General features: G+C 42.2%; 2 protein-coding genes and 1 long non-coding RNA gene across 10 annotated transcripts; 1 reads left to right on the plus strand and 2 right to left on the minus strand.

Moving 5' to 3' along the window:
* Window positions 1-255: 255 nt before the first annotated feature.
* LOC122540350 (uncharacterized) lies at window positions 256-19,013 on the minus strand. Of its 3 annotated transcripts, none has more exons than XR_015753454.1 (4): window positions 18,865-19,013; window positions 17,174-17,212; window positions 6,111-6,213; window positions 256-5,946 (listed from the first exon to the last, which is right to left on the minus strand). It is a non-coding gene; the product is annotated as an uncharacterized LOC122540350 (long non-coding RNA). The 3 variants fall into 3 exon arrangements; XR_015753453.1 differs by lacking the exons at window positions 17,174-17,212; window positions 18,865-19,013 and adding an exon at window positions 16,155-16,320 and having other exon boundaries at window positions 256-892; window positions 2,143-5,946; XR_015753452.1 differs by lacking the exons at window positions 17,174-17,212; window positions 18,865-19,013 and adding an exon at window positions 16,155-16,320.
* LOC122540349 (uncharacterized) lies at window positions 17,421-22,203 on the plus strand. 2 transcript variants are annotated; one of them, XM_087980441.1, is made up of 5 exons: window positions 17,421-17,601; window positions 19,701-19,775; window positions 20,491-20,566; window positions 20,860-20,960; window positions 21,346-22,203. In XM_087980441.1, the coding sequence occupies exons 1-5, from the start codon at window positions 17,569-17,571 to the stop codon at window positions 21,412-21,414; spliced, it is 354 nt and encodes a 117-aa protein (XP_087836567.1). In that variant the 5' UTR covers window positions 17,421-17,568; the 3' UTR covers window positions 21,415-22,203. The 2 variants fall into 2 exon arrangements, with proteins under 2 accessions (XP_087836567.1, XP_043531883.1); XM_043675948.2 differs by having other exon boundaries at window positions 17,424-17,613.
* A 15,297-nt stretch (window positions 22,204-37,500) lies between these two features.
* Window positions 37,501-99,607, minus strand: slc45a1 (solute carrier family 45 member 1). 5 transcript variants are annotated; one of them, XM_043675933.2, is made up of 10 exons: window positions 99,198-99,607; window positions 65,118-65,410; window positions 64,111-64,542; window positions 61,758-61,850; window positions 60,866-61,090; window positions 58,693-59,396; window positions 46,525-46,678; window positions 44,356-44,532; window positions 41,410-41,615; window positions 37,501-40,028 (listed from the first exon to the last, which is right to left on the minus strand). In XM_043675933.2, the coding sequence occupies exons 3-10, from the start codon at window positions 64,505-64,507 to the stop codon at window positions 39,765-39,767; spliced, it is 2,220 nt and encodes a 739-aa protein (XP_043531868.2). In that variant the 5' UTR covers window positions 64,508-64,542; window positions 65,118-65,410; window positions 99,198-99,607; the 3' UTR covers window positions 37,501-39,764. The 5 variants fall into 5 exon arrangements, 4 of the variants coding, with proteins under 4 accessions (XP_043531868.2, XP_043531867.2, XP_043531866.2 ...); XM_043675932.2 differs by lacking the exon at window positions 99,198-99,607 and adding an exon at window positions 88,649-89,118; XM_043675931.2 differs by lacking the exon at window positions 99,198-99,607 and adding an exon at window positions 67,349-67,502.
* Window positions 99,608-144,179: the final 44,572 nt, after the last annotated feature.

Genomic DNA, 144,179 nt, shown 5'->3' on the forward strand with positions numbered 1-144,179 from the left:
ACTGTCAAGTCCCATCTTTTTCAGAGGTGTGCCAAAACACCTCTGAATAGGTTCATTGAAAATATCTTCACTGGGTAGATATTTGGGCTTTTGTGCTGCCCCTACCTCTGAGCTAGTAGATCCTGGTTCACATCCCACCTCCTCTAGAGGTGTGTCATAACATGTCTGAACAGGTGGATTAAAAATATCTGCTGGATGGACATAAGGGGCGAATAGATGGTACTAGGTTGTGAAATAAAATGCAAGACTGAGTAGTTAATATCTCACTGGTTGTATTGTATCCGAAATGACAACAAGCAATATAAGGATCCACAGAAAAGTACAATTGAAGTTGCTGTGATCGTATTGAATGTTGGAAAGAGGGTGTATCAGCCATGGATTCATCTGTAACAGTCTGATTTCAGTCACAAAGTTCCAGATTCAAGTTCCACTCTCGCATTTGAGTGCAGAATAAAGGCTGAATTGTCAGAAAAGCAGCCATTCGGGTGAGAAATTAAACTGAGTCCCATCTACTCAAGTTACTGTAAAAGGTCCCATGGCACATATCTTGAACAATGGCAGGGATGTGCTCCTTGATGTCCTGGATAATATTTACCCCTCAATCAACATTTCAAATGAACAGATTATCTGGCCATCATTGTATGACTTAAAACAAAAGCAAAGTACAATGGATGCTGGAAATCTGAAACAAAAACAGAAATTTCTGGAAATACTCAGCAGGTTTGGCAGCATCTGTTGATTGAGAAACCGAGTTAATGCTTCAGGCCTGCTGAATACTTCTAGCATCTTCTATTTTATTAACACATTGCTGTTCATGGAAGTTTGCTATGTAACAAATTGGCTGCCAGATTTCCTGTATAATAGTGATTGCACTCCAAACATTCTTCATTGTCTGTGAAGCAATTTGAAACATCCAGTGGTCATGAAAAGTGCAACATAAATGCAAGTCTTTCTTTCTTTCAGATACTTTCATTGCTTACATTATTTGAAGAGGATTAAGTTTCATTTATAATTAATGGTTACAGCACAGATCCTGTTATGTCCATGTTAGCTCTCTGGAAGAGCCAACTACCTTGTCCCACAAATCCATGTTTTCCCCTTACACCTGCAGATAATTATCTATTTCTATTTTAAAGGCTTTAATTGATGCTGCCACAACTCAACCCCATCCAACCAGTGCATTACAGATCCTAATTATGTATATAACTTCATTGGCAAAAGATACAATTACTTTAACTTGTTATCTTCGAATTCTCACCCCATCCACCAATCAAAATGGTTTCTCTCTATCTATTCTATCCAGATCACTTTGAAAGCCTAACAACTATTTTCCTAATCCATTCTTCGAGGAGAACAGTACCAGTTTCTCTAATCTGTCCAAGGAACTGACGTAGGAACCATTTTCACGAATCTTTTCTGCACCCTCTCTAAAAAGATCAAAGGAGTAGTAGGCCATTGAGCCCATCAAGCCTTCTCTGCCATTCAATAAGATGACAGCTGATCTGAACAATACGGTACAGAAGAGTCCATCATTAAAAAATTACTCGAGATCCACACGAATTCTCCTTTCCAGCACTTGGGCAATAGCCTTAAATGTCATAACATTTCAAGTGCTCATCTAATTATATCTTTTAAAGTTTGTGAGGTTTCCCACCTCAACTACCCCGCCAGGCAGCACATTCCAGAATCCCGCCACCTTTTTAGTGAAAATATTTTTCTTCCAATCCCCTCTAAGCCTCCTGGATTTTACCTTAAAATAATGCTCTCTTGTTACTGACCCTTCAACTAAAGGGAACAACTGCTTCCTATCCCCCTGTCCATGTCCCTTTATAAACTTATACACCTCAATCTCCTCTCAGCCTTCTGTGCTCTAAAGCAACTCTGATTCTGGCCTTAACTCCACTTCACTACCTGTTTGCTTAAACCTTTTGAAGTCCTTATCAATCAAAATCTGTGTAACTCAGCCTTCAAAATAATAAAATACCAGCCTATACTGCCCTCTGTAGAAATGAATTTGAAAACTAACAAGCCTGTGATAAATGAAATTCCTCTTCACCTCTATCTTAAGTGGGAGACCACTTTTATTCTATTGTGTTCTCTGTTCTAGATTTCAATCATGAGAGGAAATACCCATTGTCTTACCTTGTCAAATTCCCATAGCAGGATTTTCCAGTCCTTGTCATGGTAAACAAAATGGTAGGCAGGTGAATATAATGTATGAGAGGCCAAAATTTACTTCAGTGGTTTAAGTTCTTCCCCTTCAGTGGTGGGTCAAGAATATTGTCTACAGGTAGTGAGAAATCCATTTGCATGCATTTGTTATAATTTCCTTTAATTAATTTTGTTGTCCCCATTAACTTCTATTTAATTGAGAGACTTCAAAGACCCACCAGCAAAAACGCAGGCATGTATTTAGCAAGTAGCACTTCCTCACCCACATCAGGGTAATATTTGTTGCTTTATCCTTAAAGTAATATGGCTTTATATGATACTGAAATTCATTTGTACTGTCACTTCTCCAAGTAAAGTTGAAACCTTCTTGTGGACCCAAGCCCAAATGATATATAGCAAGTGGGGCTCAAGGGCAAGCTTTTGCATACATGGCAAATGGTAAGGGCGGGACGGTGGCTCAGTGGTTAGCACTGTTGCCTCACAGCGCCAGGGATCCAGGTTCAATTCCGGCCTCGGGTGACTGTCTGTGTGGAGTTTGCACATTCTCCCCGTGTCTGCATGGGTTTCCTCCGGGTGTTCTGGTTTCCTCCCACAGTCCAAAGATATGCAGGTTCGGTGAATTGGCCATGCTAAATTGCCCGTACTGTTAGGTGCATTAGTCAAGGGTAAATGTAGGGGAAAAGATCTGGGTGGGTTGCTCTTCGGAGGGTCGGTGTGGACAAGTTGGGCCAAAGGGCCTGTTTCCACACTGTAGCGAATCTAATCTAATCTAATCTAACATCTCATGTCTGAAGATTGGGTTTTCATGTACATCACAAAGGGCTGCTCATAACTAAACAGCATGGAGTGACAATAGCAGTAAATACGGAGTGGCATTGTCTAAATGGCATGGAGCTATAAACGCAGTGAAGGGGGGAAGGGGATGATGCAGTCACTCTGGATTACAATGAGGAAGTTGTGCTTATGTTAGTGTGGGGCTAGACTTGTGTGGCCGTGTGTTCTTGATTTCTAGATAGGTTGGGATAGTGAAGGTCTATCTGTGGTGTTGTTCACAATGAAGCCAGCTATTGTCTGGAGCCAGGTCTGCTAGGATGCTGCAGTGAGGGAAAGCAGTCATAAGGATGGAGGGCAGATATATGATGTTGCCAGGGATTTGGAAGGTCAGGGGTGAATTAAGGAATGCCAAGGTATAAATGGCTTCTATCAAGAGAGAGCCAGTGAGACCTCTATGTCCAGGGGCTATGGAGAAAGGTCGGAAACTTCAGTGCTGACAATGATTGCCAGCACACTAAAGAGAGGATGGAGAGTTATATTGGCAACAGGGATGGTGAACCAGGTGGGATGGTACAGAATGGGAAGGAGGTGATATGTCAAGTGGATGGGTGGGTGGGTGCTGGGGGGCAGGGGAGGGTTTAGTGTTTGATACTTGAACTGCCCAATGAGCAAGCTGAATTTCACCTTCCTGAAAAGGTATCAAACTTACTGCACGTCACTAACAAAGTAGAATTGACTGCAGCCAAAATGGGAGAAATTTTTATTTGGTGGAATTGCATGTTTAGACCAACTCCTTTCAATCAGGAGTCCAGTGGATAGTCAGATACAGCTGCCCTCAATTGCTATAGTACCAGCATATCAACCATACTCATATAAACGCATGACCACATGATCTTTTGAAGTCAAGGATGCAGAGTACATTTAAAACAGATTGCCCCCTTATGATCTCTCAAGTACACTGTGTACAATATAGTCAGGGAGACAAATGCAATATAAAGCTACCCTGTTGGCACAAGGCAACCACCACCAGCAACATGTATTCTAGAATCCAGGCTGATACCACAGCTAGACAAGCAGAAAATTGGCAAAACTTGGGGTTGGAGGGATGGGGTTGATGCTGGCAATGTCATCATACCAAGGACACATTTGACAGGTCTTGCTTCAACCTCATTAAAGGTGTACTGTCATGCGTTCAGTTTCCTGTATAATGCACACTATCTAAAAGTGAATGTCATGATGTTCACAAAAATCTGTCCTTAAAGACAAACATAATGCAGCATCCCGTGGATTACATGATGGTTAGAGAACAGGCATGTGAGAAACACTGCAAAGTGACGGACTCTCATAGGCATAGGGTCGGAGAGAAGCATGACTAACGAAATGATATTTATAGTTTCCTCAAATCTCCTGAAAATAACACCAAGATGGCACAAGTCAACCCTGAACAGGTCTACTCAGAACAAATTGCATGTGTTGACTGCTAAACCAGCAACAAGAGCAAGAGAAACAGCAGCAGAAACTGGCACCAGATGTGGACCAGCCTGCAGAGGCCACAACAGCCTGCTGAAGAAGGCTGATGGAGACAGAGAGCATTGTTCTGAAATAGAGTCTACAAGATTCAATATAGCCATTTGCAAATGACAGATTGTGAGCACTGAAGCCTTTTGATGCATTTTAAGAAATCCTGGGAAGTTGTCTCCTACATCTGTCAGCTACTGGACAAATACATGGAACATGCCAGACAAAAAGGGTATCCCATCCCAGTTGACTTGAAAGTGAGAGCAGTTGTGAATTCCTATATCAGTTGATCATTTTAGGGAGCTACTGGGTAATCTCAATGAAATCTCATAATTATTCACTAAAATTTATCCAAGAGGTCACTGATGCCCTGTTTGCTAATGCTTAACTAATTATTAATTTAATTGGTTAGGCCCATGTTGCCATCAGAGGGCATTGTGAGCAATCTGCAATCTTATGAGTAACCCCATTGCAATGCTTTCATTTCAGAAAACCTGTCAACTCATAGTGGAGAAGTGAAATTACATGAAATAATGGAACAATGAAGGTGCATATGCATTTGCATGCATTATTTTTACATTAAATTAGTACATGTGGCCTGAGGTGTGCTCAAAAAGATTTATTCTTCCTTAGACTACCACTTTGTCTATATCTGGGCCTGATATTCGCAGCTCGAGTACCCACTGACTGATACAGCCTGGTAATTGTGAAGACTTTGGCAGGTGAGCCCCAGGCAGATGACAGTCTCCTGTACAGATGTAGGTATACCTTCCTTGACCTGATCTGTTGCAGGCATTAGGACAATAGGAGAGATGGGGGGCAGAGTATCTTTGGAATGCCCTGAGATAAAATTCCCAGGATGCTTGTCTGTCACTCCTGTTCCCTGTGTGTGCTTGTTGGCATCACCCATTGCCTTGAGAAGAAGAGGGCACCTACAGTGAGGTTGAGGTGTCTTGTTCCCAGGCAACCTTGCCATTGATGCTAAGCACCCATGGCTAGAGCAATATAGTGTAAGTCTGACAGCAAATTCACCTGTCTCTGAGCATTTTGCTGGATACCAGTCTCCAATGTGATCCCACCTTTCTGTGGAAGATGAGCGATCATATCCCAGAGCTACCACAGCAGGCAGAAGATGAATGGACTGCTTCACCTTTAGTTCTTGTTTAGCGAAGACCTCTGTATTCCTGCCTAAGTTTCTATGTCTGTCTCTGCAGATTGAACATGTTAGGTTTGAGGCTTCTGCATTGGGCTCAGCCTGTTCTTTGATAGTCCTCTGATTGTCAGAGATGATGGGAATGGTTCATCAGAGTATGTCCCCAAATTTATTCTAACTAGGGAACCCATTAAGGTGATAGTCTCTGTGATGATGGAATGTGCAAGTGAAAGCCTTGCAGCGGGCGTTGTTTAAGGTGTCACAGGCTTTACTCTTGTTCTATAGAGCTCTTGGACCTTTACTATTTGACAATCTGTTGACCTCTGTCTCTGTGGAAGAGAAGAAAAAGAATTAGTTGGTAAAGAAGCACATACCCTTCTCTCAAGGAAAGACTGAGAGTGGCAGCATGTTTGAAAAGAGTACACGGCAATGTTGCCCACTGGATTCTCCCATGCTGATGTTTCTGTTGGTTAGGACCAGTCTTGGTCCTTACCTGCCAGTTGGAATGCATCTTTCTTGTATGTAGTGAAGGCATGGACATCATGAGTGTCTTCTCCAGTTTTGGTCCTCTCCTCATATTTGTATGCTGCCTTGTCCTGCAATGAGGGAAAGAAATAGGCTGTGTGATTACAATGAACAATTGATAAGCATGCAAAGTCCAGCCAGGTGATGAGCCATCTCCAGTAATTGAGTCATTGAGGAAAGCTCATTGCCAGAGAAGTGGTAGAAGATTGTCAACATAAGGTGCATGTGATTGTATATCATTCATGTTATGGTGAAGTAGGCTTGACTATGTGCCATGGCTGTATAGTGGCAGTTTTACAGTGATAGCCCTATGTGTATGAGGTTGCAGAGAGAAGAGGGTGACACAATTTTGCAGAGTGCACAAGATCTTTCATTGCCTTTCTGAACTCGGTCCTGCTTCACTGATGCCTATTAGAGGCCCCCGAAGCAAAGGCTGTCTGGGTCTGATGAGAGGGCATTTCCTCCTGTCAGATGGGGAAGAGGACCTTCCTTTTTATCTGGTTGGCCTGAAGCAAATGCTCCAATATGGTAAATCAAAGTTGGCAATCACTTTTTGATGCTTGGCAGACATCTTTGAGGATGGGTGGCAACAATGATTACAGACTCCTGTGATGATCCTAGATTGCATTGAGTGAGAGCTGCCCAGGTGACCTTTAAATTTGGTGCCAGAACATTTGATGGTGGAAAGTGTTGATGGCAGCAATTCCCCATTTAAATTCGCTATAGAACCGACTTGCACATGAAATGAGCTGAAGAGGGGATGATTTTCACAAGAAAATTTCCCATGGTAAATATGATGCCATCTGAGATACTTTCCATATATTTTAATTCCAAATGGAAAATTCAGGTGCATGTTTCAATAAGGTCACCTTTCATTCTTCAAACTCCAATGAGTAATGCCTAATTTGCTTAATCATTCCTTATAAGACAATGCCTTCCACCCAGGAATCAAGCTAGTGAACCATGGCTGAGCTACTTCCAATGCAAGTGTAAGTTTCTTTAAGTAAGGAAACAAAACTGCCTGCAGTAGTTCAAGTGTAGTCTCAGCAATAGCCTGAAAGGTTGTCGTAAACTTTCCTACGATTACACTCTGTGGCCCTTACAATAAACACCTTCACATCCTTCTGTGGTCCCAGAATTGGAAACAATACTTCATAGAGTCATACAGCACACAAACAGGCCCTTCAGTTCGACTTGTCAATGCTGACCAAATTTCCCAAATTATTCCCATTTGCCTATATTTGGCCCATACCCTTCTAAACCCTTCCAATTCATGTACCTGTCCAAATGTCTTTTAATGTTGTAACTGTACTGTATATACAACTTCCTCTGGCCATTCCACATATGAACCACTATCTGCATGAAAAAGTTGCCCCTCAGGTCCCTTTTAAATCTTTCTTCTCTCACCAACTAAGGCAGAACCAGCATTTTATACAGGTTCCGCATAACTTTGTTTGGTACTCAATGCTCATATCTATAAAGTCCAAGATGTCTTATGATTTATTAACTGGGTTTTTAAACCTGCACAGCTATCTTTAATGAGCAATGATACACCAAGGTTCCTCTGCTCTTGCACCCTTTTTAGAATTACACCTTTCATTTTATATTGTCTCTCCTCGTTCTTCCCGTCAAAACGAATCACTTCACATTTCTCTGCACCAAAATCAGTCTCCCACTGATCCACCAGCGACTCATCTAAGTCCTCCTGAAATTTATCAATATCCTCCTCACAGTTCACAATATTGTCAATTTTTTGACTCATTCACAAATTTTGGTATTGTGCCCTCATTAATACAGATCAAGAAAAACAGCAAAACATACAAATCCCTTATGAACCACACTACATATCTTGTTCCAGTCCAGGAAATATTCATTCACCATTTCTCTGCTTCCTGACAGTCGACCAACTTTGTACCCGTGCTACCACCGCTCTTTTTACTCCATGGGCTTTGGTGCTGTATGACTATGACTTTATGACAAGCTTGTTATGTGGCACATTATCAAATGCCTTCTGAAGTTCATGTCAAACCTCTCTGTAATTTCATCAAAAAGACCTCAAGTGAGTGAGTTAGATATGATTTGCCCCTAATAAATCCACATTTGTTCAACTGACTATTAATTTTGTCCCAAATTGTCATTGACAAATCCCTTCCTACCAGCAATGTTCAATTGTCTGGTCTGTAGTTGAATTTATTCTTGCATCCATTTTGAAGAAAAGTGTAACATTTGCCATTCGTTAATTTGTCAGTCCTCTGGCACCACAAAGGAGGATTTAGACGATTATAGCCAGTGTCTCCATAATTTCCACCATTCTCTCCCTTATACATTTCATCCAGTCCTAGTTTCTTGTCAACCTTAAGTCCAGACAACCTATACAAGCCCTTCTATTTATTAGATTTTTGTCCATCCAATGTCTCAATAGCCTCATCTTTCAATGTGAGTGGGGCTGCATCTGTCTTTATCAAGGGCAGGGATATTAAGTGCTTATTTAGTGTCTCAACCATGCCCCCCTAACTTCATGCATGAATACCCTTTTTTGAAACCTAATCCACCCCACTCTTTTTTGTCACTATGTTGCTATTTATATGCTTAAAGAAGACTTTCTAAATCCCTTTTATATTGGCTGCTTAGCCTCCCCTCATACTGTCTCTGCTACTCTTTTTCATTTTTTCACTTACCTACCCTTTGAACTTGTTACATTGATCCAGATTCTCAATTGAATTATGCACCTGTCTTCTGCAAATGCATGCCTTTTATGCTTTATCTTACATTTGTTACAATCTCCATAAAATAACTGAAATTTACTGAATGGTACCCAAATGAAGAAATTTCAAGCAGGATCTAACTTTTTATAATTTTTCCAGGAATCAGAAACTACAACTAACAATGAATTAACCAACAAGTGCTATTTCAATCAAAAATATAAAATTCACTTTAACTAGTCAATTTAAAGATATACCTTATACAACCATAAGCATCTGCATCACATCTTGCAGACATTTGGCACTAAATAGCTATAGAATTCCACAATTTGTTATTCAATATTCACACAGGGTAGGTCAGGATCCTATTTAAAAATAACTTTCACCTCTCAGTTTCACAGGCACAATTATCATTTTAAGACACACTGCTATGAACTCTCACTGTCTCAGGTCACAATAGTCCTGATGACGTAGCTATCCAGAGTTCCATTCAACTGACCGACCTCTGACACAAACTCTCAAGTTTTTTTTCCACATACTTAAGTTTTTTTCACCACTTTTTAGGATTCAACCTCTTTTAGCTTGCTGTTACATCACATCCTCAAGAGTCATAAAAATGTACAGCATGAAGGTACAGTATGGAAACAGACCCTTCAGTCTAACTTGTCCATGCCAACTAGATATCCTAACCTAATATATTCCCATTTGGCAGCACTTGGCCCATATCCCTCTAAACCCTTCCTATTCATATACCTATCCAGATGCCTTTTAAATGCTGTAATTGTATCAGCCTCCACCATTCCTCTGGTAGTTCACTCCATACACGCATCACCCTTTGTGTGAAAATGTTGCCTCTAAGATCCCTTTTTTATCATTCTCCTCTCATCCTAAACCTATGCCCTCTAGTTCTGGACTCCCCCACTCTAGGAAAAATACTTGTCTATTTATCCTATCCATACCCCTCATGATTTTATAAACCTCTATAAGCTCACCCCTCAGCCTCCAATACTCCAGGGAAAACAGCCCCAGCCTATTCAGCCTCTTCCTGTTGCTTAAATCCTTCAACCCTGGCAACACCCTTGTAAATCTTTTCTGAACCCTTTCAAGAATTCTTCCAGAATTCTATTTTTCTTTATACAGCTAGATAGAAAATCAATCTTTTTGTCAAGCTTTGACCTCATGAATTCGGTGTTCTTCTTTCTGAGCATGATTACATTCTTTTTGTTTACAGCTGTGTTAATCATCTTCACCCTCCCACTGATTTGATTGTAGCATTTGTTTGTCTCTCTAACTCTTCCTTGTGCCTGCCAGCCATATGATCTCATTCTTAAATTTCTTCTTATGGGATATTCAGGTCAAATGCACCAGTACTTCCTAGCACCTAAAAAAAATTGATCTTACAACTGATACAAATCCTCAAAGGTCCTTCTGAAACTTTCTGAAAAGCAATCATAGATTCTAAAGAGCTTTCACAGAAATTACAAATGCCCCCTACCGTATTGCTTCCAGGTCAAAGGCCAAGCCTTAAGCAGGGAGCAACATTAGCAAGAGAAAATTACATAATGTTTCTGCATATTTCGAGGATCTAAACACTGCTAATTACAGGGAATAATGATTAAGTCAGGATGCAAAATTAGGCAATAAAATCATTTTGAACCCTTTGAAAAAGAACAATCAATACAAGAAATAGAGAACTGAAGTGTATGGCCTGAACTTGAACTGTTTTTAATCCTCCTGTTCAGGGTCTCTGTGTGTGGTTTCCATGTTCTCATTGGTTTGCCTTCTGGAGAAGCTTGGCTGGACTATATTTGTACAATCCTCAGACTGCAAACACTAAGCATGTAATACAAAACAGGGAACTAAGTTCCATATCTACGATTGTCTGTTTATCATCTAGTAAAGACAACTAGGACTTAAAAGTTTACAGATTTAAAGAAGCAATGTAATAGTGGGCATGGGAAAGAGAAACAATGGACAGTCTTCCAAATATTAACTGAGACACAACTAAGTCTGCAATCAGCCAAAGTCCACATATCCTGCAAGTTGAACAACACCATGCAGGTTTTGAACAGTGTCAGAATAAACATTTTCTCCAGATCAGCTTTAGTTCAATTTCCATACAGTACAATCAAATACGTACTTATTCCCATTTAGTGCATTGACTTTTTGCATTTGACCACTATGTAACTTGGCTCAATCAGTCTCCACCTGAAAATGAATCATTTTACCACATGCTGCAAACAACTCCTTACTAACTTGGGGTTTGACAGTAACAGCATTTATACTTTGAAATTTTTGGTTTTATTTACTTTCAAACATTTTACTCGCTTTCATTTCTCCAGAAAGTACTAAAATACAACCTCACTGTGTTGTTAATTGCCATTTTGTTGACAGGCTATTTAACTTCAGAAGACATCACATTTAAACCCAATTATAAAATAATCTCTCCAAACCTATCCTCAAATACAGATATGCATAGTGAAATAACTCCACAGGGGTTGGTGTCCTATCACCAAGTCACCCTTTATTTACACATGGTAAGTCCTTGATACTGATCCAGCGCCCCAAGACCCAACTAACAGAGTGAACAGGATGTCTTACATGCCTGTTTTTTTTTAACAGAAGTCAGTCCCCCCCCCCCCCCCCCCGCCCTCCTTAATACAAAATGGAGAGTCCTTAACCATTGATCCAGCTCCTTCAGAGCCAGCTCTGAGACATGCCTGTTCTTTTTTTTTCTTTTTTTCAGTGAAAGACACAAAGTGCATGAATCTTTATTCAATTTCCACCACCAGGAAGATAGGAAAACACCCGGGTGGCCAGTGACAAACACTGCCCTTCACAGCAAAGGGCAGTGCTGTGTGATCAAAACAGTGAAGGGGAGGGTAGGGACTAAATCAAAATAGAATTGGAGGGAGAAATGATGCACTCCACTCCCTGCGGTGCCCACCTCTCCCTGAACAACTCCAGGGTGTTGGTCGACACCGCGTTCTCCTTCTCCAAGGACACCCAGGCTCTAACGTAATCGCGGAAGAGGGGCAGGCCCTAACAACCCCCTCCACGGCCCGCTGCCTGGACCTGTTGATGGCCAGTTTGGCCAGGCCCAGGAGCAGACCCACGAGGAGGTCTTCAGAGACATGCCTGTTCTTTTTATTTAATCCTGCCCTTCACATCAAAGGGCAGTGCGGTGTGATCAAAACAGTGAAGGGGAGGGTAGGGACTAAATCAAAATAGAATTGGAGGGAGAAATGATGCACTCCACTCCCTGCGGTGCCCACCTCTCCCTGAACAACTCCAGGGTGTTGGTCGACACCGCGTGCTCCTTCTCCAAGGACACCTGGGCCCTAACGTAGCCGCGGAAGAGGGGCAGGCCCTAACAACCCCCTCCACGGCCCGCTGCCTGGACCTGTTGATGGCCAGTTTGGCCAGGCCCAGGAGCAGACCCACGAGGAGGTCTTCAGAGACATGCCTGTTCTTTTTTTTTTCTTTCTTTTTTTTAATTCCCTTTAACCCCCACACTACCACCTAAGTGCGGTAGTGCTTATTTTATCCCCAGCACCCATGGTGCATGTGTGCAGGTGTGAGACACAGTGGAAGACACAAAGTGCACGAATCTTTATTCAATTTCCACCACCAGGAAGATAGGAAAACACCCGGGTGGCCAGTGACAAACACTGCCCTTCACATCAAAGGGCAGTGCTGTGTGATCAAAACAGTGAAGGGGAGGGTAGGGACTAAATCAAAATAGAGTTGGAGGGAGAAATAATGCACTCCACTCCCTGCGGCGCCCACCTCTCCCTGAACAACTCCAGGGTGTTGGTGGACACCGCGTGCTCCTTCTCCAAGGACACCCGGGCTCTAACGTAACCGTGGAAGAGGGGCAGGCAGTCGGCCCTAACGGCCCCCTCCACGGCCCGCTGCCTCGACCTGTTGATGGCCAGTTTGGCCAGGCCCAGGAGCAGACCCACGAGGAGGTCTTCAGAGACATGCCTGTTCTTTTTTTTTTGTTTATTTATTTATTTATTTTCCCCTTTCTTTTTTAACCCCCACACTACCACCTAAGTGCGGTAGACAGTCTTTTCATTTTTTTTTCTTTTTTTCTATTTTTTTTCGTTTTTTTTTCACCCTTTTTTTTTTAATTTAACCCCCACACTACCACCTAACTTCTGTAGTGCTTTTTTTTTTCCCCAGCACCCATGGTGTGTGTGTGCAGGTGTGAGACACAGTGGAAGACACAAAGTGCACCAATCTTTATTCAATTTCCACCACCAGGAAGATAGGAAAACACCCGGGTGGCCAGTGACAAGCACTGCCCTTCACATCAAAGGGCAGTGCTGTGTGATCAAAACAGTGAAGGGGAGGGTAGGGACTAAATCAAAATAGAGTTGGAGGGAGAAATAATGCACTCCACTCCCTGCGGCGCCCACCTCTCCCTGAACAACTCCAGGGTGTTGGTGGACACCGCGTGCTCCTTCTCCAAGGACACCCGGGCTCTAACGTAACCGCGGAAGAGGGCAGGCAGTCGGCCCTAACGACCCCCTCCACGGCCCGCTGCCTCGACCTGTTGATGGCCAGTTTGGCCAGGCCCAGGAGCAGACCCACGAGGAGGTCTTCAGAGACATGCCTGTTCTTATCTGTCAGTAGGGCTCTCTGATTGGGCCAGATTAACACCCCCAAACATATTCTGAGGTTCACCTGGCTTACCTCATTACAAACACTACACATAGTTCAGTAAGGAGCATTACAAAGCATTCAAGAAAGGGTAACATTTCTGCTCCCTAACCAGGATACTGAAGTTAACTATAGAGTTCCAACCTGTTTCCTAGCTGAGATCAGACACCAGACCAGTGATCAAACTGTAACCTTCTGGTCTGTGGAGGAAACTCACACTCATAAAGATAAGGCACATTAGTGTGGACTGAATGGAGAAGTGAAATACTTCCGATTTCAAGTGCTTAATTTTAAAATCAAGCACTCTCAAGTTATAGAAATTACAGTACAGAAGGAGACTATTCAGGCCATCACACCTGTGTCTGGTCTTTGAAAGAGTTATTTAGTCCTAGATCCTATTCCTTTCCCCATACCCTTTCAATTTACTCTTTTGCAAAAATATTTATTCACTTACTTTTTCAAAGTGGATTCTACTTCCACTGTTGTTTCCAGTCAGGTTTCTTATTTCACAACAATCACTGGCATAAAAGAATGCCTTCAAACTTATTCTTTTGCTCTTTTCTTCAGTAAATATGACATAATTAAACACAGAATTAAAAAACATACTTACCCCAATAATATGGCCTTCATGCTAACAAAGAATAAGCATCCTTATGACATTTTCCTATTTCTCACAACATTCAGAGTAAGATTTTTAATTAGAGCCAAGTAAAGGACAGTTTGTGTGCTGTTCATGACTTATTGGAACTGGACTGATACTGTCCAGACTCTGTTCAATAAGGGCCAGTTAACAGTATTGCACATGTAATGAATAAGGATGACGGTTTCACCCTTGGTTTGAATGTTGCAGAATTCTCCATGAGTTGGATTAAGGCAAGGGCTGTTTCAAAAATGGAGAGATATACCACAATAACATGCAGCAAATGATAATTGAAGCTGTTCAAATGAGATAGACATTTATGAAAATTTACCAAATGTAGAATCCTATTCTACTATCAGTAGGAAAAGAACTCCTAATCATTCCTGTTAAGTTATGTGGACTATTCACCGGAGAAGTATTCATCGTGTAAGATGGAACATAATAAGAGTACAGTATTATTTTTCTAGGCAAGATTTATAGGATTTTTCAGTACAATAATTCCTCGCTGATTTATCTTCTCTCCAAAAGGAACTCCAATGTCTTACCAAAATAATTATTCTTGTGCCAACACAAAAAAAATGAAAGTAACTGACTAATTGGGGGCAGCCGGGAGATTTAGATCACTAGTCAGCCCGATGCTGCCTGACCTGCTGTGCTTTTCCAGCACCACACTCTGGATTCTAATTTCCAGCATTTGCAGTACTCACTTTCGCCTAAAATCCTTACAATGCCCATTCTGTTTCATTTTTAAATAATCTAAGACGAATCTACATTTTGTCTATTATTGCCTTAATTGTCAGTTGATGTACAGTCCAGTGGCCGCAACTCAGATCTTCCCAATCTGTATGGCTTTATAACAGCTAGGCAGCCCGTCAATAGATTAATTCCATCAAACAAAATTGGATAGAAAGGATTTTTGATTTGTACTTTTTAAAAAAAACTCAAATGGCTTTGTTCAGATATGCTTTTAATGTTTTCTAATCAAAGGCTAAGTTGAAAGGTCAAGGTTTTAGTGCTGAGCATCATCATGGCTAAGCAAGAACACCACATTAATCGGAGGTGGTGGTTGATGACGTTAAGTTTGTTTTGTTTAAACCAGTAAATTATAGAAAGGAAGAATTCAACAATTTCGAAATCTCAAAGAAGAATGAATTAGAGTAGAATGGGAGAGGGGTATTGATTTTCATCAAAGGACTGTAATCAAATTCTGTGTTAAATTGTATCAATTTAAGCGGCGTGACCAAATGAAAAAATGTGTGCATTGAATGTCACGATCTAACAGACTCACCCAGCAAATTATTTTTTTGGCTCGTGAAGGTAAATAAATTAATAATCATTTTGTTATAAAGAGCTTTTTATTAAACCATAAACTGCATTTTGGAATTTAACAGATTCCTACTTACTCCTAAAGTAGTAAGAAACGGGTACTACTAATCTACTTAAGACAGTGTTGCAACAGTTTCGATATGCGTGACTGTTAGAAACTATGTTCACAATCAAACAAAAGGAACTTCTCCACAGGAGTAAATAGGTGGCACGCTGCCAAAGGCGGGAAAAAAAGTATTCCAAGTCGATGGTGCTCAGACAGCCATTGCCAGGTAAAACATGTTGATACAACAGGTAACAAGGATTTCCTGTCAATTAACTAGTTATCGACAGAAACCCATAAACTTTAAAATGTATCGTGAATCTACCGGAAATATGAGAGAAGAGAATAAACTTAATGTGAGTACTTCCTTTGAAAGCATTTCGAAGATGAAAAAATGTGCAATAAATTGAAATTGACGCTGTTAAAATGCCAAATTATTCCCTGGAGTGTATCTCATAAAAAGTTAGCATAGTCCCGACCAATATGGTCGTATCACTCAAAGGTTCACGCGATTACAAACTACATGGTGTGTCAACTTTATTTTGAGGGAAAAAATCGCCATGGATCTGTTAAAATCCACTATACTGTAACTCAAATTAAGACTGGGTAAGAACAAATTCGCTGCACGCTTACGTTTTATTTCCATTGTGTTATAGCTTCGTGCTCTTGCCTAGTGAGACGAAGACGCTTGTTCCTAAATGGAAATGGTCCGCCAGTGAGAAAGGTGAGAGAATTGCACCTGACTACATGTGGCAAAAAACGACCATGTCCGTTGCGCTGAAACGTGTTCCAAGCCGGAAACAAGTTAGCAGACCGCAACAATTTCTGACAATAAATTGTGACTAATTGTAAGACCCGGAAAAACACTAACAGTAATAACCAGTGTAAATTTATTTCCAAAGCGACGCTTCTGGTGACTTAGGAAGCCTGGTTCGGAATGGATTTAAATTCCGGAACTAGATGTATTTTTAAGCACTTTGCGTCGCCATTTCGAATGAAAATTATTTGTAAATGTCAATGATTTACTTTGTAAAAGTGGTTTGGTGTTCTTGACAAAAGTTAATTGTAAAAGATTATTTTGAGATACAAATGCCAGATAATGGACATGATATTTACAGACTGTTTTGGTTAGTTAGGTCATTATTTGGCTATTCAATTGCAAACATCCAAAAACCATTGACTCAGTTTGCCATAACGGTATAAATACATCACGACATAAATCATCTTAGTGGAAAGAAAAAAATCATTCTAATGTCAATTCAAATTACAAAACACGAAGCTCCTAAATAGTCTTCTCGACAGTGACAATTGTGACCTTTTAGAAGGCACCAATCAGGTTAATTAGCAAACTGGGACATTCTGAGGGATTGGCAATGCGAATGAAAGGTGAGACTGTACGTTAGAGCCAATTATAATGAAGGGCGTTAATAACTGATGGATGAAGCGCCAGTGAAAAGCAGTTTCTTGTCAAGATGGGCGACAGGTCGAAGCGTTATTAGAGTTGTAGGCGGGGCTGCTATATCCAACGCCAATCGATGGACAGGCTGAGCGACATTTTCCAACTGCAAGTGCGCCTGATACTGAGCGACATCTTGGGGGTTGTCATTGAGAAGGAGCCAGAGATTATTGAATTACAGTCCAATAGGAATTACCTGATTCGATTGATTGACAGTCAGTGGAGGCAGGGCCAACTGGAATAGAACACAGGGAAATAAAGATTAGCATAAAGCCAATCGGTGCGCTTTGTATAATCAGCAGGGCCACCAATCAGCATGCGATATATTTGCATCGCTCCAATCGGAACATGATGGACGGCAAAACTGACCAATTCAAGCTAGGGAAGGCGGGCCCACATATCCGGGGAGCGGAGGTATTAAGAGGCTGAGCGCGGTGAACGGCGTCTCATTCCTTCTCACAGCGTGTGAGATTTAAAGGGAGCTATACAGAGAGAATCATCTATAGCCCTAAGTGATAAATTAGCCTTTACCTACCTTTGCTCTATTTTTAAAACCTATAACTCTTTGTATATACTCTAAATTTACTCAGAATGGCTGATACCGTAGTGGACGCCCCCAAAGAGGTAAATCCCAAGGTGAGAAATTTATTTTAACCAAAAAGTGTAACTTAAAAATAAATTTCGTTTTTTATGTTTAACCTTCCTCGTGTTTCCTTTGTTATCTCTAATTTCTCTTTGTGTGAAGCGTGCGCACAACTCATGGTATCTACTTGTGAAATAATCTGGTACCCAGAATGGGGTATAATTTTAACAAGGTTTTTTTGGGGGGGGGTGGAGGTCGGTAAAGGGGAGATGTGGAATTTATATCGCTTCCCCCCCTTCACCCATCTGTTCAGGTTTTTAAGTTTTTTTTATTTATTCCTTTTAGAGTTGTAAACTTTATTAATGGAAGATTATGACTGTGAAGCGTGGCTCCGGGATCGGAGCTGTTGAGATTTGGATGTTGTCGGAGTCACTTTAATGTTCGATAGGATTTTATATGGTTATTACCGAGCTTTTACTCGTTCTCCGGAGTTTTGGGTGCAAAGCTCCAGGATTTGTTTTGGACTCGGGCTCTAATGGTTTGGTCGCTCAGTAGGCGATGCGCGGTTGTAAAACCCGCTGTGTGGCTTTTACGGTGTTGCTGGTTTCATGATGTTCCCGCGCCCGCTCACAGCATCACTCGGCTCGACCGCCCGGGACTCACTCCCGACGGGACCCCATTTCAGCGTGTGTGTGTGTCCCCCCCCTCCGCTCCGATCCCCGGGGCGATGCCCTTGGACCACTCTAGGAGCCCATTCACCCTCAGGTGGCCCGTGGTTTATTTCGGGATCCTATTTCCCCCCCCCCTTAATCCCCAGTCCGGTACCCCATATCCTCTGATCCCGTGAGAGTTGGGGCAAAAACCCGATTTCCCCACATCTGGTCCCGGGGACGGTCTCCGATTACTTGGTGACCTTTATTCATCCGTTCCCGATCCTGAGGGGACTATTCTGCTCCCTTCGGAGTTTCGGATCACTCTTGAGCCCTGGGGGGGTCAGAATATTCCGGGAGCCGACCTTCCCGTCATCGGGACTGTGTCCCTCGGAGACCCGAATTGCCCCCCGCCCCCGGACTACGAGATCTTGCACCTGGGGACTTTCTTCCATTCCACTCAGTCGCTGAACTGCTCTCCACAAAATGGGGGGGGGGGGGGGAAGAGAGAAAGGGAAGCGGAAGGACCCCGGCGCGATCTGATCCGATCCGTCTCCGAGCTCCCAGGTGCTTGCCTCAAGAATCAGTGGATTAAGCGCTCGGTGATCGGGCTGACCGTCGGTTGGTGTTGTGGGAGACTAGCGAGACACACACCGGGCGTTGCTGCTTTCCTCAGCCTTGTTTTGTAGTCAGTTTTTTAAATGAAACCAAACAACCGCCGCCGGCTCCGGGGTCGCGCTCGCGCGCTCCCGCTTCCCGCTCTTTACATCGGTCGGACTTTTCCGCCAGCGAGAAAACGGCGGGAGAGGTGCGCGTGCATGGGGGGGAGGGGGTGAGGTGGACGGGTTGGTGGGCGCGCGGCAGGCAGGAGGCGGAGCTTAGCTGTATCCCCGCCTCCCCGCGGGGTGGGTGGGGGAGGGGCGTGCGCACGCGCATGTCCCTCTGGGGCTCGAGGCGGGGTGGGGGGTAACGTTAAGTGCGCGCGGGAGGGGCAAGTGCGGCCCGTGCAGCTGCACCAGTGCAACCGCTGTCGGGTGCTCAGTGCAGCAGCAACTCTAAGATGGCACCGAGCCGGCTCTGAATGCGGGCTGAGCCCCGAGTGCAGCCGCTGATTCCGGTTTAATAAAAGGGGTCAACTTTTTAAAACGTCGACTGTACTGTTTTGAGCCAACAGCGTCTTTATTTTTCTGCAAAAATATTATGGTGCCAAAAATATTTTCAAAAATCATCCAGCTTGAAGTCACGAGTTTAAAGAAAAACATTCGGCGTATGTTCATGGGTTTTGTGTACTGAGGTGAGGGGTTAGCGGCGGTTACTTCGCGCCTCCTGTGGCCCCCGGGGCTGGGCTCTTCCTCCCGCTGCAGCTCGGGTTTGGGGTCCGGCGGACATCCTCCCGCTGCCGGAGCGCGGTCACTTGAAATCCTCGCAATCGGGGCGATATACCAGAAGCACCGTTTGTGACCTGCGGTTTTTATTGGGGCTTTTTGCAGGACCTGAAAGAGAAGGCTCTGGAGGAGACTGAGAAAAAAGAAAACGGCAGCGGAGACGCGCCTGCAAATGGAACAGTACGTATTAGCGTCTGTGGCGCTGGGCGCAGAGTTTCATTTAGCATAGCTGGTAATTTTGTTTGTCGGATGGCTAATCAAAATCTTTCAAACGTGCACCAGTTTAGTCAAGCAATCCAACTAAAGTGTTCATCAGTTTGAATTTTCTTGTTCCTAAACCCCGCACCCTCCTCGGGCATTTTTACTGTTGAATGTTATGCCTCCTACATCTCCGGTTTTCGAAACTTTCGACGTCCACACAATCGGGGGTTTTTGTGACTTTTCGGAAAGTTTTTGTGCTAATTTAGTTGCTGCTCGTACTAAGTACAGTCAACTGAGAAGATTCAGTGTAATGAATGTGTTACTGACGCTTACGACCACGTGTTGTAAATGGTCTTTGTCCTGATGCAGTCATGCAAACATGAAATATGTTGTACAGTATCCTTAACCATAAACACTGAAGTGTGACTAAACCTGAATTCAGCTGTATGAAGCCTGAATGAGTACACTATTTGGGGGTTGTGGGAGAGGGAGGGTGCAGTGGAGGGGAGTTGGATTGGTGTAAGCAGGGGATTCAATTGTTATCTTTTCATGACACTGACAGTTTTGGTTCTCCTGAAAGGATAGAAATTTACAGTTGATACCTGTGAACTGGCTGACCAAGAGCATTCAGCTGAAATACCCAAGCTTTGTTTGTTTTTTTTTTCTTCCCATAATGATTTGCTTGCATTTTCAGGAGGAAGAGAATGGAAATGAGCACACAGATGAGAATGCAGAGGAAGTAGATGAGGAAGAGGAGGAAGAGGAAGATGGTAAGTAGGAGGAACATATAAAAGACTTGTAATACTGCAGTGAGACATGAGAATATTTGTGTAAATGTTTTGCAATTACAGTTGCAAAGAGGTAAATGTTTTTAAATGAGACTTCAAGTGAGCTATTTTGACTCCCAAGTCAGGTGAATTTACTCTAACTGCAGTTAACGTATGGGAAATATTTTGGATAGTGATTAATTCTTGAAATCCCATCCTATCATGCACTGGAAGATCACATTGTGATTTGAGTTTTTGTATAGAAGATTTTGGTAAATAGCCAGTTTTATCTTCAGCTGAGGGTGAAGGTGAAGAAGAGGATGGTGAAGAGGAAGAGGGTGCTGAGGAGGAGGAAGATACAGATGGACATGCAGTGAAGCGTCCAGCTGAGGAGCAGGTATGTGTTGATCATCTTTTACTTTAAAAGTAACGCATTGTAGTCATTTGCATGCTCCAGCATTGTACACTGAATTGTGGGAAGTTTGGTCTCTGTAGGCAGTGCTATCAGATGGAAAACCTCTTCCTCCTGCAGACTTAATGCCTTGTCTACTGGCATTTGAGACATGTCATTGGTTCTGCAAAGTATGTTAACAGGTTCAAGGTCCAAGTTTTTGAATCTTAAAAATCAAGTTGAAGAGAATGAAGTGAATTTGCAGGTTTTTAAAGTCTTGAAAGTTGAGGCACATTCACCAGAGAAATACATGCTGCAGTATCAATGTTCCAGTGGAGAGTCTTTTGTCACCACCCTCCATAGTTTGACTGAACTACTTTTTCTTTTACAGGGTGAAGTTGAAAAGAAGAGGCAAAAGTCAGAAAATGGAGAGTCGACAGAACCCAAGGCAGAAGCTTAAACATTCCTTTGGTTGAATTTTTATATCTTGATGGTGTGGTCAGGTTCACTTTGTAAAGGTTGTGCTTTTTTAAAAATGTACATTTGCAGTGTGTGGATTTTATACTGTACTGTACAACTGGTTCCTGTAACACCTGTCCAAGACATTTGCTCTAGGGAATATTTGTTTTTTATGAAGTTATTTATTAATGGTCTTTGTACAACCACATTTGTAATGGGTTTGAATGCTGTAACAAATGTTTTTCAGGTCTGTTTTGAAATGGGTTTACAACTTGGATTTGTACATTTTAGAAGCACATGCTTTACATTTGACTGACCATGTTCTTATTTCAAGAAAATAAATAACTGCCCTTTTTTCTTTTTGTAAATTGTGTTTAGGGTAGAGCTTCTTATGCAATGAAGGCCAAAGATATAGGTCTTGTTAACAGGGCAGGGGGGTGGGGGCAAATAAACCTGGTCTTCTATTCTGTACAAAAATACAAAAATGTAACAAAAAAATTTAGCTTTCTTTAAGCTCCACAATTTGTCGCTGTTTGATATTGTTTGTGGTGCAAAAACAAAACTTCCAGCAAAAAATTGACAGGTTCAATTTGTAAATTTCTTTTTGAACTCATTGTAACCTATGCTTAAAACCCTGTATGTGGTTTTAAAAAGTAATTTGATTAAGTAGCATCATTCTTTCCATATTGAACAAGGTTAAATTTGTATACCTCATTAGTTCATGCTTGACCACTACTTTGTATATTCTGGTTAAGTACTATAAATAAATCTTTTGGGTTTTTTAAAAACATGTCTGATTATTTTGTATTTTTAAAATTCTCCTTGCCACTGCTTTGTGCTTTTTGCTCCCCACTCTAATTAATTGTGCAAGTGCTTACTTACTTTGCTAAGTTTTGTCTATTGACTTGAGTCTAAGCTGTAAACTTAATGACTGCTTTTATGACTTGCCTGGTCTTCAATTTTGTTTAATTTGTCTTGTGCAATAGTCACTGCATTCAATAGATCTTTGCCTGGGGACCATAAGTACAAGTCAAAACAATCCAGTAGAGTTTGAGAAGTACACTGAAAAATCAATGAATTGATGGTTTGGTTTTGGGTGGAGATCTGTTAGGCTGGCCTCTGCTATAAATGCACAAGTCACAGCCTGGTTTTCTTTAAGTGTTAATGATGGATGCTAATTCTATTTGGAGAGCTTCTGGCATGCTCTGAACATCTTGCCTAAACTCTGGATCAATGTGGTGAAACTTGCTTTACCAAAAGTCTGTGTTTATCTGCCACTTGCATTAGAATCATGTTTCATTCTGTTCTCTTTGGGCTGTTGCTGCTGAGGCCAGTGCTTGCAGCTAAGGTAAACTATACATGTCATTGGACAAGATTGAAAGCAACACATACAAATTTAGTAACTTGAATTGCTAAGTTGATCAGCTGTCAGACTGGAGGATTCTCAGCATTTTGTAACATCACATCATTGACTTGTCATATCAGCAGTAAAACCTAAATCACTGTCTTGAGTCTGCAGTTTTTAAGTTTGTGGACTCCAGTGTTGTGTAATTGATTGTATCAAATTTTAAGCTTTATTCTATTAGGTATACAACTTGAGCTATAGTCACTTTCTGTTGGTAGGTAATGAAAGTGAGATCAGGGTCTAGAAATTGAGGTTTAAGGAAATGTAAGGGCTCTAAAGTGCACAACTGTTTCAGGTAACCCCTTCAAAACTGACTGAGATGTAGAAGTGGAGTACAAGAGTGGTGGGTGTGAGGGGCTTGGTATTTGGAAAGTTAGTGAGGGCTGGCATAGCCTCTCTAACAATTTCAATAACAAGATGACATACAACAGAACCATTGTGCTGCATCAAAATTGTTATTTGGCTGGTTATGATTTATTTGGTATGTAGGATCTATAGAGAAATCTTGGGGAAATTAACCCAGAATTAAAATGAAGGAAAATGTGACTGGGAGATAAAATTCTGTAATGTGGTCATTTGAGCAAATATTCTCATCAACCCTGCAAGAACATGTATCACACCTAAAGCAGAATCTGGTCATTTTTCAAGGAAAATGAATAAAATTTAGTTAACTGGGGGCTGGTAATACGCACAAAGGTCAAATGGTTTACTACATTGCATGATTCTAGTTAAGTGCAAATGGAACAATTTAATATTGCTTCATGTAGAACATATGCAGGATTAGTAAACAGGCTTTTAAAAATGATCAGATTAATTAACCCTTTAATTATTGTACCTGGCCTTTTGTTATTTCCCTAGTCTGGCTGATCAAATTGTCTTTTTGATGATGACCCCAAAGACTAAGGCCAAAAACAAATTGCTGGGAAAGTGCAGCCAATCTGGTCGCCTCTGGAGAGGAATCAATTAATGTTTTGTCTTGTGACTCTTCTCCGAACTGATGGTACCTTGGAAAATGTTGGGTTTTTATGCAGAAGAAAGAAATTGTTTACCCAATCGTTCATTTCATTTTTGGCTCTATCCCCATCTTCATTTACTCCTTATTCCATCTCTCCCCCCCCCCCCCCCCCCCCCCCACCTATTCTTCACGTAAACCAACATTTTTGTAGCTATCATCAGTCACCAGACCTGCAGCATTAACCCTGATTTCCCTCCACAGATGCTGCCAGACCTGAGTTTTTCCAGCAATTTGCTTTTAATTGCTTTACAGTATCTGCCGTTCTTTAGGCTTTCCCAAGATTGGGGACTGGTCCTCTGCTCACTTAATTCAACATTGTTTACATAATTCCTTGCTGAATTGTGGCAGCTCTACTGTTCCTATTTTCTGCATTAACTGATTTATACTTGGATTTAATTTCTCACTATTTTATAAAAGTCTACTTTCTCAGACTTCATTGCAGCCCCAGTTCCTAGGTTATTGTTAACTAAGCTGAAGCTCTATCGGTGCTGATGCATCTGTTCTGGTGTCAGAAGGTTATGAACTGAAATCTCCAGTCCATAGCGAGTAATCTGCATATTAAGAAGTGATGTTTGTTGATGTCAAACTGAGGTCCCTGTCTGGTAGACACATTATCCTGTAGAAAGAAGAGCAAGGGTTTCACCTAGTGTCTTTACCAAAGTTAATCCTTCACGACTAGGTCAAAAATACTCAATTGGCTGCAAAGTATTTTGAGATATGAAATGTGCTAGAGTAAGTAGAAAGCACATATATGGTTTACACTGCTTGACCAGCCCTGATACACCATAAGGTGTACAGAATATCATGTATTTCAAACATATACATGTGTTCTGTACAAGTTGGAGGAACATGGGTGTGTGGTTATTGATGGGTGGAGCTGTGTATGGAGTATGAATGTCTTGAACAGTTTTATGGAGTTTTTTTTTGCTATTTTGCTGTTATCCTCATTTGGTCTGAGTGCAGTTTGGTGACTGCAGTTCCATACCAAAGTGATTTTCTCTTGACAACAGTTTGAATTGGCCTAACAAGCCAATTATATTTGTATCAAACAATGGAAGGATAGTAAATACCAGCAACGCCTACATCCTGGGAATGAATTTTAAAGTATTTGGTGGGGCAATAAATAGACCGGTGCTTTGTTTTCTTTAATTAGACTTTATTATCCTGAAAAAATATTTTAAGATATCCAAATTTGGTTAAAAATTCTGTTCACTTATAAAGTCTGACCTTGAATATATTGAACAGATCCCATTCAGCAGGTTTCCTGCTGAATAACGTTAATGTTTATATTGAATAACTTTAGAAATCAGCAACAGATTGAACATTTTTGTGCATGTTCATGTTGGGAAAGGAGTAAGAACCCCTTATGTAGGGTTAGCACAACTCACTGCAACCCTTCAGCATGGAGGAGACCAGTGAGAGTCAGGACATTGAGGAGAGGATGGGGAGCTGAACCCCAGGGAAAGTAAGGAGGGGAGAGAATTACAGTGATTGAGTCACCTGACCCTGACATCAGAAGCAGCCTGAGCACTGTTATCCTGCTCTCCAGGTGGCTCTCTTGTGTTTGGCAAAATGAAAATGTGTTTTTCTATTATGTGCTAAATTTACAACTGTGTCAAATTATCTGAGGCTGTGGTGATCACACAGGAGATTGCCAATTAGCGACACTGATTCTTCATTAAGAAAGGTGCTTCCATCTTAACAACTTGTGTTAGTAAATCAACTTTATATTTTATGATTTGGAGGTGCCAGTGTTGGACTGGGGTGTACAAAGTTAATCACATAATACCAGGTTATAGTCCAGCAGGTTTATTTGTAAGTATTAGCTTTTGGAGCGCTGCTTCTTCATCAGGCACCTGATGAAGGAGCAGCGCTCCGTAAGCTAGTGCTTCCAAATAAATCTGTTGGACTGTAACTTGGCATTGTGTGATTGCTTCTCGAAGTTTTATAAATTGATATATGATAATAAGCCACATAACGAAAATTAGGTTAGACCACTAAAAGCTTGGTAAACAAAGTAGATTTTGGCAACAGTGTATGGTTTGTCCTCTCTCTACTTTTCTTTTTTCTCCTTTTCTCTTATAGTCTTAGTTTTGTTTTTACTTTTTTTTTCTATTAACTAACCATCTGGAGAGAGGTGGTGATGGCAGTAGTATTGGGCTTGTTGAATTTGGCAGTCGGCTAGATGTCCAGTGCAAGGTAGCAGCTGGGGGCCTGACCCAGGACTCTTGGTGACTTCCCAATGCCCGGCCTGTGGACCGAAGGTGAGGCCAAGGCCTGGCACGGATGACGCTTGAATTGGGACTTTGGTGGTCTGAGAGTCCAGGAGTGAGCCCAACACTGCGAATGAGGTTCTCTCAAAATTGACAGCAGGGTAGATCGAGCCAGTGTGAGGAAAGCATGCTAATGTGGAGGAGTTTGAGCCCTTGTAGGAAGTACGGTCCCAGTATTGCTAAACACTAAAGAACCACTGCAGTATTTGAACTTTCAGCTTTATTTCTTTATTTTTGGACTTAATACTAAGAAAGACTATACTGTTTAACTTAACCTTATTTCTTTTTTTTATGCTATACTAAGGGGACTGTAATGTTGAGCCAATTTATTTCTACCTTATTCTTAAGTTTTTGTACCTAGGTCATACAGTCATAGAGATGAAAAGCACGGAAACCGATCCTTTGGTCCATGCCGACCAAATATCCTAACCTAATCTAGTCCCATTTGCCAGCAATTGGCCCATATCCCTTGAAATCCTTCCTGTTCATATAGCCATCCAGACGATTTTTAAATTTTGTAATTGTATCAGCGTCCACCACTTCTGACAACTCATTCCCTATACACACCACCCTCTGCGTGAAATAAGTTGCCCCTTAGGTCCCTTTTAAATTTTTCTCCTCTCACCCTAAACCTCTAGTACTGAACTCCTCCAACTTAGGGAAAAGACCTTGATTTTGTAAACCTCTACAAGATCACCCCTCAGCCTCCCAGTCCCAGCCTATTCAGCCTCTCCCTGGAGCTCAAATCCTCCAACCCTGGTAACATCCTTGTAAGTCTTTTCTGCACCCTTTCAACTTTACAGCATCCTGCCGATAGGAAGGAGACCAGAATTGCACGCAATATTCCAAAAGTGGCCTAACCAATGTCCTGTACAGCCACAGCATGACCTCCAAACTCCTATACTCAATACTCCGTCCAATAAAGGAAAGCATATCAAATGCCTTCTTCGCTATCCTATCTACCTGTGACTCCACTTTCAAGAGACTATGAACCTGGACTCCAAGGTCTCCTTGTTCAGCAACACTCCCTGGACCTTACCATTAAATGTATAAGTCCTGCTCTGATTTGCCTTTCTAAAATGCAGCACCTCACATTTATCTAAATTAAACTCCATCTGCCACTCCTCAGCCCATTGGCCCGTCTGATCAACTCTGAGGTTGTATTCTGAGGTAACCTTCATTGTCCACTAGCCTTCCAATTTTGGTGTCATCTGCAAACTTACTAACCACATCTAAATCATTTACATAAATGACAAAAGGTAGTGGACCAAGCACCAAGCCTTGTGGCACTGCACTGGTCACATGCCTCCAGTTTGAAAAACAATCTTTCACCACCACCCCCTGTCTTCTATCTTCAAGTCAGTTTTGTATCCAAATGACTAGTTCTCCCTTTATTCCGTGAGATCTAACCTGGCTAACCAGTCTCCCATGGGGAACCTTGTCGAATGCCTTACTGAAGTGCACATATATCACATCCAGCGCTCTGCCTTCATCAATCCTCTTTGTTACTTGTTCAAAAAACTCAATCGTTAGTGAGACATGTTTCTCACATACAAAGCCATGTTGACTGTCCCTAATCAATCTTTGCCTTTCAAATGCATGTAAATTCTGTCCCTCAGGATTCCCTTCAATAACCTGCCACCACTGATGTCAGGCTCACTGGTCTATAGTTCCCTGGATTTTCCTTACCACCTTTCTTAAATAGTGGCATCACATTAGCCAACCTCCACTCTTCTGGCACCTCACCTATGACTACTGATGATGCAAATACCTCAGCAAGGGGCCCAGCAATCACTTCCCTAACTTCCCACAAAGTTCTAGGTTACACTAGATCACGTCCTGGGGAGTTATCCACTTTTATGCGTTTTAAGACATCCAGCACCTCCTCTTCTGTAATATGGACTTTTTTTCAAGATGTCACCATCTATTTCCCCACATTCTGTATCTTCCATGTCCTTCCCCACAGTAAACCCTGATGCAAAATACTCGTTTGGTATCTCCTTCATCTCCTATGGTTCCACACGTAGGTTGCCTTGCTGGTCTTTGAGGGACCTTATTCTCTTCCTAGTTACTCTTTTGTCCTTAATATATTTATAAAATCCCTTTGGATTCTCCTTAACCCCATTTGCCAAAGCTCTTTCATGTCTTCTTTTTGCTTTGCTGATTTCCCTCTTAAGTACACTCCTACTGCCTTTATAATCTTCTAAGGATTGACTCAATTTCTGCTGTCTAAACCTGACAAATGCTTCCTTTTTCTTAATCAAAACCTCATTTTCTCTCGTCATCCAGCATTTCTTACACCTAACAGCCTTTCCTTTCACGCTAACAGGTATACACTGTCTCTGGACTCTCATGATCTTATTTTTGAAGGTTTCCCATTTTCCAAATATCCCATTACCTGCAAATGTCTGCCCCCATTCAACTTCTGAAAGTTCTCGCCTAATACCGTCAAAATTAGCCTTTCTTCAGTTTAGAACTTTAACTTTTAGATTTGATGTATCCTTTTCCATCACTATTTTAAAACTAATAGAATTATGGTAGCTGGCCTCAACGTGCTCCCCCAGTGATACTTCAGTCACCTACACTGCCTTATTTCCCAAGAGTAGGTCAAATTTTGCACCTTCTCTAGTAGGTACATCCACATACTGAATCAGAAAATTTTCTTGTACTTACTTAACAAATTCCTCTCCATCTAAACCCTTAACACTATGGCAGTCCCAGTCTATGTTTCCTACCATAACCACCCTATTATTCTAACAGATAACTGAGATTTCCTTACAAATCTGTTTCTCAATTTCCCGCTGATATTGGGGGGGGTCTGCAATACAATCCCAATAAGGTGATCATCTCTTTCTTATTTCTCAGTTCCATTCAAATAACTTCCCTGGATGTATTCCCAGGAATATCCTCCCTATGTACAGCCATAATGCCATCCCCCTCCTCTCTTGCCCCCCTTTCTATCCTTCCTATAGCATTTGTATCTGGGAACATTAAGCTACCAGTCCTGTTTATCCCTGAGCCACATCTCTGTAATCGCTATGATATCCCAGTCCCATGTTCCTAACCATGCCCTGAGTTTAATTTCCTTCCCTGTTAGGCCTCTTGAATTGAAACAAATTCAGTTTAATTTATCAGTCCTACCTTGTTCTCTGCTTTGTTCCTGCCTACCTTGACTGTTTGACTCATTCCTTTTCCCAATTACACCAGTCTCAGATTGATCTCTTCTATCACTATTTCCCTGGGTCCCAACCCACCCACCTTACTAGTTTAAATCTTCCCAAGCAGCTCTAGCAAACCTCCCTGCCATTATATTAATCCTCTTCCAGTTCGAGTGCAATCCGTCCCTCTTGTACAGGTCCCTTCTACCCCAGAAGAGATTCCAGTGATCCAAAATTGTGAACCCTTCTCACTGCATCAGCTCCTCAACCATGCATTCATCTGCTCTATCCTCCTATTCCTATCCTCACTTGCTTGTAGCACCGTGAGTAATCAAGATATTACTACCCTCGAGGATTTTTGAAGAAGTAACAAAGAGGATTGATGAGGGCAGAGCGGTAGACGTGATCTACATGGACTTCAATAAGGCATTCCATAAGTTTCCCCATGGGAGACTGATTAGCAAGGTTAGATCAAATGGAATACAGAGAAAGCTAGCCATTTGGATACAGAACTGGCTTAAAATTAGAAGACAGAAAGTAGTGGTGGAGGGTTGTTTTTCAGACTGGAGGCCTGTGACCAGTGGAGTGCCACAAGGATCGTTGCTGGGTCCAGTACTTTTCATCACTTATTTGAATGATTTGGATGCGAGCATAAGAGGTATATTTAGAAAGTTTGCAGATGACACCAAAATTGGAGGTGTAGTGGACAGCGAAGAAGGTTATCTCAGATTACAACGGGATCTTGATCAGATGGGCCAATGGGCTGAGGAGTGGCAGATGGAGTTTAATTTAGATAAATGTGAGGTGCTACATTTTGGGAAAGCAAATCTTAGCAGGACTTATACATTTAATGGTAAGGTCCTAGGGATTGTTGCTCAACAAAGAGACCTTGCAGGTTCTTTGCCCCTTGAAAGAAGAGTCGCAGGTAGATAGCATAGTGAAGAAGGTGTTTGGTATGCTTTCCTCTGTTGGTCAGAGTATTGAGTACAGGAATTGGGAGGTCATGTTGCAGCTCTACAGGATATTGATTAGGCCACTGTTGGAATATTGCATGCAGTTCTGGTCTCCTTTCTATCAGAAAGATATTGTAAAAATTGCAAGGGTTCAGAGAAGATTTACAAGGATGCTGCCAAGGCTAGAGGATTTGAGCTACAGGGAGAGGTTTAAGAGGCTAGAGCTGTTTTCCGTGGAGCATCGAAGTCTGAGGGGTGACCTTATGGAGGTTTATAAAATCATGAGGGGCATGCAAAGTTAAAAATCTCACAAGACCAGGGGAGATTTCCCAACAGTTAAAAATCTCCCAACAGGGGCGACACGGTGGTTCAGACTGCTATCTCACAGCGCCAGGGACCCAGGTTCGATTCCCGGCTCGGGCAACTGTTTGTGTGGAGTTTGCACGTTCTTCCTGTGTTTGCGTGGGTTTTCTCCAGGTGCTCCGGTTTCCTCCCACAGTCACAAAGATGTGCAGGTCAGGTGAATTGGCCATGCTAAATTGCCCGTAGTGTTAGATGGATTAATCATGGGTAAATGTAGGGGAATGTGTGGGTTGCTCTTCGGAGGGTCGGCGTGGACTTGTTGGGCCGAAGGGGATGTTTCCACTCTGTAGGGAATCTAATCTAATAGGTTTATTTGGAAGCACTAGCTTTTGGAGTGCTACTCCTTCACCAGGTGCCACAGTCCAATACCGGCATCTCCAAATCATGAGGGGCATGGATAGGGTAAATAGACAAGGTCTTTCCATGGGGTGGGGGAGTCCAGAACTAGAAGGCATAGGTTTAGGGTGAGAGTGAAAAGATATAAAAGAGACCTAAGGGGCAACCTTTTCATGCAGAGGGTGGTGTGTGTGTGGAATGAGCTGCCAGAGGAAGTAGTGGAGGCTAATACAATTGCAACATTTAAAAGGCATCTGGATGGGTATATAAATAGGAAGGGTTTGGAGAGATATGGGCCGGGTACTGGCAGGTGGGACTAGATTGGGTTGGGATATCTGGTCGCCATGGATGAGTTGGACCAAAGGGTCTATTTCCATGCTGTACATCTCTATGACTCTATGACCTAATTCTTAAACTCCTGCATAACTTTCTATATTCTCCCAGTAGAATCTCATCCTTTTCCCTTCCTATGTCATTAGTTCCACTGTGTACAATGAATTCCTGCTGGTCCCTCTCCCCTTTGAGAACATTCTACATCCTCTCCTAGATATCCTTGATCCTGGCACCAGGGAGACAACTCACCATTCTGACTTTTCGCTGCCGGCTGCAGAAACGTCTGTCTGTTCTCTGACTAGAGAATCCTCTATCACAATCAATCACTTGGAACCCTCATTGCATTAGAGCCAGTCTTGGTACCAGAAACTAGGCTGCTCGTGCTACATTCCCCTGAGAGTCCATCACCCCCAAATTTTCCAAAATACCATACTTGTTTGAGATGAGGATAGCCACAGAAGACTCCTCCACTACCTGCCTACCCCATCTACCGTTCCTGGAATTAACCCATGCAACTGACTGTATCATAGTCATAGAATATCTGTGGCTTTTTCCCTTCCTCTAACTGCCATCTGTCACACCCCCTAGCTCCTGTAAATCCTTATTACCTCTAACTGCCACTCCAACCGATTCAAGCGAACTGATAGGTTTCACAACCAAAGACAGTTCCTGCAGACATAATCATTCTTAACATGGAAACTCTCCCTAAACTCCCACATCCAACAGGAAGGGCACATCACTCTACTAAAGGCCATCTTTGCTCCTTCACAATCTACAGACCCAGAAAATAGCACTGTTTGATTGCTCTAAAAAAAAACTGCTCCAGGCTAACTTAATACTTAGGGCTTATATTTTTAAAATTTAATCAAGAGATAGATCTCAATAAAACATTTAATCAAGAAAGAACCCACTCAAGTCACTATTGTAGATTTACAGCAAGGCTACACTTATAAACTATGCACTTATATGTTCCTGCGCTGTGAGCTCTCCCACACAGGTTCATCCAAGGTCAGCTGTTTGTTAATTTGTCCTACATGCACTCCGATGTCCAGAGATACTTGAATTCAAACAGCAAAGGCAGTAACTGTGCAGATTCACTGCTGTATCAGCAACATCGGTTTCTTTCTCTCACCATGTAGTCTCTGCCTTTGTCTGTTTCCCTCCTTTTTGAAGTGCTCTTGTTATGATCTTTTATCCCCCGAAGTTCCAAAACTTTGCCACAGTATATAAAACAGTAATTCCTGCTTCCAGAATTTGAGAATTCACCTCAAATATTTCAAAAAAGGAACAGCTCTTAAGGCCATAATTTTTTCCCATCATCCATCTTGGTACTTGTATGTAAGATGATACATTGTGTGAGGACATTGAAAAGTTTTCAATGTACTCCTGTACTTTTGTACTTGAGGACACATGACAATAAAATCTAAATCTAAAGAAGGAAAATATGATAGAGGCTGAAGGTTGCAACATGAGATTTCCAGAGCTTGGGGCTAGGTAACTAAAGATGTGGTCACCAATGGTGGGCCAATAAAATTAGGATGGCAGAGTGGGAGGAGTGCCAATATCTTAAAGATTTGTAGGGCTGGAGGAGATTACAGGGAAGACTATGAAGGGATTTGAAAACAACTATGAGAATGTCCAAATTAGGTATTGCTAAATTGGGACCCAGTGGAAGTCAGCAAGTACAAGAGCGATAGGTGAAGAGATCTTTGTATGAGTTCAAACACAAGCAGCAATAATTTGAATGACTTCAGGTTTATGGAGTGTAAAATGCTGGCGACCAGCAGAGTATATGGGAATAACTGAGTTGAAACATAACAAAGTCATGGATGAGGGTCTCAGCAATCGATAGGCTGAGACAGATGTTAAAATTTGATCACGTTTTGAAGATAGAATAGGCTATCTTAGTGATGGTGCAAGTCTGACAGCAATGTCATCAGCCTGAATTTGATAGTTAACAGACCAAGAACTATAAGTTGAATTAAGCAGCAAAAGATTTTCATAGATTTGTGAATAAATCTATATTTTAGCACAAACACTAGTTTCCACCATTCCCTCTGGACTCAATTTCTGTCCAGTCGCCAAAACCCCACAAAGTAAGAACGACTAACGAGACCCACCACCAAATTAACCCAGTGTCATAGAATCATAGAGATGTACAGCATGGACACAGACCCTTCAGTCCAACCAGTCCATGCCGACCAGATATCCCAACCCAATCTAGTCCCACCTGCCAGCACCTGGCCCATATCCCTCCAAACCCTTCCTATTAGTATACCCATCCAAATGCGTTTTAAATGTTGCAATTGTACCAGCCTCCACCACTTCCTCTGGCAGCTCATTCCATACCCGTACAACTCTTTGTGTGAAAATGTTGCCCCTTAGGTATCTTTTATATCTTTCCCCTCTCACCCTAAACCAATGCCCTCTAGTTCTAGACTCCCCGACCCCAGGGATAAGACTTTGCCTATTTACCCTATCCATGTCCCTCACAATTTTGGAAATCTCTATAAGGTCACCCCTCAGCCTCCGATGCTCCAGAGAAAACAGCCCCAGCCTGTTCAGCCTATCCCAAAGCTCAAATCCCCCAACCCTTGCAACATCCTTGTAAATCTTTTCTGAATCCTTTCAAGTTTCACAACATCTTTCCGATAGGAAGGAGACCAGAATTGCACGCAATATTCCAACAGTGGCCTAACCAATGTCCTGTATAGCTGCAACATGACCTCCCAACTCCTATACTCAATACTCTGACCAATAAAAGAAAGCATACCAAACACCTTCTTCACTAACCTATCTACCTGCGACTCCATTTTCAAGGAGCTATGAACCTGCACTCCAAGGTCTCTTTGTTCAGCAACACTTCCAGGACCTTACCATTAATTCAAAAAGGGGGGGAACAAGGGAGGGGAACAAATCAAAATGACATTGATGGGAGAAATCATACACCCAAGCTCTTGTGTTGTCCACCTATCCTTAAATGCTGAAAGGCTGCTGGTGGACACTGCATGTTCCCTCTCCAAGGGCATTCACACACAGATGCAACTATGATGTACAGGCAGGCAGGGGGGGAACTACAACCGTGCTCCTCATCCCACTGCGTAAACCTACTGATGGCTCTAAGTACCTAAATCTTTTGTCTAAAATTAACTCACAACCAAATTAACAAATGGCCCATTAAACAGCGCAAAGGTACTGCAGGGATATAAATTCAGGATCTCCTGTTCAGTTGGCAATGTTTTAACCCAACACATGCCGAAGACCCCAGTTCTTTTTTTTAATTTTAGAAATCCACAACCAAATTACCTAGTCAAAAAATGAATTACAAGTCCATTACAAGAACCTGCTATCAATAAATACTGAAACTCTGGCTGTTCCATCAGGGCTCTTATGTCACAGCGGTACTATCCCTGCCTCTGACCCAGGAAACCTAGGTTCAAGTACTTCCTGTTCTGGTAATGACATCTCTACTTGAGTTGTTTGGACATTTGTTTGATTGATTCTTGTAAGCCATTTATAATACTAAGCTGAAAATGTGTTGCTGGAAAAGCGCAGCAGGTCAGGCAGCATCCAAGGAGCAGGAGAATCGACGTTTTGGGCATGAGTGTTATAATACTAACACTTGATTCCAAACCATTAAACTCTGCTTAGCTGGAACATTTTAGAAAATGATGGCTAACCTCTATATATAATGAAAAGCCCACCATGTAGGAGGAAACTTCAAATCAATGGCGTCATGTTTTCTCTTTTGCCCCATCTCTCCTGAAGGAGCTGATTCTCCCTGGAGTTCAGCTCCCCTCCTGTCCTGAAGGTGCTGACTCTCACTAGGTTCAAGACCACATCTAATCCTGAATCTCTCATAATTTTGAATATTTCCACTAAATCTCCTTTGAACCATTTTCTTCCCTGAGAAGAACAACACCATAATTCTTCAAAACTGAAGTCTCTTATTTCTGGCACAATTCTGATATTTTGGTTCTCTAGTTTTGGTTTAACTTTGTTCTCGACCAGTTTCTGTTACCAAGTGAGGAAGGAGATTTATCTCCCCTGTTTTTAAAATCCTCTTGCTTTTATTTAGCATGCAGCTACCACACTTCAATTAGAACATAGTTAGATATAGATTTAGGTTTTATAGTCACGTGTACTTAGTACAAGGTACAGGAGTACAGTCAAAAGCCAGTCAATTCCACAGTTTCTTGAGTGAAAGAAAGAGGAATTCTATCACCGCATAATAAAATCATGACATCAAATGTACACACAAACGTAGGTAATAACTTCTTAAAATAAGAGAGGAAGAGGTGGCTAAAACTAATAGGAAGTTGAAAGCAGATGCAGTTTAAAATTCTCAGAATCCTGGAATTGTGTGAGTGAAATCTGAGTCTGTAACTGTTTAGCTGTTGCTTTGATTCGTCAGCTGTAGTGACGTATATAGAATTCTAGAGTTCTCAGTTGTTTTCCCAAGTTGCTTTATCACTGGGCACTGACTTTGGAGGTTGAGAGAAACATGGAGGGAAAGAACGAGACCAAGCCTTCCAAATTATGTTGTTGTGAATCCATATTCTTTTCTCTGCTCTGCCAAGCTACTAAAACATGAATTGTTTGTGTATTCTCTGGTCCAGATCAATTGTCTTTCCCATCTGAATACTTTACAGGAAGCCTTTCATCTCCCAATGTAGATGTGTAATTCTTGATGCTGAATTATTTATCAGTCTTTAGATAAAATGGTAATTTCAGTGGATCGGTTTAGCGTATTCCGTATGAGTCTTCAAGTCATGTCTCAATCTATGGTCACAGCAGTCTCTTTCTCAATATTTGTCATCTTTAAAAATCACTTTAGGTCATGAAGGTCTCAGACATTAAAATCAGATGATGGAAGCTGATGATTAACAGGCAATATTTTACCATAATCTTACCTTAGTCTGGATTTATCAGTGAGCAAAGTAAGGAAGCTGGTCAGAAGCTGTGTCCTGCCCTTGTTCCCATGGGTAGGCATAAAACAAAGACCAAGGACATTCCCATAGGAAAGGGATCATCACCAGGTTTTCCAGGCATTGCATGGCTTGTAACACTGCAGTTCTTGTGCTACCTTTACAATAGCGTTCAAAAAAAAAAGATGCCTATGTATCATCCTTTGGAAGTAAGAGTATTATGGGATTTGGAGAAATATGTAATTGAAATTAAGTAAGGTTGCTGTAAGGACCAATAAAATTGACAGTAAGCAGCACAAACTTGCCCTCTTTTGGGGAGTTCCCAGTTTATTCTTATCAGATGCAACTTGTAAATACAACCAAGACTCAGATTGCCACCTGGGATTGAAGTCAAACCAAGAGAGTTAGGGGTTGAGATGAACTCAATGTGAAGTTCTTGAAACAAAAAAAATCAGCATTTGCTGTAAATCAGAAACACAAACAGAAATTACTGGCAAAACTCAGCAGGTCTGAGAGCATCTGTGTAGAGAAAGCAGAGTTAATCTTTTAGGGTCCAGTGACCCAAAGTTCTGAAGAAGGTCACTGTGGAGTTTGCACAATCTCCCCGTGTCTGTGTGGGTTTCCTCCGGGTGCTGCAGTTTCCTCCCATATCCAAAGATGTGCAGGTTAGGTGAATTGACCACACTAAGTTACCCATGGTGTTAAGGGATGTGTAGGTAAGGTGCATTAGTCAGGGGTAAATGTAGACTAATAGGGTAGGGGAATGGGTCTTGGTGGGTTACTCATCGGAGGGTCAGTGTGGACTTGTTGGGCCGAAGGGCCTGTTTCCACACTGTAGGGATTCTATGATTCTACCCAAAATGTTAACTCTACTTCCTCTCTACATATGCTGCTGAGTTTCTCCAGCAATTTTTGTCAGTCTGAGGTTGATGGTGAGAAAAAAGTGTATCTAGCGCCCTCCAGTGTACGACAACTGGAGATATTTAAAAGCATGTTCAAGTGCCTGCAATAATCTGTAAACACAAATCTTTTATAAAGAGAGCAAAGCTCCTTAGTATGATCCCAGGATGAAGTGACAATGATTCAGACTGTGGTGTGAAGCAGAATATTTCCATTGGGTCAGTATAAGAAACCAGTGAAAATCGGCTTAGTGGGCTAGTCAACCTGGAATGCTGACTAATTATGACATTAATTCAAAAGCAGTGAGAAAAATAATAGCAATGCAGTCAAGCTGAAGTCAGCCTACTCAACACAAACTAGAAATTGAACCTGAGGACTGGCTGGTTCATAGGGTTCAACAAAAGTAGATAAGAGAACAACAGCTTGCATAAGGCATTTTAATTCCTTTTTTTAAACTAAGGTACTTAGTGTATAATTCATATTCAAGTCAAACACCTTTTACAAGTGCATTTGGTTCCTATTTAACCGGTAGAGCAATGTTCATACATTTAATGACAGACCTTTCTCTCCCATTCAAAACGTGAGAGTTGATTTGGTAAATGGAGGTATTTTTGCTCTGCACAGGACAGTGTAGTTATTCCTAAAGTCCAGTGATTTTGATGCACCCACACAACTCAATTAAAATAATTCAGTGAGTTTCCCCATCATGGTTTCATATAGCATGTTTACCCATCAAGCTTTAGAGAAGGTGTATGTTATGTTCTCACTTGCCTTGCTGCCCAAAGAAACTCTATAGGGAGGCAATACATATTGGTATGCTTTGCAAACTCTGGATTAGTGGTGCTGGAAAAGCACAGCAATTCAGGCAGCATCCGAGGAGCAGTAAAATCGGGCAAAAGCCCTTCATCAGGAATTCAGGCAGAGTGCCTGAAAGGTGGAGAGATGGTCCCCATGCTTTGCAAACTGTGCAGCCTAGTATCTACTCACTGCAGCAGCAAAAGGGAAGTACATTCTGTGAACCCTGAGAGGGACTGAATATAACAATGCTAAATTAAAAGAAATACTTAAAATAACCAATCTGTATCAACCCTGTGAGTAACTGATGGGGCAATGGATTGGAAGCTGCAATCGTTGTCTAACCATGTTATAATCTCCTGGTACATACACAAGAAATCTTTGCCTATACATACATACAATAATATTTATGATGTGCTGTGAACGTACTTGCAGTAATGCTTCCTTATAAAGTTCAGGTAGCTAGTTTAAACATCAAAACTTTTTAATAATACCAGTAAGTGTGGAGATAAATCATGATGAGCATCTCTTACCTTCCCAGATTCATACTATGGGTTCTCTCCCATGCATCACTCAAATAGTCACTGCTTATGGTACTAAGTGTTTGGGGAGCAATGTGTGAGACAGCTGAGATTTTGACAAACTCCTTGGTCATACAAAACAGCATTGACTCGGTCTTCAACCAATGCCATATATGCACACTGACCAGTCTTCTGACAGCAGCTTCCAACTTGTAATTTTTACCAACCAGAAGGACAAAGGTAGCAAACGCAAGAGAACACTGCCATTTGTAATCTCCCACCGAGCCACACACCAACCTGACTTGGAACTATATTGCTGTTCCTTCACTGTCGCTGGATGAAAATCCTGGAACTCCCTCCCAACAGGTCTGGGACTTCTTACACCCATTGACTGCAGCAGTCCAAGAAGACAGTCACCACTTCCTTGTCAAGAATAATTAGGGATAAGCAATAAATGCCAGCCTAGTCAGCAAAGCCCACATTCCATGAAGGAATAAAACAGAAATTCACTGGATAGCTCATTAAGTGGCAAGGCTGATTTCCCTGACTCAGGGCACTGAGGCCATTTACAAATGCTGTTGCCACCCATTTGAGTTTGGTTAAGACTGAGGGAAGGCGAGAGATGCAATGTGGGATCCTCCTATTCCATGTGCTTGGGGTGAGTTACTGGATAGACTTTGAGTTTTCCACGATTGTTATTACGAAATTAGAGTTCAGTTTCACTGGGTGTTTCTCATGATTGAGAAAGGGAGATACACTGAGCCCTTACTCAGGCTAAAAAACATTCCCACCATGCACAAGCATTGGAGAAAACTGTGAGCTGGAATTTTCTGAGGGACATTAATGATATGTGTGGTACCTTGCCCCACCAATGACTCACTGTATTCTTCTTGTTGGGAACTTTTGAACCACTTTTGAACTCTACCAAAACCACAGGATCTTCCATAGTGATCAGCAGGAGAAAAGTCTTTAAGGGCTGGAATTGAAACAGACATATATTGCCATCTCAATTCTTGGTTGGTTGCGTGTTGCAAGCAAGGCTTTCCTAGATGACCAATATGTGGTTGAGGCTTCCCATTAGGTGTCAGTCACCTGTCTGAATGGAGTAGAACCGGATCACTTGCAAACCATGCATTTTACTTGCTCTAATTAACTAATCAAAATTTTTGTTATTTATATATATTTCTTTATATATTTATATTTGAGAGGTACCAGCACCAATTAAAAAAAAGAGGAATTAATCTTCATCGTTTCTGTTCCTGTTTCAATAATGATGACTCGATGTTGTGGGATCTCGGGGAAAGTGCAAATGTCCAGTGGCTTATTCTAGGAGTTAGTTCCTTGAACAGATTCAAAGTGGAATTTGTTGAGTCAGACATTCATGAGGAGGGGAGTCTGCTCCTCACCATTATCATCGGGAGGGATGTCATAAATCACAAACAGAGAAGAGTACAAGCACCCGATGAAGGAGGTCAGGCTGGCAAAGTACATCACCCCATTGGCACTGCCCACAACTGATGTTAGTGGGCCCATCACTATGGAAACGATGATCTGTGCAAGGAAGTACTGGCAGCTCAGGAGTGAAATGTCCACACCCATCCCCCGCTTGGTCCCATTTGCATTCGGTCCTACAAACTAGATAATAATAATATCAGCTGTTATACTGTATGTTCAAGAAAGAAATGTATACATGTTAGTGTCATTACAGTACATTGATGGTACAACTCACCAAACAAGAGGCCTTGATAACTTTTAAATACTCCAGTTCTGTACAGCATCCTGAAGGTGACTTAAACACTTCATGTTGGAAGATGCTGGGGAGGTTTCTCATGAGCTGAAGGGCAGTGAGCAGGTCTGTAATTTCCTGCTGTTGGCCATTTGGGGAAGGTTAGGTCAGGGTTGATACTATCCACAGGCAAAGAAGAGGTAACACCAATTATAGATCAATTAAGGCAATGGGTAAGAGCCCAATTTAAATTTTCTAGTCAGCCACTGGATTCCTGTGATGTTGGGAGCACAGCAGCTGCATGGAGGTGACCCCTTGATAGCTAACTGGAGATGGGGACCAACTCAGAGTTCCTCCTCAGGCTTATCTGGCCACAGTTGTAGCTACTGAAAGTCCTGTGTAGAAGGTGGGGTGGAGAGTTCTCCTCCATGAAGGTGGCAAAACAGATGATGAAGAAGATTGGACTGAGGCACTCTGTCTACCTTAACTCCAGGCAGGCTGCAGCTAGTTCCTTGTTGATAGACTCCCTATTGGCACATGTATTCTGATCATTAATAGTTAAAGCAAAATCAAGGTTAACTGTTCCCAATCAGCAATTGACATCAATGTCAAAGTCCTAACTCAAATTGTAACATCAAGGACTGGTCCAACAGGACTTGGATACCAAAGAAATCCCTTTCCATTCTCCCATCAAACTTATCGAAGACATTAGATTAGATTAGATTACATTACATTACAGTGTGGAAACAGGCCCTTCGGCCCAACAAGTCCACACCGACCCGCCGAAGCGAAACCCACCCATACCCCTACATTTACCCCTTACCTAACACTACGGGCAATTTAGCATGGCCAATTCACCTGGCCCTGCACATCTTTGGACTGTGGGAGGAAACCGGAGCACCCGGAGGAAACCCACGCAGACACGGGGAGAACGTGCAAACTCCACACAGTCATTGTGGAATTGAACCCGGGTCTCTGGCACTGTGAGGCAGCAGTGCTAACCACTGTGCCACCGTGCCACCCATATGTGGAATGGGCCAGATTTGGAGTAAAGCTGTATCTACACTGTCCCATCAATAACGAGGCAAGGAAGGAGAGAACCGGCCGCTTCTTCATTATCTTATAACTCTCAAATCCCAGTCTGAAACTACTCAAGAAAGTTGACCCTGAATTGACTTCAGTTTCCCTTTTCTCCAGAACGTCCCGCAAACTAAAAGTACTCAAAATACCAGTTGAATGATTAGTGTATAGTTTGTATTATTTGAATATACACTTTTTATGTGGTTATACCTTTTTACTCTGGTAGTATTCACACAGCAGCGAGTAGGGTAGAGTGCAAAGTGAAGAAAACAGCACTCCATATGTGACACAGAGCGATAAAAGAACATAGCTGTTCCTGGACAGGGTGGCAATGCCAGTGCCAATTCCAAAGGATAAATAGCCAAAGAAGTAGAGAGTTCGGATACTGAAGTATTCCTCCAGCTTCTCCAGGAGTGCTGTAGAAAATAAAATAAACAAGTGATAGAACACCAGCCACTTAGTTACTAGTGGCCATGGTTTGATGCACAGAGATGTCATACTTGGATGGTGGTTTATTGGTTGTTAGATGCAGGGTGCACTGTGTCAGATGATCATGCATTAGCAAAACACTGCAAGAGTTGGAAATCTGAAATAAAAACAGAAAATGCTGAAAATATTTGTCAATAAGCATTTGAATGGAGAGAACCACAGTTACTTCTCATATAAATTATAATTTCTAAGATGATACCATCATAGATTGTTGGGTTTGGGTCATGAGATATTGGGTAATGTAATTTTGCAGTGTATTGGGTAATGGGTGGAGTAGTAGGTGTCGGGATGTGGGTGTTGGATGTTGGGATTCGGGTGTTGGATGTTGGGATATGGGTGTTGGGTGGCAGGTGGTGGCTGTTGGGATATGGGTGTTGAGTGGCAGGTGGTGGCCTTTGGTGAGTGTTGGTATATGGGTGTTGGGTGGTGGGTATTGGTGTTTGGTGTTGAGTGGTGGGTGATGTGCGGTAGGTATTGGCTGGCAGGTACTGGGATGCAGGTGGCAGGTGTTTGGTGGTGGGGGGTGGGTGGTGGGTGTTGGGTGGCAGGTATTGGGGGTTAGGTTGTGGTTGGCTGTGTAGGGGAAGGATCAGTGAGTGGGGTAGCAATGGTTTAGGCTATGGCTGTTCAATGGTGGTATGTTTGAGTGGTTGACTGGCTGGTGATCGTAAACGTTATCCACACTGGGTATCAATTTCACCAAATTAGTTACTGGAAAACTCAGTAACTAACCTTGTTATCAAATTCTTAATGTTGGCAGCTGTTCTTTAAGTTCACGGAAATATATGTAGAGGATACTTAGTAGTAACTGGGGCTATTAATGATTTTCATTTGGTAATTGAGGGTAGATGTAGTGAATCCTCAGTGGTTAACTGGGGTATAAAGGTAGCTTCCTAATGAGTGACTGAAAATACGATATGAATAGACAATACTTTATTCAAAAAAAAGTTTGAATTGTTTTTTTTTGAAGAATGGCATTCAGGTTTTGTTTCACATTCTGAAGAAAAACATTATAAAAAGATTGTGGCTCAATTTTCCAGATATTCAGATCCTGTTTTTTGTTGTGATGAGTTCTGCAGTTAACTGTGTTTCACAATCTCTCTACGAAGGCAGAGATCTAGGGTGTGACTATCCAATTAAGAATTCCCCTAGCCTCAGAGGTGCCCCTGCAACTTGCATACATCAACAGGAACAAAACTAAATTAGAAAACTGTTGAAAATCTAAAACATAATCTTAAAATTGGGCAATTCACTGCAGTTCCACATGCAGCTAAAAGAGGAAAGACAAGTTTATTCATGCTGCATAGAGACCTTTATCTTAGAAAATACCTAGCTTTCCAGATTTCAGCTTCCATCTTCCGAGCCCAGATTTTCTTTTATTTTGCTTTTATACAGAAACCTCAGAGAAGAAACAAATCCACATTTACAGTAAAGATCAACTTCTCACTGAGCCAAACAGGTCACCCTCCATGGGTGACATTGGCGGCACGGTGGCACAGTGGTTAGCACTGCTGCTTCACAATGCCAGAGACCAGGGTTCAATTCCCGCCTCAGGTGACTGACTGTGTAGAGTTTGCACATTCTCCCCGTGTCTGCGTGGGTTTCCTCTGGGTGCTCCGGTTTCCTCCCACAGTCCAAAGATGTGCAGGTCACATGAATTGGCCATGCTAAATTGCCCGTAGTGTTAGGTAAGGGGTAAACGTATGGGTGGGTTATGCTTCGGCGGGTCGGTGTGGACTTGTTGGGCCGAAGGGCCTCTTTCCACACTGTAATGTAATCTAATTGCCTCCCTGCCCAGTGAACATGGCCACCCATCCCACAGCATCGGTGCTCATAGATTTTGATGTTTTACCAAAAAAATGCAAAATGAGCCCGGATACACATCCTTGCAAATTCCTTATATGATTATTACATAGAATTCACAGCTCCAAAACTGACCATTTGGCCCATCTGTTTTATGGTTCATGCTCCATTTTACTTCAACTAATCCTCTCAGCATAACCTCCTTCTGTTATGTAAGCTTATTGCATAATTTTGCTTTCAAACAGTTTTCTATACTATGAGTCTCAGAGTCCTGATTCCTTACTGTGTAACCAAATCACATTACTAAATGTGATTATTAAATTCAGTGCCCCAGATTTGATCACTGTAAGTTTCCCATTTGTGACAGGTGAATCGATCCGTGATTCTTGTTCTCACTCACTGAATCATAATCTTGACCTTGACCTTCAGGTAAGGCTCACATGCACACCTTTTAATGACTGGTATAACTGCTCTTTCACTGTATGCTGTTCCGATTCACAATCCACATTGGTTCGTTTCCCGTGGAAATCTGGAAATGGCAGTCAGGAGCATGAACACAGACTGTAATTAAATATTTTGAAAAGGACCTTCTGATCATGGTGTAACATGTCTAGTCATTGCATTTTGCTATAGAAGATCTGTCATTAAATTGTGGTCTAGCAACTTAATTTGTCTTATGTTATGCAATAGAGATTTTGTACATGGACATTTTACCTGTATTCAAATATTGCAAACTCTGGAAAAATATTTAATACACTTAGGACTCATGGTATCAATATCAAAACAGCAGGAAGTATGAAGTGTGGCAAGAGGAATCTCGCGCAATTGAGATGCATACACATGCCAGGAGATCGAGTTCCCTACCTGAGTAAAAAGCAGCACTGAATGCGTAGATGCACATACCCCAGCAGCCCACACTCACTCCTGCGTTATATTTCTGAAATGCTTCTGAGTCATAAGGGGCCTTGGGGTCACCTCCATACACCACCTCCCCCATGAAGTCAGTGTAAAACAGCAGCATGCCTTCAAAGGAGAGCCAGCCTGCACGGACAGAGTACATGGCAGTAACAGACACAAGCACGAATAGGACAAGGAGACCAGTCAATATTATAGAAAGCCATTCAGTCCTTTGGACCAACTTGAAAGGACTATCTAATTAGTTTTGCTCCCCTACTCCTATTCCACATTCTTTTTTAAAAGTGGAATCTGATTCCACCTCAAAAACTTACAGTATTGAAATATGATTCATTAACCATTTAAATATGAGGCAGCAACTTATTCTATAAATTCAGAGTTGTCTCATAGTATTTTTATGTTTGCAATCAGTGGTCAATGGTAATGAATATGGGAATATTATCTCAAACAACAGTGCCCCTGAAATAGCTGCTTGGAGGCCAGCATCCTGTCACCAAGTCACCTTTATTTATATGTGCACAGTACATGGGCTCAGTCAGCTCAGAGCCAGCCCTTGGCATGAGGAAAATCGGAGACTTCTCTTTACTTTTTAAAATATTTTTTGAACAACATTTGCATTAAATTTTATTCATGTTCCACACCAGGAAGAAAGGAAACACCCGAGCAGCCAGTGACAAGTAGTGCCCTTCTCATTAAAGGACAATGCTGCGTGATCATAAAGTGAGAGGGGAGGGGAGGGACTAAATCAAAATAGAGTTGGAGGGGGAGATAAAACACCTCACATCCTGTGGTGCCCACCTCTCCCTGAAAACCTCGAGGGTGTTGGGAGACACCGTGTGCTCCTTCTCCAGGGACACCTGGGCACAGACATAACCACAAAAGAGGGGCAGGCAATCGACCATAATGACCCCCTCCAAGGCCCGCTGCCTGGACCTGAGACTCCTCTTTCTATCTGTCAACCAGGCTGTCTGATTGTCTAGGTTAAAAATCCCAAGTTCATAGTCAATGAGATCCACTTGGCCCTCATTCCAATCACTACAGACCCCTTCACAGAAAAGAGATTCACGTCCCAATATTACGCTCCTGTTGTGCAATCACACAGCACAGCATATTCACAGAGTAGGACATGGGAATGGGAACTAGGCAGCAGTGGTACAGGTTGTTGGTGCTGGTGACTTCGGATTTAGAGCAGTGTCTTTGGTAAGATTACATCAAAAATAACACCACACCGGGTTACAGTCCAACAGGTTTATTTGAAATCCCAAGCTTTCGGAGCCCTGCTCCATCTTCGGGTAGATAGTGCTACCTTAAGAAGGAACGGAGCTCTGAAAGCTTGTGGTTTCAAATAAACTTGTTGGACTATAACCTGGTATGGTGTGCTTTTTGACTTTTTCCACCCCAATCCAACACTGGCACTTCCACATAATAACTTTGGAAAGATTGTCTAGGGCCAGGTGACACCTGGTGGCGATGCTTTAGAATTACAGTTAACCTCGGACAAATGAAAGAAAGATATAAAAACAGAAATTGCAGGATTCTGAGGAGGGATCCGAAATGTTAACTCTGATTTCTCTTCACAGATGCTGCCAAAAATGCTGAGCTTTTTGAGCAATTTCTGTTTATGTTTCTGATTTCCAGCATCCGCATTTCTTTCAGTTTCTATTTTGAAAGAAAGATACATTCTTTTCTGCATACTGACCTTTACAGAGACTGTGACTTCATGTTAACAGTGCAGGGGAAGGAGGGAAACATTGCTAGAGATGCTCTGCAATGATCAGAAAGACAAATTTGAAATAAGATGAAAGCTGTCTCAATAAACAGGACAATGGAAGTGAGGCATTGGAGAAGGATGATGTGGTCCATCCATGTCCAAGATTACAAACAGGTTGAGAATGGTGTGAAGGGATAATGCACCATGGTCACAGTCATAGAGAATGTCATTTGTGATTTTGGGCAGAATTAACTCAGTGCTGCTGGAGAGGTCACATCATTGCTGTCTCAGTGGGATGCACCTGATACCTGTCCTATGTCCCATTTCATGCCCATATCCATCTTCCTGGTTCGATATTTACCAGCCTGACATTCAATGGCTACTGAATAGAAAATGAAGCACTGTACCTAAGAAGTGATTGACACACAGATTCCGCAATGGTTTCGGCATGTGACAGATTGATGAGAACAAGAAAGATATGGAGAGAGACCTTTCCGATAATTCCCCTGATCCATTCAAGTCAGTTTCATATTTCACTCCATTCAGCAAAATATTCGCAACCTGCAACAATATTAAGTTACAATCTGAGCACATCAATATCACTTCACAGCCTGTCAGTTCATTCTGCATCTCTGTGCCTTCTTAATTTTCTCCCAATGTCTCCTGAATATGCTGACTCCCACTGAAGGACCCATCATTGACTCAGCTTTTAGAAGTCTTACCTGAGACAAGAGTTGTGGGTTCAAATTCCACTCCAGAACTGAAGCGCAACAATCTAGGCTGATATTCCAGTGCAGCTCTGGGAGAGCGTTGCATTGTCAGAGATATTGTATTTCAGACTCTAACCATTACAATCTTAGTTTGCATATTTGTAACTGTATGCAAATGTATTGAAAAAGTAAATATCAGTACAAAAGAAATACTGTGTGTGAATTCAGCATGGTATACTAATTGGTAATGGGATTCAGGGTGAGGTTGCCAGTTGGACATAGTAGTGGCTTTACAGAGGGAGACAGAGGGTGGTGGTGGAGGGTTGTCTTTTGGACTGGAGGCCTGTGGCCAGCCGTGTTCCACAGGGATTAGTGCTGAGTCCACTTTTGTTTTTCATTTATAAATTGTTTTGGATGAGAATATAGGAGGCATGATTAGTAAGTTTGCAGATGACATCAAAATTGGTGGTGTGTGGATAGTGAAAAAGGTTATCTAAGATTATAAAGAGATCTTTATCAATTGGGTCAATGGGTTGAGGAGTGGCAGATGGAGTTTAATTTGGGTTATATTTTGGTAAAACATGCAAGAGCAGGACTTATACAATTAATGACTGGGCCCTGTGCACAGTTTAAAAATGTGTTGCTGGAAAAGCGCAGCAGGTCAGGCAGCATCCAAGGAGAAGGAGAATCGACGTTTCTTCAGGGCTTATGCCTGAAATGTCGATTCTCCTTCTCCTTGGATACTGCCTGACCTGCTGCGCTTTTCCAGCAACACATTTTTAAGCTCTGATCTCCAGCATCTGCAGTCCTCACTTTCTCCCTGTGCACAGTTGTAGAACAGAGAGACCTAGGGGTTCAGGTACATAGTTCTTTGAAATTTGCATCACAGGGTGATTAAGAAGACATTTAGCACACTTGCCTTCATTGCTCAGATGTTTGAGTATAGGAGTTGGTATGCCATATTGAGATTGTAAAGGATTGGACAGGCTTCTTCTGGAGTATTGTGTGCAGTTCTGGTCTACCTGTTATAGAAAGGATATTATTAAACTAGAGAGAGTTCAGAAAAGATTTACCAGGATAGTGCCAGGAATGGAGGGTTTGAAGTATAAAGATAGACTGGAAAGGCTGGGACTTTTTTCACTGGGGCGTAGGAGGTTGAGGGATGACCTTATTGAGGTTTATAAAATCTTGAGGGGTACAGATAAGGTGATAAGATGTGGGAATTCAAAACTAGGAGGAATATTTTTCAGGTGAAAGGAGAAAGATTTAAAAAGGACATGAGGGCAGCCTTTTTACACAGAGGGTGGATCATGCATATAATGAACTGCCAGAGAAAGTGGAGGATGCAGGTACAGTTACAACATTTAAAAGATATTTGGATAAGTACATGGATAGGAAAGGTTTGAAGAGTTATGGGCCAAATGTCCGGAAGTGGGACAAGTTTAGTTTGGATACATGGTTGGTATGGATTAGTTGGACTGAAGGGTCTGATTCCATGCTGTATGACTCAGTAACTCTATGACTGTATGAATATTATTGATTAGAAGCTAATACCAGATGGTAGGGACCAATTAAAGATTGATTATGTACCCTGGTAACTGGTTCAAATGATTTGTAATGGATGGGACTAATGAACTCCTTCGGGTCTAAAAAAAAGATGAATAAGGCTCTTATGGCAAAATGGTAGTGTCCTTAACTCAGGACCTGCTTTAGAGATATGTCAAAGCATATATAAACAGGTTTCTATAAAGATATCAATATGAAATTATGTTCCGATGTGGTAATGTGTCAAAGTGGTTTAAAGTGCTGGCTTTAGGTGCCAGTCTCTGAATTGATGTGAGTTTGAGGTACATTGCTGTCTGATTTTTCCAGCGTTTTGTTTCACAGGGATAGTGCTCCCCATTCTAGGCCTGAGGGTCTGGGTTCATATCCCAATTACCCTGGAGATGTATTATAATGGGTTCATTAAAAATGTATTTTTCTAAGAAATAATGTCAAAACCATGTTGAATGCAGGTGGAGAGAAGAAGGATTGAAAGTGGAGGGTGACACCGTGGCTCAGTAGTTAGCAGTGCTGTCTCACGGTGCCAGGGACCTGGGTTCAGTTCCAGCTTTGCTGAATATCTGTGTGGAGTTTGCATGTTCTACCTGTGTCTGTGTGGGTTTCCTCGCACCATCCAAAGATGTGCCGGTTAGGTGGATTGGCCATGTTAAATTGTCCCTTAATGTGCAGACTAGGTGGGTTAACTATATACATGTGGGTTGTGGAGATAGGGTGGAATGCTTTTTGGCTGGTTGGTGCAGAATCAATGGGGCAAGTGGCCTCTATCTGCATTAGAGTCATAGAGATGTACAGCACGGACATTGTAGAGATTCTATGATTTTCACTACCCAAGATCAGAGCTCTCAAAAATCTGATGAATTCACAGAACTTTGGGATGTCGACAGACAAATCCAATCTGAGATTTTGCACACTTTTTTGTCCTCAGCTAAAAGAGGAAGTATAATCTGTCAAACTGTGTTAATTATTGCTTAGTTTGTTGGGTCATATTTTATACTGAATAAATCCTTCCACTTTGCTACAATTTTGATGGTCACGTCATTGACCTATTTATCATGTTTGAAATCCTTACAAGTAACTGTGTTTCAAAAATACTTCATTATTGTAATCTGATTTAGGATCTTCAGTGGTTGTGAAAGGTGCAAATTGGGCCAGAAGGTCCAGGTTCAAGTTTCACCTCAGGATGTGATGCACAAAGGTGTGTCATAAAATGTCCAATCAGGTTGCTTTTAACAGCGTTCTTCATTCTTCTGAATGTCCCAGTACTCACTGTCATGAGATTGTCATAGGATATTATTAAGCTGGAGAAGGTTCAGAAGAGATTTACCAGGATGTTGCTGGTTTGAGATAAAGGCTGGATAGGCTAGGACTTCTTTCACTGGAGCACAGGAGGTTCATAGGCGACCTGATAGAAGTTTATAAAATACTGAGAGATATAGATAGTTAATGATAGTTGTCTTTTTCCTAGAATGGAGGACTTTGAGACTATGGGGGACATTTTTCAGGTGAGAAGAGAGAGATTTTAAAAAAGAAATAAGAGGCAAATGTAGTACACAGAGGGTGATTCACATGTGGAATGAACTTCCTGAGAATGTGGTGGATGCGGGTACAATTTCAACATTTAAAGGACATTTGGATAGATACGTGAATAGGAAGGGTTTGCAGGGATATGGGCCAGATGCAAGCAGTGGGATTAGTTTAGTTTTGGATTATGTTCAGCATGGACTGGTTGGACTGAAAGGTTTGTTTCTGTGCTGTGTGACTGTATACCCCCACATACCTGCCTACTCAGAATCCCGAAATTGTTTCTTCCTCTAGACACACATCTACAGTAAATGTCTCCTGAGCCTATTTACACAGTACTCCACTGTTAATCTATTTCAAAACTTCTTAATCAACTTTTGCTTAAAAACATCTTCCCTCTTGGTCGTAATTTTAATTCCAGTCCTGTAGAATTTGAGCCCCTATTTACGGAGAACAATTTTCCTGCGAAGAAATGTTTGAAGCTAGTGTAAAATCAACCACTGCCATGGCAGATCCAGCACTGGCTAGAATCACAACAATTTACACCAATGCTGTACCATCCATGCTTCTTCTCCCAGTTAGCAACATGGCGTTTTTCTGTTTCTGTGGTTCTTGGGATTAAGACTAATAATTTTGCAGTGATTCATCATGAATTTTAAACCAACCTTGCTCTAGCTCTACACAATACTGACACCATATTTAATGTGGTCTCAAACGTTTCTGAACCTTATCAGCTTTGCAAAGTGACAGACACATGTACCTCTATTTGATAAAAGGCTGGAGATTGCTGATCTGGGTACTTTTCACATTGTCGGGTTGGTGATCAAACTGCCGCAGACTCCAGTCTTGGCATAGCGCCAGCAATAGATAGTAGAACAATAAGAAGCTGAGCACTTAGTTAATGCATGAATCATATGTAAGGATTATTGTGCACTGGGGCCTCAGTGATCTGAAAAGCACTTAAAGCTGTTGCATATCTAAGGATCTCCAGCCCAGTTTGTGGACATTTTTTGATGATATAATTCTCCATTACTTCATTCAGCTGCTGAAACAGTCAGTGTCAATCTGTCCTTTATGGCCTATTACATCCATGTAGGGGAGGCAGTGACCTAATGATGTTATTGCTGGACTATTAATCCAAAGATCCAGATAACATCCTGGGAAACCAGGTTTGAATCCTGCCTTGGCAGATGGTGGATTTTGAATTCAGTAAACATCTGGAATGACGACCATTAATTCATTATCAGGAAAAACCCATCTTGTTCACTAATATTCTTTAGGGAAGGAAACTGCCACCCTTACTTGGTCCGGCCTACATGTGATTCCAAACACAGTAATGTGGTTGACTCTTAACTGCCCTCCAGGCAGTTAGGGATATGCAATAAATGCTGGTCTAGCTAGCAACACCCTAATTCTGTGAATGAAGTTTAAAAAAAGTTCCAACCTGATGTTCAAACACAGATACTCCCAGCATAAGTCACTAGAGTATGAGATGGCTCTGAAAGCCTGACTGGGGCCATGTTACCCTCCAAAACCTGGTTAAAAAAAGGTAATAAAAAGTGCAAATGCTTTCAGCCCAGATGGCCACTTTCCATCGTCAGACCCCACTGTGTGACAGTTACACAAGCCACCTCCTGGATGGTATGCTCTGCTAATGTATTTCTTCTGCCTTTTGCACAGCCTTAATAACATGCAGCTCCTGTTAGTAGACCTGAGTGGTCACCATAATGCTTTGTGAAGCTGTCTGTCTTTTATCAGAAACAGAGCAAGAGAGGGCTGGAACTGCTGATGTGACCAGAGTGTGTGTTGGAGAAGCAGGTGACACAGTGGTTAGCACTACTGCCTCATAGCGCCATAGACCCAGGTTCAATTCCCGCCTCAGGCGACTGACTGTGTGGAGTTTGCACATTCTCCCTGTGTCTGCGTGGGTTTCCTCCAGGTGCTTTGGTTTCCTCCCACAGTCCAAAAATGTGCAGGTTAGGTGAATTGGCCACGCTAAATTGCCCATGGTGTTAGGTGAAGGGGTAAATGTAGGGGAATGGGTGAGTTGCACTTCGGCAGGTCGGTATGGACTTGTTGGGCCAAAGGGCCTGTTTCCACACTGTAATTAATCTAATTTAATAAAAAGAAATTAAGTCTTGCGCATCTGTGGATGTCCAGCTCATGACTAAGCCATGCAGAATGTGAAAAACATGGTACATGGCCCCAGCTGTACTGTTAAAGCAGTTCAAAAGGGTGGTGGACTCTCATCTGAACTGGCCCTGGTTCAGATGTAAATTCACATTGGGTCCTAAGTTCTAAAACCTTTCTTGGGAACTCCAGCCTGGTAATTTTGGTGTGTAGCAAAAACTTCTTCTGTGTCATTCAATTCCTCATGGAGGTGTTTCCTAAATGTGCTGTTGCACATCCTGTGCTACATTATATAGTCATACAGCATGGAAATAGACCCTTCGGTCCAACTAGTCCACACCAACCATCTTCCCAAACTAAACCAGCCCCACTTGCCTGCGTTTGGCCTGCATCTCTCCAAATCTTTCCTATAAATGTATTTATTCAAATGTCTTTTAAATGTACCTGCATCCACCACTTCCTCTGGTAGTTCATTCCACACCCAAACCACCCTCTGTTTAAAAAGATTGCCCCTCATGTCCTTTTTAAAACTTTCTCCTCTCACCTCAAAAATATGCCCTTGAGATTTGAACTTCCCCACCAAATGGAAAAGACCATAGCGATTCACCTTATCTATGCTCCTCATAGAACACAGAACATTACAGCGCAGTACAGGTCCTTTGGCCCTCGATGTTGAACCAATCTGAAGCTTATCTATTCTACACTATTCCATTTTCATCCTTATGTTTATCCAATGACCATTTAAATACCCTTAAAGTTGGTAAGTCGACTGCTGTTGCAGGCAGTGCGACCCATGCCTCTGCTGCTCTCTGAGTAGAGAAACTACAGCATGACCTTGTGGCTCCAAAACTCAATCCCTCTACCAGTAAAAGGTAACATGACATATGCCTTCTTAATAACCCTATCAACCTGAGTGGCAACTTTCAGGGATCTGTGTACATGGACACCAAGATCTCTCTGCTCACCTACACTACCAAGAATCTTACCATTCTCCCAGTACTCTGTATTCCTGTTGCTCCTTCCAAAGTGAATCACCTCACACTTTTCTGCATTAAACTCCATTTGCCACCTCTCACCCCAGCTCTACAGCTTATTTATGTACCTCTGTAACCTGCAACACTCTTCAGCACTATCCACAACTCCACCAACCTTAGTGTCATCCGCAAATTTACTGTACCATCCTTCTACAACCTCATCTAGGTTATTTATTGAAATGACAAACAGCAGTGGCCCCAAAACAGATCCTTGCGATACACCATGTGTAACTGAACTTCAGGATGAACATATCCCAGCAACGACCACCCTCTGTCTTCTTACAGCCAACCAGTTTCTGATCCAAACTGCTAAATCACCCTCAATCCCATGCCTCTGTATTTTGTGCAATAGCCTACCGTAGGGAACCTTATCAAATGCCTCACTGAAATTCATTTACACCACATCAACCACTTTACCCTCATCCACTTGTTTCATCATCTCAAAGAACTCAATAAGGTTTGTGAGGCACAACTTACCCTTCACAAAACCATGTTGACTATCCCTAATCAAATTATTCCTCTCTAGGTGATTATAAATCCTATCTCTTATAACATTTTCCAATACTTTACCCATAACCGAAGTAGGGCTCACTGGTCTATAATTAACAGGGTTATCTCTACTCCCCTTCTTGAACAAGGGGACGACATTTGCTATCCTCCAATCTTGTAAACAATGATAACATAAAGATCAAAGTGAAAGACTCTGCAATCTCCTCCTTGGCTTCTCAGAGAATCCAAGGATAAATCCAATCCGGCCCTGGGGACTTATCGATTTTCACATTTTCCATAATTGCTAACACCTCCTCTTTGTGAACCTCAATCCCATCTAGCCTGTATCCCAGTATTCTCCTCAACAACACTATCTTTTTCCAGTGTGAATACTGACGAAAAATATTCATTTAGCACTTCACCTATTTATAGAGTCATAGAGTCAGAGAGATGTACAGCATGGAAACAGACCCTTCAGTCCAACCCGTCCATGCCGACCAGATATCACAATCCAATCTAGTCCCACCTGCCAGCACCCGGCCCATATCCCTCCAAACCCTTCCTATTCATATACCCATCCAAATGCCTCTTAAATGTTGCAATTGTACCAGCCTCCACCACTCCCTTTGGCAGCTCATTCCATGCCCATCAGGTCTCTTTTATATCTTTCCCCTCTCACCCTAAACCTATGCCCACTAGTTCTGGACTCCCCGACCCCAGGGAAAAGACTTCGCCTATTTACCCTATCCATGCCCCTCATAATTTTGTAAACCTCTATAAGGTCACCCCTCAGCCTCCGACGCTCCAGGAAAAACAGCCCCAGCCTGTTCAGCCTCTCCCTGTAGTTCAAATCCTCCAACCCTTGCAACATCCTTGTAAATCTTTTCTGAACCCTTACAAGTTTCACAACATCTTTCCAACAGGAAGGAGACCAGGACTCCACGCACAACTTCCCACTACTATCCTTGATTGGCCCTAATCTTTTTCTAGTCATTCTTTTATTCCTGATATACCTATAGAAAGCTTTAGGGTTTTCCTTGATCTTATCTGCCAATGACTTCTCATGTCCTCTCCTGGCTCTTCTTAGCTCTTTCTTTAGGTTTTTCCTGGCTAATTGGTAACTCACAAGTACTCTAACTGACCCTTCACGTCTCATCCTAACATAAGCCTTCTTCTTCCTCTTGACAAGAGATTCAACTTCTTTAGTAAACTAAGGTTCCTTCCCTCGACCACTTCCTCTCTGCCTGACAGGTACATACTTATCAAGGACATGAAGTAGCTGTTCCTTGAGTAAGCTCCACATTTCAATTGTGCCCATCCCCTGCAGTTTCCTTCCCCATCCTATGCATCCTAAATCTTGCCAAATTGCATCATAATTGCCTTTCCCCCAGCAATAACTTTTGCCCTGTATCATATACTTTCTATCGCTAAAGTAAACATAACCAAATTGTGGTCACTATCACCAAAGTGCTCACTTTCCTCCAAATCTAACACCTGACCAGGTTCATTACCCAGTACCAAATCCAATTTGGCCTCAACCCCTGTTGGCTTGTCTACATACTGTATCAGGAAACCATCCTGCAGACATTGGACAAATACTGATCCACCTAAAGTACTCAAACTATAGTATTTCCAGTTAATATTTGGAAAGTTGAAGTCTCCCATAACAACTACCCTGTTACTCTTTGCTATCCTTTCCTCTACATCTCTGGAACTATTCGGAGGCCTATAGAAATCTCCCAAAGAAATCTCCTGAAGAAGGGCTAATGCCCGAAACGTCGATTCTCCTGTTCCCTAGATGCTGCCTGACCTGCTGCGCTTTTCCAGCAACACATTTCCATCTCTGATCTCCAGCATCTGCAGACCTCACTTTCTCCTATAGAAATCTCCCAACAGGGTTACCTCTTCTTTCCTGTTTCTAACCTCAGCCCATTCTACCTCAGTAGACAATTCCTCAAACTTTCTGCCACCTTAATACTGTCCTTGACTAACAATGCCACACTTCCCCCTCTTTTACCAACTTCTCTGTTCTTACTGAAACATCTAAATCCCTGAACCTGCAACAACCATTCCTGTCCCTGCTCTATCCATGTCTCTGAAATGGCCACAACATCGAAGCCCAGGTACCAACCCATGCTGCAAGCTCACCCACCTTATTCCAGATGCTCCTGGCGTTGAAGTAGATACACTTCAAACCACCTTCCTGGTTGCTGGTGAACTCTTGCAACCTTGAAACCTCATTTCTGACCTCACTACTTGCAACCCCCTGGACACGAACTACAATTTAGGTTCCCATCCCCCTGCTGAATTAGTTTAAACCCTCCCGAAGAGCATTAGCAAATTCCCCTCCCCCAGGATATTGGTACCCTTCTGGTTCAGGGGTAGACCATCCTGTTTGTAGACGTTCCACCTACCCCAGAATGAGCCCCAATCATCCAGCTATCTGAAACCCTCCGTCCTGCACCATCCCTGTAGCCACATGTTCAACTCCTCTCTCTCCCTATTCTTATCTCTCTAGCACGTGGCACAGGCAACAAACCAGATATAACACCTCTGTTTGTTCTGGCACTAAGCTTCCACCCTAGCTCTGTGAATTTCTGCCTTAAATCCCCATCTCTCGTATTACCAATGTCGATAGTACCTATATGAACCACAACTTGGGGCTGCTCGCCCTCCCCTTCAAGAATCCTAAAAATGTGATCGAGACATTATGAACCCTGGCACCTGGGAGGCAACACACCAACCGTGAGTCTCTCTCGTTCCCACAGAACCTCCTATCTGTCTCCCTAACTATGGAGTCCACAATGACTAATGCTCTGCTCATTTCCCCCTTTTCCTTCTGAGCATCACAGCCAGACTCTGTGCCAGAGACCTGTACCCCATGGCTTATCCTGGTAAGTTGACGCACCCAAACAGTAACCAAAACTGTATACTTGTTATTGAGGGAAACGGCCACAGGGGTATCCTCGTGAATTTATAAACCTCAATAAGGTCACCCCTTAACATCCTGTGCTCCAGTGAAAAAGATCCCAGCCTATCCAGCCTATTTTTAATAACTCAAACCCTCCAGTCCTATCAAGATCTTGGTAAATTGTTTCTGAACCTTTTTCAATTTAATAAAATCTTTCCCCCTGTCAATCTACCAGACATGTGTGGCATTCCACTGTGGCATCCAGAGATGTCAGGGACCCTTAGCCTGAGGTTGTCTTTGTGGCATCTACCTCTTTACCATTAGTGATCTAGCACAACAGCAATAGGAGGTTAAGATAGTACATGGACTCTCAGGTCGCCTGTATTTTTACAGTCTTGAGGAGTCTGTATTCAATGTCTGTATGGGTTGTGCAAATTTACAGCGTTTATTTTATTATTTGAAGAGGATGCTTCTCATATTTTGGCTGTGCTTGAACTGCTCACTTCAGATCTTTAGCCATCTGCTGCAGAGGTGGTTGACACATCAGAATATCTCCTCATGGGTCTAGGCCTGGAGCTAGCCATGGTGCCCATTAATAGGTCCAGGCCTCGATGCAGGAAGTCATTAGATTTGACTGCCTGCCTGTCTCTGTTGAGTGCACTATCAGGTCTGGGAACTTTTAGCTTAAATTTATAACCTTTCTTTTGAAGATTTGCTTGTTGTCACAATGCCCCTTTAAGGAGACTGTCACATTTTAATTTGGTTGATTATTTTAAATGAACCAATTAAAGCAAAAGTGTCTTTAACAACCACAGGAAGTTCCAAAGCTCATTAAAGTGCTTTAGAAGTGTAGTCATTGTTATAATGTAAAAAAAACACAGCAGCCATTTGTGCACAGCAAATTTTCATCAACAGCAATGTGATGATGACCAGATCATCTATTTTAGTATTATATAAATATAAGGTATATATTATCTGTTTTAAAGAATGCAAAACCAGTGTCAGGGAGGGAGTGCAATAAGCTGCTGGAAGGAGCTATCTTCATTTTTGTGGTTGAAACTGTTCTCAGTATTTTACTGGCACTCAGTAAGTAAAACTGGATGGACTGATCATAAACATTTGAACTCTCCTATTTATAGCTGCTTCAGTGTTTTGTGAAAAGTTGCACAGTGGATTTGTAAGATCTAATTATGTAGATGGTCAGGGGGGAATACGTTTACAAATCAGACTCTGGTTACAAGATAGGAAGGTGATAAACTCAAGACAAGGCTGGGTTAGATGACTAAAAACCTGAAGGAGTCTGAGCTCAGGGCTTGAAACAGCATCAGAACACAGTCAAGGGAATTGGGTAATTACTGCCACTCAGAATCAGCAATAAGCATCCCCCTCCTTCCCTAGGAGCGGATGTTTTAATCGTTTGACACTGCCAGAAGCTGGCCCACAGGAGCTGACAAATTCTGGAGGAGCCACATGCTTTCCAAATGGCACAGAACTTTTCAGAACTATTAAATGCTAAATTTTTCTGGGGTGGACCAGCTGTGCTTTCTGATATGTGATTATATGCTGCTTGACCCTGGCAAGTTTTCCAGTGGGAGCCAGCATCTTAGCTGTCTCCCATTGTGAGGGAAGATCCTACACCTTCCCTCAGAATTCCTGATAAATTATCTGGCTGGAACCAGTTCCAGCTCAGATGCCCCACCACATTCAGATTGTTTTGTTTCTACACCAAAAATGGTCTGAAATCTCTTGACTAGAGCAGTTCAAATGGAATCCTGTGGCTGAAGACCAAGAAAATATCTGAGCTAAACTAAGACACTCAATGTTTGTTACGACTCAGTAACCACTTCAGGCTCAGACCAGGCAATGACAGCAGATTTCCTTCTTAAAGGAGATTTGTGATTCAGTTGGAATCTGATGACAATCTGATAGCTGCATACTCACTTATACTGAGACCTGTTTCTTTCTTCCCTGATTTTTAAACCAAAAGCAAATTCTCAAACTCCGCTGTTAAGATTGAACTAATGTTCTTTGGATTATCTAGTCCTGTGACATAGTTTCCAAATAACTGTGGCCCTTCACAGAGCAGTCTGCCACATTCAATTTGCCCTCACCGGGCTATTTCGCCCCCATACCCCACCTTCCACAATGTAGTTTGCCCTCTTCACTGAAGAGTTTCCTCCCCTCACTGTGTTGTTTGTCCTTCTGAAGTATCTGTACCTGCTGACTGAAGGTCACTGTCCTCCTTCGACTGTTGTCACCACTGTTTCCAAGGTAGCTGTTTGGAATACTCAATGTTTCGGGTCTTTTGAGAATTCCTGATGCTGGATTTCTCATGGCAACAAGCGAGGCATCCTGTAGACTCCCTAGATTCTCAGTCATCACCGACGGTCCCATTTCCTCATTTTCCACCTCATCAGGTATCCGGGGAAGACTTGCGCTCAATGTGTGTCTGGGAAAACTGATGTATTGGTCATTGGCCCCTGTGTAGCAGTCAATGAGGACAGTGTCAATATAAGAGGTCCCATAGGATGAGGCAAATTCATTAATCCCAGTCAGGGAGCTGTCACGGCTCAGAAAGCTCCCATACTTGGGGGTCAGGGGGCTCAGTGGGGAAATAGGACTGGTCATGCTGGTGTACATCCGAGTGGCATTCTGACTGGCACTCTGGCCTCCACCTTCTTCCAGAGCCATTGGTGGAGAGGGGGGTAGAGCGAGGCTGGGACTCTTCATCACTTTCTTCTTTTTTCCCTGTGGGTTCAGCCGCTTTTCTGGGATACTGGTTAGTGTCAGGATAGTGGTTATGGTCAATGTTACCGCAGTGAAAATGTAGACAACCCGAAGTTGACCTCCTAACACCTTTCCAAAATTTGTTTGGTCCCACTTGATCCCACCAATGATGTAACCGAATCCGCCTCCCAGACCTAGAGCAATTTAAAAGAAAGACATAATGCAGCAAAACATTGGAAAAAATATAATTGCAAGTCTCAATGGTTATGTGACACAACATCACACTGTGCAACAAAGATAAAGTGGAAGGCACGGCAAGTGTTGGCATTAGGGTAAATAGAGGATAGAGGATTTTTAAAAATTATTCTGAGAATATAGGCATTATTCACTAGACCAGCATTTATTTCTCAATCCTAAATGCCCTTGAGAAGGCAGTGGTGAATATCTGCACTCCATCCAGTATAGGAATGCCTACAGTGCTGTTAAAGAGGGGATTCTAATGTTTTGACCCAGTTCCAGTGAAGGAACAGTGATATAGTTCCAATTCAGGATGATGCATGTCTTGGAGGGGAATTTGCAATTGGTGATGTTCACATGCATCTGCTGGTCATGGCCTTCTAGGTGGCAGAGGTTTGGGGTTTGGAAGGTGTGATTCAAGGAATGGTAGCAAGTTTCTAAAGTGCATCTCATAAAGGGTATGCATTATTGGCAGTGTGTACCACTGGTGGCGGGAGTGAATGCTTAAGGTAGTTGAAGCATTGTTGACCAAGTGGGCTACTTTGTCTTAGATGGTGATGAGCTTCGTGAATTTTTTGGAGCTGTACTCAGCTAGACAAGTGAAGAATGTTCCACCACACTCCTAACTTGTGGCTTGGAGAAGGTGGGCAGGCTTTGGGGAGTAAGGAAGTGAATTACTTGGTGCAGAGTTCCCAGCCTCTCTGACCTGCTCTTGTAGCCACAGTATTTATATAACTAGTCTGGTTAAGTTTCTTGTCAAAGGTAATCTCCAGCATAATGATGAGGCATTTAACAAAGACATTGCCATTGAACGTCACAGGGAGGTGGCTAGCTTCTCACATATTGGAGGTGGTCCATGTCTGGCACATATGGTACTTGCCACTTACCAGCCCATTCCTGAATGTTAGCCAAATCAGGATGCATGCAGACACACTGCTTTAGTACCTAAGGAGTCGCAAATGGTACTGTACATTGTGAAATTACCGGCATAGTCTCAAGTTCTGGCCTTGTGTTGGAGAGAGGTCATCAATGAAGCAATGGAAGTTGACTTTTGACCAAGTCATTACCCTGAAGTATTCCTGCAGCCATGTCCTGAGATTGAGATGTTTGGTCTCTGGCAACCACAACCATCATCTTTTGAGCTAGCAATGACTCCAACTGGGGAAATGTTTTCTCCCTGATTTGCACTGCTTTAATTTTTGCTAGGGCGCCTTGATGTAATGCTCTGTGCATTTGGAGGCTGAGAGGCTAGATGAAGTCAGGGGTTGGAGGAGGGCAAATTGAGTGCCATTTAAAGAGCTGATGCAGGAAATGGAAATGTCATACTGGGAAAGTCTCTGACTGGACCCTAGGTTCTGACTTGACCTCAGAATCTGTCTAAGGGCTTGTGAAGCAATGAAAGAGGTGATGCTAAATTGAGACTGACCTGCCAGGAGTGCATGGATATTCAGGCCTCGGTCCTGATCCTCTGGGCAGCAGACATCCATCATGTAGGCATGGCTTGGGTTGTCTGCTGAGTCAGCACTGAAATCCATTAATACCACACCACAGATAGTCAGAATGATGCCCCACTTGTGATTAGTGACAGTGTCAGCAACAGCAAGACCAATGTCCTGGCCATTGAGTAGTAGTGAGAGACCAATCAGTGCACCTGGGACAGAACAACATAGAGTTAGGATCAAATCCAGACCAGAAACAAATTCAGAACTGGACTAAATCCAAAACAGGATCAAATGTGTAAAGGATCAACATGATGACAGGATCAAACCAGACCAGGATCAAACCCAGGTAATCCCAGCAACAGAATCTAAACTAACAACAGGTTCAAACAGAATCTAATGTGCAAACAGGATTAAACTCAGATTAAACATGGGACAAAATAAACCCAAATACAGAATCAAGCCAGGATATGGATAAGCATGTTCGGAATAAAATTGAAATGGGAACAACAGAAACAGACAAAACAGAAACAGACCTTCCCTTTAACACATAACTCTCTATCCTTCAACACTACAACCATCCTTCTCCCCATTTACTTCAATACTTTCTCAATTTAGAAACACAAAGTCGTTTATTCTCTGTTCCAGTATCTTCCCTGGTAATTCATTGTCTACCCAATTATGCTTTTAATGAGAGTTCTCAGCAACCACCTTCATACTGTTTAGCTAACATTTCCAGATCTTGAACTCTTCATTGCAATGAATCTAAATCTCTTAATTTCTTGCAAAATTCCCATTTGGTTCAGAAACCCCACCCAAAACCAAGGAGTTTTCCTTGGAACTGAAGCACACTTGAGGTTCTGAGTCTCTGTAACTCACCAATTGCCAGAACCAGGATGAAGGGTCTGCGTCGGCCAAAGGGAGAAGAGCAGCTGTCACTCCAGGCACCCAATACAGGTTGAACCAGGAACCCTGCAACCACAAACAACACAGAATGAGACTGACACCTCCCACAAATACTTGCACAGTATGTAACACCACCCTGTCCTGACCAATACTCCCACAATATGCAACACCATCCTCTCTTGACAAATACCCCCACAGTATGTAACACCATTCATTCCTATAAATTCTGCACACAATGTAACACCATCCCCGCCCAAAAAATGCACCCACAGTGTGTAACTCTGTTCTTCCCCTCAAATCCCCCAAGACATGTAATAGCTCCTCTACTCAAACACTCTGGCAATACACATCCACATAACGCCTTGCAATTACCTTGCAATTATGTAATAGTGAATTGTCTCCCACAAACTGTTCGCATTGAAATGCTGCATCCCTTCATGACGTTGCCCCCAAATTTACAATTCTTTCTACTTTATCTGCCTTTCACTCCTGTTTCCCTTCATTTTCCTATTCCTCTTCTCATGCCCCTCCAATTATAAATGAATGCTCCCACTGTTACTGAGGATACTGGAATGTCTGTATCTCCATAAATGTCAGATTTGTCATCATTTAGATGGAAATTATGTTAGTACTTGGGGGAGAAAGGAATAAAAAGTTGTGCTGATAACATGATAGGAAGAGGAATGCGATAAGCTAACTGCTGAACATTAGTTTTAAAGTTCTTAGATTCATAGAGGTCTCCAACACAGAAAAAGCCCCTTTTGAAAGCCAACATACCAATTGCCTTCTTTACTGCCTGATGTACCAACATGCTCACTTTCAGTGACCGAGTCACGAGGACACCATAGTCTTGTTGCATATTCCCCTCTCTCAATGTATAGCCATTCACATAATAATCTGCTGTCCTGTTTTTGCTACCAAAGTGGATAACTCCACATTTATTTACATAATACTATATCTGACATGCCTTTGGCCCACTCACTCAGCCTGTCCAAATCCCAATGAAGCATCTCTGCATCCTTCTCATATCTCACCCTTCCATCCAGCTTTGATTCATTTGAAAATTTTGGAGATGTTACATTTAGTTCCCTCATTTAAATCACTAAGCTATAATGTGAGTAGCCAGGGTCTTAGCACTGACCCCTGCAGTATTCCACTCCTCATTGCCTGCCATTCAAAAAGACCCATTTGTTCCTACTCCTTGTTTCCTGTTTGCAATCCAGCTTTCTATCCATGTCAGTATGCTACCCACAATCCCACAAACTTTAATTTTAAACACTAATCTCTTAAGTGGGATTTTGTTGAAAATCTTCTGAAAATCCAAATAAATCATATCCACAGTCACGCCATTATTAACTCTACTAGCTGCATCCTCAAAGAATACCAGTGGATTGTTCAAACATGATTTCCCTTTTGTAAATCCATGCTGACTCTGTCTAATCCTGCCATTATTTTCGAAGTATTCTATTAAGTCTTTAATAATGGACGCAAGCATTTTCCCAGAAGCGATGTCAGGTTGACTCATCTATAATTCCCACTTTCTCTCTTCATTCCTTTTTGAATGTCAGGGTTACATTAGCTACCCTCCAAATTGGTAGGAACTTTTCCAAAGTCTGTGGAATCTTGCAACACGACCACCAATGTATCCATTATTTCCAGGACCACTTTCTTAATTACTTTGGGATGTAGATTATCAGGCTCTGGGGATTTATTAGCCTTCAATCCCATCTATTTCCTTTATACCATTTCCCTTTCAATAATGATTTCCTTCAGTTCCTCCCTCTCACTAAACCCTGGGTTGCCCAACATTTCTGGTTTGTTATTTACATCCAGAATCAAAATATGCATTTAGGTGGTAAGCCATTTCTTTGTTCTTCAATATAAATGCCTCTGTTTCTGACTGTAAGGGACCTATGTTTGTCTTCGCCAATCTTTCCTTAATTATAGACTCTTAACAAATTGTTGAATGGTCTATATTTCACAGGGTGCCCTTTTCATTTCTTAAATCATAGAGTTACATGTGTACTCTTACAATCTAAAGGAATGGTTATGCAATCAATCAAAGCTTGGATGATTTGTATTTGCAAAGTTCTCAGAACATCCTTTAAGCCTCTTAGGTGTAAAAAATCTGGACTTGGGGACTTGTTACTCCTTGGTGCCAGTGAGCCCTTTTCATGGTACAGGTTGGCTCCTCAGTACACAGTTCATGCATTTGTCTAGTCAAAGTCACATATCCTTCCATCCATGGCAGATTAAAGCAGGACTAGGCCTCACCATTTAACTATACATAGCACCCATGAATATACACTGAGGAAAAATATCATACCTAATATGGGACTGATGAACCAAACCATGCTGTACAGTTCATCTGGTAAACCCATCTGTAGGAGGATAGGAGTGACATAAGCTGTCTCCATTGCATAGCTGAACTCAATCCCAAACAGAATACACCCATTGAAAAGCAATTCCCAGAAGGAGTGTCGTGGTGGGATGTCACTGAAGTCAATTAGCTCAATGGGAATGGGAGTATTGGGAGGAGGAGGTGGGGAAGGCCGGATGAACTTCCTTCTCTTTGGATGCCGTTTGTAATTGTTAGCACGATGACTTATGTGTTGGGCAGTGGAATGGGGGAAGGTGCAGGCTGGAGGGCACCAGTTTGCCTGAGAAGTTGGGTTCGGAAAAAGGGCATCGCTGGGGGTGGTTGTGTTTGGGGAGGTCATCATATCGCCCTGGAATCTTCCCTCCGATTAACTTCTTTCTGCAGAGGAAAGAAAGAAAACTGTTGGGTTATGTTTTTGGTAACTCATTCACAAGCAACTGCTTAAAAATTACTTGGCAGCTCCCTAATTCCTGCAACAGTCCTCCTGATCGGAGGAATTGGAGAGGAACAGCCCCCACCCCACAAATACACACACCCTGCAAGTGGCCCAAAAAATGCCTTCAAAATGGCAAATGTTTTCTCAGTTTGGGACTCCCCCAAAGACAAAACTAGGAGTTATGAATGTCAGACAGTTACTAATAAATCCAACGGGAAATTCCAGAGAAACGTCTTAAGCCAGAGAATTGGTAGATTGTGGAATTCATCATCACATGGTTTTATGGATTAATGTAAGAGAAAATCAGATAAGCACGTGAGGGAGAGGAGAATAAAAAGAAATACCAATTGGTTGAAAGAAGTAGGTGGGGAGGAAGTTAGCATGGAGCATACAAACTGACATGGATCAATTAGACTGAATGGCAGGTTCCTGAGCAATCAATTCTATTTAATTCTAAATCATCCAATAGACATTTCTCTCTTCCTAAGTGTGGAGCCATTAAAGGTTAAAGTCATACCCATCCTGTGTTGGCCCAGCAGAGAATTAGGACAAAGGCTTTTGGTGTGAGTGATTCAGTTGTTGACAGAGGTTAACAGAGGCCCTGCAGTCAGGCAAGGGGCTTTGCTTCCAATAATCCTTTTCAACTTTGCTCAGATTAATTTTACTCCTGGAGGTGCTATTGAGTCTGATGTCCCGAGGGAGATCCTGAGCTCTCCTGACCCAAGGCAGGATTCCTCCATTCTGAAACCAGCTTCAGGATGTTCAGTTGGCGCAGTAACAGCAACAAGGTGCTCCCATTTGAGAGGAAACCTTCAGATATGGAAGCAGAATAAAGAGAGATTTACTCAATTATTGGGTGAATAGGAATGTTACTGAGCAGAGAGATTTGTCCTACACTATCTCCAGAAATAAAATGAAGACTTATCTTTTCCATTAACAAATGGAAATACCATTGCTGCAGGAAACACTCAGCAAATGAGTCAGGATCTGTGCAGAGTTACCCTTTCAGGTGCAGACCTTCTGCATTTCTCTATCTAACTGTCAGACTGTATTAAAGGTTCAACTGAGGCCAGTCTATAGTGAGTGTGGGACAGAAGATGGGATAACCCTGTCCCATACTCCCAAACCAGTTGAACTGAGGTCAGTGTGCTCAGCACACACTTTCAGATTGAGGTCTCAACATGTAAAACATTGTGGAGGTCAGAACACCCAATCTGGGAACCTTACTGTGATCCCAGGTCGATCTGTCAATAAAAGATGGGAAACTGTGACACAAAGAGTTTGTTTGGGTGCAAAAAACTAAACTCAAATTCCAATGGAGACCAGGAAACTGAAAATAGACTTAACAGGAAGTGAAAATAACTACAAACTACAAAAATGACTGTGTGGGGGAAGGACGTTTAGGGGAGGAGAGTACAGAGAGCTGGTCAGGGTTAATAAATGAGGAAAGAGAGCTATCTACTGATCTTCTACCAGGTCAGAGATATAGAGAATGGATTAAGGGCACTTGCACTCTCTCCAGACTCTCACTGTCATACTTCCATTCCCTGGCAGCATCTGTGGAGAGAATAACAGAATTAATGTTCAAGTCCAGTGACCTTCATCAGAGCTTTGTGATGAAGGGTCGCTGGAATTGAAGTGTTAACTTGATTGTTCTCTCAATAGATGCTGCCAGACCTACTGAGTTTCTCCAGCAATTTATGTTTTGTTTCAGATTCCCAGTATCCACAGTTCTTTGTTTTTCTTCAAACTACATTCTCTTGCTTACAATCACATTTGAATTCCTTCAATCACTTTTATATATAGTCATACTCACTCCCACACTTGTGCTCAATTGTTCATGCACTTATGTTCACAAACACATTCACATTCCTTAATCCACTTAGACTCATACTTACCATGCACTCACACACAAATATAGAAGGGATTTTTTATGACAGAGAGATGTGCTAACTATGATCCATTTGCCACATAGTAGCTTCATAACTCTAACTAGCTGTATTTTGCAACCTCATGTATATAACTTGTATATTCAGATTGCTTTAAGTCCTGAAGCTGATACATCACGAAAAAACGAACCAGGATTTCTACAGAATGATGTTTTAGGCAAGGCGACATTATTAACAGTTTCCACAATTGACTGCCTGGGAGAGCTGATATATTGCTGCTTAGATCCCTGTGTAAGTGATCCAAGAGATAGAGGAGAAGGAATAGCAGGCCTGCGATGGAGTAGCTCTGTAGCGCCTTTCTCATTGCCACACTGCTGCAAACAAGCAATCTGCAAAATTCTGTCAATTTAAGACATGGTTTTAAAAAAATGCTGCTGTGAATTAACAATTAATAGAATCAATAACTCTTCCTGGTGTGTAAAACAATCTCCCTGAAAGTTATTATCATACATCCTTAAATAATAGCATTTCACACCTCGATTTAAATATTTTGCATTTACTGCAGTCACCCGCAGATTGCTCTTGTTGTGTCTGATCACTCCATTTACCCACACTCTCTCTTGTTTCAGTATTTTCATTTGTTTGCCTTGAATAAAAGCAGGCTGTAAAATGCCCAGAGTTAACAATAGCCCCTCCGCCAGTCAGGCTCCCTCACCCTACAGCAGTCTAAGCATGTGAGACGGAGAGACAAACTGCATCATAACTGGAACCCCATCGCCCAACCTCCTCACCAGATTAGGCTGCTCATGTTTCTCAACAGCCTGCGCACAAAAGCTAAGCCTGAGATTGGTGTAATTACCTCTAGCTAGGCTGCTTCTTACATCCTGTTCCTGGGGTGGAGAGTTCTGGCCTGCTCCTCCTCCTCCTGCATGTTTCCTTTTTTCAGTCACTCATTGTTTCTCAATTTCTCTCTCTCTCTCTCTCTTTCTCTCTCTCCGCCCGCATTATGCCATCACACTGCAGCGTGCGCTGCTGAAGGCAGCCCAGATCCTAACACTGGACTAGTACCAGCACAAGAGGCAGGTGCAATCCTACCAGCCAATGGGAAGGCAAGGCTCAGACACAAACCTTGCTTCTTACAAAGTCTGTGTCTGGATAATAAATCGCAAATTCACCAATCGCAGGGCAGAGAACAAATCCCAACATTCAGGGCCTGCAGAACGAAAACAGGGAAAATCTGTGCAGCAAAGAGATGAATAATCCTTTCCTTTACGTCACCCTCCGTGTTCTTTGAGTTTTTAAGCATGTGTATATTATCTGTGTTATATACATCACCTCTGTATAAATTGACATTGTGTTTCTGCAGATATCAAGGTGTCCTTTTATTATTTTTAATAGATGTAGACATCACTGGCATGGCCAGCATTTGTCGCCCATCTCTAGTTGCCCTTGAACTGATTGGTTCTCTGTGTAATTTTAGGGGACAGTTAAAGTGACCACATTGCTGTAGATCTGGAGTCAGATGTAGGCTAGGCCAGGCCAGGCCAGGTAAGGATAAGAGATTTCCCTTTCGGGAACTAAAGGGCAAGAATGAACCAGATAGGTTTTTAAGGACAATGGTTTGCCATGAGGAGAATTTCACCATCTGCTGTGGTGGGATTCAAACCTGTGTCATATTAGCCTGGGGACCAGTCAACTAATATTCCCACTATGTTGCCATCTCCTGTTCCTGACTCAATTTCTCCCCCCTTGTAAACTCTCCATCCTCTATTCTTAATCACCCCTTGATTTTACCATGTGGTGTGGTCTTGCTAGTTCCATCGTATAAATTACAGATAAGACCATCTCAACTTGCTTCTGTGTATCATTCACCATTCACATCCTTCTTCCCCAACCTGAGCTTACTTTCTTCTGTGTCTGTGCCTAAAAAACGTTATCCTCCATTTCACCCACAACTACATTTTCGAAATCCTACCCATTAACCATTGTTCATCTGTTTGCCACTAATTTCTGCAGGTATACTTTTTAGACTAGATTAGATTACTTACAGTGTGGAAACAGGCCCTTCAGCCCAACAAGTCCACACCGACCCACCGAAGAGCAACCCACCCATACCCCTACATTTACCCCTTTAAGCTAACACTACGGGCAATTTAGCATGGCCAATTCACCTGCCCCGCACATCTTTGGACTGTGGGAGGAAACCAGAGCACCCGGAGGAAACCCACGCAGACATGGGGAGAATGTGCAAACTCCACACAGTCAGTCGCTTGAGTCGGGAATTGAACCCGGGTCTCTGGCACTGTGAGGCAGCAGTGCTAACCACTATGCCACCGTGCCGCCCACTCAATCATAAGCTCATTTCCACTTCTGATGGATACCCTAGTCCTAATAAAACTATTGCTCACTCTCATGTAACTCTTCCACCAGTATGGTCCTCATATCTGCTTCATAATGTCAAGGGACATACAGGTGAAAGAATTTGGCAAACAATGATTTCCACGTCCATTCCAGACCTTGCTGCACCATGAAAAACACAATTAGATCTTTCTCTTTTCTGTCAAAACTCCTTAGTTCAGGATTGTATTGGAAAGTAAGGATAATCACTTGATTCTTTTTTCTACAGCTGTCTTGTTAAACCACTCCCTTCTGTTCCTTTAATCCTCACCTTCAGCAATAAGTGCAAGGAGATTTTACTTCTTTGTCAATAAACTCGAGATACTTCAATCACTCTCCTTTCCAGTGGCTTACCTGGTCAAACTTCCTAGAATGAATTCCCCTCTACAACATTCCTATAGCTTAAAACGTACATCTTTCTCTAGTTTGCCTCCTAATTCCCTCTGTTCATGTCCTCTCTGATTTATCTAGGCCATGAGACACACTTCCTGTTCTCATGATCCTATTTCCACTGAAGTATTGACCACCCAACTTCTCCTGATGCCGATGTCAGGTGATATTTTTATTAGTCTCTTTCTTTAAATCTGTCACCATCACCTCTCTTTGAAAAAAAACTCCTAATCCCAACTTCCTTATAAACTACCACCCCATCTCCAACTTGCATCTCATTTTAAAAGTCATAGAATATGTTGGGCCTGCAAAATTCATTCCCATCTTTCCAGGAACTTGTGTTTGAACTTTTCCAACTAGGTTTCTGTCCTTATCAGCTATCATAACAACTCACAGTCACAGTGACCTCTTAAAAGCGGTAGTCCAAAAGCTAGTGCTTTCGAATAAACCTGTTGGACTATAACCTGGTGTTGTGTCATTTTTAACTTTGTCCACCCCAGTCCAACACCAGCACCTCCAAGTCATGAACTTTCCTTTATCATCCTTCTCAATCTGTCTGTGGTCTTTGGCACAATCGACAACACATTCTCCTTCAACATTTCTCATTGAAATGAGTGGGGCAGCTCTCACTTAGTTTTATTCTTATCTAATTGTAGCCAAAGAATCACTTGTAATGGTTTCTCTTTCTGCCCTCACAGTGTTATGTCTGGAGTATTCAGGATCTGATCTCAGCCATTCTAGTTCTCATTTAAATGCTGCTCTTTCATGACATCGTTCAACAAAGACATAAATTTTCATATATGTGCTGACAATACGAGAATCTTAGAATCCCTACAGTGCAGAAAGAAGCCACTTGGCCCATCAAGTCTGCACTTATCCTTTGAAGAGCATCCAGCTCATCCTACCTCTGTAACTCTGCATTTATCATGACTGATCCATCTAATCTGCACATCCCTGGATACTAGGGGGCAATTTAGCATGGCCAATTCACCTAACCAGCACATCTTTGGATTGAGGAAAGAAACCGGACTATCTAGCAGAACCCATACGGACATGAGGAGAACATGCAAATGCTATGCAGACAGTCATCCAAGGCTGGAATTGAACGCAGGTCCTTGGCACAGGGTTAACCAATGTGCAACTGTGCTTCCCTCGCTTTGTTTCTCTAACTCTTGCACTGTTGCTAAATTATCAGTCTGCAAATCTGAAATGTACCTCTAAAACCTCCACACATTCTCACCAGACTCTTTCCTGTAAGTCTTCATCTCTCAACATTACGCCTAAGCCCCAGCCCTACAGTTTAGGTATGTCAAACATTGTGCTGCCATGTCCACCCATCGAAGCCAGGATGGTTGTGAGAATGACAGTTGATGACCCACCTTCCTGCAGTAACCCATGTCTTCCAATGCACTATTGCCTTCCACCTGTATATGTTGAGCTGCCCCCTTCACAATGCCAACCTCTGTGGATAAGTGGAGGGGGACAGGCAATCACTGCCCATTAACATATCCTGAGATTTTGGAGGCCAAGAGGAGCAAATAGCAAGCTGGAGCCACCAGATAGTCACTCTGACTTTCATGTGGGGAATTGTTGCCACCTAGTTTTTCTCCAGCACATATAATTGAGACAAGTGTTAGGTGCTAATGGCATGAAACGCATACAAATAGGCTCTTGCTGCTCACTAGTGAGAATCTCATCTCACCATCAAACTTGGACATTTTTTGGATTTCTTTCCTCAATGTCAAGGATCTCATTTTCCAAACTTGCCATATTTTACAACTGACTTACCGATGCTATGTCATTCAGGAGCTGGAAAAATGCAGTCCCACATCTTGGTTTCCTGAATTGAAATGATCTCTCTCTATTGTGCTAATACATTACTAACTTTCAGAGCTATTCTCCAAACTTTCCTTGTATCCTATTTATCCTAACGTTCCTCTACCAGTCAAGATTCAGGGCCCAATTCATGACATCTGGTAGCCATGTCTCTGTGATGGCTACTTAGACTGTACTTATTCATTTGTATTCACACTCTCAATTTATTTATTTTATTCTTATCCTTTTACTCTTAAAATAAATTCTAGCCATAACTGTTGATTGGTACCCCGACTTGTACTTTTTATTGCTTCCAGTCACAGTCTGTTTATCATTTCCTGTATCAAAATCTTTTTAAATTGGCCTTCACTCTACTCTTTGACTTTTCAATTCATTCCATATTCAATTCCTTGCCTCCACTATTTAGTTTAAAATCCCATCTACTCCCACAGCTATGTCTTTGGCAAGAACACTGGCCTCAGCACAGTTCAGGTGGAGCCCATTCCATTGGTACAGATCCCACTTTCCCCTAGTACTGGCACCAATGTCCTGTCAGCTCGAACCTGCTTCCCCTTAGCAGTCTTTGAGCCACACATCCATCTCTCTATTATGATTTGCCCTATGCCAATTTGCATGTAGCTTAGGTAGCAATGCGGAGATTATGACCTTTGAGGTTCTGCTTAATTTGGCACATAGTTCTTCATACTGACCATGCAGGACATTTTCTTTGAGCTGCCCATGTCATTGCTACCTATAGACCATGACAACTGGATCCTCAGCTCCCCATTGAAAACTTCTTTTCAGCTTGAAGGACATATCCCAAACCCTGACACCATACAGGCAGCTCAGCCATCTGGACTTGTGCTGTTTGTCACAGAGACCAGTGTCAATTCCCCCTCAGTAAATTATCTCCAAACTACTGCTACATTTCTTCTTACTCTCCCCTCATGAATAGCTTCGTGTACTGTGGTGTCATGGTCGGTTAGATCATCCATCCTAACATTTCTGTGCTCAAGAACAATTTTAATTTTAAAATCCTCATCTGTCCTTTAACTTAGCATTCCCTATCACTGTAATCTTTAATGTCTGGAATTATGATAGTAGCAGTTGTTCAGAAATTTAACCGTGATGACATTAACTTACTCTTAGTTAATGATTTGGCCAGAGTGAAAGTTATAATTGTCTGTAATTCGTCTATAATCACAGAAATTCTGAGTGAGGTTAAAGAGATGGAGCAACTACAAGAACAAGTTGCAGATATTTTTCCATCATATACCAGGGCCAATGATCAAACAAAGTCCATCTCCAGAGGTCAAAGTAATACCACAAAAGATGTTACAATAGGCATAACTTCATTGAAGAATTGAGATAATTCAAAAGAAGTGTTTGGTAAGTCTTCTTTAATTGTGGCTAAAAAAGCCTAACCCAAAGTCAAGCAAATTAACATAAGCTGAGACTGAAAGAGGTTTGGAGTCATAGAGTCATAGAGATGTACAGCATGGGAACAGACCCTTCAGTCCAACCCGTCCATGCCGAGTAGATATCCCAACCCAATCTAGTCCCACCTGCCAGCACCCGTGTTATATGAAAAATAGAGTTCTGATGAGCAAGTGATATTCCACGGACTTATAGATGAGGAATGGATTGTTATTCGTCAAATAGTAGTGCCGTTAAGGTATGGAAGAATATGTAGGAATATGTAAAACTCAAGCATTGATAAACAGGCATTTCACATAACTAAGACTTCATAAGGATGTTGTGTACAATTCTGTAAAATCTGTCATACATGTCAGGTAATGGGAAAATCTCACTATCTCAATACATCACCTCAAAAGGGGCTGTGGAGCACAATGATAGTCTTCACCAAGATATGGTCAGGGGTGGTAAAAAGGATAGGTGGAAAGTGTAAGTTAGATGTGATGGGTGAACACATGTGGGTGTTTGATGGGATTGAGCTGTTGAGGGAATGTTATGTTGAGAGGGACATGGAGATTTCAGGGAACGGTGGGACTGATGACCAGACCAAGCGCAATGTACATGATGATTTCACATCTCTGTGAAGCAGAAGTAATCATAGTCATCTGTGGCCCACATTACACATTGCTAAGCAAGGTGGAGCTGTAAGCATAATGCAATACTTTCTTATGTATAATGATGTGGAGCTAGGCAAGAAGGGTATAAGTGCACATGCACTCTGCTACTATTCCTTCGCAGCATGACCGCTGGAATACTTGTTGAAATAAAGATCTAATGTCAAAATGGTGAAATGAATCATTCCATGGCCCTCTTTGTTGGAATGCAACATTTCTGACTCTATGGAGAAGCATGTCATGTTGTCATTTGTGAGGGATGCAACTGTTGACTGTTTCTATTGGTAAGAGCCTCTTCTGTTTCTTATGTTCTCAACAGGTTCATTGCCGAAATGAGTGATGGACCCATCCCAACTGGTGGAATTGTCCAGTGTACCATAGCACAGGAAGAGGGAAGAGGAAGGGCACCGCAAGCAAAGCATGCAGCAGCAACACCTAAAGTGGAAGGTAAGCAGCCTCCCCACAGCTGAAAACCCTCAAGATATGTTGAAGACTGAAGAGAATGCATATATGCACTGTTGGAGACTGAACATGTCCTACAACCTGTTACTGAACAATGCCAGCTACTGCAGTAGGACCTGTGACCTGAAGGGGTGGGTTACCATCTTGACGCAGTGGCTGTAAGGTGACTAGTGCATTGAACATTTATGCAACCGGCTCCTTTCATTGGTATACTGGGCTGCTGTGCAGGATCTCTCAATTGTCCAGCCACAAATGCATCAAAGCCATGTCCGATGATATCTGTGCCAGATCACACCATCTCATTTCTCCAAGGTGAGATCAGTGCTGCAGCCTGGGCAGTATGATCAGTGACATAGCTGGGTTTCCGCAGTGTCAAGACACTATTGACTGCACTCACACTTGGTAAGAAGGCCATATTACAATACTGCAAAGTTTGTCTATAGACATCATCAATGTCCAAATGATCTGTGATCACCGATACCATTTCATACAGGGTTTTGTCCAGTATCTTGGAAGCTGCCACAACTCTTACAGCCTTGGGAAATCTTATGTTCCTGTTATGTTTGAAGGTCCAAATGCAATACAAAGTTAGTAACTGGGGGACAGGAGCAACCCTCTGTCAGTTTGGCTGATGACCTCATTACTCAGCTCCCTCACCAAGGTGCAGTGAAGATACAATGCAACCTTGTCCATGACAGATAGGCCTTTTAGAGAAAAGGTTCTGCTGTTCAGACAGGGCTAGTGGAGCCTTTCAGTATACACTGGACAGAGTGTGCCGCTTAATTCCTGCATGCTGTGCTGTGCAGATTTGCAGCAGGCAATAAGGGGACATGATGAATGCTGAAGAAATTGGAAAGTGAGTGCAGTATTTCAAGGAGGAGGATAAAGATATTAAGCAGGAGGGACATACCCTTGTGCATGACAAAACACATTGTGGCAAGACTTAATTGACACCGGGTTTTGGCAGATGGAAGCTGGATTAAATGAGAACATTAATTGTAAGAGCTGTACAGCATGGAAACAGACCCTTCGGTCCAACTCATCCATGCCGACCAGACATTCTGAATTAATCTAGTCCCATTTGCCAGAATTTGGCCTATATCCCTCTAAACTCTTCCTATTCATGTATCCATCCAAATGACTTTTAAATGTAATTGTACCTGCCTCCACCCCCACTACTGGCAGCTCATTCCATACAAGCACCACCCTCTGCAAGAAAACATGACACATTAGGTCCCTTTTAAATCTTGCCCTCTCATCTTAAACTTATGCCCTCTTGTTTTAGATTCCCCAACTGTGGGGAAAAGACCTCGATTATTTACCCAACCTCATGATTTTATAAACTTATGTAAGTTTATCCTTCTGACTCCACGCTCCAGGAAAAGAAGACCCAGCCTATTCAGCCTTCCCATAGCTCAAAACCTCCAAGCTTGGTAACATCCTTTTAAATCTTTTCTGAACCCTTTCAAGTTTCACAACGTCTTTCCTATAGCAGGGAAACCAGAATTGAATGCAGTATTCCAGAGGTGGCCAAACAAATGTCCCAACTCCTGTACTCAATGCACTGACCAATGAAAGCAAGCGTAACAAACACCTTTTTCACTACCCTGTCTACCTGCAACTCCACTTTCAAGGAACTATGAACGTGCACCCCAAAGTCTCTTTGTTTGGCAATACTCCCCAGGACCTTACTATTAAGCGTATGTGTCCTGCCCTGATTTGCCCTACCAAAATGCAGCATCTCACATTTATCTAAATTAAACCTCATCTGCCACTTTTCAGCCCATTGGCCCATCTGATCAAGGTCCTGTACTCTGAGGTAACTTTCTTCGCTGTCCACTACACCATCAATTTTGTTGTCATGTGCAAACTTACTAACCATATATCCTATATTCACATCCAAATTATTTATATGAATGACAAAAAGCAGTGGACCTTTCTGAAAGTGCAAGCAATTCTTTAGTATCCGGGTGAGTGGGCGAATGTATAATTTCTAAATGCATTTGGTTCCTCTAAGTTAAGTAACAATTATACATCATTTGAAGGCTGCATTGTCTTTGATGCCCCACAGTGAACAATGATGAGATGCCAGGCTCCAGTGAGCACTGGGGACAGGGTAGTAGAAAGGATTGTGACATGCTATGATCTAGTAGGGTGTGTGGCCTGATGCTTAAACAATAGTTGGGGTGGGAATGTACTGTTTTATGTGTAAAGTAGTTTGAGCTGTGTTACTGTCAAGCTGTGAGAAGTGTGGTTATGACTGCTATAGTACTATGTTGATAACAAAGAGCAATTTCGGATTGTCAACGCTTGACCAGGTCCACAGCTGTCTTCCAAGTGGAGCTGCTGCAAGGGATGCTGGTCTATCCTAGGATTTCCAAACAATGGCAACAGAGTGATGGAATCAGGCTAGCATCAGATGAGAGGGGTACAATGAAGTGGGGTTGATAATTAATGATGCAAATTTGGGATGATTGGGCAAGTAAACTCGCTGGGTTTCAAATCTTCTACAAAACTCAACAAAAATAACATTTATCTAAAAAATGGTAAGATTTAGCTGAAAAAAGTATTTTGGGAATAAAGCAGTTGATGTCCACTGCATATCATTCACAAACACGGGGAGGAAGTTCGATGATAGCTGTACAAAGCTGTGATGTGACCACATCAAGAATTCCGGTTATATTTCAGGACATTGTACCTTTAGCCTTGCAAAGATTGGAAAGGACATTCACCAGAATGTTATCTGGGCTCCAACTATTGAAAGGGATTACATAAACTAGGCCTTCCTTCCTGCATCAACTAGGCCAAGCATTCTATAGATTCCCCCATACCCTGGCATGTTCCTTAAGTAGCTTTGTTGTGTCCTGTCATGCCCTTTCCAAGTGTAGTTTGTCCATGTGACCAAACCTCTATTCCAGCTAACTGGATGACCATCCAGCTTCCATCCCTGCTCCCACATTTGCTGATATTTGAGATAATTCTCTCTCCCCAGGCACTGGTGCCCCACCCCACCACTTCAAAACTACTTTAATCTTCCTCTCCTCTCAAAACAAAACTTTCAACCCTCTAACCTTGAAATCTACTGCCTCATCACCAACTTCCCTTTTCCCTCTTATGACTTTGAGTGTGCACTGTTGCCTCCCAAATTTCCTAGAACTCCAAGATTGAAACATTACAAACAGATATGCATCTCAAACACAGCACTAGATCAGCTTATATCAAAGTCATAATCAATATCATGTGTGACTGTGACAAAGGTAAATTAGCCCTTCTGCCCACTTGACCAGTTGACCACATCACTCTCCATCAATGTCTCTCCACTGCCATCTAGCTGGGTGAGACTGCATTCACTCGGCTCATTTCCTCTCTAACTGGACATAGCCACAGTATCCACTGCAATGGCTTAACTTCCTGCATCTGAACTACCATTGTTACTGTTGCTGACAGGCTGGTGAAGCAGGCACTCTTACACATTTAAGAAGCATCTGGATGAGCACTTCGAATGCTAGGGGATAATAGGCTATGGACCAAAGGCAGGTAAACAGAATTAGTGTAGTTTGGTGTTTGGTGGTTGTAAGTCAGCATAGACACAGTGGGCTGAAAGGCCAGTTTCTGCACTGTATAATTTTATGACTCTAAATATTATGAGAACTGAAGACATTGGCCCCATCACAAACTCCATTCCTCTCTTTGTGAGAGCTTGAGGCTGAATTAGCCTATTGACAATTGACTCTGAGATGGCATCTGACCACATATCAGTACCATGAATAAAATCTTCTTCATCCATCTTTGTAACAACATCAGATTTTGTTTCTACATCAACTCATTTGCTCAAACCCATTTCTCTGTTACCTCTAGAGCTGACTGCTCCAGTGGTTGCATAGGTGGCCTCCAAATATCTACAGGCTGTAAATTTAAAATCATCCAAAATTCTGCTACCCATAATCTAACTCATAACAGCTCCCAGGTTCCTATCAACCTGTGTTTGTTCAGTTACTTTGGCTCCTCCTTAAGCAATGTCTCAATCTTAAAGTTTCTTATCTTCCTTGTTTTCAACTCCTACCATGTCCTTGCCTTGCCCTACCTCTGTAATCTCCTTCAGCACAACAACATTCTGAGATTCCTATGAATCTTCCAATTTGGTCTCTTAAGCATTCACTTCTCTAAATTGGTCCTAAATTGGTGGCTGTGCCTTTAGCTGGCAAGGGTTCTAAGATTTGAAATTTCCCATACTCTCTGGATGAACTCTTACATTTCCCCTTTTAAAATGTTTTCTTACAAAAAAGCTCTTTGCCTAAAATTTTGATTATATATTCTAATATCTCCTAACCAACCTTATTTGATAACAAAGTTATCAAGTTCCATCTGATCCAGACATGTGTCACAACACATCTGAACATGTTGGTTAGAAAATATCCTTACCTGTGGACCTGGGTTCAAAGTTCAAAAGTGTGGTGCTGGGCTTATGCCCTGCTTCTTCAGGGCTTATGCCCAAAACGTTGATTCTCCTGCTCCTCGGATGCTGGCTGGCCTGCTGCGCTTTTCCAGCACCACACTTTTCAACTCTGGTCTCCAGCACCTGCAGCCCTCACTTTCTCCTAGTTGACCTGGGTTCAAATCCCACCTGGTGCAGAACTGTATAATAACATCTCTGAACAGGCTGATTAGAAAAACTAACTAAAAAAGCTGGGATCTGTGGAGGGGGCGGGCAGATTGGAGGACCTCCAAAAACAAATAAGGTTGTGAGAAATCTCAACATATTTTAGTACAATAAGGATCCACAAGGAGGGTGTGTCTATGCTGACCTACAAACACTAAACACCCACAAGAATCCAAACCTCCTGGTTTACAGGTAGGGACACTGCCATTGCACCCCAAGAGCCACTACAGACAGGGACACCAGTACAATATCCAATGAACATCACCTGCTCTCATTCAACTCTCAGGCTGTTCTGATTGACCCTTAGTGCTCTTGTCCTTACCTCTGAGCCAGGAGACCCACATTCAAGTCTCACCTGCTTTAGGTTTGTGTAATAACATTTCTGATTGGTTGATTAGGAAAATATGTTTTTCCAGATCTGATTGGAAAGCTTTCTGATTCCCACCCATTGATTGAGATTGCGCTAACAATATCAGTGTAGAGCAATTGGATCCAATTGCAAATCCTTCCCTTTTTGGACATCATATCCCTCATGTAGGTGTGCGATATCCTGTCAAAGGCCTTCTCCTGGTCCAGGCTGATGAGGCAGGCGTCCACTCCTCTGTCCTGCATATAGGTGGTCGTATCCCTGAGGAATTCGAGACTGTCAGAAATTGACCTGCTTAGTACAGCACAGGTTTGTTCAGGGTGAATCACTGATCCCAGAGCAGACCAAACCCAGTTTGTGATTTTATAGTCTGCATTCAGCACTGAAATTGGTTGCCAATTTTTGATTTCCTATTCTCCCCCTTCCATTTATAGATGAGGGTGATGATACCTTTCCTTATGGATTCAGTGGGTGCTGCTGCAGGACGACCAGACACTCACTCTTTATCACCAGGGCATACACATTAATTAGTCTCAGAGAAGTTTCTGTACGTTATTTCTATTACAAGGAGGCACCCACCCACCACCTGCTTGACTTCAGAGAGATGGTGAAGTTGCCTCCTTGCAGCAGAATACCCAGGCCTGAGGAATAGCAATCATTTCTCTCTGACCAAAGCAAAGGCCGATGGGCCCATAAGTTCAACCATTTTTTACCGTTGCTGAGGTGCAATTTCCCGCATTACTACAGAAACACGAGGTATGCTTTGACATTGGCCACTTACGCTCATGTGGAGACATATTGCGCTTCATACCTTGTTGCTCCATTTCCACGCCTTCTATTGTTCAATCTTCTATAACCATTTTCAATGAAGACAGACTTCATCTCACCTGTGTTATGGCCTGAGCTTAACTGGCGCAAACCTGATTGATTTTGGGCTCTCTGCTGACAAGAGGATTCTCGGTAATCCAAGATGGAGGATGGGAAAAATTTCTGGCTGTAACAGCTGCTCCTTTTTTGAGGTATTTTAGGTGTTGGAGGTGATTTCCTCGAATTCCAGGCGCAGCAATTTCTGTTTAATATGCTGTCGATTTGTTTTGGAACTTTGAAGGAAAAGAGTCAAAACAACAGCAGTTTTAACAGGGAGAAGAACAGACAAAGGAAGCACATGGTGAGGTCATTGCAGGAGAGAGAGAAAGAAACTGACACAGCAGTGAACCTGCACAGTTAATGCCTTTGCTGTTTGAATTCATGTATTGCTGGACATTGGAGTGCATCTGGGAAAATTAACAAACAATTAATCTTGGAGGAACCTGTTTGGGAGAGGTCACAGTACAGAAACAGAAGTGAATATTTAAGCCTGGCCTTACAGTAAGTCTGCAGTAATGGGAAGAGTGGGCTCTTTCTTGATTATATGTTTTATCGAGCTATGTCTCTTGATTAAACTTAAAATATAAGCCATAACTATTAATTTAATCTGGAGCAGTGTTTTGTAGAGGAATAGGGTGGTGCTATTTTCTGGGTCTGTAGATTATGAAGGAGCAAAAATGGCTTTAGTAAAGTGATAAGCTCTTTGTGTCAGATGTGGGATTTTAGGGGAGAGTTTACGGGTTACTGAGGATTACATCAGCAATAAATGCTGTTGGTTGTGAATCCTATCAGATCAAATAGATTGATTGGAGAGACAGTTAGAGGCAATGAGGAATTTACAACAAGGGGATGTAATGGATGGCAGTTATAGGAAGGGGGAAGAGTCGCAGATACAGTCACATAGATGGGTTAACTCCAGGAAAGGTAAGAGAGGTAGGCAGTTAGTGCAGGAGTCTTCTGTGGCTATCCCCATTTCAAACAAGCATGTTGTTTTGGAAAATGTAGGGGGTGCTGGATTCTCAGGGGAACATAGCACGAACAGCCAAGTTTCTAGTATTGAGACGGGATCTAATGCAATGAGGGGTATGTCGGGTTCCAAAAAATCAATTGTGTTAGAGGACTCTCTAGTCTGAGGTACTGTCAGACGTTTATGTGGCCAGCAGCGAAAAATCAGAATGGTGTGTTGCTTCCCTGGTGCCAGGATCAAGGATGTCCAGAGAGGGTGCAGAATGTTCTCAAGGGGAGAGGAGCAGGGGATCGTTGTACACCCTGGAACCGACAACATTGGAAGGGAAACTGTTGAGCTTCTGAAGGGAGATTACAGAGAGTTAGGCAGGAATTTAAAAAGCAAGTCCTTGAGAGTAGTAATATCTGGATTACTCCCTGTGCAAGAGCTAATGAGGGCAGGAATAGGATGACAGAGCAGATAAATGCATGACTGAGGGACTGGTATATGGGAGAAGGATTCACATTTTTGAATCATTGGAATCTCTTTTGGAGTAGAAGTGACCTGTACAAGAAGGACGGATTGCACCTAAATTGGAAGGGGACTAATATACTGGCAGGGAGATTTGCTAGAGCTGCTCTGGAGGATTTAAACTAGTAAGGTTGGGGGTGGGACCCAGGGAGATAGTGAGGAAAGAGATCAATCTGAGACGGGTACAGTTGAGAACAGAAGCGAATCAAACAGTCAGGGCAGGCAAGGACAAAGCAGAGAATAAGGTAGGACTGATAAATTAAACTGCATTTATTTCAATTAAAGGAGCCTAACAGGGAAGGCAGATGAACTCAGGGCATGGTTAGGAACATAGGACTGGGATATCATAGCAATTACAGAAACATGACTCAGGGATGGACAGGATTGGCAACTTAATGTTCCAGGATACAAAGGGAGGCAAGAGAGGAGGGGGAGTGGCGTTTTTGATAAGGGATAGCACTACAGCTGTACTGAGGGAGGATATTCCTGGAAATACATCCAGGGAAGTTATTTGGGTGGAACTGAGAAATAAGGAAGGGATGATCACCTTATTGGGATTGTATTATAGACCCCCTAATAATCAGAGGGAAATTGAGAAACAAAGTCAGGAGGAGTATACTTAAGAGGAAGATCAGGAGGGCAAAAAGGGGACATGAGATAGCTTTGGCAAATACTGTTAAGGAGAATCCAAAGGATTTTTACAAATACCTTAAGGACAAAAGGGTAACTAGGAGGAGAATAGGCCCCCTCAATGATCTGCAAGGCGGCCTTTGTATGGAGCCGCAGGAATAATGCATCATTATTTACTGTGGGAAAGGACATGGAAGATATAGGATGCAGGGAAATAGATGGTGTAATCTTGAAAAATGTCCATACTACAGAGGAGGAAGTGCTGGATGTCTTGAAATGCATAAAAGTGGATAAATCCCCAGGTCCTTATTATGTTTACCCTAGAACTCTGTTGGAAGCTAGGGAAGTGATTGCTGGACCTCTTACTGAAACATTTGTATCATCGATCATCACAGGTGAGGTGCCAGAAGACTGGAGGTTGGCTAACGTAGTGCCACTGTTTAAGAAAGGTGGTAAGGACAAGCCAGGGTACTATAGACCAATGAGCCTGATGTTGGTGGTGGATAAGTTGTTGGAGGGAATCCTGAGGGACAGAATGTATGTATTTGGAAAGGCAAGGACTGATTAGGGCTTTGTGCATGGAAAATCATGTCTCACAAACTTGACTGAGTTTTTTGAAGAAGGAACAAAGAGGATTGATGAGGACAGAGCAGTAGATGTGATCTATATGGACTTCAGTAAGGCGTTCGACAAGGTTCCCCATGGGAGACTGGTGAGCAAGGTTAGATCCTATGGAATACAGGGAGAACTAGCCATTTGGATACAGAACTGGCTCAAAGGTAGAAGACAGAGGGTGGTAGTGGAGGGCTGTGACCAGTGGAGTGTCAGAAGGATTGGTGCTGGGTCCACTACTTTTTGTCATTTACATAAATGATTTGGATGTGAGCATAAGAGGTACAGTTAGTAAGTTTGCAGATGACACCAAAATTGGAGGTGTAGTGGACAGCGAAGAAGGTTACCTCAGATTACAATGGGATCTTGATCAGATGGGCCAATGGGCTGAGAAGTGGCAGATGGAGTTTAATTCAGATAAATGTGAGGTGCTGCATTTTGGTGAAACAAATCTTAACAGGACTTACACACTTAATGGTAAGGTCTAGGGAGTGTTGCTGAACAAAGAGACCTTAGAGTGCAGGTCCATAGCTCCTTGAAAGTGGAGTCACAGGTAGATAGAATAGTGAAGAAGGCGTTTGGTATGTTTCTTTTATTGGTCAGAGTATTGAGTACAGGGGTTGGGAGGTCATGTTGCGGCTGTACAGAATATTGGTTAGGCCACTGTTGGAATACTGTGTGTAATTCTGGTCTCCTTCCTATCAGAAAGATGTTGTGAAAATTGAAAGGGTTCTTAAAAGATTCACAAGGATGTTGCCAAGGTTGGAGGATTTGAGCTATATGGAGAGGCTGAACAGGCTGGGGCTGTTTTCTCTGAAGCGTCAGAGGCTGAGGTACAATGTAGCCATGGGCACCCGCATGGGCCCCAGCTATGCCTGTCTCTTTGTTGGCTACATAGAACAAACCATCTTCCGCAGTTACACCGGCACCACTCCCCACCTTTTCCTCCGCTACATTGATGACTGCATCTGGTGCCACCTCGTGCTCCCACGAGGAGGTTGAGCAGTTCATCAAACTCACCAACACATTCCACCCTGACCTTAAATTCACCTGAACCATCTTTGACACCTCCTCCCACCCCTTCCTGGACCTCTCCATCTCCATCAATGACAACAGACTTAACACTGACATTTTTTACAAACCCACCAATTCCCACAGCTACCTGGATTACACCTCTTCCCACTATATCTCCTGCAAAAATCCCGTATTCCCAATTCCTCCGGCGTATTTTCTCCCAGGAGGACCAGCTCCACCAGAGAACACACCAGATGGCCTCCTTCTTTAAAGACCATAATTTCCCTTCCCACATGGTTGAAGATGCCCTCCAACGCATCTCATCCACGTCCCGCACCTCTAGCCTCAAACCCCACCATTCCAACCGCAACAAGGACAGAACCCCTGGTCCTCACATTCCACCTCACCAACCGCCGCATAAACTGTATCATCCGCCAACATTTCCACCATCTACAAATGGACCCCACCACCAGGGATATATTTCCCTCCCCCCCCATCCGCTTTTCGCGAAGACCATTCCCTCCATGACTACCTAGTCAGGTCCACGCCCCCTGACAACCCACCCTCCCTTTCTGGCATCTTCCCCTGCCACTGCAGGAACTGCAAAACCTGCGCCCACACCTCCCCCCTCATCTCCATCCAAGACCCCAAAGGAGCCTTCCACATCCATCAAAGTTTCACCTGCACATCCACAAATGTCATTTATTGTATCCTTTGCTCCCGGTGCGGTGTCCTTTACATTGGGGAGACCGGACGCCTTCTTCCAGAGCACTTTAGGGAACATCTCCGGGACACTCGCACCAATCAACCCCACCGCCCTGCGGTCGAACATTTCAACTCCCCCTCACACTCTGCTGAGGACATGCAGGTCCTGGGCCTCCTCCACCACCACCACTCCCTCACCACCTGACGCCTGGAGGAAGAACGCCTCATCTTCTGGCTTGGCTCACTTTTACCCCAGGGCATCAATATGGACTTCACCAGTTTCCTCATTTCCCTTCCCCCCACCTTACCCCAGTTCCAACCTGCCAGCTCAGCACCATCCACATGACCTGTCCTACCTCCAATCTTCCTTCCCACCTATCCACTCCACCCTCCTCTCCAACCTATCACCTTCATCCCCACCTCCATCCACCTATTGCACTCTTAGCTACCTTCTCCCCAGCCCCACTCCCCTCCCATTTATCTCTTCAACCTGGAAGCTCCTTGCCTCATTCCTGATGAAGGGCTTCGATTTTCCTGCTCCTCGGATGCTGCCTGATCTGCTGTGCTTTTCCAGCACCACTCTTATCTTGACTTTACTATGAACAGGCGAGAGTTAATTGCATATTGTGGTCCCGCCCCTTCCGTTTTACAATACACTGTATTCAAATATACTCCATTGTGAGCTGAATGAAAGAAAATCTGTAATACATGAATTTAAGCACTAGGAGGAGCATTGTGACTACATCTCCTCCTTAGTGACAAAGTGAGTCAGTCCAGCTGCAGTAAACATTGAGTCAACCCTGTGGGAAATCTATAACTGAATCTGAATTTTAGCTCAGGTTGAAATGTGCCGCAGAAATTATGTGTTTTATGTTGAATGTAAGGAGAAAGTGATTTTCTGTAAATTAACAACCAGTAGCTGTCATTTATTCTGAAGCACCTCCAAATTTGGGATAATTCTATGATTTCATATGGAAGTCAGTGAGGCCTAAAGTGGGGGAATACAAAATTTGCAGAATCAATTGAACAATAATGTTTTTATGTAAAGTATATGATCACCAGTAAAAGAAAATTAATGCATATGTCAACCTATTACTGAAAAAGACAATATTTTGTTGAAATTTTTAATTTGGCACTCATCAGGAAAATATGCAAGAAATACTAAAGGAAAATAAAACCAATGTTTATACTGTATGAGAGGGGAGTGTTGTTTGGTTGGTAAGTGGGCTGTGATTGGTAGAGGCATTGCCATGGAAAATGCAGATTTTAACTATGACTGAAAATTAACTGCCAAACTTCATTAAATTTTAAAGAAGGAAAGTTGAAATTAATTGGTCAAGATATTGTCCTTTAGAAAACAATCAAAGAATGACTGTCACCTGTTTTGTTGTCTTGAAACAAGCAGTGTGTGTGCATGTTCTTCCTGCTTTCAAAAAAAGGGCCCTCTGTATTAATATATGCAGCTTTGAGTACATGCAAGTGTGCCATTCTGCTGGCCTGAAAGACAAACCTAAATTGATCTTCAGAATAATCCTTTACACACTCTTTACACATGTCCTGTATGAAATGACACCTAGCCTTCTATCTGATCCATCGTTCTGATACAGTTCTACCTTTGAATCCACACTTGCATGTAAAAAATTCCTATCAGTGTCTTAATGGGCTTCATTAGCACTCAAATTCAAGTTTAAAATGGAGCAGTCAAATGAGGTCCTTTTTCTTGATGTCTGACTAAGAAATTGGCCATGAGGTTCTCTAGTGCTGTTGATTACAAAGTGGCATTCATTTGTCATTATACAGACCAGGGTTCCTACAGGTCCTGATGAAGGGCTTTTGCCTGAACCGTCGATCTTCTTGCTCCTCGGATGCTGCCTGACCTGCTGTGCTTTTCCAGCACCACTCTAATCTAGACCATGCTGTATAAGATTGGCCTTATAGCAAACTCGCAAATAGGCCAGAATCACTTACTCCTTCAGTGAACATAGGGAGAAGTTATGGAAAAACACAAAAGTTCAAGCAAATGTATTGCAAAGCAGAGCTGAACTGAAAAAAAAATGCAACGTTGACCTATACAATAAATCATTTCACCGACAGTGAAGCAGTGTCAAGTACAGACTACATGGGGACAAGATGAGCAGAGGTGTAGCTATCAGTGTTTATAAAGCCCAATGTAGGTTGATTGTCTTGGAACAAATCCAAACTTCTATCACCTACTCAGTTTTAGGAGGAGACAGCCTTGGAACAGTATCACCATATCACCTACATTCTGTTACTTTGTGCAGATGAAGGACTGTATGATTATTTACAGGGAACCTTGAAAAATGCCCCATTTCCTAGGGTACTCAAGAAATATTTTTAAAATGATTCTTTCATGGAATGTGAGCATTGCTGCGTAACGTTTGTTGCTCATCCCTAATTGCTCTTGAGAAGGTGATGGCAGCCATGTTTTTTGAACTGAAATTATTCTGGTGTAGCTATAACTATATTGTAAGGTAAGAAGGGAATTCCAGAATTTTGACTCAATTACAGTGAAGAAATTACAAAATAGTTCCAAATGAGGATGGTGCATGTTGGAGAAGAGCTTGCAGCTTGAGGTGCTCTCATGCGTCTGCTGTCCTTGTCCTCCTAGGTGGTAGAAGTCACAAGTTTACAAGAAGTTATGAGAGGAATCTTGGTGAGTTGCTACAGTGTAATTTGCACATGTTACACTCTGCTGCCATTATACAGCATTGGAGGGATTCCATGTTTAAGATAATGAATAGTGTGCCAGTCAAATGTGCTGCTTTTGCCAACGTGGCATTGAACTCCTTGAGTGATGTTGGAGGTTCACCTATCGAGGCAAATAGGAAGTATTCTATCAGACTCCTGACTTGTGCCTTGTGGATGGTTGACTGGCATTGGAGAGACAAGCAGTGAATTATCTGCTGCAGAATTCCCAGACTCTGACCTATCTGGAGGCCACAGTATCTATATGGTTAGTCTGGATCAGTTTCTGGATCAATGTTAACACCTAAGATGTTGGTGATGGTGATTTAGTGCTGCTAAAGCCATTATATGGGAGAAGGTGAGATTATCTCTTGTAGGGATAGCACTTGTGTACAATGCCACTTATCAGCTCAAGTCTGAACATTGTCTATCTGTTGCTAGCATAAGTCTGCTTCATTACCTATGGAGTAGCAATTGGTTTTGAAGGTTGTGCAGTTATTAGTGAATATCCTTACTTTTGACCTTATGATGGAGAATATGTCATTGATGAAGCAGCTGAAGATATTTAGGCTTGAGACGTGCTGAGAAGTATCTGGGATGATGTCCTGGTGCTGAGCTGATTGAACACAATCACCTTCCCTAATGCTATGTATGACTCCCAACCAGTGACCAGTTTTCCTCACAAATCCCATTTACTTTAATTTTGCTAGTGTGCTTTTATTTACAGTGTCCTTGTAAAGTATGTTATTATTATTTATAGGAGTCCTCTGGAAGTGTATCATCAGGGTGTAATCTAGAACTGTATTCCGTATTGTTAAAACAAATTCTCACCCTCATTTATTGTGAAAGTCATTGTTTACCCATGGCCCAACATTTGCTTTTTGAGAAGTTTGTTGACAGTAGATGGACAAATGAAATCTCACTAGACTGGTAATTCGGGGTCTAGGCTAATGCTGTGGCAATATAATGGCTGTTGGAATTTAAATTCAGTTTACAATTCTAGAATTAATTTAGAATTGAAAGCTAGTCTCAGTAATGACGACTACAAAAGTCTTATTGATCATTGTAAAAATTCACATGGTTCACTGATACAGTTCTAGAAATGAAATCTTCCATTCTCCCTTGGGGTGACCAAGATGTGACTCCAGATACATAGTAATGTGATTGTCTCTTAAATGCCCTCTGAATTGGTCTTAGAAGGCTTGGAAATATATTGCTGTTCCTTCAGTGTTGCTGGGTCAAAATTCTGGAACTCCCTCCCTTAATAGTATTATGCGTCTACCCACGGCAGATGGACTGCAGCACTTCAGGAAAGCAGCTCTCTACCACTGTCTACCAAGGGCAATTAGGGATGGGCAATAAATGCTGGTACAGCCAATAATGCCCACATCCCATGAATAAGTAAAAAAAACACTCAGTTCAAGATGGGCAACAAATTCTGACCCTGACATCACATACTAGGGATTAGATTAGATTACTTACAGTGTGGAAACAGGCCCTTCGGCCCAACACTGCCCCGCCGAAGCGCAACCCACCCATACATTTACCCCTTACCTAACACTACGGGCAATTTAGCATGGCCAATTCACCTGACCTGCACATCTTTGGATTGTGGGAGGAAACCGGAGCAAACCCACGCAGACACGGGGAGAACGTGCAAACTCCACACAGTCAGTCGCCTGAGGCGGGAACTGAACCCGGGTCTCTGGCGCTGTGAGGCAGCAGTGCTAACCACTGTGCCACCGTGCCGCCCACAGGATTCAGGAGGCTCTCATGTTGCACTATATGAGCTTATGATTGACAGGGTTCTAGTCTCAAATTCTTCACAAGATCTTTGCTCGGTAGTGAGTAATCAAAACTACAAGGTTTTGCACCTGCACTTTCAGTCATCACTTGGGCTCTGATTTATGGAGTTTTTTTTGTTCATATGTTATCAGCCAAGATTATTTTAAATGTGAGCAACTTACCAATTTCTATCTACATGAATCGTTACTCTTGCTGAAGCTGACAAGCCTGTTCAATAATTCCAGTACATTAAAGCTTTTTGTTTTTAGCTGTCATGTTTCCTGATTTGATGCCGCGCCCCTGAACTACATGGAATCCATTTCTTTGCCACGGAACATAAAGTTCTCTGCTTTACAGGCTGAACGAAGGCAATGGAATGTAACCCTGGCACGTGTCAGCACCAGATCCTCCCAGCTGTCATCAAGATATTGTGCAGTTCTTTAACTATGCTCGTCAGTCATAAATTTCAAAGTCCGCCCTGAGGGAGAGTAATTATTGCTCCATTCTGAGATAAGGTTGTGCTTTTGCTGGCACCTCTCCTGCTTCCTGACAACATCAGCAAGGACTTGAAAAGTGTGTGCATGTTGACCTGAGTTAACTCTTTCTAACCTTTGGGAAGGTGCCATTTCTATCACAGGGTGCTGTTTCTTGGAGTTGCCAATTGATCTGAGTTACCCGTATAGCAAATGGAGTTTCTGGAATTACAATCTGATGAGTGTGCGGGGAGATGAGAGGTAAAGAGTAGAGGAAGGGTAGCAGGGAAAGGCAATGGGAGAGGAGGCAATGGAGGGATGAACTTTGAGGAGGAGTAGGAGTGGAAGGGAGAGAGAGGGAGAGAGGAAGCAAGGAGTGGACTTTGGAAGAGGGCAAAACAACTAGATTCAAGATAGTAAATATCCCATTCAATTGATTTCACTACAAATGTCAAGGCAGCTCTTTTATGCTACAGTTCTAACCAGATTAGTGCGTGTGATTAACCAGATTAGTGCGTGTGATTACAGGCACTCAGATCAGAGTTCCTAAGATAAATGTGAACATACAGTGTTGCAGTAATTCTAATGCTACTCCCCAATATCAGGCCCTAAATCACAATCACTAACACACATTTTCTGACCATTAGCCCATCTGCTTATGGGAGCGTAATAATCAAATCGAGGGTCTTACGATTTGAACTCATTATTTAGGTTTAGTGTAGAACTAAGGAGGTGCACCCTTTCTGATGAAATATTCAGCTGAAGCTTCATCTGCCATCTTGATAAAGATCCCATGGCACAACTCAATGATGCAATATAACCTCGCGAGCACAAACCCAAATTTTAGTGCAATTTTTGTGGAATCTTGCTGTGCTGCCTTTCTTGCACAATCGTAGAGACTACACTTTAAAACTACCTAATTAACCATAAAGGATATCAGAATATTGTGAAAAAGATTTATAAATACAAATTCCTTTTATAGGGTACAGACAATGCAGACATTCAAATGCATAATGTATTACATTGAGAATAATCCTGTCCTCATGACACAAAAACTTGCATGTATAAGCATACCCGCTTTCCACTGCTTACTGATCAGGAGTAGAAACCCCCTGTCAGTTTTCCGCCTCCAACAGAGGCACAGAGACCACTTGCAGTTGCCCTTATGCCATCTAATGGAGACTCCATTGCTCAGTGTAGTCCACAATTGAAACCTGCTTAACCCATTTACCCAATGAAGTATTCAGATTTGTCTCACAGTGTGAACTTCAGGCAAGGTACAAACTGCACTCAGTGTACACAGAGGGTGATTAAGCAAAGAACCAACATTTAGATACAGCACCTTATCTCATCCTGAGGACATCCAAAGTATTTCATATCAATGAATTGTAGTCACTGGTAGAGTGCAGGAAAGCTTAGCTGGCATTTGGTGCACAGGAATTAACCACTTGACAAGTTTAGTTACATTCAGGATGATTTTCCCAGTGCTTCCTTCAATTGAGCAAGTGGGGCGGCATTCACCTCAGAGGGCAAATGGAGGCATTTCCACTACTCAAAGATTTCACTTCCACCAGTATGGCACCTACTCAGTACTACATGAGACATTAAATTTTTTTATCAAGTCTCTGGAGTGGAACTTAAAACAACACTGTTCTGACTTAAAATGATTGAGGCAAGAAAAGAACCCATTGATCTACAGCTGACTCAACATAAATGATTCAACTCAAACTCACTGTACTTTATACAACTGGACACAGTTTGCATTTATGAAGAATTAGTCACTAGTGTTTTAGGTCAGCAATTCCACAGGAGAATTCTTACACTAATGTCGGTACTTCCCATTAAGGATAAAGAGCCCTGTGCTTGATTTCAGTCTGAAGGGTTTCCCTGCAAATCCAAATGCTGCACTTCTCAAGTGGTTAATAAAAATCAGTTGTTTATTCAAGATGAAACCGAACCTGAATACTTCTGAACAGTTTCTCAAACCGACTCCTGTTCTCAAACCCATAATTTTGGCTCTGTTGAACATTGTTTCCTGCATGACTTGTCCTCCCACATAGTGAGTGAGTCAGATATCCAGTGACAGCGCCTAATATCCAGCTCACGTCATAAATACTGGAGCATGTCTCGAAAACACTTGATTGAGAAAGAACTCATCTAAACGAAACAGAGAAGTAAGTGAGCAGTGAGGGAGGGGGCAGTCAGTTTTGGATGGGGAATGGTGCTGAGGGAGGGGGACAATTAATTTGAGCTGGGAAATGGCATTGATGGAAGGAATCAGTCAGCCTGGGTGGGTCATTACTACTGAAGGAAGGTGTAATGAATCTGAGCCAGGAAATAGTGCAGAGAGGAAGGGCAGTTAATCTGGGATGGTGTGTGCTGCAGGAGACGAATGGTCACTCTGTACCAGGAAATGGTGTTGGGTGACTGCGGAGGTCAGTCAATCAGAGATGAGACATGGAGAATAGTACTGAGGGAGGGAACTAACAGTAAGGGCTCGGGGAACTGATATGCCAAATTGGCACTCAGCAGGGGAGAGGGAAACTTCTAGAATTTCTTTGTGTGTTCTATAAACGACTTACAGGATGTGCAAATTCTTTGCAAGCAAGCCTAGTCTTGTTAAACTCGTGAGACTTTGTCAATGGATCTCATAGATTCTGTGTTCTTCTGCATCTAATTGCAGTGTTTTTTTCTTTCCTGACAGCCCTGCTCTTTGCTACTGATCACTTTTGTTAGTGCTGAGTGTCCTCGATTAGCTCACTCAGGATATTACTTGTGTGATCAACCAGTGTACATTGACTGTTTTTGGTATGGTCACAGATGAGCCTGAAACTGCTTGTACTTTATGATACCCCATTTCATAGGCACAGTTTTAACATTGCCTGAAAAGCAGCAAGTCAGTGGATGACAAATGAAAATCACCTGCCATATGCGTCATAAATTATGGTGAACAATTCTCAGGTCCCCAATTTCAAGGAGTTAGTTTTCAGCCAATTCAACTAGTCAAGAAATAAGTAAGTGCATTGGACACAGCAACAACATTGCAACAGCAAATCTGCAGAATTGTATTCCAGAATTAGCTGCACCTCACCCAAGCAGTTCCAGTACTATTGTGGTATTCGCAGCTTTCTGGAAATATAGAAGATATCATCGATAGTGTTATCAAGCAGCACTTACTCACTGCTAAATGATACTCAGTTTGAGTTATGTCAGGTCCATCTAGATCCAATCTATTTTGAGGCTTAGTTCAAAAGATAATAAATAAAGTTGAATTCCAGAGGTGAAGTGGGAACGACTACCCTTGATATTGAGGTAGCATTTGATTAAATTTGGCAACAGGATGGTGACTAAAATTTAAATCAATGGGAATCCGGGAGCAAGGGCATGAACATTTCTCCACTGCTGGAGTCATATGCAGCAGAAAGGGACATTGTTGTGTTTGGTGGAGATCAATCGTGTCATTCTCCCCAAAACCCCAGGATGTCTCTGCAGGAGTTTCTCAGGGTAATGTCCTAGGCCCAACCAACTTCAACTGCTTAAGCAATGACTCCTTCCATCAAAACATCAGACACCAGGGTCCTCATCATTGAGCAGTGTTGAACAGTTTTGCGGAAGGGTCACTTGATCTGAAACATTAACTCTGATTTCTCTCTGCAGCTGCTGCCAGACCTGCTGAGCTTTTCCAGCAATTTCTATTTTTGACAGCTGTTGGGGTCTGTTGTAGGTGGTCAGACCATGTGTGGAGGCCCTGCACTGAGCTACTACATTGTAATGTCTTTTTGGAATTTCCTACCTTACTATAATGTCAACCCTTCAATGTTGTCCTATTTTTAACTTATTTTTCAACTCTGTAAATAATGCAACTACTTTATTCCTCTGCTGTACCCAAGAATTGTACCTAGTTACTTGTACCTAAGATGTCTCCATAAGAAGACAGACATTTGTAAAACCTTTTCTCTGTACTCCTACAATGGAGTACATGTGACAATAAAAGGATATTATGATGCATTTCCTCAGAAAATGAAGTAGACTGTGTGGGCATGTAGTAAGACCTGAACAACATCCTGTCTTGGGTTGATAAATGCTCAGCAATAACTATCTCCATAAGAGAAGTATTTTTCTCTTTGCCATGGTTGTCCTGATATATTTGTTGCAGCATGCAATTGCTTGATGTTTGTGCGACTGTGCAGCTTAGAGAAAACAATGCTTTTTCCTTGCCTGGACTGGTGCAGTTCCAACAATGCTCAATAAGTTTGTCAATATCCAGGCCAAAGCTGCTTTCTTGATTGACACCAGATCTATCACCTTAAATATTCATTTCCTTCACTGGTGGCACAAATGGTAGAAGTTCACATCATCCTCAAATGCACTGCTGCAACTTGTAAAATCGTACAACATTATTTTCAAAACCTGCAATTTCTGCTGTCAGGAAAGACAAGGACAGCATCTACATGAGAACACAGCCTCCTGTAGGTTCCCTTCAAGTCATAATATCCTGATTTGGAAAGATAACACAGCTACTGCTTGTTCATCGTCATCATTCATACCTTACAGTACAATGGGAATATTTTCACCATACAAAGGGATAAGCAATATGAATAATAAATACTGGCCAAATGCTGTGAATAAATTAAAAAAGAAACCTAGTAACTATGATCCATTCTACTATCTGCACCTCATATTCTGATTACACCCATTCTAATAGATATACCTTATTTCACTTCAAATACCTTACAATTAAAACTACATCCTTGTCTTTAAAACCCTTCCCATTTGCTGTCCCACAACCAACCCTCCTTAATTAATCCTGGCCACTTTGCATTCCCTTCCATCATCCCATTATCGGTAGTTATATCTGTTGGTCACTTTGACCTGACCTTTGGAATTTCCTCCTTAAATTCCTCTACACTTACACCGAAGAGACACAATAAGGTAGTGAGAGAAAGCAGATATCAACCTCCCAATGGACGAAGTTATATGTGCAGATGAGGGAGAGATCACAGAGTGTTTATGGCCTGGATGGACCCCTCCACTGTCCTTACTAAGCTGCATATACTCTCTGGAACCTCAACCAGATCTTCATTGGCCTCCCACTGGTTGTCCACTATTAGTCTAGGGTTCAGTATTTGCCTGGTCTCCCCACTGAGGCACAGTCTCTAAATTTGGAGTGATGTTTTTGTGCTGTTCAAATTAGCTGGTGCCAGTGTTTCAGTTTGCGCATCCACACCATTGAGGTGGGAGCATCTGAAGTGGTGGAAATTGTACAGCAAGAATGATTATAATGCAACCTCTGAAGTTCCCTCCTTCCCTCAGTTCTCAATACTTGGAAATGGCAGTAGCTGGAGTTGGTAACTGATTGTTGAAGAAAGCACAAAGATGACTGTGATTCAACAATGCAGATGAAGCCCAAACAAAGATTGCTACATCTCAGACAAACCATATGTTGTCAAACAGCCAATCTTTGTCACACACTCTCCCCTTCCCCCACTGCACCAAGAGAGGGTTCCTTGGATGTAATCCATACCTCCCCAGAACTAACTCTGGTGACTGTATCAAATTTCATTCCCTGTTGATTGAGTAGGTGGAAGATGTTCTCCTTCATTTTAGTTGCCACTCCCAAGTTCAGCACTCACCCACCTATCTTTTTCCTTTCATGGGTATTATGATACTTCTTCGACTACAAAGGTAATGGGGACAATGATAATCCCCACAAATCCTCCATGTGGTGTTGTCCTTCTTATACCTTTCAACCTTTCTCATTTTCACTGCCTAGGTACTGATAACCAGGAAGTTTGCTGTGTCTCCTCGAGCGAGCATTCTGGCCACCCTGAGTTCTTTATTCCATTTCCTGCTAACACCACCCATGCATGCATATCCTCCAACAGAGTTAGAATCCTCACTCACCCTTACAGAATGGAGAAGGTTGAAATAACTCCACACAGGCCAGTATCCTATCACCAAGTCACCCTTTATTTATACATGCATAGTGCTCATCACTGGTCCGACTTCCTCAGAGCCAGCTCACAGAGTGATCAGAACTTCTGTCACTCCTGTTTATATCTGTCAGTCAGGGCTTCCTAATTGGATCAGGTTTACAGCCCCAATCAGGGAACCCATACTCTATGAGGTTCACCTGGCTGACCTAGTTACATTCACTACATCCGAGGAGCAGCAGGATTGACGTTTTGGGCATAAGCCCTTTTTCAGGGCTTATGCCCGAAATGTCGATTCTCCTGCTCCTCGGATGCTGCCTGGCCTGCTGCGCATTTCCAGCACCACACTTTTCAACTCTGGTCTCCAGCATCTGCAGTCCTCACTTTCTCCTACATTCACTATATCCCTTCCTCTCTAAGTCCAGGGATGTAAATGTATTCTTTTTATTGTAGACTCTCTAGGGGCTTTTTTGTGCCAGATCCCGTTCCTTCAACATAGCCTTGGAAAGGGTGGCATGTACCAGACTGCAGTCCATGTTTTGTGCCTGGAGCATCTCAAAAGAAAGTATCTTCTTCAGGCAGTAATGGCATTGAGGCTGACAACATCTGCAATGTCCATTTCAGATTCTAGATTTCTTCACTGCTAGACAGAGGGATAGCCTCTGGCTGTTCTGGGGGGGGGGGGGGGCAAGTATGTTTTGCTCTTGCCCCATTTGCGAATTTGCATCTTTCATGTGATCCATGTGCTTGTTCAGCATAACCTCACCTACCTGCAATTTGTACATCATGGGACCTCACGTTGGCCATGCCTTTTACCCATGCAGGGCCGTGGTTTTGGCACCAAACTTCATCCCCTCAAGTAAATTATCTCTCTCACTTAGAGGAGTTTTATGTCCAGCATTGGCATTCCTGATAGTGTTTCACAACCTGTAGTGGCATGAGGAGTGGTCCTATAGTCAAATGGTATCAGGACAGTTTGGTATCAAGTAAAGCTGTAGACTGTTTTGTTAAGCTTGCCTGCAAAGTTTAGACTGCTCTTTCTGCCAGACTATTGAAGGATGGATGGTATGGAGATGTCCTGATATTCTGAATGCATTCAATTTTAGGAAATACTCAAATTCTTGATGTTAAATTATGGCCCCCTCATTGTCTGTGACCAACATATCGAGGAGTCCATGTATTGCAAAAGATGCTGACAGCTTTTCTATTCTTGTCCCCATGTTTGACAACTGAACTCTATGCACGTCCAGCCATTTTGAGTCGGCATCCATAATGACTAAGAACATTGAATCCATTAAAGGCCAGCATAGTTGACGTGTAACCAAGTCCAGGGTTTACCTGGCTATTCCCATGAATGTGGGGACGATGCTGGCGATTACCTTTGCCCTTGTTGATACTGTGCACTGCCCCCCCATGCAGCTATGTCTGCATATAATCCTGGCTACCAGACATTTTGAACACCTTTGGATGACCCTGCTGGAGTTCAGCAAGTACCTGGCAACAAACTTTGCTCAGGACAATCACTCCTTCTCCCCTTAATAAAATGTCATCCTCTACTGTTAACTGTCTCGCTGGGTCCAGGTTTCAATTCAGCTTGTGATGGCCCTTTTGTTTCCCCCATCACCAGCAGCTGTTTTAGTCTTGCTGGGATTGGATCTCTTTATGTCCAGTCTGACATTCTCAGGGGTGTCCAGAAAGTTTAAAACCAGAATAAACTCTTCCAGTGGTGGCACATCTGGTGATGTATCTGCCAGGGGGAGGACACTCAGTGCATCAGCGTTTGCTACTTGGTCTCTTGGATGGTGTTCCAATTTGTAATTGTGCACACTTAGAATGAGAGACCACTGCAGAATTCGACCTGAAGCGATGAGCAGCACAGCCTTGTCCTCTTTGAATTGATCCAACAGGGGTTTGTGGTCTGTTATTATTACAAATTTACATTTGTAAAGGTTTTGAAGAAATTTCTCACATCAAAGACGATTGCCAAGTCTTCCTTCTCTATCTGGGCATTTTTTCCGTTCTGCATCCAGCTCCGTTGGCTTGGTGAGAGTGTTCACTTCCATCAGCATACCCTGTAACTTATATGCTCCACTTGCTACATTTTCTAATGACAAAGCCAGTTATTGTGCCTGTTTGAAATCTAACAGGACTGTAGCTAGTAGATAGTTTTGCATGGTTACATCATTAATCCCACATACCAAACGGTCTCTCAGCATCTCATTAAGGTTAAACCAAAGTCACATGCCTCTGCCAGTCATCTTAACCTAATCAAACAAAACAACATTTCCTTGGTTTTTGAACTGTTGAGTAAAACCAATAAAGTCTCAGAATTAGAGGTGGTTCGGGGTCATAATATTTCTTAACTAAATCCATCAATTCTCGAAAGGTTTTAGTATCTGGTGCCTCAGGAAATGTTAGGTTCCTAATAACTGAAAAAAAGCTGTGGGTCTGGAAGATTTCTAGAGAATTTCTTGTTGTTTTCGTCTGTCCCAATGTCATGTGCCTGGAATAAAACAACTCATTCTTTCCACATACTGGGCCTAGTCTTCTATAGCAGGATCAAATGAGTCAAGCTTCCCAAAGAGCAGCATGATCCCAAGAAGTGCTTACCCCAACTCAAAGACAACTGTTACGAGTGAATTTCTTCAGGAGCATATTCTTCTCTGTCATCACCACTGCAATAACTCCACAGAGTCCTGTATCCCCTCACTAAGTCACCTTTTGTTTACACATAGAGTCATTGAGATGTACAGGACGGAAACAAACCCTTTGGTCCAACTTGTCCATGCTGAGCAGATATCCTAACCCAATCTAGTCCTACCTGCCAGCACCCGGCCCATAAGCCTCCATAAACCTATTCATATAAGCATCCAGATGCTTTTTAAATGTTGCAATTGTACCAGCCTCCACCATTTCCTCTGGCAGCTCATTCCATACACGTAGCACCCTCTGCATGAAAACGTTGCCCCTTAGGTCTCTTTTATATCTTTCCCCTCTCACACTAAACCTGTGTCCTCTAGTTCTGGACTCTCCCACCCCAGGGAAAGGACTTTGTCTATTTATCCTATGCATGCTTCTCATGATTTTATAAACCTCTATAAGGTCACCCCTCAGCCTCTGATGCTTCAGGGAAAACAGCCCTAGCCTATTCAACCTCTCCCTATAGCTCAAATCCTCCAACCCTGGCAACATCCTTGTAAATCTTTTCTGAGCCCTTTCAAGTTTCACAACATCTTTCCGATAGGAAGGAGACCAGAATTGCATGCAATATTCCAACAGTGGCCTAACCAATGTCCTGTACAGCCGCAACATGACGTCCCAACTCCTATACTCAATACTCTGACTAATAAAGGAAAGCATTCCAAATGCCCTCTTCACTATCCTATCTACCTACAACTCAACTTTCAAGAAGCTATGAACCTGCACTCTAAGGTCTCTTTGTTCAGCAACACTCCCTAGAACCTTACCATTAAGTGTATAAGTCCTGCTAAGATTTGCTTTCCCAAAATGCAGCACCTCGCATTTATCTAAATTAAACTCCATCTGCCACTTCTCAGCCCAATGGCCCACAAGATCCCGTTGTAATCTGAGGTAACCTTCTTTGCTGTCCACTACACCTCCAGCTTTGGTGTCATCTGCAAACTTATTAACGATACCTTTTATGCTCACATCCAAGTCATTTATATAAGTGATGAAAAGTAGTGGACCCAGCACTGATCCTTGTGCACTCCTACTGGTCACAGGCCTCAAGTCTGAAAAACAATCCTCCAACACAACCTTCTGTCTTCTACCTTTGATCCAGTTCTGTATCCAAATGGCTAGTTCTCCCTGTATTCCGTGAGATCTAACCTTGCTAATCAGTCTCCCATGGGGAGTCTTGTCAAACACCTTACTGAAGTCCATATAGAAGGGCTCATGCCCGAAACGTCGATTCTCCTGCTCCTTGGATGCTGCCTGACCTGCTGCGCTTTTCCAGCAACAGATTTTCAGCTCTGATCTGCAGCATCTGCAGTCCTCACTTTCTCCATATAGATCACATCTACTGCTCTGCCCTCATCAATCCTCTTTGTTAATTCTTCAAAAAACTCAATCATACATAGTGTTTGAGACTGGTCCAGCTTCCTCAGAACCAGTTCTCAGAGCGATCACAATCTTTGACACTCCTGCTTATATCTGACGGCCTGGGCTCCCTGAATGGACCAGTTTAACAGTCCCATTTTATGAGGTCTGATATTTTATGAGGTCCACTTGGCTGACGTTGATACTCCTAATCATAACAATGCAGCATGGTAACCAATTCTACAGATGGATACACAGATACCAACCTGATCTGATTCCACACTCCAGACATAGTTTGATTGGCACTTCCCGCTGTTCGATCATAGCCTAAAGGAGGGCATCCAGGAAGTTGTCATCAAGTCATGGGGCTGTTTGTAATCCTGTCTCTGTTGTTGTTTTAGGTAGCTGTTGTTATTGCTGATTCTCAATCAGTAGGACTCTTCAGAAATGAAACCTTGGCTGGAAACAGAGAGGAATGAGATAGGAAGCAAATTTCTATCAGCAGAACATTAGATACGCTAATCTATTAAAAACTATAGCAGACTATTCCTCACTTAGTCTTTATTCATCCCTCATCAGAACTTGTTGTTTACTGTTCATTTCACATTGGCTGTTCGTATATCTTTTGTTAAACCTTCAAAAATTTATTTTTAGTAGAAATATATTTAAGTGTGGCTATTTTTGGCCTCTTTGTTCTTTGCACTGAGACAAAGGTAGAATGTTTCTCTGCTGGGATGAATTGCACCTTTTGGGTGTGGTTACAGAATTGTATCAGTTATTGGAATTTTTGCGTCATGCTTTATCCTTCAGATCAGTAATAGTAGCCTGTCACTGTGCCAACAATCATCCAGTACCACCCTGTCCAGGTGAGATTACTGACAAACTACCAGTGAATTTAGCAATCTCTGCTCCAATCAGTGTGGCACAGGTTGGGTGAGATGGTTGCCTTAATTACCATGGTAACAGGATGGAGTCTCTGGGCTTAATGTGATTAACAGGTTGCAAAGACAAAACAAACCACAAAAACTGAAACAAAGTGTTCATGATAGCCAGTTCTGAGATATTGTTTATAGCTTTTAATCTTCTCTAAGACTGCAGCCCTTTACCAAAGGGCATAAATTAGATCTAAGCTGGTAAATGTTATAAAAGTCCATTCCCTAAAGGTGGGACTAATGGTGAAATTTGTTGTATCTTCAAGAAGTTTTGATGAAGATTGAAGAAACCAGTTGAGAGTGACAGACTGTGTGAAATCAGGAAATAGTGGCTGGTTTAGGCTTCCAATGGGGGAATTCCCAGGCTTGAACTTCTGGGATAGAATAAAATAGAGTTGGAGGCAGTGTGACGTGCCTTGATACCAACACTGTGAGTACACAGGGTGGAGGAAAGTATGACAAATGGGACTTTTAAAATTTAAGAAAGAACAGGATAGCATAGAGTGTAGAGATATCCAGTAGATAAAGTAGATTGCGATGGATAGATATGGGAGGTTAGAGAGAGGAATGTAGATTGGACCAACTTATAACTGTCCCAGTGTGAGGGAGAGGTTAGTGGAGTGTTTGTAGGCATAAACTCACCAATATTTGATCAAAAATCAGAAAATAATATACCAATGAAGTTTTACTGCTATTCCCCACACTGAAAAGTCTCAAATATTTAGCACTATTATGGAAATAAATCATTATTGTAAAAGGCATTATAATCTAAAGCAGTGATAGAGTTAGTATACAAATCTTTATGATATAGAGGATTAGGAAATACAGGTTAACTAATTAGCGATAGGGTAAAGCTTTCTCCACCAGTTCTGAATAAGAGTCAGATCAGATTCAAAATATTAACTTTATTTCTCTTTCCACAAATGATTAGATTAGATTACTTATAGTGTAGAAACAGGCCCTTCGGCCCAACAAGTCCACACCGACCCTCCGAAGAGCAACCCACCCAGACCCATTCCCCTAATGCTACGGGCAATTTACCATGGCCCATTCACCTAACCTGCACATCTTTGAACTGTGGGAGGAAACCCACACAGACACGGGGAGAATGTGCAAACTCCACACAGACAGTTGCACGATGCAGGAATTGAACCCAGGTCTACTGGTGCTATGAGGGAGCAGTGCTAACCACTGTGCCACCGTTTCTTAAGCATTTTCTGTGTTTGTTAAAGCTCGCTATACTGCACCATCAAGTGATCCCAGGGCAGATGTACACAGATTACATCAGTGTTTCCCAAACTTTTCCAATTGTGACCCTAATTCGAGGCTTTAACATTTTTGTGACTATTTTGTGAGAACTGTAAGGGATTGGATGGCAGCAATCTATCTATTAAAGTGGGAGTAAAGCTGTTGTAATTCAGTCAGAGCTCCATGGTGGCTTTTGCTGCCTCAGAACTTGTGAGCTCAAGATTTCAGTTCATGATCCCAATTGAGTCCAGACTTCCATTTTGGGAAACTCTGGATTATATACAGAGTAAAGCAACCTCTACATTGTCCTATGAACACATCCAGAACAAGCACAGAATGGGTTAGACTGAAAATTAACTGTACAGGATTATAATTGGGTAACAGATTCACATTTCTGAAATACGTAATGTGGTACTTTATGAAAACAATTCTTTATGGCCAATGCATTCCATTTGTAGTGGCAATAATCCATGTAATTGATCCTCTTAGACTTTCTGCTGAAAAATATTGCTCACTAATGGTTAAGTTAGGATTGCATTTTTTTTAGTTCTGAGGGGCAAATTAGATGTACTTAAACATATGACTCCCTCTGATCTGTCTAGTTTGGGAACACAAGGGACAGAGTCAGATCAAATATTTGTTATGTGGTCATTAGGTTAACTTTTGCAAGCTATGGTGATTGCACCACAGCAACAGGAGTCCTTGAACTTACTTGAATCTTATGAAAATATTAAGAACTCACAACACTCGGTAGTGTCAGAGGGATTTGGTACTTTGGTTCAAAATGTTCATGATCTGGATGGATTAGTCAGAATGTGATATATTTGCAGAGGGTGAAATCTATGCTCCAGATCCTTGAACTGTAAATAGTTGAGCAAATAAAACTGATTATTTTTTGCTAGGGTGACGTGGATTAAAGTCCAATATTCTACTTTAGTGATGTGTAGTGTTTATTACTTTTAACATTTTGGGTACAACAAGTAATAAAATTGCATTAGATCAAACAACATTCAGCAAAAAGATTTTTCCACCCCATTTCTCATTTCCACCCGCCTTTATCTAGCACCATCAATGTGGTAAAATACCAAAGGCACTTCACAGTTGTGTTATATGAAAAAAATGACACTGATATACATAAAGAGATAAAGATAGATAACCAAAGAGATATGACCAAGAGGTTTGGTTAGAGAATTCCAGAATTCAGGGCCTAGACAGCTGAAGGCACAGTTACCAATATAAGTGAAATAACTCCACAGTGGCAGGTATCACATCACAAAGTCACCTTTATTTATATGTGCATAGAGCTTGGTACTGGTCCAGCTTCCTCAGATCTAGCTGTCAGTGTGAACAGAACCTTTGATGTTCCTGTTTATGTCTGCCAGCCAGAGCTCCTGATTTGACCAGATTAACAGCCCCAATCAGAGAATTCATATTCTATGAGATCCACCTGACTGACCTTGTTATAATCACTACAGTAGGGGCAATTAAAATCAGGCATGTACAGTGTACCCTGACCTACCGAAACCCGAAACCACGGATAGGAGCAAACCCATTCATTTCAATGGGAAATTTACCTTCCCGGCAGCCTTCTGGCCCCTGTTTCTGGAAGGTTCTTTTTAATATGTTTGGCCTGCTGTAAACTGGAGGTAACTGAAACTGCGGAAAACGATTCTGTGGATACAAGAGACCAGAAATGAAGGAACAAGAATATTTCAAGGATTATAAGGCTGAAGAATTTTACAGTTCCTGGAAAAGACAAAGGTAAAAAGAAGTTAGAAAGCAAAGATGAACATTTTAAAACCAAGGCATTGCCTAATTAGGATTCAATGCATCTTGGTGCGAACTAGGATATGGCCAGTAGAGTTTTGAATTGTTTTAAGCTAATGAAGGGTAGAAGATGCAAACAGACCAAGAATGTCCAGGAATAGTTGAGTTAACAGGTAACAAGGTTTAGATGAGACCTTTGGTATTAGTTGAGCTGAGGATGGAACAGAGTCAGGCAATATGATACAGTGAAATTAGATGATCTTAATGAAATGTTAGGGTCAAATATGACGCAATGGTAACTCAGCATCAGATAGTTGCCAAGGAAATAGTCAGTAGCTAGAAAACTGAATTTGTGTTGACCAAAGACAATGGTTTTGGTCCTCCTAATATTTAGTTGGAAGAAATTTCTGCTCATGAAATGCTGGATATTGAGCAAGCAGTTTGACAACTTAGAGATAATAGAGCAGCTGAAAGAGTTTGGTGGTGAGGTAGAGTTTCATTACATGCGTGAAACTTGATGTTATGGTTTTGTATCAACCACCAAGGGGCAACATGTAGATAGGAAGGGAGAAGAATGGATTCTTCGGGACATCAAATGAGAGATAGGAAGCGAGAAGGATAAATTATTAGGTACATCGAAAGTTTCAGAGCAGGGCTAGGAAGGAAATCAATTGTAGGTGATTCTTTGACTGTAACAGGATGGATAACATTGAAGCAAAACTAGTAAAGTCCAGTCTAGCTAAATGATAAGGGAGAGGCTTTGGATAATAATGATCTAGTCAATTGTGGCATACTGTTCCTACTGGCACAATGATTGACAGCTAGAGGACACAGGCTCAAGGTAATTGAGAAAAGAACCAGAGGAGAAATTGTTCGATCTAGCAAGTTGTTTTATCTGAACTAAACTGACAAAGAATAGTGGAAGCAGATTGAATTCCAACTTTCAAAAAGAAAATTGGATAAGGAAACGAATAGAAAAATATTCTGGGTTGTGGAAAAACTGGGGCAGTAGTATTAATTGGATTGTTCTTTCTTGAGTCAGGTATTTAATGGTGACCCATTCTATGCCCTCACAAGAGTCAGTGCTTTTAGGAGGATGATGGAGAAAAATAAAAGAGATGCACACCTAATATTGGCCATCACATGAGGTGGAGGCAATTCTCCTTTGTGATTCACGAGGATCTACTTAGAAGTATTGATTAATTAGATACAGGTCTATATACTGACAATATCCACCTGACATGCCTAACTGCTTTAGTTAGATTGCCTTCTTTGTGCTTTGGCTGCTACCAGATTGACAACATGATGTTTTCAATGAAAGAGAAATGGAAGAATGCTAGCTCAAGTCCATTCCCAACTCCAAAGCAAGATTAAGCCAACAGGCTCTCCCAACCACTTTAACTCTGATTGACCAGCAGCTCTTGGAGACTGGATTTCTATTCCCAAGATTCATGATCCTTGATCCTGGGAAGGCATGCTGCTGACCAGTTAATTGCTTAATTGGTGCTAAACATGGGAGGCCTTCTCAAAAACCAGGCAATTGGGGACTTTCACCAGTTTGCTAACTTACAGGAGAGATCCCAGTCATTTACATTAAATTCTGCATTGGGTTAGAGGGTGGCTGATACCTGAGGAACTACCCCCAAATGACAGCAGCACCTTTCAGGAAAGAGGGGACCTGAATCCCACTTAGAGTCTTCATCTTCAGGAGAATATGCCTTAAGGGGACAAACTATGCCGGAGGAAACATCACAGAAGCGCTTCATAAGAGGCTCCCAAGCACTGAGGGTGTCACCTAGACAGGGGACGAAACATCTGCAACACAAATTCCCAGCTTGGCGAACAGAACCACAACAACGAGCACCCGAGCTACAAATCTTCTCACAAACTTTGGACAAACTATTTTGATATTTCCCCACATAAGGTAAGACCTTAGTTACAGAACTCACACTGTTTAAATACATTAACATTTGTGAACTGAAAGAATCTACAAGTTAGTGCACAGAAAGTAAGTAGATTTGTACTTTTGGTTTTTTGCTGTTGACTGCAACAGGTTCATAAACCTGGTGATGGCAAGGGCAATTGTTACATCAAGCTTAGCAATGTTTTTAACTGAATATTGTTGAAACATTAACTCCTTGAGTACAGAATCACACCCCGACTTTTCTGTTTAGCTTGCTTTTTTGCAATCTTCTCAAGCTCCCTGGGGCATAGCTCTGCCTCTTCTTCTGAAGGTGCTACCTCTCACTGGGATTCAGCTCCCCCTCCTGTCCTGATGGTGGATGACTTTCACTGGGGAATGATTTCCACAAGTTCTCTGTGTATTTCACATCTCATAACAAGCGATGCACTCTCCATGTGACCAAGTCAGCAACCACATAGTCATTAACTTAAGTCCCAGTCTGAGACCTAGACGTTTCTAATGCATAGCAAGGAGTGATGTTCAGGAGACAAGGCTCTGCCTCTTTATCTTCTCCTTAACCCAACAGCATTGAAAACAATAATTTGATTTAATCTCAGTCTGCTGTCTGACACATGTGGAAACCTATCTCTGCGGTCAACAGTCTTCAAACTAAATTATTGGGATTTGTATACAGGAAATGTTTCTGCTTGCTCAAAAGGGAATGCCTTCTCTTACTCAGCATGACCCTAAATCCAAAATATGTAGATGTAGACTGCTAAAGGTCTTAGGAAAACCTCAATAATAGCTAAATTGCAGTAGGGTTTTAATCAGTCAAATCAGTGAGTACATGAATAAGAGGGGTTTAGAGGCTTATGGGCCAAATGCTGGCAAATGGGACTAGATTAATTTAGGATATCTGATTGGCATGGATGAGTTGGACTGAGTGGTCTGTTTCTGTGCTGTACATCTCCATGACTCTGACTATATGTGGAACACTAACATCGACTATTGGACAGCTGCTTGCTGTTTTCCTAAACTGTAGGTCACTGCACACGGTCCTACTGCAGGATTATCCCTATGCAATGCTCAAATGATAAATCAATTTATGTCTGGTTTCTTCAATAATCAAGTTAGTTGCTTCATCATCAGTGATGTCCTGGACATACCTGCCTCAGATATTGGGTCATCAAGGTCTGTCATGGCAAGGGGGAGTTGAGATGGGGAATGGGATCAACTTAGTCCCAATCTCCTATCACTAGACATATCATATTAGGCCTAATGGGATTCTAAGGAGACTTTGTAAACTTTTTCTGAGAAAGTGATCTCTAGTTAGTCAATGTAGGACTGACTTTCATGGATTTGAGTCTACACTGGATAGATACTGAGTGTGAAGAACTGTCCAGCAACAGCATGATTGATAGGACAACACATCATCAAATATGTGAGTATTTATCACTATCTTCATGTGCAAATCAGAGCAGAATGGACCATCTAAATGACTCAAGTATGGCTCATAATAGCGGCCTCATAACAGAAATGAACAAAACTGGAATTTGCTGGGTTGTCTGCTCACTATCACTGACAGTGCTGTCTTTACTCTCTCGGCCTTCCTATTAAGATTCCTAATTACTTTTAATCTATTTTGAATTTGCATATCCATCAATTTTGTTTTTATTCAACAATGCCAGCTGGTATCCAGCAGTAAGGACAGGACAAACATGGATCTAGCATCAGTTCCTCTATTGATGCCATTGCTGCACCTAGTAATGATGGCAGTTTGGGTGAGATCCTGGCATCAACCCTGAGCTTTTTCCTAATGGCATTGCTGCAAATAATGTGTGTTTCCTTATGCATGGATGAGGAGCCTGAGGTTTGGATAAACCCAAGATATTGAGGGCAACAACTGTTAAAACTGAATGAACATTTTCTTGGAGAATGAGTTTAATATTGAAGAGCTGCAATTATTGAACAAACTGAAGCACTAAGAAAGTGAAATCACATAGGTTGATATGAATGCCCTTCCTTGAGACCAGTTTAATGGAGAGGGGAGGTATTTAATCATGTAAGAGAGTAGCTTCCCAATTCTACTCAATTAAATCCACAGATAGTGTCTGACTGAGGGACCTGGCATCAGTCCATTTATAAGCATTTAATGTTCAAGAAATGTGACAGGGCATACAACATCCAGAAAAGATTTTTTGCAGAATTTAAAAGGAGGAAGAATAGTTCTCAATACAAAGATGGTGAAAGAGGATCATTGCTCAGAAAATCAGCAAGTAGAATCAGTATGATTGGAAATTAGAAATAGCAATGTTCAGGAAACATTGTTGGGAGTAACTTATTGGCCCCTAAAAGTAGTTATACTATTGAACACAATTTTCAACAAGGAATTCAGAGCTTGTCAAGGAAATTTAATATTGTGGGGCATTAGAATCTTCTTATAGATTGGAGCAGTCTATAGTAATTGTGAAAAGGGCAGCTGGGTGGACCTTATAGAATATGAGTTGCCTGATTGGGCCTGTTAATCTGGTTCATTCTGGGAACCCTGGCTGATAGATATAAACAGGAGTGTAAGTGGTTCTGCTCACTCTGAGAGCTGGATCAGTATCAAGCACTCTCCACATGTAAAGAAAGTGTGACTTGGTGACAGGATACCAATTCTGTGGAGTTAGTTCAAATCAAATTGACAAAGGTGGTCTGGAAGATGAGTTTGTGGAATGCTTTTGTACAGTTTTTAGAAAAAGATGTAATGGAATCAACTAGGGATAAAGCCATTATAGATCCAGTATGATATAATAAGGAAGAGTTAATTCTTATTGTCATAGTAAAAGATTCTATGACAATATGGGCGGCACGGTGGCACAGTGGTTAGCACTGCTGCCTCACAGCGCCAGGGACCCGGGTTCAATTCCTGCCTCAGGCGACTGACTGTGTGGAGTTTGCACGTTCTCCCTGTGTCTACGTGGGTTTCCTCCCACAGTCCAAAGATGTGCAGGTCAGGTGAATTGGCCATGTTAAATTGCCCGTAGTGTTAGGTAAGGGGTAAATGTAGGGGTATGGGTGGGTTGCGCTTCGGCGGGGCGGTGTGGACTTGTTGGGCTCAAGGGCCTGTTTCCACACTGTAAGTAATCTAATCTAATCTAATTCTCTGTGAAATGGTGATCATAACAGAGTTGAATTCCGCATTAAGTTTGAAATGACAATAAACAAAATTCTTAAATTTAAACAAACCCAGTTACATAGCTAGGAGGGATTAACTGACCAAGGTTGATTGGGTTAAAAAATTCTAAAAGGTCTAGCAGTAAATAAACAACAATAAACATTGAAAGTAACAATTAAATAATATTCAACAAAAACACAATCCATTGAAAACAAAACTCATGGCGAAAAATCCACCCATAGCTTACAAATCAGGTTAAGGATAACACTGGATAAAAAGAAGAGGCTTTCAATGTTGCAACAAATGGTACTTAATATCAGGATTGTTGTGTTCCCAGCTGATGGTGTTAAAGGACAAGTAGTGAAACCTGGCTTGATGGACATTATTTGTAATCTTTGCAGTTAGTTGCCGCAGTGAAATACAGATAGAGAGAAAATAAAGCAAAGCCATATGTCTAAGACAATTAGAAAGATCTCAATAAAGGTTCAATCTATTTCCCAACACTATAATTTTTTAAATATTCAGTTCCAAAGAAATTGCATTCCTATTTCAACTTTTTGGCCAAAATCTTACAGGAGCCTAAATGACATGGGCTATAGTGAAAATTATGGAAGAATCATGTGAGGAGTGCAGCAAGGGTTATTCCCTGTTACTTGGGAACAACACTGTCTTTTAACTAAGTTCTGAGTTTCAAGGTGAGATTCACGCTAGGCAGTAGCGTGTTGTCTTTTAAGGGGGATCATTGCTTGTGAATGACCTTATTAATTGCACATTAGAGTCAAGGGAGATCCATTTTTTGTTTATTTATCTATTTTGGTTTTTCCCCAAGTAACAGGGACTTCATTTTCATTTCAGAAAGTGGAGAAAATGTACCTTCTGTTTCACACGAGTTGCATGAACTTTACTCTTTCTGTGCTGTATGACTCTATGACTCTGTTTCGTTTCATTAAGACAATAAGACATTAAGAATTAAGAGCAGAGTTAAGCCATTTAGTCATGACTGATATGTTTCTAAGCTCCATTCTCCTGCCTTCTTCCTGTAACCCTTCATCCCCTTACCAATCAAGAACCCATCTATTTCTGTCTTAAATACACCCAATGATTTGGCCTCTGCAGCCTTCTGTGGCAATGAGTTCCAAAGATTAACCATCTTCTTGCTGGATAAATGCCTCCTTATCTCAGTTCGTCCCTTCACCCTGATACTGTGTTCTTGGGCCCTAGTCTCTGCTACAAGTAGAAACAAATTCAAATCCAGTCCTCTCAGTATTCTGTACATTTTAATCAGATCCCCCTCACCCTTTTAAACTTCATCGAGTACAGACCCAGAGTCCTTAACTGCTCTGCATATGACAAATACTTTTTCCTTGGATTATTTTTGTAAACATCCTCTGGACCCCTTCAGTGTCAGCACATCCTTCCTTAGATACGGGGCCCAAAATTGCTCACAATATTCCCATTGAGGTCTGACCATAGTCTTACACAGCCTCAGGAATACATTTCTGCTCTTGTATTCCATTTCTCTTGAAATGAAGCTAATATTTGTATTGCCTCCGTAATTGCCAACTGAGCCTGCATCTTAATCTTAAAAGACTCCTGAACTAAGACTTCTAAGTTCTTTGTGCTTCAGATTTCTGAAACCTTTCCCATTTAGTAAATAGGCTGTGTCTCTATTCTTCCTACCAAAGTGTATAACCTTACACTTTCCCGCATTGTATATTTTGTGCTCCTTCTTTGCCCACTCTTTGAGCCTGTCTAGTTCCTTCTGCAGCCTCCCTGCTTTCTGAACACTACCTGTCCCTCCAACTATCTTTGTGTCATCTGCAAACATAGCAATAATGCATTCAGTTCCTTAATCCAGATCACTAATGTATAGCATGAATAGTTATGGTCCCAATACTGATCCCTGAGGAACTTCACTAGTCACTGGCTGCCATCCTGAAAAAGATCCCTTAATCGCTACCCTCTGCCTTCTGCCAGTCAGCCAATTGTCTATCCATGCCAGTACCTTGCCCTAACCTCATGGGCTCTTCTCTTATTTAGCAATTTCCTGTGCTGTACCATGTCAAAGACATTCTGGAAATCCAAACAGATGACGTTCCCTTGATGAAATTGTGCTGACTCAGCCTCTCATGCACTTCCAAGTATTCCACAACCTCATTCTTAATAATCACCGCTGTAAAACTTTACCAGTGACCAAGGTCAGGCTAACCAGCCTCTAATTTCTTGTCTTCTGCCTCCTTCTCTTCTAAAATAGGGGTGTTGCATTAGCCATATCCAGTCCCCTCGGACCTCTCTGACTCCAGTCTTTCTGAAAGATCACCACCAATGTGGAAACTGATGCAAAGTACCTATTCAATTCCTCCACTATTACTACTTCTCCAGCCTTTTCTTCACTGGTCCAATGCCCACTTTCGCCTCTCTCTTACCTTTTAGACATTCAAAAAAAAACCTCTTGCAATCTTCTTTTATATTACTAATGAGCTTACTCTCATATTTAATCCCATGCACTCTCTATTTAGTTGCTTTTTAGTTATTTTATGATGGTTTTTAAAGGCTTTACAATCCTTTGGCTTCCTACTAATCTTCGCCACATTTAATACTTTTTTTTTGCTGTATGCTGTCCCTGAACATCCCTTGATATCCAGGGTTTCCTCATCTTCTCTTTAGTATGTTTCTTCTTCCTTGAGATGAGTTTCTGCTGTGCTATCTGAATTAACCCCAGAACCTCCTGCCATTACTCCTCCTCTGGCTTCCTGCTAGGCTTCCCTTTCAATCAACTTTGGCCTGCTCCTGCCTTGTGTCTTTGTATTTACCTTCACTTAACAATAATGCCATTATATCTGATTTAAGCTTCTCCCTCTGAATCCAATCATAATTCTATCTTCAATGTGCAGTTTTTCCCTTCAAACCACTGCCAGCAAACTAGACACTGAGAATTCTTGACATGAAATTCAAAGCAGGTAATTAGCAACTTGCTGCTAGCTGTGAAGAATTTCCATGTTGATCACCATAAAACAGCATCTCAGGGCATGATCTTTGGGCAATCTAGCCACATGCTGTCCTCGTCCATAGATATTGACTGATAATTTTCTCCTGGCATTTGCTCACTTAGCCCCTACTTTGCTTTGCCGATGAGTGCAATCACACTTGCAGGCATTTTGCCTTGCTGGTCAGCAATTCTCAATCAAGGGGATGAACATCTTGTTGTTTGGCAATCTGCCACATCTGTCTCACATCTACATCATGTGCCAGCAATGTACACAACAAATACACTTCATGTGAAGCAAGCAAACAGCCATATCTCAAAGTTTTACATGAGTCAACCTTAATGAAGCTCACAGAGGGATCTATCAGTCAGGGTGTCTCAGCACAGTAAGTCAAAGGCAGCCTTTGATATCAGACCAGAGGATTATCCATGCTCAGGTGCACAGTAGATGTGTGGTTGGTCAGTGGGGCCATCCCTCTACAGACTGGGGACAAGGTAACCATTAGTCTTCTGACTCCATAGCAACCAGTCCCATTGGGAGGAATAACACAGTCATGGGATGTAATGGCACCAGTCAGTGGTTTGGTCACTACTCGTTTGGTGCAGTCCAATTAGGTCACTCAGTGGGGTGGGCCATGGTCAGTCCATTGGCCCCATGCAGAAAAACTAAGGGGTAAATGGAGTTGTGGAGACAAGGGGTGGGGGTCACAGCTGCACGAAGGAGACTCTGGAAGCCATTTGTCAAGATTGGTGGCTGCAGGATGGGGCGGATGTGTGTATGACAATTTGTGAAAGGGAGGCAATAGTATTTGTAAATGGGGCACACAGTAAAGCATATATAGGAATAGGATCATGTGGGAAGGATATTTGTCTACAGTTGGGGGGAGTTGTCCATGACCACACCTGGCACAGTTACCTCATATGCCAGGGGCTGAGGGAGAAAGGTGAGCAGGGTGCAGGCTCATATTGAAGGATTGCAAAGGGACCTGGAGGGGTTTGAAATCTAGGGGCTTCAGGGGAAGGGCTATCAGAAAGGGGATCTGGATATCTGCAACTTGATAATACATAGAGTTGGATGCTGGAAACCACTTCCCAAAGAATGTTCCCCTTTGTGTTTCATTGTCTATCATGCTTGACATTGAAATCGTGCAAAAACAAGTGAAAGGAAATGGCCAGCTACACACATGGAGTGGGTGGTATAAGTATTTCAACCTGTGAGGGAGGTGACTACATGATCCACTGATGTCCTTTTGAGAGACCATTCAATGCAAAGCTTACATAGTGGTGGGCTCCCAAACCCTCATGACCTAAATATATTGATTCCCTGTGTGCTGCATAGTTCCTGTCCCAGATATTGCTCAGCACTTCATTCAAGATCAATACTTTTGGGCATAGGCCAGGAAAATAATAGTGATGTTTGGTGAAGAGGAACAATGATGTCAGCAAAATTCATTGCCCGATATATGCCTTGTACATGTTGGTTCCATATGCTACAGTAGGGTCTCACCAAAGAGACATTGCTCCATGGTAATCCTATATGGACATGATGTTAGGCACCATGCTAACTCAGTTATACTTAGGGCCAGCCAGAATCTCAAACTATCAGAAGTCATGTAAAACTGTTAACATTAATTGAAATGTGAACATTAATATGAAGTACAATGTCACCTATGCCACCAACGTGGCTTCAAAACGTTATCTTTTATCTTTCCCTCCAATTATGTCTCAGTGCAGTCCCAGGTTTCACAGCTGGGGCAGAAAGATCCTTCCTTGCTCTGGAGTCTGTTGGTCTAGGAGGTTTGGTCAGATGACCCTGTGGCATTTGTGTCCACATGGCCCAGGCAAGTTCAAAGTCTACCTGTCAGAGGCAAGTGGATCCTATCAGCTTGAAGTTCAGGTCAGGTTAGGTCTAGATGGCCTGGCCACCTGTGGAGTGTCATGCAAGGAGACGTCTGAGGAGCTTGTCTGTTGCTATTTCTCCTACTGAATGCCTCCTGGCACCACCCTCTCTCCTTTTTATCCCACTCTTCAAGGGATATAGGCATCACCAGCTAGGCCAACATTTGTTGCCCATCTTTTGTTGCCCTTGAGAAGGGTGAAGCTTGAGCTACCATTTTGAGCCACTGCTATCCATATGCTGTAGGTGGACCCATGGTGCTATTAAGGAGAATTTCTAGGATTTTGACCCAGTGATGGTAAAGGAACTGCAATATATTTCCATGTCAGGATGGTGAGTAGTTTGGAGGTGAATATGTAAGTGGTAATGTTCCCATGTATCAGCTGCTCTTGATCATCTAGTGGTCATGGGTTTGGGATGTGTTATCTAAGGAGCTTTGGTGAATTTCTGCAGTGCATTTTGTAGCTAATACGCACTGCTGCTACCGAGCATCAATTGTGTAGGGACTGAAGGTCTGTAAAGATGGTATCAATGAGGTGGTCTGCTTTGTCCTGGATAACGTCCAGTTTCTTGAGTGTTATTGGAGCTACACCCATCCAGGCAAGAAGGGCATATTCCATCACATTCCTGACTTGTGACTTGTAGACAGTGATCACCTTAGGTGATCTACTTGTTACAGCAGCACAGTCCTTTTGGAGATGATGTCCTGCCTTCACATTGATAATACCTTACATTGTATTGTGTAGCTATCATTGTGCTAAATGGGACAGACCTTGAACATAGCTAGCAACTCAAGAATGGGCATCCATGAGGCACTGTTGGACATCAGCAGCAGAATCATATTCCAATTCAATCTGCAACCTCATGGCCTGTCATATCCTCCAGTCTACTATTAATATCAAGCCAGGAGCTCAATGAAGAGTGCAAGAGAACGCATCAGGAGCAGCACCAGGCATACCTAAAAATGAGATGTCAACCTGGTGAAGCTACCAAATAAGACTACATGCATGCCAAACAACATAAGCAGCAAGTGGTAGACATAGTTAAGTGATCCCACAACCAATGAATTAGATCTAAGCTCTGCAGTCCTGTCACATCCAGTCGTGAATGGTGGTGGACAATTAAATGCCTTAACTAAAGAGGAAGCTGTAAAATGCTCAATATTGGAAGAGCTTAACACATCAGTGCAAAGAATAAGGATGAAGCATTTGCAACCACCTACAGCTAGAAGTGCAGAGTGGATTATCCATCTTGGCCTCCTCCAGTAGTCCCCAACATTACAGATACCAGTCTTCAGATAATTTCATTCACTCCATGTGATAGCAAGAAACAAATGCAGGCATTGGTTGCTGCAAAGACATGGACTCTGACAGCATTCCAGCATTAGTACTGAAGACTTGCCATGGCCCTAGCCAAGCAGTTTCAATACAGCAATAATACTGGCGTCTATTCAACAATGTGAAAAATTGCCAGGTATGGCTTATACTAAAAAAAGCAGGACAAATCTAACCTGGCCAACTACTGCCACCATTTGTCTACTGTCATCAGTAAAGAGATGGAGGGTGTCATCAATAGTGCTATCAAGCAGGTATAATCTACTTGTGGACACCCAATTTGGGTTCCATCAGGTCCACTCAGTTCCTGACTTCATTACAGTCTTGGTTCGAACATGGACAAAAGAGCTGAATTCCAGAGAGGAGGTGAGAACGGTTGCACTTAACATCAAAGTCATTTTTGACCTGGCATGGCAGCAAAAATTCCTAGAAAACTGGAGACAATTAGAATTGGGGGAACGCTCTCAGCTGGTCCGTACTCAGTACATGGGAAGGTGGCTGTGGTTTTTGATAGTCAGTCATCTCAGATCTAGAACATCTCTGCAGTAGTCCTAGGCCCAACCATCTTCAACCTTCCCTCCATTATAAGATCAGAAGTGAGAATGTTCACTGATGACGGCATAATGTTCAACACCACTCATGATGCCTCAGATACAGAAGTACCAGGTCCAAATGCAGCAATGCCTAGACAAATCCAGATTTGGGCTGATAAGTGGCAAGTAATGTTCATGCCACACAAATACCAGGCAATGACCATCACCAATATGAAACAATCTAACCAGCGCTCCTTGACATTTAATGGTATTACCAGCACTGAGGGATGATTATTACTATTAACTGGGCATTACCTTTGACCAGAAACAAATAAATGCAGTGACTACAAGAGCAGATGAGAGTCTAGGAATGTTGCAAGTTGAGTTTGCCTTCACAGTAGAGAACACAAATTACATACCAGAAATAGTAGGTAAGTTAGGGGCAGACAAGGTTGAGGAAGTTAAGATAATATCAGAAGAGAAAATTTACAGAGAAACTCAAGAGACTAAAATCCAATAATTCACCAGAAATTCCATCCTATGTTTCTGAAAGAGTTAACTGCAGAGAAAGTGGATGCATTGGCTATAATTTTTGAAAATTACTGAGATTATGGAATGGTCCCAGTACATTGGAAGCATGGAAATGTAACAGCTTTAAAAAAAAAAGAAGCACAGACAAAACAGGGATCAATTAACCTGTTGGAATCTATTAAGACAGACTAAATAATGCACTTCAATATACATAATATAATTAGGTCAAAAAGTTTTATTTGTCAAATCCATTAGGTTTTTGCAGAATGTAAATGAATGAAAACGATTTGACAAGGTGTCATTGTTATGGACCAGACCAAACCCCATAAAAATATATTAGGAAGATGGCCTAGATCACAACCTTTTCTTATTTTTAAAGACAAATGTAATGCATTGTGCTCCAAATGCAATTCGATTGGTCAAACTACCAGGCTCTAAGTAAAACACATTTTATTCTAACCCTATAGTTAAGATACAAACAAAAAGAAAGAAGAGTCAGAGTAACTTAATTCTACTGGAAAACTTAACAGAATAATAGACCATTTAATTATTAAACAGCAATCATTCAAATATAGTAACATCCTATATACACATCCTTGGCAAAGGCAAATTCAGTAAAATAGATTGTTTCACATACAATTCTAGCAGCAGCAAGCGATGTAACACAGAGTAATAACAGCTTCCACATCCAGCTCCAAGATCCCAGCAACTACTGAAAGTTAAACTAAAATTCTGATTCTGTGAGAGCTTGACTCCACCCTTTCATGCTGTTTCGTTTGTTTAAAAAAACAAAGCTAGCTGGGTTCAGAGCAGACAACTTGACTCCAGGTTTACAACAATTGCTTTCAAAAGAAACATGACAGAACAAATCCTTCTTCACAGCAGCATATCATAGCAGTCACATTGAGAGGTTAAGAGACAAGAACTAATGGAGTTGGGGTGATAATATTAAGCATGACAGAAGATAAGCTAATGAATAGGAATCAGGGAGTAGTGATAAATGAAGCATTTTCAAGTTTCCAGACTGTGTTTAGTGGAGTACTGCTGGTATCAAGACTAGGCCTCAGCTATTTGTAATCTATATTAATGCCATAGACAAAGAGGTAGAAAGGAATGCATCAAACAAATTTACATCTCACTTCATTTTAATTTCCATTATCTTCAAAGTCAGGATCTATCCCTGCTGTGTGGCTGAGATTGGTAAATTATACAACCTCCCCTCAGTATCGTTTGAGGAACAGACTGTATTGCAGGTACATCGCGAGTACATTGTCGTCAAGCTCAGCTACAGTTCTACAGAATCAAGAAGGAAAGTGAAAACCAATAGATATGTTTCCAAGACTTAGTTGGTTGCTCACACAATACCTGCACTAACCTGTTCAAATGCTTCAGAGATGTTTGCTTATTGGCGACGTCATGTCCTTTCTACATAAAAACCAGCTGTAGATTCTAAATAACCACAATCTGATTGGTATCTAGTGTTGGGCTGACAAAACCCAGCAGGTTAAACAATTAATTTCTTATTCTTTGAATATAAATTGATTTCATAGAATTGTGTAGTATAGAAGAGGCCCTTTGGCACATTCAGTCTGACAAAAATTTCTTTAAATCTACACTGGTCTCACTTTCCAGCATTTGGCCTTGCACTGATATGAGACTCACTTGGCTAAGTTCCCTGTGCATCGATGGTGGAGGGATTCTGGAATAAAACATTGGCACAAGCTAAAACTAAAGGAAGTTCCAAACATTTATGTAACCATTGATTTTCATGAAGTCTTTGGATTGAATCTTATGATGGGGCTGCAACTAGGGAGGTCAGTAAGATAAGTGGTTGTCCTGGGACCAATAGGATGACCACCTGTTTCCAAGAGCTGTCAGCCAATCAAGTAGATGCCAATTCTGCAGCTTCAACAGAACCTTTAGCAGTGGTGCCACCACTGAGGCTGCACCTTTAAGAGAAAGAATCAATGACCTTCAAAGCCAGATAAATGAGGTCTAGGGTGCCAGGGTCAGTCAGGGAGGCTCCATAAAGCAGGGTGGGTGGCTGAAGACAAGCACGGTCTTACCACATAGCAGCCATTGCAGCTGGAACATCTCAGCCAAAGAGTGGCTGAAAAGGATGGCCTCCCAGGAATTCAGTGGTAGTCTGTCAGAGTGTATGTGGTAGTGTCCTCATTGGATTGTAGTTAACTCTCTCTTCTGTGATGGTTTGAATGCGAATGGAGATGAAAACAGGTTCTCAATTAACCATTCAAATTTTTGAATTAGTCCAAGGCAGGTGGCCATCTGCCACCTTTCCTGCTGCTGACAAAATGGCATAATGATTGGAAGACTACTGGCAAACCCAAAAGTCTTTCCAAATCTTTTTCTAATGTGCTGGTCTTCAAACCTTCCAGTGAGCAGCCAAAAATCATATAAAATTCATATATAAATACATATAACTCTGTGCTAAGTTCCTTACTCTCCACAGATTTGGTTCATCAGATTTAGATTTTGTTGGATTGACAGACAGCAGATCAAGCGACAAAGAAACTGTTGACAATCATGTCTCATAGTCCACAGGTGTGTACCCTGTAAAAAACCAACAGTGAACAAGACAATAACTGATCATCAAAACAGAAATTGATGAAAATACTTAGTACAATCTGGCAGCATTTATGAAGGGAGAAACAGAAGTAATGTTTCTGATTATCTTTTGTCTTCTTAACATTAATGTATGACTGGATAACATACAATCCATTTTTTTCAAGCACAGTTACACAAAGAGTTTAAAGACATTAAATGAATTTCCACTACTCTCTTAGGATCTGTTAGTTTTATTTATTTAAAACAATTAGCTAAATTTGGTGGGATCCATCAATTATGAGGCTTGGCTCAATGTCTTATGAATTTGTTATTCATTCCAGAACATTTGCTGGAATACATTCTGTTCCTTCCCCATTTTGAGTAAATTAATTTGATATAAAACCAGGCTTCACCTCTGATTAATTTTCTTATATTCTGTGAGTATGCAAGGCCTGTTGAACACTACTCCTATCTTTGTTCGTTATGCTTTAACTGATTGATTTATAGGTGCATTTTCCTGACAAAATGTTTCATGTATATTCTCAATCCCATTGTCTCTGTAGCATTATCACATTGGTTTCCCAGAACACTTTTCTTCATTGAAGAACTTGACATAGAGTTGTCATTATAAACCCACTGATCTTGAACTAATCGCACATGATATCCAGCCTACAGCTGCATCACCTGTCAAAAAAAAGTGTTTGAAAAAGGGACCTCACTGAGTTTAATAGCATTATAACTTCTTCCTGTTTGCTTGAAGGAGTGTTCAGAAGCTTAACATTTAATTACTAGAGACTTGAAGACAATCCATGGAGATTGTCATCATGTAACATAGTTTCACAAACAGAGATATACATATGTTAGATATACATTTACCAAGATTAGATTAGATTCCCTACAGTGTGGAAACAGGCCCTTTGGCCCAATATATCCACACTGACCTTCTGAAGAGTAACCCAGCCAGACCCGTTCTTCTACCTTATATTTATCCCTCACTAATGCACCTAACACTATGGGGAATTGAGCATGGCCAATTCATCTGATCTGCATATCTTTGGATTGTGGGAGGAAACCAGAGCACCCGGAGAAAATCCATGCAGACACGGGGAGAATGTGCAAACTGGTCACAGAAAGTCACCCGAGGCTGGGATTGAACCCAGGTCCCTGGCGCTGTGAGGCTGCAGTGCTAACCACTGAGCTACTGTGCTGCCCACAAACTTCCTCTCACATGCCAATTTTGGGGTAGATCTGATCAGTTTCCAGGCATGATGGTATGGTCATATTTGCTTTCAGGCTATCAGTTCCAACAAATGCAAATATCTATTTATGATTAACAATTTTTTCAATCTCCATTAACTTGCAGAATCACCATTTTCAAGAAAGATTGGGATAGTTGAGATTTGCAATGGAGGATTTTGCTCAGACTTGGCCTGGCGGAGGTAGTCTGCACATTAAGTCAAAGTTGCAGAATGTGGATGTGTGATAAGTCCACTGATAATATTAGGGATCGTATGAAATTTGGAGTCATCGATCTGATGATTAGATATGTGCAGCAAGACTGAGGGTCCTATTTCCTCTTCTGTTTGTAGGCTTGTTTCTTCGTCAAGTCCTGTTGGTTTTTAAACTTTCCAGTTAACATTTACCAGTCCATTTGTCAAAAACTTTCTCTTGGACTTATTTAACAATTAGGATTCCCATTTAGAGGAGAGGTTTGATATCACGTTAATCATGTTTGAGAGACTGGTGAGATATTCTCTTTATTGGAGAGGAAAGACACCATAACATTACTCAGTCTTGCAACCTTCCCTCAATCCCTTGTCAAATGCATTACAAGTAGTTGCTTTCTGTGAAGAATAGTGATTGAAATGCAGTCAATTTTCTATTTTGGCCACTTTTTCTCTCCTTCCTGTTTGTTGTTGTGGTGGTAATGGGGTGGGATGATAGGGGATGAAAAGAATTACTGTATAGAGTATGTGTTCCATTGTTTTCAGGAGGTTGAGAGGATGATTTAATTGTATAAAATCATAGGAAACCCAGGAGAAGTGAACAGATTTTTAAAATTGAGAACATGGCCATATTTATTTCAAAGGGAAAAAGAGTGAAAAAGAATTTTGCAGTTTTTTGGTCAAGTGACAATTAGTAGGCTGAGATTGATTAATCTTCTTCAGTATCAAGGAATATAGATTAAAGGACAGGTAAAGGTATCAAGTATAGATCACCCCTGACCGAAATCAATCACAGAATATTTTCAGGTGGTTCGATCTGAAGAATTGGGCTTATCCTTGATGTCTACCTGCAGCTATCCAACCAGAGTTAATGATGTTACACAATACAAGGGCCAAAATCCAGGGAGGTTGAGTGAAGTCCCTGATCCCACATCTGACCTGACTTAAAAGACGTTGATAAAGAGACACTATCTCTTTAATAAACCATACCTGTAAATTATGAAAATGGTAAACACTTCAGCTGGAGCCATTTGACTTACCAGAAGGAGATAACTGCTTTTGGAGTTAAGGTACAGGGCAAACTTGGTTATACGAACACAAATTATCTGAATTTCGGGTTATCCGAACAAGATCTCAAGGTCCCAATACTTGGGTAAACTGTGTTATCTGAACATTCGATTATCCGAACAAAATACTCTCCAGCCATGTCATTTGGATAATCAAGGTTGTCCTGCACTTGGAATATTGTAGGTCAGAGTGTAGGCCCACTGCCAAGTTTATAATTGTGATGTTTCTAAGATTAAAGCACTCTTTTTAAATTTATAAGATCAGCATAGTTTGGGATTCTGGCTTTAAATGTAGAATAGATTAAAGTGGGTTCATTATGACCTGCATTAGAATTTTCACTGGGATTTGTGTGATTTATTGAGAGGAAGGTGCAAGGTAATTACACTGGAGATGATGACCAAATTCTCTGGGTTTCCCATGAATAAACTCTGAACCTCCAAAAGCTCCAGAAGGATGTTAAATGCATCAAATTCTAAACAGTGGTATACTACCCACTTACTTCTAAGATGAGAGGAAGTTGAGATCAAGGGGAACCACGTAGCATTTCTGTTTAGACAGAATGTTAATGTTTTTTCTGTTGCAACAAGAAAATAGATTGAGGAAATCATAAGAGATCAGTTTCTATGTTCCCTTATAAATCCATCCGTAGCGTATGTAGAGTCATAGAGATGTACAACATGGAAACAGACCTTTCGATCCAACCTGTCCATGCCGACCAGATACCCCAACCCAATCTAGTCCCACCTGCCAGCACCCAGTCCATATCCCTGCAAACCCTTCCTATTCATATACCCATCCAAATGCCTCTTAAATGTTGCAATTGTACCAGCCTCCACGACATCCTCTGGCAGCTCACTCCATACCCGTACCACCCTCTGCGTGAAAACATTGCCCCTTAGGTCTCTTTTATATCTTTCCTCTCTCACCCTAAACCTATGCCCTCTAGTTCTGGACTCCCCCACCCCAGGAATAAGACTTTGTCTATTTATCCTATCAATGCCCCTCATAGTTTTGTAAACCTCTATAAAGTCACCTCTCAGCCTCCGACGCTCCAGGGAAAACAGCCCCAGCCTATTCAGCCTCTCCCTGTAGCTCAGATCCTCCAACCCTGGCAACATCCTTGGAAATCTTTTCTGAACCCTTTCAAGTTTCACAACATCTTTCCGATAGGAAGGAGACCAGAATTGCATGCAATATTCCAACAGTGGCCTAACCAATGTCCTGTACAGCCGCAACATGACCTCCCAACTCCTGTACTCAATACTCTGATTAATGAAGGAAAGCATACCAAACACCTTCTTCACTATCCTATCAACCTGTGACTCCACTTTCAAGGAGCTATGAACCTGCACTCCAAGGTCTCTTTGTTCAGCAACACTCCCTAGGACCTTGCCATTAAGTGTGTAAGTCCTGCTAAGATTTGCTTTCCCAAAATGCAGCACCTCACATTTATCTAAATTAAACTCCATCTGCCACTTCTCAGCCCATTGGCCCATCTGGTCCAGATCCTGTTGTAATAGTTGCAGTTTCGTCTTCTGTGGGCTATAGCCATATGAAAAGCATACAGAAAAAGGATGGAAGCAACCAGACATGGATATGTTATGGACCAGACCAATTCCCCTCAATATATTTTAAGAAGGTGTCCTAGACCCCAATGTTTTCTTATTTTTGGAGGCAAGTGTAAGGTGTTGTGTTCCAAATACAATTCAATTGGTCAGACTACCAGGCTAGAAACAAAACACACTTCTTATTCTTACCCTTTAGTTAAAAAAACAAACAGAAGAAAGAAGAATTGGAATGACTTAATTCTTTCGGAAAATTTAATAGAATAATAGCTTATTTAACTACTGAACAGCAAGGGTGTTCTAATATAGTAACATCCCATAAACACACCCTGTGCAAAAAAGGCAAGTTCAGTAAAACTGAATGTCTCACATGCAATCCGAGCAGCAGGAAGAGAACCCCAACTTTTATCTATAACAGCTTCCACATCCACCTTCAAAATCCCAGCAATCACTGAAAGCTAAACTAAAATCATGGTTCAGTGAGAGCTTGACCCCACCTATTCATGCTGCTTCTATTGTTCCAGCTTTGAAAAATTCCCAAAGCCTCACAAGCTGTTTTCTTTATTGGCTTGGATCAGACCAGTCATCACTTCTGTCTCAACCTCTCTTCGTAAAAAAGGACAAAATACACTTCTTAAAGCCATAGTATCGTCACAATTATAAACAGTAAAAATATTGACTCTATCGTTCACAACACAGAATACTGATTGGGAGGGGTATTACCTTGGCGAGTGCTACAATTAATGCCAGGCTTTGTTTAAATCAATCACAGTCAACTTACCAATCAATCAGCACTCCCCTCTCATGTATTGTAAATAGAGTCATAGACATGTATAGCACGGAAACCGACCTTTCGGTCCAACTCGTCAATGCCAACCAGATATCCCAACCTAATCTAGTCCCATTTGCCAGTGCTTGACCCATATCCCTCCAAACCCTTCCTATTCATATACCCATCCAGATGCCTTTTAAATGTTGTTATAGCCTCTACCATTTCCTCTGGCAGCTCATTCCACACACACACACACACCACCCTCTGTGTGAAAACGTTGTCTCTTAGGTCCCTTTTATATCTTTCCCCTCGCTCCCTAAACCTATGTCCTCAAGTTCTGAACTCCCCCATCCCAGGAAAAAGACTTTGTATATTTATCCTATCCATGCCCTTCATGACTTTATAAACCTCTATAAGGTCACCCCTCAGCCTCCGACGCTCCAGGGAAAACAGCCCTTGCCTATTCAACCTCTCCCTATAGCTCAAATTCTCCAACCCTGGCAACATCCCTGTAAATCTTTTCTGAACCCATTCAAGTTTCACAGCATCATTCCTGTTGGAAGGAGACCAGAATTGCACACAATATTCCAAAAGTAGAATAACCAATGTCCTGTACAGCCGCAACATGACCTCCCAACTCCTGTACTCAATGGTCTGACCAATAAATGAAAGCATACCAAACGCCTTCTTTACTATCCTATCTACCTATGACTCAAATTTCAAGAAGCTATGAACCTGCACTCCAAGATCTCTTTGTTCAGCAACACACCCCCGGACCTTACCATTAATTATATGAGTCCTGCTAAGATTTGCTTTCCCAAAATGCAGCACCTCACATTTATCTAAATTAAACTCAGTCTGCCACTTCTCAGTCCATTGGCCCATCTGATCAAGATCCCATTGTAATCTGAAGTAACCTTCTCCGCTGTCCACTACACCTCCAATTTTGATGTCATTTGCAAACTTACTAACTATATCTCCTATATTTATATCTAAATCATTTATATAAATGATGAAAAGTAGTGGACCCAGCACCGATCCTTGTAGCACACCACTGGTCACAGGCCTCTAGTCTGAAAAACAATCCTCTACCACCACCCTCTGTCTTCTACCTTTGAGCCAGTTCTGTATCCAATTGCCTATTTCTCCCTGTATTCCATGAGATCTACCTTGCTCACCAGTCTCCCATGGGGAACCTTGTTGAACGCCTTACTGAAGTCCATATAGATCACGTCTACTGCTCTGCCCTCATCAATCCTCTTTGTTAGTTTTTCAAAAAACTCAAACAATTTCGTGAAACATGATTTCCCATGCACAAAGCCATGCTGACTATTCCTAATCAGTCCTTGCCTTTCCAAATACATGTAATTCCTGTCCCTCAGGATCCCTCCAACAACTTGCCCACCAACGACGTCAGGCTCACCGGTTTATTGTTCCCTGGCTTGTCCTTTACTATCTTTCTTAAATAGTGGCACCACATTAGCGAACTTCCAGTCTTCCGGCACTTCACCTGTGACTGTCGATGATACAAATATCTCAACAAGAGGCCCAGCAATCACTTCTCTAGCTTCCTACAGAGTTCTAGGGTACACTGATCAGGTCCTGGGGATTTATCCACCTTTATGCATATCAAGACTTACAGCACTTCCTCCTCTATACAACGGACATTTTTCAAGATGTCACCATCTATTTCCCTACATTCTAAATCTTCCATGTCCTTCTCCACAGTAAACACTGATGCAAAACACTCATTTAGTATCTTTCCCCATCTCCTGCAGCTCCACACAAAGGCTACCTTGTTGATCTTTGAGGGGCCCTATTTGCTCCTTAGTTACCCTTTTGTCCTTAATGTATTTGTAAAAGCCCTTTGGATTGTCTTTAACTCTATTTGCCAAAGCTATCTCATGTCCCCTTTTGCCCTCCTGATTTCCCTCTTCAGTATACTCCTACTGCCTTTATACTCTTCTAAGGATTCACTCAGTCTCTCAAGTCTATACCTTACATATGCTTCCTTTTTCTTAACCAAACCCTCAATTTCTATAGTCATCAAGCATTCCCTATACCTACCAGTCTTTCCTTTCACCCTAACTATTGGTTTCCCTCTTGAATTGGTATTCTTGTGAATTATTCTGATGAGTGTAAGATGAAAAACTTCAATAAAATGATTCTGTTTTCAACAATACTCAAGTTCTGATCCAGTGAACAACGTTTAAAAAATATTGTCAGCCTCTATTGTGTACAAATGTAACTAACAATTCAAGTGAGGAACCAACAGTGTAACTTTAGGATCAGGAAGGTATCTCTTCCAATCCACCCCATACAATCACCATTCACAGGAGCTCTTCTAAGTCAGTCACTAACTGATCTTTAAAATACCTTGCATTAGGAGACCATTGTGTTCTTAAAATCAGCTGATTCTAGGAGTTTGCTATAGACCTGTTTTATTCAACCTGATGTGCTGACATGATTAACCTCTAGCTCAGAATACTAGGTAACAATAATGGGATAGACAAGGACACTAACTACAAATCCTACCAGGGCAAATTGTGATATTAAGTTTAATAAATCTTTTTTTTTGTCACTGAAATCTGTTGAATTATTGTACAAATCCAACTGGAAACTATCATCCTTCAAGGAAGTGAACGTGCTGTCGTTCAGTCACATACTAGTCAAAACATCCTCAGGTCAACTGTGATGGACAATAATTAAAATAGTCCTACTTCCCTTGTTTCCCCTTCGGTCTACTTCACCATTTCTGAAGTCTCCTCCAGGCTGATTGAGAGTGCAGGATGGATGTTGTGATTTTCCCACCTGTAGGAAGTACCAGAGTAAGACTGAACTAGGCAGGTTTCAGGCTCTGAATAACTGCTTAACTACAATGTGCCCATTGGTTCACATGTTTTGTCTTCACATTCCCATGAGCCCAATATATGACTTGGAGTGAATTTCACAACCACGAATAATATTTCATCATGTATGGAAATAACACTCTTGATTCATGCCGGGCTCCACAACTTCTCCTTTCAAAAACAAATCTTGCACAGAGAAGTGCACAGGAAGATAAAAAATGGAGTGTAATTTAGACTGTCCTTGGGTTCAAAACACATCTCTTCAAATTCAGAGGTTACAAGATCCTTGACCACTGAATGACAACCAGCATCAACATTTTTTCTCTGACCAGTCAGTTAATTCCTGTATAAGTCTTCAATACTTTCAGAGAAGACACTGGATCTGACCGCCCATCTGCACTCTCAGGCTGATTGAAAAGATTCCATGGCACTGATTCAAAGGAGAGCAGTAGAGTTCTTATCAGAGACCTTGTCAATGCTTATCCTCAAATAATATCTCTAAAACTGATTATACACTAATTGTCACACCTCTGTTCATGGAAGCTTGCTGTGTATAACTTGGCTGACAAAATTTCTACATTGTAACAATGACTTCAGGAGTACATATTTTTCTCAAAATGCTTTGGGATGTTTTGTGGTTCTGAAAGATGCTATATAAATTTAAGTATTTCCTTCAGTTCATTGTTAGCGTATTTACTGAGACTCAGCCTGATTCTAGTTAATAATTTGTTCAATTTCAATCTGCTAGGGGGAGCCAATCTCCTTCTGTAGTGTACAATAGTCACACATACAAACTGTACATTCAAACGTCACATCTCTCATGCACACACCGATACTCTCAATGACTGTGCCCATTTCTCTAGGTTATAGGGCCTGGTCTTGAATTGGGATCCGGTATTCATGAGTGAGAAGCTGAGGATCAGAGTAGGAAGATTAAATGTCAAATGCAGGAGTGGCAGTGATGACAAGGTGGGGGATTTAACATAAGGTCAAGAGAGCTATTCTGGCTCTGCATTCATGTTAACTCACTCATCCTCTTGCTTGAGTTAACAGGCTGTCCCTCAAACTGTTTTCTTCACATGCAACAGTGCAGACTGCTGAATAGTTAATTTGTCTTGATAAAGTGATCCCGAAGAAGTACACTTCTAATTTACATTTGGAAAGGATCCAACAGCTATTACCAACATGGGTATAAAGTTCTCTCGACATAAGTATGTACAGGCAATGCTCTTCTGGTTATGTGTGAATGTCTAATTCTTGCTTCCCATATTGAGTTTGAAAAATTGCCGCTGCTTGGAATAATTTCCAGGCAATTATATTTTTAATCACATTTGATCTAAAAACTTCCCATCCCACTCAACATAAATGGTCTACTGCATCATATGTTGTCAAAAGGGATATCAGTGAGGGGAGTTGGGGACTGACAAGACAATTTAGGAGTGATGGTCTCTGCAGATCTCTTCCATGCATGCTAAGCTTACAGAGATTACAACTGTGATGTCACTGCACCTGACACTCTCTCCAAATTGAATCCTGTCCTCTATTTTACTGTTTAAGTGTAGAATATCTTCTAGAACTTTCAGCAGACTGTTTCAAGGCTAAGTGAAGATTAAGCTTTGACATATTTACAGCCTGTCACTAAACAATCTGCTGGTAAAGAAGGAATGGGATATGAGCCAAATGGAGAAATGTTCAAACAAGCACAAACAGGAGAACTGGATAATCCTGAAGCATTGAAAGATTCTACACAGATACCAGCATCTGGTGAGCTTAGTTGGACACAAACCCATCTATGCCTCTGAGAAAAATCTCAAAGCTTCTGGCATACAATACACTAATTTCAAATGCAGCAACTGCAGTTAAACATAGTAGCTATTTTACACAAAGCAACACCCCACAAATAGCAAGTTTGCTTATGTTGTTGTTGATTGAGAGAATTTGCAGAACAAAGGTTCTTCATGTGGAGCCTAGGTTCAGAGTCTAACCTAAAGAATGGTGGAGCTGAGCAAAAAGGATGCTTCAATTGAGGATCAAACTGTCATCCAACAGTACTGACGATTCTAAATATATTTCAAGTTCAAGTAACATCAACCTTTGCAGGACAGAGGATTATTATGTTTGGTAATAATTTGCAATTGTTGAAACTTTATTGCTGGAACAGCACAGCAGGTCAGGCAGCATCCAGGGAACAGGAGATTCGACGTTTCGGGCACAGGCCCTTCTTCAGGAATGAGCAGAGAGTGTTCAGCAGGAGAAGATAAAAGGTAGGGAGGAGGGACTTGGAGGAGGGGCATTGGAAATGTGATAGGTGGAAAGAGGTCAAGGTGAGGGTGATAGGTCGGAGTAGGATGGAGGCGGAGAGGTCAAGAAGAAGACTGCAGGTCAGGAAGGCGGTGCCGGGCTGGAGGGATTCGGCTGAGACAAGGTGGGGGGAGGGGGGATGAAGAAACTGGTGAAGTCCAAGTTCATCCCCTGTGGTTGGAGGGTTCCCAGTCGGAAGATAAGACGCTCCTCCTCCGACCGTCGCGTTGTTGTGGTTTGGCGGTGGATGAGTCCAATGACCTGCATATCCTCGGTGGAGTGGGAGGGGGAGTTGAAATGCTGTGCTACAGGGTGGTTGGGTTGGTTCATCCGGGTGGCCCAGAGGTGCTCTCTGAATCGCTCCGCAAGTAGGCGGCCTGTCTCCCCAATATAGAGGAGGCCACACCGGCTGCAGCGGATGCAGTAGATGATGTGGGCGCAAGTGTTGCACCTCCTGCGGTTGCAAGGGAAGGTGCCGGGAGTGGAGGTTGGGTCGGTGGGGAGTGTGGATCTGACAAGGGAGTCGCGGAGGGAGTGGTCTCTACGGAAAGCTGATAGGGGAGGGGAGGGAAATATATCCTTGGTGCTGGGGTCTGTTTGGAGGTGGCGGAAGTGACGGCGGATGATGCGCTGTATATGGAGGTTGGTGGGGTGGTAGGTGAGGACCAGTGGGGTTCAGTCCTGGTGGCGGTTGGAGGGGCGGGGCTCAAGGGCGGAGGAGCGGGAAGTGGAGGAGATGCGGTGGAGGGCACCGTCGACCACGTCGGGGGGGAAATTGCGGTCCTTGAAGAAGGAGGCCATCTGTGTTGTACGTATTTTGAACTGGTCCTCCTGGGAGCAGATGCGGCGGAGACGAAGGAATTGGGAGAATGGGATGGCGTTTTTACAGGGGGCAGGATGGGAGGAGGTGTAGTCCAGGTAGCTGTGGGAGTCGGTTGGTTTGTAGTAGATGTCCGTGTTGATTCGGTCGCCTGAGATAGAAACAGAAAGGTCTAGGAAGGGGAGGGAGGAGTCCGAGACTGTCCAGGTGAATTTGAGGTCGGGGTGGAAGGTGTTAGTGTAGTGGATGAACTGTTCAACCTCCTCGTGGGAGCACGAGGTAGCGCCGATACAGTCATCTATGTAGCGAAGGAAAAGATGGGGGGTGGGGCCAGTGTAGTTGCGGAAGATGGATTGTTCCACATACCCTACGTATGCCTGAAGGAGTGGAGAACCCTCAGGCCACCCTCATGGGTGTTGGAGGTACAATAGAGAGGTGGTGCCTATGGTGAATAGTGGATGGTCATAGCCAGGAAACCGAAAACTAGTAAAATATCAGAGGGCATGGAGGAGCCACTCATATTGGTAGGAAGAGTTTGGACAGGGGGAGAAAATATAAATTAATATAAGAAGAAATCAGTTTGGCATGACAGAAATAGATTAAAATGATAGGTATACAAGAGCAGTGTTGTTTGGACTTTACAAAAGGGGAATGTATCTAATCTATAATCAAGTCATTCCCTTTTTGAAGGCTTTTCCTTGTTCAATTACTGTTTTACCCATTACGTTTTATTTCAACTAGTCTTAGATCAACAATTGTCAACTCATTTAGCTCATTAAGTTAAACAGGTGAAACCAACTGCTAACCTGGCAATTAAAGAAGACAGTGTTCTGTTGAGCCAGATAGCCGTTTGTTAGACCAAGACCCACTTCAAGATTATTATTATTCAGTTATAGAGCCTTTGTTCACACAATTATACAATACAATTTGATCATAAATGCTTGGCTGAGCTTGAAAAGCCACAAATAAGTTTACCCTGTGAGGGGTGGTGAAGGCTTTGAAGATAACATTGTTATTTATTTGGCAGTTTTATGTGCTACCAAGAGAATTATGTTTTTGGATTTGAAATTTTATGAGCATCTTATAAAAATAAACATTTTGTTAAGGCAAGTTTGAATGGATTCTTGTAGTTTTGAATTGATTGAATATTTTAAATACTCATGAGTTCTCTGACCATAGCTAATATACTAAGTAAATCAGTAGATCTTATATCTTAAATAAACAGAAAAATGAACACACAATGACCAAATAAAATATTATAGTCAGGTTTTTAATCAAATGCAGAAGAGGAGTTTATCCACTGGATAAAATGCACGAATGCATGGAAAAACTTACACCATGCTAGTCAATTGCCTTTTGAGACAAAATAGTACAATCAATTGGTGTATTAATAGTATTTTTAATGTATTACACAGAATCTAATTATGACAGTCGAAGTCAGCAAGATTGATAAAATGTGCCTGACAAATTGTTCCTGGCTCCAAAGATTCATGATTGCTCTGAGGTCCCACAGAATAATATCTCCTAAATAAACAAGCATGACTCCATGGAATTAGAAGGAGTCAGGGGTGGGTTCTAAAATGTTATTCCTACAATATAACAGGCAAAACTGGAAGTGCTGTGTATTGACTCAGTACACGCACAAGATGGAAATTAAGTGAGAATATAATTTTTATCCAATTTTGACAGAGACATGAAAATCTGGCTCATTATTATTGCTTTCCCAACTGTATCATCCCTCTTCAGTATTATAAGTATTACACACTCATTTCTGTACACCTTCCTTTTATCCCCATTCCCCTATCTACCATGCATTCCTTAGGGTGAGGAATATGTTGTTCTTAGTCCTCATTGTTGATGAACTGTTAGGTCTATACTTGATGGAGGTTAGAAGTATGAGGGGGGGGATTTAATTGAAACTAACAGAATACTGAATGGCCTGTACAGAGTGGACATTGGGAAGATGTTTCCATTGGTAGGAGAGACTAGGACTCAAGGCCACAGCCTTAAACTAAAGGGAAGACCTTTTAGAACAGAGATAAGGAGAGATTTCTTCAGCCAGAGAGTGGTGAATTTGGATTCACTGCCACAGAAGGCAGTGGAGGCCAGATCATTGAATGTATTTAAGACTGAGATAGATAGATTCTTGATTGTCAAGAGGATCAAAGATTACAGGGAGAAGGCAGGAGAATGGGGATGAGAAACTTATCAGGAAGGAGAAAGTGAGGACTGCAGATGCTGGAGATCAGAGCTGAAAAATGTGTTGCTGGAAAAGCGCAGCAGGTCAGGCAGCATCCAAGGAGCAGGAGAATCGACGTTTCGGGCATAAGCCCTTCTTCAGGAATGAGGAAGGTGTGCCAAGCAGGCTAAGATAAAAGGTAGGGAGGAGGGACTTGGGGGAGGGGCATTGGGAATGCGATAGGTGGAAGGAGGTTAAGGTGAGGGTGATAGGCCGGAGAGGGGGTGGGGGCGGAGAGGTCAGGAAGAAGATTGCAGGTCAAGAAGGCGGTGCTGAGTCCGAGGATTGGGACTGAGGTAAGGTGGGGGGAGGGGAAATGAGGAAGCTGGAGAAATCTGCATTCATCCCTTATGGTTGGAGGGTTCCTAGGCAGAAGATGAGGCGCTCTTCCTCCAGGCATTGTGTTGCCATGGTCTGGCGATGGAGGAGGCCAAGGACCTGCATGTCCTTGGCAGAGTGGGAGGGGGAGTTAAAGTGTTCAGGCACGGGGCAGTTGGGTTGGTTGGTGCGGGTGTCCCAGAGGTGTTCTCTGAAACGTTCTGCAAGTAGGCAGCCTGTTTCCCCAACGTAGAGGAGGCTACATCGGGTGCAGCGGATGCAGTAAATGATGTGTGTGAAGGTGCAGGTGAATTTGTGACAGATATGGAAGGATCCCTTGGAGACTTGAAGGGAGGTGTGGGCGCAAGTTTTGCATTTCTTGCGGTTGCAGGGCAAGGTGCTGGGAGTGGAGGTTGGGTTGGTGGGGTGTGTGGACCTGACGAGTGAGTCACGGAGGGAGTGGTCTTTCCGGAATGCTGATAGGGGAGGGGAGGGAAATATATCCTTGGTGGTGGGGTCTGTTTGGAGGTAGCGGAAATGATGAAGGATGATACGATGTATCTGGAGGTTGGTGGGGTGGTAGGTGAGGACCAGTGGGGTTCTGTCCTAGTGGCGATTGGAGGGGCAGGGTTCAAGGGCGGAGGAGGGGGAAGTGGAGGAGATGCGGTGGAGAGCATTGTCAACCATGTCTGAGGGGAAATTGCGGTCTTTGAAGAAGGAGGCCATCTGGGTTGTTCGGTATTGGAATTGGTCCTCCTGGGAGCAGATGCGGCGGAGGCGAAGGAATTGGGAATATGGGATGGCGTTTTTACAGGGGGCAGGGTGGGAGAAGGTGTAATCTAGGTAGCTGTGGGAGTCAGTTGGTTTATAGTAAATGTCCATGTTGAGTCGGTTGCCCGAGATAGAAATGGAGAGGTCTAGGAAGGGGAGGGAGGAGTCTGAGACAGTCCAGGTAAATTTGAGGTCGGGGTGGAAGGTGCTGGTAAAGTGGGTGAACCGTTCAACTTCCTCGTGGGAGCACAAGGTAGCGCTGATACAGTCATCGATGTAGCGGAAGAAAAGGTGGGGGGTGGTGCCAGTGTAACTGCTTATCAGCCATGATTGAACAGTGGAGCAAACTCAATGGGTTGAATGGCCTATTTCTACTCCTATGTGTTATAGTCTTATGATCATAGAGTCATAGAAATGTACAACATTGAAACAGACCCTTCGGTCCAACTTGTCCATGCTGACCAGATACCCCAACCCAATCTAGTCCCACCTGCCAGCACCCGGTCCATATCCTCCAAACCCTTCCTATTCATATACCCATCCAAATGCCTCTTAAATGTTGCAATTGTACCAGCCTCCACCACTTCCTCTGGCAGCTCATTCCATTCACATACCACTCTCTGCATGAAAACGTTACCCTAAGGTCTTTTATATCTTCCCCCCATAACCTATGCCCTCTAGTTCTAGACTCCCCCACTCCGGGGAAAAGACTTTGCCTATTTATCCTATCCATGCCCCTCATGATCTTGTAAACCTCTATAAGGTCACTCCTCAGCCTCCGATGCTCCAGGGAAAACAGCCCCAGCCTGTTCAACCTCTCCCTATAGTTCAAACCCTTCAACCCTGGCAACAATGTATTTTTTAGAATCTCTCTCCTCTCACCTTAAAAATAGTCTTAAATTTCCCATCCTATGAAAAAGAATCTACCATTAACCCAAGCTATACCCCTCATTATTTTATGAACCTCTACACGGTCACCTCTCAACCTCCTACTCTCCAGTGTAGAAAATCCTATATTATCGTTTAAAGTGGTGATCTGCCTGTAGCTCATCAACATTATTTATTGTGCTTTAGGCATTTACACATATCCACTCCAAATGCATCTTCGTTTCTTTCACATTTAGCCCATTTGAGCCCTCTTTCTAAGCTATTTCTATTGGTAAACTATTTGTCTATCTGAGAGGATTTCATCATGATGCTGATCCCCATCAGATTTTGCAGTTTAGTGTGGCAATTTGCAGAGACGGCGTTTCAGTAGCTTAAGTGTAAGGGTTATACTGGTTCACTATAATTAGATGGCCTGAACTCTGTCAATGGCTTAGTGACTGTTACAAGGTTTAGTGCCAGTCACACCAACAGAACTCCAGGTCATTAATTACTAAGTAAGCTGAACCTGTGACTTAAATTATTATGGAATTATGGGATGCCTAATTTGCAGCTTCTGATAAGATCTGTGCAGTGGGGATTAAATAAACCTTTTGATTCTGTACCAATAACACAGTTGGGACTTGGCATACAAAAGGTTAAGTGATTTGCCTTCATTCTGTGGTGTGCCCTGCGAGTTAGGAAATGTGCTCCAGGCCATGGAGAATCTAATTTTAGTTCTGGAATTTGAGTCAGATGGAACGGAAACCACAGTTCAGTCAACACTGTGTCTGTGAATGTATCACTCCTCAAAACTGCTGGTTTGGACTGGGAGGGGGCATGAGGGGGCACAGGTGAGAATTAAAACATCTAACTATTAATCACCACCATTACTTAATTACTTACCACTAAACAAATTATCTTCAGGTCAAGCATACATAATCATAAAGCAGAATTTTCAAATCTTTTTCTCTGAAGGTCATCTCCTAAAGATGCTGCCTCTCACTGGGGTACAGCCTCCCTCCCCTCCTGAAGGTGCTGACTCCCCCTGGGTACAGCTCCCCATCCTCTCCTGAAGGTGCTGACCCTTCCTGGAGGTACAGCTCGCCCTCCTCTCCTGAAGGTGCTGACCCTTCCTGGAGGTACAGCTCCCCCCTCTGCCTCTGTAGCTGTCAATTCACAATAGAATTCCATCTCCCTTCCTGTGAAAACTCTTGCTGTGGTTCAGGTTCCCTCCTCTTTTGCAGATATTGACTCTCATTTGTGTATTTAGCAAAGAATAGTCTAAGCTATTCACATTGGATCATAACATCACAGGAGTAAGTGAGAAAGACTATTTGACTATCTCATTGCACCTATCCCAATTTCCTGACCTTGGTATCTATTTGTTTCTTAAATGATTCTAGGATATGTCTCCAGATCTCTGACTGAACAGCCAAGCTCATTGATAACCTGTGCAACCCTGATACCTGATTGTTACCTGTCTGTGGGGAAGGTAACCTTCCCACACAGCTGTGGATGAACCTGCACATTGAGCTACTATACTTGGCAGCATTTATTGGTTTGACACCCATTAGACAAAGTCTCTAGTGTTGCTTCTATGAATCTCTCTATCTCCTCTTGAATATGTACTGGAAGACTTTACACTCACTTCAACTCTCCTTGGATTGTTTTCTGAGTAGATTATTTTCAAAACCTCTATACAACTTTGGGTATCTATGCACATCAGGAAAAAGAAAGGTAGAAATAAGTGTAAAATTCAAAAAAAAAATTAACATGATGAATTTTTTAAACCCAAAGAAATGAATTGAAGCAAAATGAGTTATCTTTTCCAAAAACCAAAATACTAAAACCAGCAGAGGTGATTGAATCAATATCTACATGGGGCAATACTTGAAATATGTTTGAAAGTCAAGAGATTATTTTGTAAAAAGTCTGACTCTTCCTAACCCCTTAGGGAATTTAATGAAATGGTCCTCAGGCATCAAAAGTAGGCCTAGTTACTGGAAATTCGGAAGTGTGGGCTCGTTTGCATAGAATGATGAAAGACGCTTAAAGGTAAAGCTGGTGAGTGTTTTATGAGTGTGAAAGACTGTGATGAGATTAAAAATAAACTGTCTCCATACAGGGTGCCAGTGGCACATTCCAATGCGTGACCTAATTTCCTGCATGTCAGGGTTTATTATGCCTGACTCACCATCTCTGTGTTGCTTAGCAACTTAGTCTGGGGGCAGTGTGGATACAGTCCCACCCTATTCACTTAATTTATCCAGAACTCACTCAAATCCAGCTCTGGCACTGTAAACGTGGCTATGCTTTACAACATGCAATTAGTTCTCAACTTTTTTTAAAGGGACGAGAAACTTTTTAAAAGGCAGTTTAAAATATTACGCCTTTCTTCATTATTTTCCTTCGGTTTCGTCCTCAAATCCCTTTCCTCCTGAAAGTGACTCTGGTGTTGAATTCACCAGTCTCTGGTAACCCAAACAAGTGGCCATTCTTTAGGCTTGAAATTAGATACTTAACGCTGCCAGACTATTTGACTGTGGGTAGCGTCCCAACATAGCAAAATGTTATTCTCACTCAACATCTGCAGTACACTGTATAGCGAACGTCACTGGATGATGGTTAAGAGTGGGAGTTCTGGAGGATTTTGTCACTCCCTAACCTAAGGGGGCTGAGGCCAAATAAAGCCCAGACTGTTTCACCTGACAGAAATCAGCTAACTCATCACAGTCCAGAGGTCAATGCTAGACATTCCCAGACTGACTGTTACTGTGAACTAAATTTCAGAGGTTTAATGAAAATATGCTATTGCAAATGTTTCTGATCATGTACGAAAGAACCCAGTATCCCATTTTTTTCAATACAGAATTATCAAGGGAGGGCGAAAAGGAATGTTTTGAGACGGGAATTTCAATAAGTGGATGGTACTCTCAATCATGCGTGAGGATCTCTGTGGGAATCTGAATTACAGATACAATCTCCAGTGCTGAGTGTGAATTTCAATTATTAAAGCAAATCGCGATCATGAACAGAAATCTCAGTAGCGGTTGAGAACCTCAATCAGCAGTTGGGAATTTCAATCGACAGATGTGAAGCCTCATTAGCAAGGGAATTTTAGCTCACTAATTTTTCCATCGGATTTTCATCCATGTGGAACATCCAGATTTGAATGTCAGCAGCTGGAGTGAAGCATCTCAGTTAAACAGAATGCTATCCCCCGAATTCAGCAATGAATTTTTCAGCAGGAATTGCTGCACACAATCAATAGCAAATACTCCAGTTGGTTTTCCTTTTGCCAGCTTTGATCCTGAGGTCAATTAGAGCATCTCAACTGCTCCAACTGAGATCTGCTAATTCAGCACAAGCCAGTGATGGAGTCTGCAAATACTTCTTGCTCTGTGTGGCTTACTACTGCACTAGGTAGTGTTTTTACAGAATAGGGTGATGTACTTATCATCAAATCAGAGAAATAATAGAGTTTGAAACCAATATGAAACAACAGCTCTGTTCAGCAAGTGAGGTCGACAAATAGGTCTGAGCCTTATGTCTTTCTGAGTTGTGTCATGTTTTTTGGAGGTTTTGTTACCATGGGATCTAGCTAGTTTTCTTGCTATATTTTACCAAACTCATCTCATTAATTATCAGTTCCTTATGGTAACTTTTGCATCCAATTCTGCGCCATCTTACCATCCACCATTGCCAAAATAATGTGGCGCAGCAAGACTGTCATCCATTGCATCCATGCCATTTTTGAAAGCCCCTGATGCTTCCGGACAACACTGATAGTCTAGAACTGCCCTACACAGTTGCTAACATTTGCCTCAAACATAGCAGGCAAGTGGGCAGGATCCTGTAGATCGTATTGGATGGGGTGGTGTCCAAGCAGGACGGTCCTCTTCCTCCAGGATTAGCAGTGGATCATCAGACCATGCCAACTTGGTCTGAGTTTGACACTTGTGTTAAAGCAGTCTCAGCTATCCAGGGAAATGTGCAGAACCGTAGGAAGGCCAAAGTCCCTCTCCACTCTGCCAAGATAAGTGCCATCATATTCTCTCCATTACCTCATATTCATTCTACTCCTGCTACTATACTCACTTCCCACCAAAGCTTAAGCTCTACCAACCTCAATATCACATGCATCATAGTGGGCGGCACGGTGGCACAGTGGTTAGCACTGCTGCCTCACAGCATCAGAGACCTGGGTTCAATTCCCGCCTCAGGCGACTGACTGTGTAGAGTTTGCATGTTCTCCCTGTGTCTGCGTGGGTTTCCTCCGGGTGCTCCGGTTTCCTCTCACAGACCAAAAATGTGCAGGTTAGGTGAATTGGCCATGCTAAATTGCCCATAGTGTTAGGTGAAGGGATAAATGTAGGGGAATGGGTCTGGGTGGGTTGCTCTTCGGCGGGTCGGTGTGGGCTTGTTGGGCCGAAGGGCCTGTTTCCACACTGTAAGTAATCTAATCTAATCTTCCCTTACTTGCTGTCACCCACTCAAGCCCCCAACACCATTAATCCTGCATGACCTCTCCACTTGGGAAACCTCCCCACCTGCATAAGCAGTAGTTGCTAAGCCATCCAATTTCATCTCCCCTAATACCTGCCCCTCGCTCTCCTTCCACAATAAAAACACCCCACAATAGGTTAGAAAGAATCAAGGCAGTTGGTGAGCTGCCTGACAATCAGTTCCTCAACTTCATGTGGAGAGGACCCTGACTCTGACTGCTTTGAGCAGGCTCTGGACAGGCATTGGAGGCTGACCTTGACTTACTGTGCTGGGAACTCCTAAGCAAAGCATATTCCCATTGACTTAACTTAAGCATGCTGACAACCACGACAAAATCCAGGCTTTGTATCTGTGCTAAACAGCAAGGCAACAACTGTAATTTGAAAATAGTGTCTCTCGCGGAGGGGGCAAAGGTCAAAAAAGGTAAGAAAAGGTACGATGCTGTGAGCATCCAGGGCTGATGGTGTGCTATGACGCAGTCCCAAGTGCAGCACTGAACTGCAGGAGCATCCTGAAGTGAATCAGGATCTGCCATGAGGGTTCTTAGAAGCTGATACTTGTCAGATGCCAATGTCCATGGATGTGGCTGGTGGCCATAAAGCATGCTCTGAGGTATTGGTGCCCAGTTTCCGATATAGGTGTCAATAGGAGCAAGCAGTGAGCTGCATTTAGAGTCATAGTCATCGAGATGTATGGCACTGAAACAGACTGTTCAGTCCAACCTGTCCATGCCAACCAGATATCCTAAACTAATTTAGTCCCATTTGCCAGCACCTGGCTTGTATCTCTTCCCATTCATATAGCCATCCAGGTGCCTTTAAATGTTGTAATTGTACCTGCCTCCACCATTTCCTCTGGCAGCTCATTCCATACACGCACCATCCTCTGCATGAAAAAGTTGCACCTTAAGTCCCTTTTAAATCTGTCCCCTCTCACCCTAAACCTATGCCCTCCAGTTCTGGACTCCCCCACCCCAGGAAAAGACATTGTCTATGTCCCTCATGATTTTATAAACCTCTTTATCAGACTTGTCATCTGATTTTGTCACACTTCTTGCAATAGCATGCTACTTGGACTCCTATAAGATTCCACACTTAGGTAGCAGAGACCAGCTTTTTAAAAATGTGAACTTGCTTATTGTTCCACTTGAAACCAAAAAGGTAACAATATTGCTGCCTTTTTGAAGATATTCTACACTTTCTTTCAGAGAAAGCTGTTTCTAGACATATTTTGGATTTATCCAAATCAACAGTGTCAATAGGTGCAGAGCTGGAGAAGCACAGCAAGTCAGTCAGCATCAGAAGAGCAGGAAAATCAAACTATCAAGCCGAGACCCTTCATCAGACCCCGAAACGTTGACTGTCCTGCTACTCTGATCTGTCTGACCTGCTGTGCTTCTCCAGCTCCATATCTATTGGCTTCCAGCATCTGCAGTTCTTACTGTCTCCAAGTATCCAAATCAACAATTAGTTTTGGAGTACTTGTTAACCCAAAGATCCATCTATTACCAGAGTAATTTTAGGATCAATACAGCACTTATTCAAAATCGGAAGTAACATACTGTAAAGGTTGGAAATTTTAAATAAAAGCCAATGTTCACAAAATTCATTTGATTGGCTTGGTCCCATTGTCCAGAATCCCAATGGATTTATGCCCTTTTTGTTTACTCCAAATTATACAGAATCCCAATGATCACAATTTATTGCATTTATGTCCATTGCATTGCCAAACCCATTCATATTTAATCCAGAAGTACAATGGACAAAATCTCTCCCTATTCACTCCCAGTGCATAGAATTTCAATGAATCAAACCCTTTATGATTCACTCCCATTATGCAAAATGTCAAGGTGTTAAAATATGTGTCAGGACCTGCTGGTCATGTCTTTTTCAGGGGCTGAACAGTCTGGATCAGCTGCAGGCTAGTTGGATGTTACAAACTTGTCCCACTTTAAATTGATTTGGGACATAGACTCTTCCTTGTCGGTGACACAGATTACCTCCAAATGATTGAGATATAAAATGGAAGACCTTGGCAAGAAGTAATGTTAACAATCTGAGTTGTTTGGGTGTTCATTAGGTGCTGCAGGTTCAACAGTGGGTGAACAAAATCTGTTCTGACCACCACTGGATGAGTGAGGGGAAATTAGCCAGGATCCCAGCTCTGATGCATTGACACCTGTCTGAAAGTAAGTGATGTGGAAGTTAGATGAGGCAAGATACAGCTTATTTGACAGCTACTTTAGCTGAGCAGCTTGCTGACTCTACATATGTTTATGCATTCATTCTGGTGACTCAGTTGAGGTACCAGGTGTGTAAGTGAGACCAGTCCTGAGCAAGAATCAGTAGTTTGGGGAAGTCACAAGATTGGATGCAGTGTGGAGCTGAAGACTGAGAGCAGCCAAGTTATTGCAGAAAATCAGGCCTAATTGAACAGATTGCAAGCAAATATATACAAACTTACACAAAAGCTTTGTTGCAAGTATTTTAATAAACCTTGCCAAATTGAGGAAATCATATAGTCAACACAAATAAACGGAAAAAGACATGACCAGCAGGTCCTGACACATATTTTAATACATTGACAAGTGAATTAGAAAATGTAAACATGTTGAATTGGTGTAAGCAACCCAGGGCTAGGGAGGAAGCAATCAGCTAAGCTTTCAACTCCTGATCATGATCCTGTGACTCCTGCTGTGAAGTGTCGGTATGGATATTCAGCAAGGACAGGTTTGGTAGGTGAATATGAAGCTTTCCACCGTCAAATATCATGGCAGGGCACACTGTCTTGGCCTTACGCAGGGAAGTTGATCAATCAAGGAAACATTGAAGGGGAGATTGTGAATGAAATCCATATCTGGTCAAAGTATCTCAGGTGAGGGAGGAGCACATTTTCAGTGGTAGAATCCTAAACCAAACAGGAATTTGTGTCTGGCTGGACAGGAGACCAATAAAATTGAAGAAAGAAAACATCCTTCCTGACTGAATGTAAATTGCTGGTGATAAGAATGAACATCAGCTGCAAGAACCTTCTGCTGATATCAAATTTCAGGGCTGAGATAGCACCAGATACTTTTATAACACCTCAGTTTGGCTGAAGGTAAACACTGCAGGCTTATTTATGGACTGATAATTACATCTGCTCTAAATATTCTCAGTAGTAAAAGGAGTTACTGATTACCCAGCACATACATATAATCAATGCTCTGATCCATGCAAACTAGAGAGATACGCTGTCTCTTCCTGTTCTGTAGTACAAGCTGAATATGGTTAAAATCAACAGGTATGGAACATTGAACACAACCAACCAAATTGCACAAGTCTTTAGCATAACTACATTCCATCAAAAAGTTTTATTATTCTTTTTATAAGAGAGAGAGAGAGTTATACAGCACGGAAACAGACCTTTCAGTCCAACCAGTCCATGCCAACCATAATCCTAAACTAAACTAGTCCGACCTGCCTGCGCTTGGCCCATATCCCTCCAAACATTTCTTATTCATGTACTTATCCAAATGTCTTTTAAATGTTGTGATTGTACCTGCACTCACCACTTCCTCTGGAAGTTCATTCTATACATGAACCACTTTTTCTGTAAAAAACATTGCCCCCATGTCATTTTATAATGTTTCTCTTCTCACCTTAAAAATATACCGCTTAGTCTGTAATCCCCCACCCTTGGGAAACGACAGCTTATCTATACCCCTCATTATTTTAGAAAACTCTATAAGGTCACCTCTCAACTCCTATGCTCCAGTGAAAAAAGTATGAGTATCTGGAAAGACACTGCTTGATTAGGGACAGCCAGCACGGATTTGTGAGGGGTAGGTCTTGCCTTACAAGTCTTATTGAATTCTTTGAGGAGGTGACCAAGCATGTGGATGAGGGTAGAGCAGTGGATGTAGTGTACGTGGATTTTAGTAAGGCATTTGATAACGTTCTCCATGGTAGGCTTATGCGGAAAGTCAGGAGGCATGGGATAGTGGGAAATTTGGTCAGTTGGATAGAGAACTGGCTAACCAGTCAAAGTCAGAGAGTGGTGGTAGATGGTAAATATTCAGCCTGGAGCCCAGTTACAAGTGGAGTTCCGCAGGGATCAGTTCTGGGTCCACTGCTGTTTGTAATTTTTATTAATGACTTGGAAGAGGGAGTCAAAGGGTGGGTCAGTAAATTTGCAGACGACACGAAGATTGGTGGAGTTGTGGATAGTGAGGAGGGCTGTTGTCGGCTGCAAAGGGACTTAGATATGATGCAGAGCTGGGCTGAGGAGTGGCAGATGGAGTTCAACCCTGTCAAGTGTGAGGTTGTCCATTTTGGAAGGACAAATAAGAATGCGGAATACAGGGTAAACGGTAGGGTTCTTAGTAAGGTGGAGGAGCAGAGGGATCTTGGGGTCTATGTTCATAGCTCTTTGAAAGTTGCCACTCGGGTGGATAGAGCTTGTAAGAAGGCCTATGGTGTATTAGCGTTCATTAGCAGAGGGATTGAATTCAAGAGTCGTGAGGTGATGTTGCAGCTGTACAGGACCTTGGTAAGGCCACATTTGGAGTACTGTGTGCAGTTCTGGTCGCCTCACTTTAGGAAAGATGTGGAAGCTTTGGAGAGGGTGCAGAGGAGATTTACCAGGATGTTGCCTGGAATGGAGAATAGGTCATACGCGGATAGGTTGAGAGTGCTAGGCCTTTTCTCATTGGAACGGCGAAGGATGAGGGGTGACTTGATAGAGGTTTATAAGATGATCAGGGGAATAGATAGAGTAGACAGTCAGAGACTTTTTCCCCGGGTACAACAGAGTGTTACAAGGGGACATAAATTTAAGGTGAAGGGTGGAAGGTATGGGGGGATGTCAGGGGTAGGTTCTTTACCCAGAGAGTGGTGGGGGCATGGAATGCACTGCCTGTGGGAGTGGCAGAGTCAGAATCATTGGTGACCTTTAAGCGGCAAATGGATAGGTACATGGATAGGTGCTTAAGCTAGGACAAATGTTCGGCACTACATCGTGGGCCGAAGGGCCTGTTCTGTGCTGTATTGTTCTATGTTCTATGTTCTATAACTGAAACGCTTCATTCCTAGTAACATTCCAGCAAATCTTCTCTGAACCCTCTCCAAGTTGATAAAAGCTTTCCTGTTAGCAGGGCAACCAGAACTGCACACTGTACTCCAGAAGAGGCCTCACTAACATCCTGGACAACCTCGACAAGACATCCCAACTCCTATATTTAAAGGTCTAAGCAATGAAGACGAACATTCTAAATGCCTCCTTAACCACCCTTCAATAATATTAATCCCTTATTTATCCCTGATGGTGCTGACTGTCACTGGGGTTCAGGTTTTCTGAAAGTGGCCACTCTCACTGGAATTGATGGTTAGTTACAGATTAGTTTGTTTCTCCAGCTATTACATTAACAGGTCAGAAAATATTTCTCCATCCTCAGCTGTGTAGCTCAGGACCACATCATGGACAGATTTTACCAACTGCAGCATCCAGGGAGGATAAGTAGGATCTGTCTGCCATCTCAGGACTGATTAAGTGAAATAAGGAGCATTGGGAAAGGAGCAGATTAGAATGGTGGTATGGTTTGCTGGTTAGAGTGAATAGTTGCTACCACAGGTCCACTAACAGGTCACAAGCTGCTTGTCAATTCACTGCTCCTTTGATGACTTATAATGAGCGGGGCAAGGTGTTGACTCGAAAGAATGAAGTCACTGTCTAACCAATACCACACCAAATTTTACAATCCATTAATCCCATTCTAACCTTTTCTGTCTCTTCATGTTACATCCTCTTTGAACCCCTTAGTCCTTCTTTACTTCTTTCTTACCCTTCCTTCTTGTTGTCTCCACTACATTCCCCGTCTTACACATTATTCCTTTGTTCTCACTTCCCAGTAGCACATATCCAACTCAAACTATCTGGCTGAATTCTGTTGGTAAACAGATTCTCCTTGATCACTTTGCGTTGCTGGGTAACAGAATGCGCTACCTCTTACATAAAAGGTCTGTGAGCTGTGTGTTCTTTAGGGCATTGATGCTTGGCAGTTTGCATTGCCAACTGACTATGCACATCCCTCTCATTGTCCCAGGATGCCTAACAGCTTAGAATTTGCCTTTATTGTTGGAATATAATATACAGCATGAACTGAGTAGATTGATCAGATAGCATAATTAAAGATCTGGGATCATGGTGACGTTCCACTCATAGAAGTAACTTCTATGTCAGAATTCTAAAGAAGAATCAATGCTGAATAGATGAACAGCCTGAGCCATTGTGTCACACAGCTGCAGGTTTGCACTCCTGGGCCCATCATTATGGGCAATGATCGTGGGGCAGCTGCTCCTACGGGAAACTAAGACAGTTATTTTAGAGCTTCCTTACTCTCATTGGATCTTGCGGGATGTGGTTTATGCTGAACTATTCACACAGAATCCACTCACAGACTCAATCCAAAAATATTAGCACAATCCCATCTCCCAATCCAGCCAAATATTTTAAAAGCAATACCTTAATTTAAGTAAATTTATTATTTCTATAATTTAGTTAAATGATTTTTAGTTTGTCTCTCCCAGGTCTTTTACCACATCACACATCACCTCACCTTTGTGGTGTACATGGAATTCATTAAAGCCTTTGATAAGTTTCCACGTTGTAGGCTGTTGGAGAAAATGCAGAGGCATGGGATTGAGGGTGATTTGGTAGTTTGGATTAGAAACTGGCTTTCTTTAAGAAGGCAACGATTGCTGGTTGATGGAAAATATTCATCCTGAAGTCCAGTTCCTAGTGCTGTGCCACAAGGATCTATTTTGGGACCACTGCTGTTTGTCACTTTTATAAATGACTTAGACGCAGGCATAGGTGGATAGGTTAGTAAGTT

The sequence above is a fragment of the Chiloscyllium plagiosum genome, unplaced genomic scaffold (assembly GCF_037043375.1).
Source record: "Chiloscyllium plagiosum isolate Xiang-an unplaced genomic scaffold, Cpla_swu_hap1 HiC_scaffold_37, whole genome shotgun sequence".
Lineage (NCBI taxonomy): Eukaryota > Metazoa > Chordata > Chondrichthyes > Orectolobiformes > Hemiscylliidae > Chiloscyllium > Chiloscyllium plagiosum.

Coding starts and splice junctions, on each gene's coding strand:
- slc45a1 (XM_043675933.2), bottom strand. CDS start 64,507: ATGATGACCTCCCCAAACACAACCACCCCCAGCGATGCCCTTTTTCCG. Junction 46,679..58,692: donor CAGTGACCTTCAGTCAGCAG/GTACAGATACTT, acceptor ATATTGTTGCAG/GTTGCGAATATTTTGCTGAA. Junction 41,616..44,355: donor CAGTGCTGCTTTTTACTCAG/GTAGGGAACTCG, acceptor TATTTTCTACAG/CACTCCTGGAGAAGCTGGAG.
- LOC122540349 (XM_043675948.2), top strand. CDS start 17,569: ATGGCTGATACCGTAGTGGACGCCCCCAAAGAGGTAAATCCCAAG. Junction 17,614..19,700: donor CCAAAGAGGTAAATCCCAAG/GTGAGAAATTTA, acceptor GGCTTTTTGCAG/GACCTGAAAGAGAAGGCTCT. Junction 20,961..21,345: donor AGCGTCCAGCTGAGGAGCAG/GTATGTGTTGAT, acceptor TTTCTTTTACAG/GGTGAAGTTGAAAAGAAGAG.